This window comes from Onychostruthus taczanowskii, unplaced genomic scaffold (genome assembly GCF_017590055.1).
Source record: "Onychostruthus taczanowskii isolate IOZ18803 unplaced genomic scaffold, ASM1759005v1 scaffold34, whole genome shotgun sequence".
Taxonomy (NCBI): domain Eukaryota; kingdom Metazoa; phylum Chordata; class Aves; order Passeriformes; family Passeridae; genus Onychostruthus; species Onychostruthus taczanowskii.
In genome coordinates this window covers 7336335-7479973 of record NW_024500794.1, presented here as the reverse complement: position 1 = coordinate 7479973, position 143639 = coordinate 7336335, and the positions used below count along the sequence as shown (strand labels likewise).

The 143639-nt window shown below is 40.7% G+C and overlaps 3 protein-coding genes across 12 annotated transcripts in view; all 3 read left to right on the top strand.

The window, feature by feature from the left end:
* The first annotated feature begins 53453 nt into the window (after positions 1 to 53453).
* On the top strand, positions 53454 to 120513 carry PHLDB2 (pleckstrin homology like domain family B member 2). 9 transcript variants are annotated; one of them, XM_041410856.1, is made up of 21 exons: positions 53454 to 53473; positions 64189 to 64298; positions 67576 to 68924; positions 77661 to 78044; positions 80328 to 80471; positions 81325 to 81462; positions 91098 to 91226; positions 94764 to 94919; positions 95675 to 95785; positions 96521 to 96610; positions 99769 to 99912; positions 100708 to 100881; positions 101530 to 101670; positions 102247 to 102346; positions 108172 to 108207; positions 109924 to 110131; positions 111915 to 112005; positions 112426 to 112572; positions 114933 to 115152; positions 117743 to 117828; positions 118574 to 120513. In XM_041410856.1, the coding sequence occupies exons 2-21, from the start codon at positions 64250 to 64252 to the stop codon at positions 118712 to 118714; spliced, it is 4038 nt and encodes a 1345-aa protein (XP_041266790.1). In that variant the 5' UTR covers positions 53454 to 53473; positions 64189 to 64249; the 3' UTR covers positions 118715 to 120513. The 9 variants fall into 9 exon arrangements, with proteins under 9 accessions (XP_041266790.1, XP_041266788.1, XP_041266792.1 ...); XM_041410854.1 differs by lacking the exon at positions 53454 to 53473 and adding an exon at positions 54687 to 54741; XM_041410855.1 differs by lacking the exon at positions 53454 to 53473 and adding an exon at positions 55406 to 55534.
* Positions 120514 to 122030: 1517 nt separating this feature from the next.
* ABHD10 (abhydrolase domain containing 10, depalmitoylase) lies at positions 122031 to 129228 on the top strand. Its single transcript, XM_041410874.1, has 5 exons — positions 122031 to 122135; positions 124996 to 125179; positions 125945 to 126056; positions 126991 to 127128; positions 128188 to 129228. The coding sequence occupies exons 1-5, from the start codon at positions 122051 to 122053 to the stop codon at positions 128524 to 128526; spliced, it is 858 nt and encodes a 285-aa protein (XP_041266808.1). The 5' UTR covers positions 122031 to 122050; the 3' UTR covers positions 128527 to 129228.
* Positions 129229 to 139052: 9824 nt separating this feature from the next.
* TAGLN3 (transgelin 3) overlaps positions 139053 to 143639 on the top strand; it is a 10745-nt gene continuing 6158 nt past the window's right edge. Inside the window, exons 1-3 of one of the 2 annotated variants that reach the window (XM_041410875.1) lie at positions 139053 to 139441; positions 139903 to 140084; positions 140940 to 141114. In XM_041410875.1, coding sequence (XP_041266809.1) covers positions 139905 to 140084; positions 140940 to 141114 — 355 coding nt within the window. In that variant the 5' untranslated portion in view covers positions 139053 to 139441; positions 139903 to 139904. Of the gene's footprint in view, positions 139442 to 139854; positions 140085 to 140939; positions 141115 to 143639 lie in introns of both variants that reach the window. The other variant, XM_041410876.1, reaches the window with a different exon arrangement.

Here is a 143639-nt window from a genome sequence, read left to right as displayed (position 1 = left end):
CAGGCCATGAAAATTATGCACCTTAGAGGGGACTTCAGGTGCAAGGGTGAGCATGATTTCATCATATTACTTCCCCAGGGGATTCAATGGATTTTTTTTTTTAAGTCTGTGTGTCTTTAACAATGTTCAGTGCTGGACAAGGTCACACATGTATATGCATGCATGCAAGGAATAAATTGTTATTTTGAAGCTTGCAATGAGACAGCAAAAACTAGAAGCATGTTCTGTGACAAATTTATGCACACCCTTTATACTGAGTTTCACTGTTGCCACAAACCTGTTATTAGCTGTTCAAACAAAATCATTCCTGAATTGCTTTTGTCTTACTATTTACCTCTTAGGAGATGCTGTCTGAAGGACAGCCAGCTTGGAACCTGGTGTATGCTTCCAGCACAGCTCTCGTTCCACATCTAGCTGGAAGGTGAGCAAAATGCTGGTAGGCTCTGGAGCTGAGTAATGGTAATGTCACTGATTCTTCTCATCAGTTAGGTGACACACCAGGCACGTGCATTAGACTAGAAGAGCATTTGACCAAAAGCCTCTCTCCAATTTAAATGTACTAGGTGGGGTCAGTTGGTCATGCTCTTGGGTGAGCAGATGCTGGAAAAAGAAACCAAGTGAATTTTGAACTACTGCTTGTTAGTGAGCCCAGCTGCTCTTCTTGGGGATCAGGGTTTGATCCACTCAGCTGATTGTGCCACCACCTGAAGTCAAGACAAAGCAGATTCTTCTGGAAAAGATGGTGAGTGTGACCAGGATCATTAACAGGTAACTTGCTGTATGGATAAGCTGTTAATACAATCACACTGTAAATCAACTTTCTCTCTGTTTAGGGATTTGTTTAAATTAAAAGCAAAATTTGCTTAGAGTAGAAAATGGCTTGTTATTTTTGTTCTTTCTTGTATATTCCTTACCTGGAGTAGAAATAAAAACACCTTGGGGGAAGTAGTCTGGGATGGTGCAGAGTCTGCTCAGGGGAGAAGCTACTCTTGTACTCATAACTGTGTACAGGTTTATATCTGCAAGTTCCACAAAAATTTGGCCTCAGAGTCACTGCTGTTCCTTTCAGCAACCGGTGAGAATACGTGCCCATGGGAGAACTGCTTACATGGCCAAATTTGTGGATTCAAGTTTCCAGAATAATCTATGGGCTGAAATTGCACATGGCTGTAAATTGGGTAGTACTTCAGAGAGATGAATTCTTCTCATGTCTGCTTTGAGATTATTTTTTGTTCTCTGTAGTTTAAAACAACACCATTTGTTGCAAGATACGTTTTCTTAGCCTGGCTTCTAATCTAAAATTGGTGCAAGGATAATTTGCTGCTGCCTTATCTGTAGTGGGCAGTTTCTTGGTGGAAGAAAGGAAGCAACTGGCAGTACCTTAGGCACTAGAGCATCAAGAGAGCTTAGCTGCTAGATGCATAAAGTGGGAAATGTATGGTATAATGCCAGCACAGACTGTCCCTGTATGAGGCAGATGGATGAACCTTTAAAAGGGTTCTGGTGGCTCAGGAGATGCTGGACAATGTGTTGGTCTTCATGCAAAGACTTGCAGGTTTCAGTGAAATGGCGTAAAAGCTTGACTGGTGTGTGCAAAGCCCAGATGGTATCTCATGCTTGGGTTTGAAAGGGTATTTCCTTTCACCAGAGGTGCAGGTGCCATTGTTGTTTCATCTCTGATACAATCATGAGGAAGTTTTGATACAGTTTGTGGAGATGCTGTCTGGGTGGCTCAGCAGAGAGACAGACAAATGGCTGGCCCAGCCATGTCCCCCCAGTCCCTCACTTTATACTGTGGGACAGCACCTTGCCACTTCAGGTATGTTTGCAACTGTAACACCAAATTCCTCTTGGACTGGACATTTGTGAATGCCAAATACAGAAGAAATTGAGAGCCGAGTTGTTTCTATCATGTTGCTTCTTGCAAATGCTCTCTAAGAAAGGGAAAACAAAACACTGCCAAGGAGGTGTTTCTCCCTGCCTAAAAGTCATCCTTTGGCAGATCAGGTGGAGAAGAACACGTTGTTTATTTGGTGAGGTCCATGTAAATGAGAATTAAAGGTGGCAAAAATATTTTTCTTTAATATTTTTACTGAGTATTCACTTTTCATTTTGTTCATAGCAACTGAGCAAAGGGTTGGGTTTTGGTATTCTTGGGTTTTCTTCCAGCTTGAAATCACAAAACCTAAAATCATGAATGCAAGAAAGAAACAAAAATCATCCAGAGAGGCTGGAGCAGTGGAAAGGGAGGAGGAAAGGTATGCAGCAGTGATAGTGCTGTAACTTGCCCTTTGGAACAGAAAATAAAGCTCTTGGTTTGGAATGCTTTTTTTGAGACAGAACAAATTATTACACCAAGTTCAATCTTTGAACCACATCCAGTGCAAAGTTCATTTGATACATTAAATGCAGTCCCACATTTGCAAATATGCTGAATTTGATTTGATTGCATCTTTTGGAAGGCTATACTGGCAGCAAATAAAATATATGCCAGGCATTTCTCCTGAGAAAAATAACAATTGCTAGTATTTCAGCCTAAGTATCTCAAATGCCAATAGTTTTTGTTCTTTTTCTTTATTTCTGCTTTTCTTGAAGAATCATAACTTGAACTCTGAAGCAATAGAAGCAGCCAGCTTATCCTGTGTGACAGTGGATAGTGCTGGAAAATGTGCTTTTGGTCATTGCCAAAACAAAAAACAAAGTGTATGTTGCAAAGATAATCACCTTCTGGCCTTCCATCAATGTCTTGAAAATTGCCCTTAGTAACAGGGTTGTCTGAGGATCACTGACGCAGGCTCTCTCACCGGGCTGACTCCTTTGCTGCGCACCGCAACCACGTGCAGGCAGTGATGAACTGGTGTTTGTCAAGGCTGGTTTTCCCCCGTCTGCTGGGTATGGTCACTGTGCAGGCATGCACAATGCTGGCAAAAACACTTGAAGACAAACATATCCTTCCAGGCATTAAGATCCAGAATGAATCTGAAACTCAGTGTAGGTTTCCTGAAATATGTCCACAAAGGAAGAGCAAGTCTGCTGCAAGAAGATTTTACACTAGCAGAGTTTATGTAATTTGGAGGATCCTAGAAATTCCTATCAAGTAATTGCTTGTTTACACAGTACTAGTTCAGGAAAAAGTTATGGTGGTGCCAGATTGGCAGACAGAATTGGGGGTTGTTCGGCCTGGAAACCAGAAGGCTTGGGCTGACCTAATTGTGACCTTCCAGTACTTGAAGGGAATCTATGAGAAAGATGGAGAGGGACTTTCTACAAGAACATGTGGTGACAGGACAAGGGGGGAATGACTTGCAACTGCCAGTAGGTTTACATTAGATGCTAGGGAGAAATTCTTTACTGTGAGGGTGGTGAGGCTCTGGCCCCCCAGAGAAGCTGTGGCTGCCCCATCCCTGGAAGTGTTCAAGGCTAGGTTCAATGAGGCTTTGAGCAACCTGGTCTAGTGGAAGGTGTCCCTGCCTGTGGCAGAAGGACTTGGAACTAAATGTGCTTTAAGGTCACTTCTACCCCAAGCCATTCTATTGTTGAGTTGCATTTTATTTAAATGGTATGCTCTGTCTCACCCCTCCAAAATGTATGCTATATTCCGAGCCTGTGTTCCTCCCCTGAAGTCTCATGTGTCTGTAATCCCATTGGCCCGAGTGTTATTCTGCACCCACTTTGAATTTCCCTCTTAAACTGTGTGAGGGAAACCAGACCCTCTCTTGGCCCTTCCGTCCCCTAGGCTCTCCCTCTCCCCCTCCCATCCCTTCCCCCCTTCTCCCTCAGTAACCATGCTGTTCCCGGGGGTGGGACCCCCAATAAACCCTCATCAATCAGCACCCTCAGAAGCCGTGTGGAGTCTCCTTGCCTGCCCACAGCTGCCAGCCAGCTCACAGCCTAGGGAGTCTCCAGGGACACCCCAGGGTGCCCCCCCAGCAAATGAACTACATCATTCTATGATCTTCATATCACCTGGATTTTGTGCACAAAAGAGATTGCTTTCTCAGATAGTTATTTGACTGTCATGTCCTGGAAAGATTTACTAAAAACTAAGCTACAAAAAAATTGTTTGTTTAGGGCAATAAACTAGATAATTGCAATCTTGTATTTTTGCACTTATTGCCAAGAACAAGAACTCTTAAGTAGTTTAATTTCCCTTCCACGTGTTCCTTCCTCCTGTCTTGAGGTTAAGTTTGTCCCCATTCCAAGGCTGAAGGATAATGTAGGCAGCATTAATAAATGTACCAGGAACTGGCTTCTCAACATCAGGATTATAGTGCAATTCTGTTTACCCAAAACTAAAATGAGAGACTTGGCCAGTGATTTTTGTCACTGCTCTTTTATGATCCTGTGACTCTTGGAGCAGAAGAGGCTGTTAGAGCAAGGTTTTTAGCAGAGACTGAGGAAAACAGGCTTCCGGAGAACATTGGAGTACCCACTAAATCTGTGTGCTTTTGTAGATGGCTAACAAGTAATCAGCTTGAAATCCTTCTTTTTGTGCCCCACTCTCTGTGACTGCTTGGTTAGAGCACTTTAGAAAAGATGAGAAGAAAAATCCTTCTTGTTGTCCTTATACCTACTGAAATGCAATATTTGGTAGACAGGTCTGTGCTGATGTCCCCTCTGTTTCTTGGGGGACATGGGCTGGCAGATGCCCAGGCTCAGTGTGTCCCAGGTGCCTGCCATGTGTTCTGTTGTTGTTGATATGCAGTTGCCCCATCCTGTTCCTGGGACCTCGCTTTGGAGGCCGGTATGGCTTTAGTTGTTGTCACACACCCTTTGTGCCTGTGAAATGGATAGGCACTCCCCCTTTCATGGGTCTCAAACCTTGCCAAAACTACAAGAAGTTTTGGAAGTGGCAAACTGAAAAACCTGTGTTATTATGTTTGTTTAGAAGAAAACACTGCCTTCTCATATGCTGCAAATAGCAGTGGTGATCATTGTACCTGTGCAATGACAGAGGTGTCGCACTACCTTCATTAAAGCCTGAGGAACACTCTTGCTCCAGTGCTGAGGACTGCAATCCATAGCCTGACACAGGCACTAGTCTGAGCAGACGAAACCAAACTCCCAGAACATCCTCTGTGAAATGCTGGGGTGCTCTCTCACCTGGCTCTCCTGTGACACACCTCCCTAGGGAATCCAGACCTCCAGGGTCAAACTTAGGCTCAAGCACATGTTTTGAGATACCATCTCTAACACTTAAGGGCACCACACCTTATTCTTCTCTTCTTTAAGAGTCCTGGATGTAGTAGAACAGGAGAAGAATGAGCAGGCACTACCTGCTGGCCTATCTCAAGCTCATGCTTAGACCTCTGTCTCATTTCTGTCTATCAGAGTCAATCTGCTCTCTCCAGCAAGTCTCTCATTAATGCTGGTGCAGTTCCTTTCCTAACTCAAAGGTAGCTGGCATGTGTAACTGTGTCCCGCAAGAGTTTAATGAGATATGGGTTTCTGGCTCCAAGCTGAGTCAGTGTTCTGGCTGATTGGGTTTTTTCCAGATCTGATCGGTCTAGGAATAGAGTTGAAAGCTGCTTTTTAGTTTCAAAACACTTAACTATGCTACTAAATTATTAGCATTGGTAAGATGCCACCATGTGGGACAGAGTCCAGTTCCAGCAAGGTGGTAGAACTGCTCTCTTACTTGGGTGTTTTTTATTGAACAACCACAAAAGACCACCATCCAATTTTTTCCTTCTGATCTGATGGGAACAGGATGTATAAATAGCATTGAGTCTAAGGGAAATGTGGGCTCTTCTCTCCCATGCATTTCTCCTTTGTGTGTGCCAAGCTAAGGAAGAGGAGAATTCAGAAAATGCAAAGAATTCTCTTTTCACTTTTCTCCTTGCTTGTTTTAAAGTGCCAGAGTGAGAAGCTGGTACCTTAACATGTCTTCTAGTTATTACCCTAGACACACTTCTTTGTGATTTTGATACCTGGAGTGGGAACATCCTCCCCCAGGGGTATTTTGGACTCCTGTTATTGTATTTGCTGATGTTTGTAAAACTCCATTTGCTGTCCTGTCTGTTCGTTGTTCTGTTTCAACACACCTTTAGCTGACCTGTGCTCCAGAGAACTGTTAAACATTGCAGGCATGCTTGAGGAAGGAAACTAATCTTTCTTTCAGCTTGGAGTGCAGCACTTAGATTCACTGGTGTGGCAGAAGGAGCAGTAGATGTGCTGTGGGTGGTGCTAAACTGGTTTGAAGAGAGCTGGGAACAGCATGGAGAGTGGAACAAAAAACTTTATGCTGTGATGGGATGGATAAGTTAGCATCTGTGAGCTGGCAGACTTTGTTGTGTGGAGGTGTTGGAGCCTTAAAAGCATTGTGGGCTATAGAAGAAGCACTTTGGAAAGTCTTTGAGCCCCGGCTATGCCTTTGCCTTGGAGAAAGAGAAGGTCACCAGAGATGGTTAATAAAGCTTTAGCTGCTGACCTCACTAAACATTCTTCCAGTTCAATGGCCTATGCAGAATGATGTGTTTAGTCAATGTTTAATTCCTAAGCAACAAATGGTGATTGTCATACTAGAAGGCACTTGTGGTGTTGACTGAAGCAATGGAGGCCAAGGATTAAAAAGGTCATGCAGGGAGATCACTTTGGCAGCCTCAAAGCTCTCACCTCTAGGTCAGGTCCCTTCTCAGCAGGAGAAAACAAGGAGAAGTTCATGCTGCCTTAAGGCCAGAAAAGGTTTTCCAATAAGAAAATAAACTAGCTATTTTTAAAAAAAATAATTGGCTGTAGGAAACAAAACAAAGGGAAATGTGAACTGTGGATAGCTGAAGGAAGGCAGGGGAAAGCAGGAAATGAAGAGGCATTTACTCTTTCCCTGGTGGTGGGAGAGCAGGAGTGGGGCATGTAGCTGGTCAGCAGAGGCAGTCTGTGACTGGCAGCAGGAGGAGAAATTGGCAGCAGCTGTTGAGGAGGTTGAGGGCTGCTTAAATAGAATGGAGAAGAGATGAGAGGACTGCAAACAATGCTTTCATGGAGCAGGAGAAGACCTAGTTGGGACGTCAGGCAGAAAAGTCAAGAAACTTTCTTGTGGAATGAGTCAGAAATGAGAAGAGCCCTCTCAGCTGAGAGCATCTAACCCTGTGTCACCTTCAGCCTTCTCCAAGACTTGATTGTCAAGGCCTGGACCCTGGGCTCTGAGCAGCCACCAGGGCTGTTTATCTCCAAGCCTGGCCTGGTTTTGTCTGAAGCTGCTTTATCCAAGGATTCGGTTAACTCAAGTTTGAAGGGGGTGGCAGGGGGGGATAGGCATGTGACATTCCTGCCTCCTCTGAAACTAACTCAAAGCATGTGAAGTTTACAAGTCTTTATAAAGTTTGGCCCAGGCCAGCGGGACTGACTTAGTCCTTTCTTACAAATAGCAGTTAATGTCTGTATCAGTGCTAGGAGGATTGGGATGATTTGTCCTTTAATGTTCTTTATTTTCTATGTTTTATACCTCAACATGCATAATAGCAATTATTTTGTGCTTTTCCAACTCTGCTGGGTAAAGTACATGGAGATTTTGTGATATAGGCAGACAAAGAGTTAAGTGCTGTTCAAACCACTGCACTTTCCAGGTTGTGACTCAGTCTTCAGGATTGCTTTGTCTCAAAGACAGATAGAGCTATAAAGCTAAAATAAATTTTCTTTTCTTTTTTTTTTTTTTTTTTTTTTTTTTTGTTAGGCTGTTACTGAGCCTGGACATGTGCAATGCAGACCAGAGTTCTGCTTCAGTTTTAGAAGATTAAGGCAAGACTGAGTAGGTTTTCTTTGATCTACCAAGACCTCCATGCTGATCTACTAAGAGAGGGCAAGATTGCAAGCTATAATAGGGCTTACTTGTGGCCAGGACACACCACTACTTCCAAGCTGGATAGTGGCTCCAGTACTTATTTACGGGGCACCAGGAGTACGTTTTCACCCATGCAATTTCCAGCTGCAAAATGGGCTTAGTTCTAAATTACTGATCTGTGATGATTTCAGTCATGGCAACGATTAATTTTGCTGATGAGTTGATGGTTTTGTAAACATGTAGAGCATCTCTGCAGAAGTCATTGTTTATGAGGTATTTGCTGCTTTTCCTTTTCAAATTTCATGCTGTTTACCTTGAGAATGAAGAATGAAGGCTGTATGAAAAAATGCTGTATAAAAGTCGCATGTCCTATGAGCCAGCTTTGCTCAGTGTTAGCAGGGCTGAGCTGTTCCTGCAGTAAGGGTGCACATTCCAAAGCAATTAGAGCAGTTTCACAAGTAAATACTGCTCAGTAGCTGATAAAATGCCTTTCAGAAGTCTTCCTAAAATAGATTCAGGTGACCAGTAAAGAACTACTTTCTTTAATCTTTGCAGTCAAATGAGAAAAATACTTATTTTGATTCTTAACAGCTTTTTCTTTTAAAAATTGCTGTGAATTTAAAGTAGTTAATTTGTCTTATTGAAATAGCCTGCAAGTGAGTCACAGGGAAAAGAAATGGTGACAATCATGGATTCCCCACCCTATGTGCTTTGTCAGGGTCTCTACCCTCTCTGAGCGTAACCACACATTGAAATAATTTCATGCTTGGTTTACTGTGAGTATAAAAATCTTCTAGGGAGGAGGAAGAACAAGTGGGAGGGTGGAAACAAAAAAAAAGAATTTCCTCTGCCTATAAACTGGTGTTCAAAATTGCAATTCATCTGGGAACCTCTGCAAACTGAAGCATACGTGTTTTCTGCTTAGAATGACTATGGCTTCAAGCTGCAGCACTGATTTCCAAACTTCTTGGACCAGCTTTTACTCATATTATCCCTTGTCATAGAGCTTTGAATTACCAACCTCAGAACAGGGGTGTGGTCTCCAGGCCCCTTTGCAGGCCCACCTCACAGCTATCTGTATTTCCAGCTGTGAGAACGCCTGCCCTCGGGCACTCTTTGGGTAAATGCATAGGATGTTGGCCATTATGTACGCCAAGACCAAAGCTAAAGATCTTTTTCCAGAAGCATTCTTTCAGAAACTAAACAAAACAGTATTTTAGATGTAAGTTTGCTGTTCTCTTTCATTACCCCCGTTTTCCTGATTTTCATTCTTTACTATCTTTTATACCTCTTGGCTAGTGTTACTTTCTGGGGATTGTTTCCTTTTGTTGAATCATAAAATAAATGGACCTTTAAAAGTCATCTAGTCAAAAAACTCCTGGAATAAGCAGGGCCATTCTTAGCCAGACCAGGTTGCTCAGAGACCTGTCTAGCCTAACCTTGAATGTTTCCAACAATGAGGTATCCACCACCTTTCTGGGCAAACCACTCCAGTGTTTAATCACAGTCATTATAAAAAACTTGCTCTTTATAGCTGATCTAAATCAGCCTTCTTCTTGTTTAAAACCATCACACCTCATCCTATCACAACAGTCCCTGCTAAAATGTTTGCCTTATCTTTCTTATAATCATAGAATCATCAAGGCTGGAAGAGACCTCTAAAATTATCAAGTCCAACCATTAACCCAGTACTGCTAAGACCCTTTTAAGTACCAAGAGGCTGCTCCAAGGCTTCCCCAGAGCCTTGTTCTCCCAGGAAGAACAACCACGACTCTTTTTGCTTATCCTCACAGGAGAGGGGCGCCAGCCTTTTGATCATCTTCATGGCTTCTCTGCACAAGAAGGCAGGCAGGGGGGAAGGCAGGACACTCACTGCAAACTCCACCTGCAAGAATGAAGGAGACCGAACAGGTGAAGAGTGCATAGGGCTGAGTGCTGAGCCTAAGGGGCTGTAGAGAGTGGAGGTGGAACTCAAGCAGGGACAGTTGGACTTCAGCCTGGACAGTGCATGAGCCAAACCCTAAATCTGTTTGCTTCAACTGGGTAACTTAAGACCTGCACTTGAACACTGTGGTCCAGGCCCTGGCCAAGCATATGGAGCATTACCCTCTGTGAGTGTTATAGATGCATAATGAAACGATTGGCTTTCTCAAATAAGGGATAACAATTGTGTGAATATTAAGAAAAGCTTTAGTGATGTATAGTTATGTTATTGTAGTTTAGATGTCCTCTGTTCTCCCCATAGTTCCCTTTCCCCCCTCTCTGTATTGTGACCATCAGACAGCCTGAGTTTTCTAGGACAGGTACAGAGAAGGCATGCACGTGTGTCCCTTACCTGAGGCAGTTGGGAATGGAAAAGTTTGTTGCTTGGGGGATGAGACATGGCAACATCTGATCTCCAATCAAGTTACAAGAAAGCAGTCTCCACTGATAAATGGCAAAGAAGAGCTGACTAACAGACTTTGGGAGGGGCCAGGGCTGGCTGATGCAACCCCAGGGGTATAAAAGACTGAGCATCCATCTTGAACTGGCCACGTGGTATCCACAAGAGCGAATTTTTCCTTATGTAGTCCTTTTGTTGTATTTTGTTAAGGTTTAATAAACCTTTTTAAGTTTTTAAAGTGAGCAGTTGTTTCTCACAGTGAGTATGAGGAAGAAATAATCAGCTTTAGCAGTCCAAGTCCCAAGCCTGTCATATAAGCACACCCTGAACTTTAAACCTATGTGTAGCCCTTTTTCCAGTACAGCATTTGAAAATGTGTCTTTGCTCCAATGCTTCACCCTGATGAAGAAAACAGAATTTATAAAGAAGTTTTTAAACATAAAGTTGCCTTTTGTTCTGTATTGTACTGGAGCACACAGATAGTAATCACACACAAAGGTCTGTTTAATTTCATTTAATCCAGTTAGCAGAAGCAGAGCTAGCATTGACTTGGGTTCTTTTTTTGGTTGTTTGGTTTTGGGGTTTTTTGTTGGTTTGGGTTTTTTTTGGTTTTTTTTTTTTGTTTTTTTTTGTTTGTTTGTTTTTTTCTCGTGTGTGTGTGTGTGTTTTTGTGTTAGTCTTGTTCTGTTTTGATGTGGTTTTCCTGGGGTTGGTTGTATGTGATGTGGTAGCACGAGAATTGTCAGTCAAAGAACTGGCTTGGCAATTTTCTGTGGATATCCAGGAAGTTGTTAATGGCATGTATCTGGCAAGGTTCCAGCTGCGATCAACTATCAGAAGATATTCCTCCCCTTGCTACCCCCCTCAAGCTTTCTTCCAGAACACCACCTCATATTTATACTTGGTAAATCCCATTTCTGCTGGAAAACTTAGCCAGCTCTGTAGAGTACCTGATGTGATATCCACGTAAGTCAAATCCACTTTTCATCTTCCTGCCTCCCAAGTCTAAATATAAAAATCTGTGTTTCCATGTGGTGTTTCTTTTACAATCCCAAGCTAAACTAAATAGAGAATCCTGTTGATTATGCTGTGAAGTTGTATTTATGGCATGATTGTCTTCCTCAGCTAGACTCAGCTTTTTTAAAATAAAAAACAACAAACCAAGTATTTCCAGAATGAGGCAACTAAAACTTTCCAACACCTCTGGGACCTTCAGTTCACAAGAAGTGTCCTGATTCTGGTTTGCTGTTAGTTAAAACCTAAACAAAATCTTTAGGTCAACCTTACTTCCACCACTGATCTCCACTACTTTGGAGACAAAGTACATTAGAGTACAAATTTTACCTGGATTATTTACCTGGAAGAGCTTTAAAGGACCTTCCTCAGTATGGAAACCTTGTGGAAAAAGTAAAAGAAAGTTTCTATAATTTTACGTTTACTCTGGAGTCAGAGCCTTCATGGTATTTTCTGGTTTTGGTTTGGAAAGGGAGCTGCTTTTGCTATCAGCCAGCTGGCACGGGGTAGCTTTCAGCCCTCCCCACGGAGCCCTGCTCTCTGCAGGTCAGCAGCTGAGCCACAGAGTCTGGCCACAGGCAGGAGAGTTGGGTCCTGGCCAACTTGGAATGCTACAGCCCTGCTGGGTAAGGATGCAGCTGGCCAAGAACTGAGCCTCTAGGAATCAGGAAAAGGACCTGTAAGGAGCCCACCCCTGCTTCCCTTGGGAGGGTGCTGCTGCTTCACACCAGCACTGGTGTGGCAGGAAGGAGGTGTCTTACATCATTCAGGACTGGATGGGAGGATTTTTATGTCTCTGTTTCTTAATCCCACACTGGGTGGAACAGGGTTGAAATCTGCAGCAAAATTAGCTCTGAGTCCTACAACCCTGAGTGATATTCAGACTGTTAAAAATTTTTTTTAAAGTCCTGTCATGGGTCTTAAAATCCATGTGTTCTTACCTACTTCAAAGCTCTTCTGTTGGCATGACCAGCAGAAGTCCTATATGTGGTCCTATGTGATGAGCAATGTGATTCGTCTGCAGAGGAGGAACCTCCAAAGTCCTCCTCTGTTACAGAAACAGAATCACAGAATGGTTCATCTAGAAGGGACCTTAAAGATAATTTAGTTTCAACACCTGTGCTACGGGCAGGGATACCACCCACTAAACTTTTTGCTCATGACCCCATCCAAGGTGGCCTTGAACACTTCAGTAGATGGAACAACTTCCCTAGAGAGCCTGTTCCAGAACCTCATCACTCTCACAGGAAACAATTCCTTCTTAATGTCTAATCTAAATCTTCCCTGTTTCACTTTAAACCATTGCCCCTTGTCCTGTCACTGTCTGCCCATATAAAAACTCCTTCTCCCTCCTTTTTATGAGCCCCCATAAGGAGGCTGCAATGAGGTGTCATTTGAGGCCTTCTCTTCTCCAGGCTAAACAGCCCTAGCTCTCTCAGCCTGTCTTTGTAGAGGAGGTGCTCCATCCCTCTGATGCTCCCACCCCAGGTGGGTTCTCAAAAGGGGAGAATCCTCTTCCTTGACCTGCTGGCTAGGCTGCTTTGGATGCAGCCCAGGATGTGTTTGGCTTTCTGGGCTGCAAGAGCACATTGCCAGGTCATGTCCAGTTTTTTGTCCATGAGAACTCCCAGGTCCTTCTCCACAGGGCTGCTCTCAATGATTGCTTCTTCCAGTCTATGCTTTTGTCCGGGATTGCCCAATACTCCGTCACTTGAAACCTGGATGGTCCTGGTGGATCAGTGTTGCTGTTTTGTTCTTTCCTGTGGGCCACAGACCTGAGGTACAAAAGTGTGTGGTGAGATCTGCAGCTTTGGAAGTCTCAATGTGGTCACCTGGGCTAAACCTGGCCTGTGTTCCTTGTGCCTTGAATGCAAAGGTAAATCTTTCTCATATTTAAATTTGTTGGTTTTCCACTTTGGTATGTTTCTGTTTGAATTGTGTCCTAGGAATGAGCTGCTCTTTCACCTTTAAATTGGTAAAGTAGGCTGAGTGCTGCTGATATGCAATGCTTAAAGGGATTAGTTCACACATTAACAGTTTCAGTTGCTAATCTCCTGTAGAACACAGAGGTTTGGAAGGGAATAACTCCTTCTCCCTAGTGACTTTCAATTGCTTGTTCTGCACGGATACAGGTATTTCCTCAGTCTCTGCAGAAGGCTAGCAAGCAGTGTGCTGAGGTAACAAATGGTGTGATGCTTCCACAAAAATTGGTAGTTGGCTGAGGTCCTGAGTTAGTGTTAAAATCATCCTATGGAAGACCACTGGTCATGGTCGAAAATATAAAATGCTTTGGGGCATGACAATGTCTTCACTTCTCAGGGAAGCCAAGAGCAGCTTCTCAGTCACACAAGGCCCATTATGCCTAATCACTTCTCATGACCAAGTTAGAACAAATAGCAAAAATCAATTTCTTCTGAGTTGCTGCTTTCACTTCCAGCTGGTTGAAAAGTCTGTGCTTGCCACAGCCCCTTGAATTTGGTCCATGCATGCATGAACTACATGGTTTTACTTTGCATTTGCTCTGTGTAAAGCTACATAACTTCTGCATACACATTTTTCAGCTGGGATGGTAGAAAACTGCTCTCTTTTCTCCATGTGTTTTTAGTTTCAATGCACAATGATAATGGGGATATTGAATCTCTGGGTTCCTGTGGAACAGCTGCCTGCTGCTCAGATGTGGTAGGTCATGAAGCTGGAGGGAAGGATACATATGTGGTGGAAGATGGACAGAGGAAAATGAAGTCAAAGTTCCCTCCTTAAGGAAGTCTTTACATGGTGTTTACACATAGACACAAATTATTCACCCTATCTCTTCTGCCTTAGATGTATAATATTTTTTTCCATTAGAGAAACAGACATCTCTGGCTACTCCTTCAGAAGGAAGGTATTGAAGTTCAGTGGGAAGCCAGAATTAAAATCCTCTTGAGAAGTACAGTGTGTTATATAACATACTGCATTCCCTCTCATGTGCATTTCAGAAGAGTCTTTGCCTGTAATCCAGAGAATGTCCAATCAGTATCTCTCAGTGAATTGCACCATTTTATTTTGAGTAAAGCTTTAACACTGTTTTCTCCAGTATTGTTTCCTGCTCTCAGCCATGGTCTCCTACTACATCGCCTTAAAGCTCACTTGTGTTCCAAAATACTTAATTGGAAATTAAATATTCATGAAAAAGTGATGAAATTAAGGCCTTGAAGCACCTTCTGATGTTTAACAAAAAGTTAACACATGCAAAAATGGCTCCTGAAAGCTTCAGGCAATCTCAGGCCAGGTTTGCATTTTTCAAATTCTTGCTTTACCTTATTTGGCCATGCAGAATGGGATCCAGCGGTCCCCAGGGATTTGGCTGTGCTGAGATTGGTCTTTGTTAAGAAGAAAGTATGTGTTTTTTCCTTGGGAGACGCATGGCTAAATATGGGCTGTGTTAATAACAAATGAGTCTGTTTGCTGGCAGAGTGACAGATTACCAGTGTCCTCCAAGTTAAAAAGGCAGGCACATGGGAGTCCTCTAGCATCAAGCTTTTTGACTTTGACTGCTACTGAATTGAAAGGTAGGGGGAGTGGAGGGATGTGCCAACATCAACTGCCATGGATCTTGGGAAATAGTTTGGGAACAAGACAGCTATAGTTGTCTAAAACAACTTGAAATGAAACCAAACAGAGAATCAGAGTTGAGTGATTTTTGTGAGCTGAGACTATATGTCTTCTTTTCTTCTTTTTTGCAAAATTTTTCTCTTTCCTGTGAACAATTCATCAGAAAAATACAAGTAGATTAAACAAGCTGGCCAAATAATATGCATAGCTTTAGGGAATAAATATTGACTTAGTATCTGATATTGGTCAAGTGATATGTTTGAGGTGTGCCCTATAAAATGTAGCTCTTGGGACAGGAGTGGTATCCGATCAAGAGCTCTGCTGACTGCAGGGTTTATTTACCTATTCACAAGGGAGAATTTGTTAGGCATGAAACCTGTTGATGCCTGGGCTGAGGTGAAGAGGAGAAGTATTGATTAAAGTATGTGTTGCATAAAGCAGTAACTACATAGCCACGTTTTCAAAATCTAACAAAAGGTTGAAGAACTCTTGCAAGAACAACAGGGAAAGTCACAGGCAGTCAGGGAGCTATCAGGACCAAGATGTTAGGAAAAAGGTGTAAATAGTTAAACAGCTCCTATTGCTTACTTGGACACTGCTGATGGAACAATTTGCTTTGGACTGTTCTTGCTATCTCTGTTCAAAATGTTTTCTGTGAAAAGAGGATTTTTAAGTTAAGGAACCTTGCTTTCAGACTTTCTGTGAATATTTGTACATTGTGGTGGGATGGAGAGGAATATTGGTTCCCATAAGTGTTGTGTGGATTAAAGACTTGGCAGAACTATGAACAAGTGAAGCATTACAAAACTTCTTTTATCTTTGGTGTGAATGACATTCTCAGTTATCATGCAAATGGTTTTGAAAGGCAGAAAGCAAAGAGCTCAAAAAAAATCAAATGTATTTGCATATCCAAGGGAAACATAACTGCTGACCACTGATTTGTTTGTTTGTTTGTTTGTTTTTTGGTGCTCAGGTTTGTACCTGAATATTTGTAAGAGTGAATGATTTTGGTTGGAATTGAAGGTGGTTCAGGATTATCTCAAGTTATGCTGAGGCATCTCAGGCTCCACACCTGCATTAGGGATATTGCCCTGGAAATTTTGCTGCAATTTTTCCTCATAGCTGCTGCTGGGTTTTTACATCACTGTTGCATGATAGTGAGCTGATATTTGGAGAAGATGACTGTGTCTGCTGAGGACTGGTTTCACTTGGCTGTATGACTGTTATAATTTGGAAATGTGTGACCAGTTCAGGAGTCTGCTCTGGTTTAGGTCCTGAGGTAGCTGGAGAAAGGGTGAATGAAGGACTGAGCTGAAGACAGTCGAAGTCCCCTTAAACAGTGGCTTGTTTTAGTCCCTGTGGCCTGTACCCAAGGCTAACAAATTTGACTATTTCTTCTGCATCCTTTCTATGCAGAAGGTATAGGATTTTGATAAGCTTAATCTTCTCATGCCCTTGGAGACTGTCAAGGAGCCAAGTACCTGTGCAAAAGTAGGGATGCAGCAGGCTTGTGGCTTTTCACAAGAGCCAGTTTATTCCTCTAGCTCAGGCAAAATGTGCTACAGGAATGAAACCACTCCTGCAGCCCCTGTGGGCTTTTTAATAAGATTCAGCCAGGCAGTTATCAGATTTCTGTAATACTGATGTTATCGCTGTTCGGCTGCCTCTGTTTTGATTCCTAGCGCCACCCACGTTCTCAGACATGGTTTGTGAGGCTTTCACCACCAGCTGCCGGCGCCCACATTCTGGGGTACCTTGGGACAAGGATGGGATTCGTGCCTGAAATGCCTGGTGCATACCAATAAACGCACTCCCACTGCCTGTCTGTTTGGAGGAGGCACTGGCAGACCAAAGGGCTCTCGTAAGCTAATTACTGGTGACTTAAATGTTTATGGGGTGGAATGTGCCTCCCATTCAGCATCTGACCTGTGCTGAGAAGCTGCCTTTGACGTGTTGTTTCATGGGTGAATGGTTTAAAGTGTCTGTGCAAAGTTGAAAGTTGTTTGAATGATGTGTTATCAGTGCTCCTTTATAACACCAAAGCTTCTTTGCTTTCTGATTTAAAATATGAATAAGCCAAATACATTGGAGCTGGGGATGTAAGCTCATCTGGCACAAGGGTTTCTCTGAAGCAGTTGTGCAGCCCCTTCAAACCCAGAATTTTTTGTGTGGTTGCTAATTACAAGGTAGCCATTGTTTATATCCTCATCTACCCTTCTGGCTTCCTGTTGGAAGAACAGGCACAGTTCCAATCTCCCTGAGGCAACTGGAGGCTGATGGTGGTTGGTGGCACCAGCCAAAGCATGACACTTGTGAGAGGAATGTCTGAGTTGGGACCCAGCAGTTGCCTCCAGATCATCCTAACCCAGAGCAGGACACAGAAGAATAGCCCCTCGTGTGGAAGTGGAGGCTTCCAGGGTGAGCTTAGGGAATGAGATCTTGTGCAATGTACAAAACCCCCCTTATTCTGCAGTAAAGTAGAATATGAATGCCATCAGAACAGTTAATTTGAGATAACTCTGTGGATAATTGACTTGCATTCTTGAATCACGGAATGGTTTTGATTTTAGTTTTTCTAAAAAAAATAAAATTGTTTTTGAGGAAATGAGAAGAAAGAAGGGAAGCATGCTTTTCCTTTGGAAACAATAATGAGGGATTTGGATAATCAAATAGCAGCTGTGTGATGCAGACACAATAGCTGTCTGTCAAGAGCATGCAGACAGCTTACAGATGAAACTGCTGTGCTTCCAGCTTCCAGCAAACACTGGTATCCATTGTGGAAAAAACTGATGATGCCATGGATGAGGCACTTCCTTAGTAGGTTTTTCCAGCATTATACCTTAACATGCTGGAAAAATTTTTGATTAAAAGATTTTCTGTAGAATAGAGAATGCAGTTTCATCAAAACTAAAATACCTTATATGAAACTGTGGATCCTGGAAAAAAATTATTTAAAAAAAAAAAAAAAAAGAAGAGTGATTTGTTTTCTCTGTTTGGTGAAAGTGAAATGTCTATACCTAATCAATTGTCTTTTGAGAAAGCAGTATGTTTCATTTTGTTTGTTGAAGAGTATACTCAACCCCAACTGCATTGGGTATCTTCAGGTGGATTTGAAAGTGAAGAAAGAATGTTTGCCACAAGGTTTGCTTGACTGAAATCAGAAATGTGAAACTCAAAGGCTTTTATTAGTCTTAGAATTGGGAATTTTTCAGTCTTTTTTGCTTATTTAGACTGAATTACTCTTGAACGTCACAATGATTTTCAAGAACAAAACCTGATTCTTGACTGACTTATCCACCATAAAGCATTTAATTCAAGTAGCTATCTAACTGCTAAACAGCCTTCAGGACATTTGTGTTTTAATTATTTCATTTAGGCTGCTAACCTCTTCACTTGAAATAACACCCCCTCTCCAGTCAAGTGTTTTGCCAGGAGCTTTTTGTACCACATGGAACAGGTAGAGAAGACAAAGGCAGCCCAACATCACACCTGAGCTTGACTTGCTTTAGATTCTTGGAAGAAAAAGCCCAAATGGTGCTGCCCTGGCAAGATCAAACCCCCCACCTGTGTTAGTGTGAATAGAACTCCCTTTTAGTAGCATCCTGAAACACAAGGGAACTTAAAAATCATCACATTTGTGGGCACCTCTTTGTATACTTGACATGCTCATTGTCCTCAGACACACAGGGAAGACAACATGGATGCAGGTCTTCTGTTGTGCTGCACTGGTCCTAGAGGATGCAACAGTCAGATGGAAAAGCCATGAGAAGAAAAGATTAAAAGTTATGTTTGTGATGGGGAAATGAAGTGTAAGAGACAAAGCAGGACAGGAAAGAAGTCCCTGACCAGCTTTAGAAGAAGTCAGTAGAGACTCCCTGGCAGCAGAACCACTGGCTTCCAGCAGATTGGAAAATGATTATGGGCTGAGCAAAACATAGGGCCTGGGAAAGGACATATTCTTCAGTAGGGCTTGGGACAGTTATTTCCCTCTGTCTATTCCTGTCTTGCAAAAATACTTTAAACTGGCACCAGCCTGTAGCCAGTTGCAGTCAATGTTGCATGTTTCTCATGTACCACATTTTGAAAATGTGACTCAGAACCGCCTTGATCTGAAATGTAAGTTTAATTTTAAAACTGAGAGGAATGGCTTATAAGGCTTTGTGTAAAAGGAAATGTTTTAGGACACTTATTTTTAAACTTGTTATGGCATTGCAAAGTAGTGTGAATCAAGTGCTGATTGTCATGTTGTGCCTAGAAATAGGAAAGTATGTATTGAAGAGTCATATAACACTGAAATTTAAAAGGTTAAACTAGGAGCAAAAAGGGGGTTAATGCAAGTAAAAAAATAGCATGATTTCTAAGGATGTAGAGCTGTTTAATCAGACCTGGTACTGTATCTGCATGTCTTTTTCTGCCTGAAAACTCTTTTTATCTATTGTCCAACTTTAGGTGTGATAGTAGGGAGGAAGGTATTCAAAGTGATTAATTTTTGTCAATGAAATGCAGTAAAAGGGTGAAGATACTGCTGTTCCCCAGAGAGAGCTTAGAGGTGATTACAATCTTGCATAGACCCCAGAGATTCCATGCAGAGGAGCCCTTGTGGCAGGGAAAGCCATCTTGGGAGGTTGCAGAGGTTCCACCTTTGTAGTGGGTTAGGCTCTAATCTTTTAGCATTTTTATGGAAATAGTTTTAGTAGGATAGTCACACCGTGATGTGCTCAGCAAAGTCCTGTTTGTTGGAGAATGGAGGTGGCAGAGTGTAGCAGTGGTGATGGGCACTGACATTTGCATGCAAGCCCAAAGGTGTTACAAACCCAAAGTACTATAAACACAGAGCTGAGGTTGGTCAGTTGTCTGAGCAATGAGCAGCATGGCATGGGGGGAAGAATTGCGCCTCTAGCAACAAATGTGAAGTCAAGATGTGCAAATTCCCAACCTGGGAATTGTTTTAGAGTATGGAATGACTATTAAATTGCAGAGATTAAAGGCTACCTCTGTGTTTAAAAGTTGTGTAAATATGTAAAAAAAAATGAAAAAGATGATGCAAAAGAGTGTGTGATGTTTATAAGGCTCCATTTCACAGACGCAAAATGTAACACATTTTTTTTTCAGGTTTTTCCTAGTACTGCTTTCTGTTCTGTGGTGGAGCTGTTTACTGGACCTGCTAAAGAGAGGTGCAGTTTAAATGTCCTGCCCAAGCTGATTCTCAAGCATCACATTGCAGGGCTCAGTTTCAGAGCACTGAATTCTTCTTGCCATGGGGATTGGCCATGGCTGCTTTCAGGTGACACGTGTGACAGCAGTGTGGAGTGCTGGGTGGTGAGCACGGTGTTGATACTGAGCCTTCCTTGCAGCTGTTCTCAGTCTCATCTTTGTGCCTACAGGGAAGAAACCTGCTCCAAAGTATTCTATAGACTGTGTGAGGGCAGGATGTGACAGTGCTGGGACAATGCTCAACAAGACAGAACTTCAGGTATTCCACACTGTGCTGGCCAATATTGAAATGGCATAAAGCCTGTTCTTTAGCAAACAGAGCTCGCCTGTTCCTGTTGGTGGCCAGAATCGGAATATTGAGCAATGGCAGGAAATCCTGCTGAAGCAATGGTACAATGTAAATGGCAGTTTTGCTGCTGACACTTCTCATTGTGGAAAAGCTGTGCTCTCTTTTAAAGATTCTCAAACAGACCAAGTTACTACTTTATTGTCTATTTCCTACACTGTGGAAGTGATGTGCTCGCCATATTATTTTATGAAGTAATATGTAACAGAATTTAAATCGGCTTTAGCAGAATTGTAAGATTTATGAAACACTGAAATTTACAAGTGAAAGGAAAAATCTCAGGGTAGTAGGCAGTAGGCAGTTTTTAAATCTCTCTGGACCTGTAAGGTTCTAAAAGTTTTTGTTATGACTAAGTGTCTCAAGATTTCCAACTTTAAATGCCTTTTGCAGTCAAAGATAATCGTTTTCTCATGCAAATCAATGAGGACCATGCTTACTTTGGTCCTCAAAGTGAAAGATCTACCGACTAGTGTTTATGAAGAAGATGCTATTAGAGTCAACAAGGAACAGTTTCTGTAATGCCGTGCTTGACTGTGGAAGAGAATAGTACAACTGTGAACATTAAAACAGAAAATTGCTGCAAAAGAGTTTAACTTAGCAGTTCTGGAAATCTGGAGATTTTGAGTTTCTGTGGGACTCAGGTGATGGAATGTTTTGGGTGCATCAAACAATACTTTCAGATCCAGACCTCTTAGAACTCTGTTTTTATGGTGCTATTATATTTCCCTTGGAATTAAATGGGAAATAAAACCAAGCATGTGCAGACCATGTTGATCATGGACACTATCAGCTGATGTTTTTCAGTTTGAGCTGCACTGTATTTTTGGTACAGTTCCTTTCTTATTCTTTTTATGTTCTTTTTGGATCCTGGCTTTGTTGAAACTGGTCAGACCTTAAGCCTTTACACTTGTGAATGCAATTCTTACACTCTGCCTTTTGCAGGGTGCAGCAAGCAAAAATGTTTTTGTTCCACCCAGCACAAAAACCAGACATGGCCTGGCTGTGCACGTGGGAAGGGGAGCAGGATCTTTTGTGCCAAGGAGCAGTGACTGCCTGCAAGGAGGGCTTGGTCCTTGTGAGCACTTCTTGCTCTGAAGTTACTGTGGGCTGGGCTGTGAGCCAAAATTCCTTAAACTGGAGAGATAAAAGAAGTTTTGTATGATTCACTACAAGCAGCAAATCAAACCTCTGTGGTCCTCTTGAAGAATGACATTATGATGAGGGTGGTGAGGTTCCCTCAAGGTTGTGGATCATTGACAGGGTTCAAGGCCAGATTGGATGGGGGTTTGAGCAACCTTGCCTAGTGAAAGGTGTCCCTGCTGATGGCAGAGGAGCTGGAACTAGATTATCTTTAAAAATTATTTTCAATTGAAACCATTCTATAATCCTATGAAGAGCATCTTGGGACCTGTCTTTCAAGGCATTGGTGGAAGTAGATGAGCAGCAGCTAACCCCATTTGCTGCAGAGAAGCCTCAGGAAGAGATGTTAGGAGATAAGCTTTTGGAAGAGAGGCCAAAAGGTGGCTGTGTCCTCTGGGAGGGAGCATGGGATACTTTTCACTTCCTCTTCTGCTTGGTAAATTCATGCTTGCTGAAGTTCTTTTAATCTGCAAGTTTTCTGTCAGAATTCTGCAGGAAAAAGGGCTTTGATTGTCCCTTTTCAACATCACAGTAGTTTGCATCAGCCTTTAAAAGATGATACAGTCGAATGTGGATGTGTCCTTTGTTAATCAAACGTTCTATCTAAATGTTGGTGTTGTCTTGCTTGATCTAATGAAACAACAGATCAGAGAAGTGCTCTTCAAGTACTAGCTGGGATCATCATCCAAATGAAAACATTCATCAGAGAGATCTGAAGTCAGTATTTTCCCTAAAGATTTGGATGATAGAACAGTGATTCATGATTAAATATGTTTGATAAAGTAATATTTGGGCCGGAAGTGGGGCTCAGGATTTCTAGGCAATGAGTTTCTGGTTCAAAATAACTGAAAGAAATTTTAAAAATTATTTGAAAACAGATTATGTAGGCCAGAGAAGACAAATGTGAATTTATTCACTGTAACAAGCAATAATTGGTCAGTTGGTCACAAGGTGGGAAACAAATTAATAGATTTCAGTTCTGCAGAAAAATATCTTAAAATGTCAGTGAGATTATATATATATATATATATATATATACAGTATTTTTTTCTCAGTAATATATTTATATTTATCAGTAATATATATTGTCAGTTATTCCACAAGGTTAAACTGACAGAGGTGATAATACATGCAAAGGGATCCTGCTCCCTCTAAAACCCAGCTGAAGAGGCTTGAAAGGAATAAGAAGAAAGACTGGGGCCCTACACAGGGAAGAGAAAGACATGGGTTGTGGAATTTAAGGAAAGCAAGGCCGAAAGAAACCAAATGAGTTGTTTGCAAAGACAAAAGCAATGCTCTGTTCTCTGGTCCATGGTGGCCAAAATAGGCATTAAGATGGCTTTGCTGAAAGTAACAGTGTCTGGAATAGGCAAGTTGCAGATTCTTTGTTCAAACCATGTAGGTGACATCCATCGGGGGTGGTGTACAGTCAGCTGGTTCTGCCTGGGAACATGACTGTGTGGTGTGAATTCAAGGTCCTGCTTGGTCTTGTGCTTCTGATCGTGCTGGGAGGCGGTGGGGGAGGGAGGAACCCTTAACCTGTGGTGGTCTAACTTTTTGGCCAGTGTTTGCTTCTGCCTGTCTTCAAGCTCATGCTTCTAATTCCTGAACTCGGACTCTGCTCTGCCTGCTTGTTGACATAAACTATGCAGCCAGTCCTTTCAGGCAGGAGCTGTGTTTACCTGCCTGTTTATCTGGCATTAGCGGGGCTGCAGTGTTGATTGGTGCTCCAAGCACAAACAATAACCACTGTCAGAGTAGATTATTCAGAGCAGAGCAATCTGAAGTCATTTGGTTATGAAAAGCTCCCCAGAGCACTACTGCTTGCTGTGACCCAGAAATATTGGCACAAAATTTGATTACATGGTAGGATTTATGTGGCAAACTTGTGGCTCTTCCTAGTGCAGAAAGCACATGGTGTCATGGAGATGGCACCTATTGTGTGAAATGTGTGTGCAGCCTTCCTAAAGGGAACAAACTCCAGCCATGGGAAAGACGGCTGAAAGAGCCCATTTGTTTGGAAAGGGGGTGATGAAAAGAAAGTCTTAGGATTCTCCAAAGTGAGATGATATGAACAATAGTTGCTGGGGAGGGAGTGAGATATAGGGGCTGCAGATGCAGGGTATGAAACCAAGTGACTCCCGTTGGACATGGTCTCTGAAGGAATGGCAGCTCTGTTGCTTGAGAGCTGATTACAAAAAGCACTGAAGAATCCAGAGCTATTTGAAATGGGCCAAAAGCCCTTTCTCTTTTTCCATTTCTCTGCCCTCCTGCTTTCTACCTCTGATGAACGCTCCTGCCATATGCTGCTTGGTTTTTGGTTGGCGGGGAAAAACTGGAAAAAGTTACTCCTATCACCTGCCCTGTTTCAGAGAGCTTTGCTGCTGGAGGTACAACATGTCTTATATGGAGATTCAGGCCCTTGAAACTGCTGTTATGTTCCCCACTAAAATTGTGGAAATTGCTAAGGTCCTCAGCTGTTTTGTCCTGTGGGTTTCTCAGAGCTGTAAAGGACAGTCACCTGGACAGGCAACAGGCAGACTGTAGGTGCACTACACCAAAAAAAAAAAAAAAATCTTTATAAAGTTTTGATTTCCCTAAAATAGCTTTCAAGTGCAAAATCTGTGCCTTTTTGTGCCAACCAAAACCCTCCAAAATCAAAACACCCCAAAATGACTAAAGGTCTTTATGGATACTAAACTAAATCTTAATCTGAAATGATAAATCCATGGACTGAATTCATCTGAGGATGATCAAAGCCATTCTTCCAGTGCATTCTAACTGGCAGAGCAAGGGAATTTCCTAGCAAGTCATTACTGCTATGTGAAAGTGCAATGTGTTGAATATCTAAAAGGTATGCTCAGCTCGGAGCAAGGAAACTTGTCTTAATTTCTGCTCTGGACAAGTTTCAGAAACACAGAGACACAGAGCTAGAAAAGTAAAGCAGCAAGAAGATATGCATGTCCAGCATCCACATCTCCCTCTGGGGCAAATACCCAATTTGTGAGCCTGCAGCAAACAAACCACTTTCAGAGCTGTGAACATGTGTGATCATTTCATATGCAGCGAGACACAGTTTCTTTCCTAATCCATATGATGATCAGTTTAAACCATGCAGTGTGAAATGTGATTACCCTTGTCCAGAGCTTGAATTAGGGGGCTGCAAGGAAAGACTCATTGCTTCAGATTGCATGAAGAAGGAGAGAACAGGCACAGAGATGGAGCTGCTTCTACATGTTTCTGTGAGGCAGGGCAGAAATATTCATCTTCCATTTATTTTTTGAGATCCAAGGATGGTGAAATAGATAACATTCCCTCAGCAGGGCTTTAATACAGATCTGCCATGCAGATGCAATGCACTGACTTAGAGCCCTTTCTCCTACCCTCTCCTGGAAGTTTTTTTAATAGAAAAGCTAGTGGGCTTTGCTGTTGATCTAACATTGGTACTTTTCACACTACAAGCCTGAGAAATTCACTTTAGGGTTGCATAAGCTTTCTTTTGAATCTGTGCTGCCATTGGAGCTGTCAGCTCCATAGAGAAATCCCACTATACTGTATGTAAATCTAGAACGTGTAAATGAGAACAGCTGAAAACCAGTGGTGTTTTTATTGAAACACGTAGCGTAATTTTCTGTTGCTTCTTTACTTGCTTCGTTCTTGTAGACTGAATTTCCGTGTTCCTTTAACCAGTTATGGTAACCTTCTAGAATCAGAAGAGTCACTGCCCTGCTCTGGAAGCAGCTGTGTGAAATGCTTTGGTTTTAAGTGTGGTTTCATCTTAGTGCACTGGCATCCCATGATTGCATTTAGAGAGACAAATCCCATCACAGCTCTGCACTGTAATTTCCTGCTTGCAAATGCTTGACTCTGCAGTTGCTTGGACTTGGACATGTTATAATATTAATGAGATATTGATGGTATGTATCAAAGGAAAAGAATTCATTCTGCTAGCCAAGTCTGGAAGCTAGACTTAAGGAAATCCACACTGTACAAAAATCTCAGCTTTAGTTTGGTGGGCTGTGAATACATGATTGGTTTATCTGAGAACAGAATTCTTCACCTGCCTATAAAATGCCACACAGTAAATACATTAGAGCAGTAAAGTAGTCTTTATGCTTATTCTCTCTTAGAGGCTTTCTACTGGCCTTTGACAACAAACTTCTTTTCAACATTTCAGTATTCACTCCATGCAAGCTATTGTGTAGACTACTGGCAGGCTACTCACAAAGAAATTCCAGTCTGTTTGCCTGTTGCCTTTTCTGTCATATTGTTGATGTATTAATATCTTTCCAAGCATAAGTCTGTGCACTGAGATTTTTTTCATTCAGGGCATTTTTTCCCAAGACTGCTGTGTCCTTGAGGAAATTCTGGAGGGTTGCTGGAGAACTGTTGTCATGCTGGGTGAGTCTCATTGCTGAGCACATAAGATGGAGCCTCAGACCTGCCTCCTTGATCCAGTTCCGTGACTTTGCTGCTCAATAAGAAAAGATGTTGGGAGAAACAGAGTGGCTTTGGGCTGGGATCCAGGAAAGGTGGGAAGATCCCTGTGTTTGGCCTGCTGGGGATTTGGCTGGGGTTTTGGGATGTCTTTTAGTGAGCCTCCCTATTCAGCAATATCAGTGTTTCCTTCATTCATTCTCTGTCCTAGGCTTGAATGGCCAGCATGTGGCCCAGGCTATGGATCCCGTGCTAATTAGAATATAAAAGGTCCATTGTTTATTGCAAAATAAGCAAGTACAGATAGGGATGTTACAGCTTGAGCTATGAATCACATCTGACTCACCTAAAGGTTACAAGTCCAGTTATCCTTTCATCTGTATCAAGTGCTGTTCTGCTATTGGTGCTAATACGTGCAAAAACAGGCGTTAGTACAAGAAAGTATTTAATGTGAGGTATTCATCTTATCTTGTTTCAGACTAGGTATTTCCACTGTGTCATCACTTGTATTTAACAGCTGTCAAAATAGTTGAATATGGCAGAGGGGTTATTTCTCATCAGCAGACTTTGCAGCCTGCCTGACTTCAGATAATAAATACCTTCATAGCATAAAATATTTTCCTATGGAGAAACCAGTTATTAACTTTTGCCTTTCTCAAAGTTTTAATAATATGCTTCATAAGGGAGATATCTGTGGTTTGGATAGAATAGAGATGAGAAGAAATATAGCAATTTATTTTTACATATTAGGCAATATATCTGGATGATGGGGGATGTGAGAGAATTAATTACGTAGAGCTGCAGTGACAGCTAAAAAATGGAGCATACAAATATGGATGTATCTTTTGACTGTTGCTATTCTAGCCACCACAAATAATAGTGACTATAAAGCTGGCCCTGCTTGGTTTGTTCATTATTTCCAATTAGCTCTAATTTCTTCCAGATGTATGTGGCATTAGTCATTTTTGTATGGTGTGTATATATGGTTTGCTTAATTTTTTTTTCAGATAATTTGCTATTTGTACTCTGGGTTTGGTTTAGTAATCCTGATTAGGCTATTTCTATTTCCTTACTATATGACCAAAACGCACTGGCAGAAGAGCATTAAAGAAAAGAAAGGCATTTAGACATCCTAAAATTCATAATCTCGTTAATATTGATCACTGTTTTAGGAGCCATTAATAGTTTTACAAATACTTGGTAATCTCCAAACATTTTCAAGCCTTTAATATTCTGGTCTGGTAAATGAACACAAATTAAGCTACAGGTTTAATTTCTTTTTAAAGCTATATTTTATTTTAAGCTTTCTTTCCCCATGCTACCCATGCCCTGAACCCCAGGGCCTTTGGGTTCCTGCGGCTGGGAGATCTCTTGCTGCTTTGCTGTGCTTTGTTCCCAGGGTCTCTGCCGTCCACATGGCCGCACTCACCACTGCTGCCCTGGCTGCTTTTCTCTTTCTTTCTTGCAGCAGCAACTCGACTGTGTTGGGTTTGCATAGCAAGGGTTTGGTAGCAGGGGCTCTACAGGTGGGGCTTCTCTGAGAAGCTGCCAGAAGCCTCCCCCACGCCTGATGGACCCAAAGCCACACGGCCACAGGATGGATCTGCCGTTGATCAAGGCTGAGCCCACTGATGCCTTGACCTAGAACACTGAAGGCTGACCTAGAACAGAGACTAGATGGAGCTAAAGAATAAAGTAGGTATTTATTAGGAGACCTCAACAGATCCACCTTGGGCAACAGAAGAGCCTAGCCAGGGCTACAGCCCAGGTGAGCCCAAAATGGTCACAAAATGGACGACCAGTCATGGGGTCTCACATTTTATAAGTTCTGATCTATTAGCATATTGGAGCTAATTGTCCAGTTACAGCTCAAGCCCATGAAGTCCCATCTTTCTTGTTTTTCTCTCTTCAGTCCACTGTTGTTTGTGCTCTTGGGCTTGAAATTTGGATCAGTTGTCCTTGGGTCCCCGGCTAGAGAAGGAATTGTTTTGTCTACTTACTCTGTGAAGAGAGCTTACCATCCCTTAAGACGAAGCTCGGAACTATACACTAAAGCAGTACAGAATCTGAAAAATATAAAAACTAAAACCTGAGGCATCACCATCAGTGGTAATAGTATTATCTCAGTTACAACGTGTGTAAGAAAGGGAAAAATTATTGTGCAGAAGCAAATTGCAACCAGAGAAAAACAGAGTGAGAACATGTGAGAGAAACATCTCTGCAGACACCAAGGTCAGTGCAGAAGGAAGGGCAGGAGGTGCTCCAGGCATCAGAGCAGAGGTTTCCCTGCACACCATGGCGAGGCAGGTTGTGCCCCTGCAGCCCATGGAGGGCCGTGATGGAGCAGCTATTCACCTGCAGCCCAAGGAGGTCCGTGATGGAGCAGCTATTCACCTGCAGCCCATGGAGCAGCCATGCCAGAAAGGGTGGATGCACAAAGCAGGCAAACACTGTGGCAAGCCTGTACCTTTTGCTGTATTTTGTCTCTCCTGCCCAGCTGAGGAGGGGAGTGATAGAGCAGCTTTAATGGGCACCTTGTGTCCATGCAAGATTCAACCCACCACATCAACTTAGTTCAAGAAATACATTTTTTGGCACTGACAGTCGCTCTTATGGTCCTTGTGCCAACTGGCTGGTGCACAAAGCACAGAAAGCTCCTGACCTGTGCCTCCAGGCAGCTCTCATGATTGCTACCAGCAAGTACCACCTTCCCACATAAATCCATATCTCCTTCTTCCCTCCAGCATCTCCTAAATGTTTGCTGATACATCTTCATTTAGAAGTATGGTTCTGAAAATTAATTTACACCACTATTGAGGCTGGTAACAGCAGCAGCTTTGGACTCTATGCTTTGTGCATGAACAGTAAGAGATAGTTGTTGTTCAGACAGAGCTTCTGTAACATCTGACATGCAGCTTATCTAGAAAACCCTAATGAAGACCATTGTTCATCTACAGCTGGATGTAGAAATGAGGAGATGTCATGGACTCACCTAGAGCCTCAACTGTGACCCTCTTATTTTTGATACCAGACTTCCATTTTCTGCTTTTCTTGAATTCATGAAAGAAAGTTAAGAAATATGTGTCATCATATTTGCACATCACATGTGAGTAGTGGATCTAATGACTACCAAAGGAGACCTTGAGTGGAACAGGCAATAGAGAGGCACAGGCTCAAAACTTTGGAAAGATTTTAACTGTCTAGCTCCTTGGGATGTCAGATTTATTTGTGTGGCTCCTAAATTTTAGGGTCAATTATTTTAAATACAAACTTGTGGCTCCTAAATTTTAGGGTTAATTATTTTAAATACAAACTAAGCAACACACATAATTATGTAAGTCCCTTAGCATCCTTTGGAAATAAAAACCATTTTGCTGCTAGATCCCATAAACTTCAAGAGAAAAATACAGCTTTATAATATTGGGCAATAAAATTAAACTTTACCCTGTAAGAGATCTCCTTGGTTATTTCTACAGCATTGCATGATGTCTTAGAAATGTCTGATGTATGCAAGCGCAATAAACCTCCTACAGTGTCTCAGCTGTAGGAAAATTGCTCCATCTCTGAATGGTCCATGCAAGTGGCTTTCTATATTGAAGGGTAAATTTTATGATTGGGCAATTAATAGTAAAACTTTTGCTCTTCTCCAATGGAGTGCAGCAATATTCAGCTGAATGTATTGCTCATTTGTTCCTTGTTGTTATTTTTCCTTCTTAAACAGTCAGCACTGTTTGAATAATAATTTTTTCATATGAGAAAAACAGCTCTGATTGCAGAGTCCCCCCTTTCTGTAGTCCCATAAAACATGTCTCCAAAACATGTCACATTTGTTTCTCCTTTTGAACCTACCTGTAGAGGAGCCATCAATGCCAAGTATTGAAATTACTTCTTCTTGTTCAGAGAAGGCAATTAAGCATGTGATTCTTCATCTTGTAAAGTGATGCTTTGTCTTAGTGGGCCATTTTTCAAACAAATTCTGATGACCCATGGAACACAGAGGTTCACATGGTGCAGTCTCATGCTAATACTGCCACAGCCATAGATGATATATAGGGCAAAGGGATATATGGGCACTAGCAGTCTTTCCATAAGGGCATATGTTGTTGCTGAGGGAGAAAATATTAGCACTAAAGAAAAAAAACCAGTCTTCCATTCCTCACTGAGTCACTGATATCCTGAAGTAAATAATTCCCTGTCCCAGTCTTTCTAGTGTCATCACTTCTGATAATATGGGCCTGTCTGTAAGAAGCAGTGGAACTTGCCTAAACAGACTCAGCTTTTGGCATGCCATTTCTTCTCCTTAGAAAGGATGATGTGTATTTGCTGACTTATTTGGCATAGGTACTTGATTATTTTACCTTGTTAGGTAGTATTTACAGATGGTTTTTTGAGACTATTTGGCTTGTAAGTTTAAACATTTCTTTCACTGGTGAAGGGAATAAATAATCTGGAGGAGGATATTTAATCTGTCATCATTCTTCATTAACAGAGCAAAATCTAAAGAAAAGAGTGAGGATGGACCTTAGTATGGCTGCATTTGTTTTGGTCCTGTGATGTATTTCCTGCTTAGGCTATATAGCTTGGGTTTCTCTAGCAAGCAGAACCCCTGCCTAGTGCCTCCCAGCCTCTAGGGATGGCTGCTTCTGATCAATTAAAAAATATGTTTTAGTCATTATTGAACAGTCAGCCAGAAAACCAGTCTTTTCAATTTTAAAATGGAGATACATCTGCATAAAACCAGCAGGCAACTTAGGGTTTGAATCTGTAGGAACATTCCTTAGGCTATTTCTGTTGATAAATGATTTTTGTATAGGAACTTCTTAACTTGTAGAAGATTTCAGTTTTTCAGTTGGTTTTCTTTCTTAGGTTTTCAGTTTTGAATATATATATTTTTTTTTTTAGCCAGCTTTAAACACTGACACTTCTGACACATTTATCTTCTTAATATGAGTCTTCTCACTCCACCTCCTTTTCTCTGCACTTCCAGAAGATATTCCAACAGGTCTGACTATATTATTTGGACCCAGCTTTAAACACTGACACTTCTGACACATTTATCTTCTTAATTTCTCACTGCACCTCCTTTTCTCTGCACTTCTAGAAGATATTCCAACAGGTCTGACTAGAAGATATTCTAACAGGTCTGACTATATTATTTGGAATCATTAATGATGTCAGTGAACATGGGCAGCTCTGGTTTATGGGGGAAGTAGAAAAGGAGGTGGCTGAACACCCCTTTCACAGGAGTTTAGAGGAGAGGGATGGCCAGAAGTTGGGAGAAGGCAGCACATGTATGTGCACACCCATCGCTTTTCCTGGGCTCTCTACAGTACCTCTGTCACTTTTAGGGACATGAGCATGCAAGAGTTGGATGTGAGGACAGAAAGGCAGAACAGACATGAGGGGTGGTGGGAGAAGCTGAGGCATGTTCTAGCCCCCAGTGCAGTTTGAATGCTGTCAAGGTCAGTGACTACCCTCCTGAAGGTGAATGTCAGCTGCCAAAAAAATCCAGGGCTCAGGCTGGATGTCTGCAGATGTTTTGTATCTCCCCAGTAAGTGCCAAGGGCACTTGGTCCACTTAAATAGTGGGACAAGGCTGAGAAAGCCTCACTCAGGCAGGCAGCTTGGAGCAGGAGCATTGCCACAGAGAAGCACTCGGCCATTCCTCACATCCGAGATGTCAGGAGCCATCAGTGGGTGCTGTACAGTACAGCAGGGCTTTGTTTGCCATGGCAGCCCCATGGTGCTCACATATAGGGCTCAGGCCATTGCTCTCCCAACCAACCTGTGCCAGGAAGGATCTACAGAAGCAATTATTTCATGCTGTCACTTCCCCCAGGGAATGAAAATCCCCCTTGGACCAAACTTATTCCATGGTATGGGAGGGGTATCTGGCAGTTCACAAAGGAAACAAAAAGGGATTCTCCTGACACAGCTCCTGCATACTGTATTGTCTCTTCTTCAAAGATGTATTAGTGACACTGTTTCCTAATATATCCTGGATAGAAAGATCAAAGGTGAAAGGGGGTTGCATGAGGAGACTGGTCCTGTAATGCAACCTAGACAGTGAAGTTACCCTATCCTTCCCTTGCCAATGAAAATAGCTGTTTACAATTTATTTTGAGTATTGTGACTGAAAACTGCACGTGGATTATGTGTAATCCACAATGAAGTCACTTCTGCAATGAAGTCACAGGCTAAAATTGCATAGTGTAATTTTCTGAAGTGACAGTGGTGTCTACTTAAAATACACTGTAGGATCTGGGTTTTCAGAGAGAAAGTCTTCAATGCTATCTGAAAAACAAAATCATCTGAACAGTTCTGTGTGTTGCATTTGGCAAATCAGAGATCTAAACTCAGAGGTACTTTAGAAAATATGGACTAAAATATAAGAAAATTTATTCTTCATCGATTTATTTCCAGGGTTAATTCTCCTGAGATCACCACTGACATGGATGCTGTCAGTCTTTCAATTTCATTCTTGTTGCTGTGGGTACCTAAGCAATGGGAGTGTTGTAAGACTTCAAATTCTTGTAGTGCAAAGAAAATCTCAGCCTTTTTAATAAGATTTCTTTGTTCTGACTGAATGCAGAGAAAAATCATAGTCTTTGGTTTAAAAGTTTGGTTACATGGTGACTTTTGGCAGTCTTTTTCACTAGAATCAGTCACAGAACCATTTAGGTGGGAAAACACCTCTGAGAAAGAGTCCAACCTTTGGCTAAGCACCACCATGTGAACTAGATCATGGCACTAAATTTTTGCAGATTTTTCTTTTTTTTCTTTTTTTTTTCTTTTTTTCAAATCTAGATTTTCTTGTATATCACAAACCAAAACCTAAGTGAAGTGTAGCAAGACTTCAAAAATATTAATTTTTCCATATGTGACACATGAGCAAAAGATGTTCAAAGAAAAAACCTTTGGCTTTCTACCAAAATGTCAATACATTTGTGATGAATTAAAATAAATTTTGTTAGCTGACAAAAATTAAATGGGAAAAAGCAAGCATTTGCAGCTATAGAAAATTATTCTGACTCCTTTCCTTCACACTGGATGATAAGGTCTAAAATGCCTACTCTGACTGATGCAGACCTATAATAATTCTTCTAAAATCAATACATAGCTCAAATTTACATATTTACAGGCAAGCGAATGAAATATTGCCCAGGTAACTTCTGCAACTTTGATAAAGATTCCAGTTTTCTCAAATGAATCACCTCAGATTAAACTTTTAAAATGTTTAAATAAGTCTTAAAATGTATATTTACGTTGTCATTATTTCATACTGAAAGTACAGAGCATTCTGATTGTGGAAAATAAAGCCATGGTTTAATTGATACTGGTTACATCCTGTTAAAATATTTTCTGAAACATAACATTAAGTGGAACTATATACTTAAGGAAAAGCTGCTTATTTAGAGTTACATGGATGTATAATATACTGTGAGTTAAATTTTAACAGCCTGGTTGCAGGAATTGAGCATTAAGAGTTGTAACCAACAAGTAGGCAGACCTTAAAATGGCAATAATGAAATTTCATTTTGCATTAATCTCTGAAAGGGCAACCTGCTAGTTAAAAACAGAATAATGGATGTCTGTCCCCATAGAATCCTTACAGTGGTTCCTAGAAAATGTGAGTTATTTGCTTTAAATACCCATATTAATACTTTATCAAGCTTCCCAGGCCCAGCAGGATACACCTTGAGCTCACCTTCTGAGATAAAAGATAACATTTGAAATTCCCCTACACCATGTCACTCGGCCAAACTGTTGGTTCTGGGCCATGTCAGTGTTTCCCTGGGGCCGTCCTTCCTGGCAGAATCCCTGCAGATGCCTTGGCTTTTGGCACAGCTGCCTGGGTGCCACGTGACAATGTGACAGTGCTCCCGTCCCAAGGGCTCCTGCTCAGAGATAACAAAAATCACAGGGGTTGGCTGCTGGAGATACTGATTGAGAACTCCATCCTTCTGAAATGCGACAGTAACAGGCTCTGAATGAGACAGGCAGTAAAAATGTCATTAATTTGTCTTCTAAAAAATCTCAATGGTTTGATTTTTTTTTCCAACAAGAATGCATTTGCTGTCCACCAAGAGGAGCACACAAAGATAACTTGTTAGCCCTTGTGCTCTTGTCTATTTGGCCTAAAATGGTTAAATTTGATCTGCATTTGTACTTTGGGTTTGAGTAAATTTCCCACTATATTGTGCTAATATTTCTTCTCTTGCTAATACTGAATAAGAAAATAATTTTATTTATACATCAAATTTCATTAAACAGGAGTGTAGAGCATGCTCTTGGATTAAATTATTAAATATAATGTATAATATAAGTGACAAAACTAGCAAAGTGTATATATATATATATATATTTAAATATAGTATTTATTGTATACTAAACAAGGAAAAAAACCCTTCAGCCACTGTTAATAGAGAGAATAAAATCAGAAAGTAGAGAAAGAGGGACATAAGGCTAGGCTTTTAAATATTAGTTTAAGTTAATGATTAAACACTCAAACATCTGTAGGATAGGTTATGGTGGGAGAAGAAACCAAGTGATGACAAATCAGTGGCTGATATAGTCTTAAGACTCAGAATCTATGGCTCCTGGCTCCCAAAACCCATCTTTGGAAGGAACAAGTTTGGCCCTTCAGTGAAGCTGTGCTGGTTTCACAGGGTCCTACTGGCATGGGGCTTTCTGGAAATGTTTCCTGCTTTGGTGTCATTTGGGTGTCTGTTACTCTTAATTGGGTTTTCACACCACTTTGGTGTTTTGCAGAAATTTGAGAATAAAAACCAAATACCTCATATTTTGGTTTTTCTCCACTTGATTATTTTTAATAGAAACCAAAAGAGCCTGCTTTTCAGTTTTAGCTATGGAAGAAACTGGACTTCTCTGAGGGAAAAAACAGGATAGCATGAGAAATGGCATGTTTTAGTATTAGTGTGTTTTACACTAGATGAAGATGACAGATATCACCTGTTTTCATTTAGAAGCTTCTTTTAGTTAGAGCTGCCCTTCTTTCAGCATGGGCTTTACCCTTAGGCAGTAATTAACTGAGTAAATTAATTAATTTTAAAGGTATTATTTGTATTAAGGCCACAGAGGACAGTTTTTCATCTGGATCTTCAAAGAGTCTTTGACCTGAGCAATCTATCTCTTTCTTCTCCTTATATTCAATCCAGTGTCCATTCCATTTGCCTCACTGCCCCATTCAGATACTGAAACACACACTATTCTTGTTTACCTTGGGCTGTAATTTCTGTACCTCTGTGGGGTTTCTTCCGCCACCCAGCCAGGAAACAAAAGACTTTTAAAGGCAAGAAAGTAGCTTTAAATATCCTGATGGAAGAGCTGTGAGGTTTATTTATTTATTTATTTATTAAAAGGTATCATTTTCTTGAAGACTTTCCAAATCTGTGCCTTTGTGAAACATTTATTTTAGAGTCCCTTTCTGAGTCTAGAAGTGAAGCTTCTAACAACATAAGCAGGACTTCCTTTTCTTGTCTCATCCCCCTGCCTTCCTGAGGCCTTAAAAAGGGCATTTTTCCTGTAGAATAAATAACTTAACAAAAATAGATATAAAAACCCTCTGTGGAACTCAGTCTGTTTATAGCTGAAACTCAACTGTTATTTTGCAGCTGGTCTCTGTAGTTTATGTTGAAGCGCACAAAAAGTTGTCTTCTCTGAGATCTTTGTATTACATGTCAGTTCCTTTAAAGTGAGAAATCAACCTTCCTCCTGACCTAAGTTCTACAAGCACTAGGTACAGGGAGGCTCAGTACTCTGTGAATACTTGCAAATGTATATGTACACTTTCCTAATTGGAAGTTGCACCAGAGGCAGGCGCTGGTGTCAGGGCTGGACACAGCTCTGGCAGCCACCAAGGTAATGATGCAGAGGAAGGTGGCCAGTGTGACTCTGTGCGAAAATAATACAGACAAAGAAAAAGCTCTACATAATTATCATTATTCCTGCTCTACTAAGATATGCTCCTTTGCTTTTTTGCATTTTTGAGGTGGGGGAAGAGAGACAGAGACAAGATTTACAAATTAATCTGTGCATGACCTTTTGTGGGTGAGTTCAGGACAGAGCTTCGTTTTGTAACAGACTGTAGTTTCTAAGCTGGAGGTCATGGTCATAAAAGTTTCATGATCCTGGAGGTGATGTTATGTGCCTAGAAGCATGAATAAGAAATGTATTTACAGAGCAAAATTTTTTGGAAGCAGCCCTCTCTTTTTGCCAGAGCTGCTTTTAGGTTCCTGACCACAAGAAAGCAAAGAGTGCAAACAACTGGAAAATTATGTTGCTGTTCCAGTTCAGGTGGTGTTGTCAGAATATACAAGACCTAACAAGATTACAGTAGTTTTGCCCTTTAATTTGAACAGATGCAAGTTGAAGTTATTAGTAGATCTGCATCATCACTCTGGTTCAACCCTGAGTCATAGGATTATTTCATTCTGCTATACTCATTTTTGATGAACCACTTTGCTCCCTATTTTTTTGTTTTGTTTTGTTTTGTGAGGGTGGGTTAAACAAATACTAATTTCTCAGTGAAATATTTCTCCCCTGTTGGAACTTGAATGGGATATTACAGAGTGCAAGATCAGAAACCACCCTTCACACAATAGCTGTGCCAGAAATGGCTCACCAGGAAAGCAGATTGCCAAGGGGTGGGTAATGTGAATGAGAGGGGCAAGGGGGGGCTTTTCAAGGAGTACCTATATTTTGATGTTTCATGTCTTGTGATATTAATCTAATTTTTTTTGCACTGGAGCAAGTTGGACGTCACATATTTCTTTAATCCAAGTTGTTATAATTCCCAGCTCTTCCTCAAGCATGCTGTCATTTCTGCTTTTCATTTGACTATTTCATGCCACGGAAAAAGAGGTTATTCACATCACAGCTTTCCTGGTTGTGAGGAGCAGATGGGACCTCTGGCAGTGTCTACCTGATGGCTAGAGCAGCTCCAGGACCCCACATGTTCAGGTGCCTACAAGGCCAAACGGGTAGAAGAGCAGAAGCACAGCACCCACTTCACCCCACTGAGGAGGAGGCTCAGGGCACTGTCAAAGTGTGAGTCACCTATGCAATTCCAGAGTGCAGCTGCTGCAGCACCATAGGAAAGCACTATACTGAAGCTTGAAAACTAGGGGAAGGGACAAACTCAGTGTAGAAATAAACTGTAAGTTACTTGAAGGGGTGCCAAGAGGATTTTAATAGAGATTTCTAAGATTTTCTTGTGACTTCTACCCTTTAATGAAGAGAAGCATTTTTCCCAGGATAGGGAACAAGATGCAGCTATGTGTATAGTCAAAGTAGGCTTGACTGTGGTTGCTAATGCAAATGGAGAATGCATTTTTTTAAAGGTGCTATATTTAAAACAGAGTTTAAAGTATGAAGAAAAATACCATTCTTGCCCAGTGCTGATCTTCCCTTTGTATTTTACCTATGTTTAAATCTATTTTGCTTTCTCTCCTAGAAATCCAAGTCTCCCCAAAGCAGACTATGTATTTATAAGACTTGCACTACTTGTGGAAAATTCTGCATACCTTTGTGCTTACATTCCCCTGCTTTTGCATTTGAGCTGAGCCCCTGACAACTGAAAATATTTAAAGAAGAAAAACTAAACCCTAATGAATGTGAAAGGCATCTGCACAAAAACACAAGCCTTCTTTCTTCTGTCTCAATTGTATAGGCTATAAAAGTAAACATGGCTACTCATTCCCTCTATGCTGTTTTGCACCAGTTTTGAAGGTCTTTGAAACCGTTTTTGTGTTCTTATTCTTTACCTAATAAAGCTCCTTAAGTAAAATTTCTGTCTGTGTCTAAGCTCACCAGCTATGTGGTCATGTCTCTCTGTATCATTTTTCCTGTGCACTTTCCCTTCCTTCTCCTTTACTTGGAATAAAATCAAGCATTCTGTTAATGGCCAGAAGCCTGCACCAGGAGGGCCATACTACAGCTCATCTGGGCCTGTGGATGCAATAGGTGAAATGCTATCAGTCTCCTGGAATGGTGATGAATATCTGTAAAGTCATTTTCCTATAATAGAAACTTAGTTTAAGAGCAGGAAAAGCACTGGTCTCCTTCATGACTTCTCAAGACATGTTTTTGCCACATAAAGCTGTAAGCTGTGGACCCAGCTTGGCTTCAAAGTGTGCCTGGTTCTTCATTCACAAACTAAATGCTCTAGAGAGCTGCCAAACTGGGGAGATTATTTTGTCTCATTTTCTGGCAAGCTGCAGCTGCGTGTACCACTTCATTTATATGGTAATTGAGGCCAAGCCTCCACATAGGCTCCATACAATATCAGTGTGACTTGGCTCTGACTGTACGGTTATTCTGCCTACGGCAGCCTCAGTGTGTGTGCTCTGAGCTGGACAGGGTTTAATATGTCTTCATCAATGAAGTCCTGGGTCCTAACCCCAGCTTTTGGAGAGTGACAGCTTAACTTGAGGAGTCATTCACACTGAGGATTACCACGCCTCTGTGAAGGTGAGCTCGTACCACTTCTTGGCCGGGACTCTACGCTTTTCAGGTCCGAGGAGATGTTGATGTTTCTTAGGTCAGCTGGTGTAATAAGAGGTTGCAGAGGGCACAGCTAATTATGGGGACAACGTGTTGACAAGCCAGCTAAGTTGAACAGCTGGTTTTGTTGTCTCCTCTTGAGCATTGCAAAAGCTCACTCTCTCCCACACTGCCCATTATAGAAGTAAGCATCCATGAGCTGTCAGCCATCCCTTGAGGAGCACAGTATTGTTACAGAAAGAGCAGATACAAATACGTGCATTCAAGGATACTTTAAAAATATATACATTAAGGGCTCCATTTGACTGCTTTAGATGTTATGAATTCCAAATGTCAAGCATGGACCATTCAGTAAGTGGACACATGGCTCATGCTGAATATGATAGAATGAATATCACTGAGGGTCTCTCAGCTTAGGTTAGGAAATGTACATACCTTTTCAGAGTGTAATATTAGTACCTCATGCTTCAAGGCAGAGATGTGGCACGTACTTTGCCATTAACCCCAGAGATCAGGGATTCACACTAAGTTCTGAAATTTGTATGTGATATAATTTCCACACTTTTTTAAACTTTCTTTTAGAAACATATCGAGGTGTGTTTTTAGAACTTCATTAAAAGAGAACTGAGTGCTTGAAAGTTAGAAAATTCCCAGCTTTCAGTCACCTGTGTGATTCCTCTGTGGGTCTACTCTGCAGCACATGCCATTTTGGAGAACAGCAGAATGGGAACATGGAGTTGCAACATGTCTAACTTTTAAAAGCTGAGGGCTTGGGCTGCATTTCCAAGTCCTGGTCCAAGTGTTCAAAATGGGGCTACTAGCCATAGCCTAATAAAGAGAGCAAACAGCCCAGGAATGGGGCTGTTGACAAGAACAAAAATGTGCAAAAAATTCCTGTGCTCTCCCAAGTTGATTGCCTGCTCACAACTTTGAAATGAGGGATTATCTGAAATCAAGATTCATAGCCTGGGCTCAGGCATTTGCATTGTCACTTAGGGGATTTGCTGTTCTCTTTGGAGTTGTGTGCCCATCTCTCATCCACTAAGCAGGAGAATTAGCTCAGCATGAGGTTCCTCCCCTTCCTGAGGAAACTTCCTGTGCAGGATAATTGGCTTTTCCAGTTAAAGAATTGACACAGAGATGCTCTTCACCTCACCTGTGGATGTGAAGTCATGATTTCTCCAGAAAAAGGAGATTCATCAAAACACAGAGCAAAAAGCTAGAGGTAGCATGACTGCTCTGCCTAGTGATGAGGCAATTTCCTGGGAGGGAGCAGTTATGGAACTGGGTACTTCCCAGAAGTATCTAAGTGGTTTTGCAATCTCCTTGTAATTCATCAGGTAAAACTTCCATGGGATTTCCAAAGCCTGCCCATGCATTCACTTTTCTTTGTTCATATGAACAGCTTATTCCAGCAGCATGTTGCCTCTAGGTTATGACCTGTTGGTTGACAACAATAGGTGCTAGGTGAGGCTCCTGCCAGGGCATGACCGCCAAGCTGAAGAATTCCAAGGAGGTGGCTCATTTATTTCCATGACACTGTGCTCCTTAGTGTGGTCTATGGAGCAGGTCCTGGCAAGCGGCATTGAAGTAAGTCTCTGTTTAAAGTGGAAAAGCTCCAAAGCTGATAAATTTCCTCTGTCGAATGGGTCAGAGAAAGGACATCCCTGCTCTAGGCCAGGCTGGTGTCATTAGGTAAAGGAGGGCTGTTCCTCAGCCTTGGAAGTGGTCCAACACAGAGCTGAGTATCTGGAAGCTGTGCTAATGCGGATGATTGCAGAGGGCAGGGTCAGGGCGGAGGATCTGCAGCAGCGCAGTGAGGAGAGCTTGCTGCTGCACTCAGGGCACCATCCTGTGCTTTGTGAAGCCCTGCAAGGGGCAGCAGTCTGTTCCATTAGGTGCCAGCTTTTGCCCAGGAAGCGAAGGCAGTAAAGAAACCTGGACAAGCTGGGAAGAGACAAGTTGGCACAATTTGGCTTCTAAGAGACTCATATCTGAATAACCATGCAAAAGTCTGAAACACCCTGTGAACAGTGGAATCTTAAAGGTTTCTGCCCAAGCCCCATTGCTACCAGTGCTGCAGTTCTGTTGCTGCTGAAGTACAGTGCTTTCTCCTCAGCAGTACTGGAAGTTTGAAATTGTTTACTCAGTGCCTCATTTGTTTGTTTGAAATTTGTTTATTCAATGCCAAAAACTCATTCAATGGGCAGAAAAGAGAACTGTTTGAAATGTTTGTTCTTTTTTACATATGTTTTTCTTGTTAACTCAGTTGCACTAATGTTTGCTTTTGGATGCTGATGGGATGTTTTAATTCCTGAATATTTGTTTTGCGGTATCAGGTACTGACCTGATACAGTATCCCACTTAAAAGTTCTCCCCAAGTTGGACCAGAGGTTTTTACTGCAGACCCACTAAGATAAACAAAGCAGGAACTTGAATGTGGGTGTCCCAATGTCAAGAGCTTTCCAGAGAATGAAGCCAGCTTCTACTCATTGCCATAAAAGACAGTTTTGACTGAAAGGTAAAAATCTCTTTACTCTGGCTATGCGGTATCTTACCACATTAAGGCTAGCTGACAATACAGGTTAATTTTGAAATGTGTAGAGTTGTGTTTCACAAAGTTATGAATCTACAGTTAAGGGAAAATCCAGATCTTTCAGCAAAGAGAACAGCCTGTTGGCATACTTAACTGGAAAATAGATTTAGCCGGGGATAGGAAAATTATTTATAGAGCAAGAGGTAGAGTGGAACAAGCCATTTTCCCAAAGCACTCAGAGTCTAGTTTTGTCAAAAAAAAAAAAAAAAAAAAAAAAAGGGAGACACTGCATTTAAATACAAGGTTTCATTACTGTAGGAATGTAGAGGAAGATTGTCTGCAGCTCTAGAAGTTCCCTGGGAAGATATCTGTGTGTATGAGCAAACTTGTAAACCATGGTTAGTGTCCTGCTGAGTAGTTCTGAGGGACATAAACACAGTGGTTTGCCTGGATACTAAAAATGCATATCTTGTGATGCTGGCACTTGCTGAAGACAGTGGGTGTAACAACCACCGTTCATTTGAATCAACTGCAGAATGCGATTAGGCTTTAAGGAATAGATAGCTGAAACAATAGGAGCCACCACCCCAAAAATGAGGCTCTGTACAAAGCTGTTTAAGAAAGTGTTGTGTAGGTGGAGGGTTTGACAACAGGCTGAACTAACATGCAGGTGGCTGAATACTGTTCATGTGGAAGAGAAACCAGAAAGACAACAGGGCAGCATGCAGAGAAGGCATAAAGTGACAGCCAAATAAATACTTTCTCTCTGACTGAATAAAAGCTGATTTCAGAAGTCAGGCACCTGGAGCTTCAGGAAAGCAAGGTGTTATCTGCTCTGAAGTTCTCACTGATATGTGAGAACTTGTGTTTAATGAGTTACTCCAAAATCACAAGGCTTTCTATAAAAAAAATGCAGTACCAGATTCCAACTCTTGTCCACGTGAAAAGAGGTTATGCAAAAGTTATGCAAAGTATTAAAAAAAAAGTTATGCAAAAGTATTGACCAGTTACAACATGGCAATGCTCTGATAGATCTCATTACTGCTGTGGCAAAGAAGCAGGTGTCTCAGCTTTTAACTGTAGTTAAGCAAGTGAACCTTTTATTTAGAATGTAACTTCAGATTCCAGTGTGGAAAATATAAATTAGCATTAATTAGAAAGAAAAGGACAGGTAAGAATAGAACACAAACCAGACCCACCTAGCCTAAATCAATTCTACTGGAGCTTTCTGTATAGCAATATTTACTTGTTAGAGTTGAAATGGCAAAGTGAGAGCTGCACTTGGAGGTTTTGGGTTTTTTTCCTTTACTGTACAGTCAGCATGATCACAGTTCAGTTTTACTCTTTGATTACTAGAGTGTCCAGCACGGTCTCTCCCTTGAACGAGCTTTCCTTGGTTATTCACCCACCTCACTGCCTAGAAGGTTTTTTGCACAATGTTTGTTTTGTTGACTATATTTAGCATGTGAATGGGTTGTCTGCTGTGACAGAAAGGTTGTCCCGTGTGTCTTTATTTGAAAAAACAAGGCTTTTGACAGTCTATTTATATGCCTGACCTTAAGAGATTTCTAACATTAAGTTTGTGTGACAAAGTTCAAGACTCTCTGAACTGTGCCTTTCACAGATAGTTCCTCTAGTCTGAAAGTCTGCAAGCTCCACAAAATTTCCCCTGCAACTCAGTCTGACTTTTATTAAAGCACTGTCTGCATCTGCCTTTCATTAGTCCCAAGAATGATCACTCAGTGTAGATTTAGATTCTTCTTACACTGACATTGAAGAAAATGAAAAGCAAATGGGTTCAAGGTAAGACTGACGCAAGGCTGCACGTGATTCTGCTGCATTCTTCTGAACCCCAGCTAGCTCTCTGCTGGTGCACCGGCAGGAGTACCGGCTTTTCTGAGCTTTCCAGAATGCATTACCCACAGTTCAACATCTAGACGTTTTTTCATGTGCATTAAAGAAGCTTTTAGTCAATTTTCAAAGTGAGAATACAACAAAGGCAATTATTTTTTTCTGTTAAAAGAGCAGTGTGACATGTACACTGTACATGGATTAAGCCACCATGGTCATCCAACCAATGCCTCACAAGCACAGGGGTCAGACCCAGAAGGTGTATAAATCACCCATTCTGCATACATCACAAGCCACAAAACCCTTCCCAATGCTCTGGAACTGCTTGAAGTTGTACAGCACAGCCATTCAAAGACACAGATTGCTGTTTGCCACAGTTGCAATCACGGCAATCCAGCAGCTCTTATCACATACCACAAGAGGATAGCAAAGAAATCTAAGGCATTTTCAACAACCTAAGCACCAAACACCCTGAAGACCAATACTTGAAAATGCACTAAGCAATACATCCTACTCCACTCCTTAGCCCTACTTTTGCACTCTCTTGGTATGACACATGCTCAGTATAGGACTTGTACCCTGCACTTGAGCATGCACAGAAATGTAATCCCCAGGAAGCTTCCAAAAACTACTTTTCTGTCTTCACAGTGCTATTGTGGTATGTCTTCTTGCCTCTCCAGAGCCAGAGAAGAGAGGTGGCACCTCTCTTCCCAAGCACTTCCAAAGCCTGTCAGCCAGTCACCCAAGGCTCAGCAGCCTTGGACACAGTCCAGCCCAGAGGCTAAAGGCTTTTTGGTCTCTCTGATCACTGGAAAAAAATGAAAAGCTATGTTTGAGGGGAAGAAAGTTTTGGGTCTCAACCATCTGAGCAGACACATCTTTCAGTAACAGCTGTGTGTGTTTAATACCTGGATGCTTCTACTACTAGAGTCACTGTGTCCTGCTCTCTGTATATGTGCAGAAGAAATGCAGAGACCCCCACTTGCTTTTCTCCCCCTCTCAGAGCAAAACATCAAATACAGTAACCAAAACATATGTGATACGCAGGACCCTACAGAAAGTACATATGTACATATGTTTTCAAACTGATGTTTGGTTTGAATTTTGAGATTTAATCCAATTTAGGTCTTCACATACCCAAAACAGATGCATCCACCTTAATTTAAAAAATAGAAATAGCAGCTCTGCTAGTGACCAAAAAATTGATTATATAAAGCTCATTCCAAATAAAATGGTTCAGGAAAAAAAATAATGTGAGAGTAGTACTCTTCTGGTAGCAGGTAGATGAGAGCTTTGCTTCACATGGAGGATACGCTTGAACTATAGGCATCCAAACAGATCAGCAACATGACATTTGTTTCTCACAGGAAAATCCTTTCCCTAGGGTACAGACAGGAAATCCAAAATGAGAGGAGGTAAATACCAAAGGATCACTGAGGAAAGGGGAGGAGAAAGAACAAAAAGCACAGTGTTCACTTGTGTCCACTAAAGAAAGGCTCAGGAAAGAAAACTGCATGAGAAATAAGTGCTTATTTATTGAATGAAGTGCTGTGATTGCAGGATGAACCACTTCCGTACTGCAAAGCTGTAGTTCAGATCACTGCACAGCCCAGTGAAGTCTTTATTTACTGTGTTGTTTCCCCAAAAATCATTGAATTCCCTTGGGGGAAAAAAATAAATCAAAATTCACCTTATTCAACTAAAGAGATGAGACCCTTAATCAACAGGAGACAGACCCTTAAGTTTGTTCACAGCATTTGTTTTTCTGAGTGCTGCCCACTGTGAACCAGCAACTTTGGTGAAGCTCTTGACCTTTTTGTGATAGAAATTTTGGTGCAAACTTAGTGATCCAGTAGTGGGTGAGGATTATAGCAGCACATGTGTATTTAACTCGGGGACCTTTTGCTGACCCTACTGCGTCTAGGCTCACACAGCCTCTCAAGCTGCTTCCCTCTGACTACAGGATGCTCTGTTTCAGATGTAATGAGTGCTGGGAGGCACAGGAGCTGGCCCACTGAGCCTTCCAGTCGCTCCTTGAACCCAGTGATGGGAGCTTTGTTTTGGACTGATGCTGTCACATCAGCCTCCCCCAGAGCTCAGCGCACGAATGCCAGGCAGCAACAGGTGGGGAACAAGAGCTCAGCACTGAAACACAAGGAACAGAGCAAGGATAATTCACTAAGGAAGGAAGGGCAATGCAAGGCTTTTCTGTGTGGAGCTGCTGAGATGCTCCGTGACAGGGATCCTGTGAAACGAGGGCTCTGAAAATTACATTCTTCACACTGGAATTGCTGACTTGAGGTTTTTGTCAGCTGGATCTTTGGGCTTCTTGCCAGCCCAGAAAAAGCTAGCAAAGGCCATTTCTGCTGTTGCATATGATCAGGGAAGAAGAAAAAAAGGAAGAAAATAAATGAGGGACTGTAGTACTTCTAAAAGAGAAACATTTTTTTTCAGAGATGTAAAAAATGGAAAGTTAGGACAGCTTTGAAACTGAAGCTACAATCCTACTGTGGTAAAAACTTGGAAAAGATTAAGACTCAGATGGAATTGTTTGAACTGGATTTGTTAATCAAAGGAAAATTTATTTTGAAGCGTTATTTTCACTTACTCAACATTTTTTCATTCAGTTTCCTATGTTCTTTGGAGGGTTCATACTGTCTTCATGTTTATCAGAATTGCATGATTTCTGTGCCTTCCAATAAAGAAGGAGGATACTCATACATCCCTATTTTTCAAACTTCCATTTCAGTTTCTTGGCCATTTAAAAGCTGTCCAACTGAGATCAAGGATTTCATGGTGTTCATAGCCCCTGGTCACAGCATATTTAACAAAAGTTGAGCTCTAAGATAACTTTTCCCAAACAAATTCCAGTACAGCTACATTTTGACATTCTCTTCCTGAGCTTTGACCAGATACAAGTGGCACCATTTCACTGCCAAATTCTATCCAGCTTTTACAAAAAAAATGGAGAGGTGAAAACAACATTTTTAACAGGGAAGTATAACTAACTGTTCCTGTCCTTTCTCTGTATAAACTGTTATCAAGACTTTGAAGTTCTGCCAGCTTGTTTCCATTACAAGGAAAACCTGATACCAGCTGGAATTTTTGGAGTACAGAGAGAGCAATGGCAATAGTCCTGTTGACTTAAAAACTTATGCATAACGTCCTGGGGCTTAGGAACACAAAATAAAGAAACTAGAAACAATTTTCTTTTTAGAGGTCTCTGCTTTTTCAACACCCTAAGCATCTTCATCTGTTAAAACTTCTTTCTAATGTGATATCCACAGGAACTTTTCTCATTCTCTCATTTTCCAGGCTTTCATTCCTCGTCTCTCCTGCCCATCAGTACTTCAGACTATCAAATGTTCCAGCCCTGTGCTTATCTGCCCCTCGAGAAGCCTCACTGCTCACACAGCATAACTTCATGTTTTGGGTATTAGCTTCTGGGATTTCTCAGGCATTGCTGCTCCTGAGAGTCCTCCAGTTTGCCTAATGCAAGCCTGGGACTGATGAAAAGGATGACTTAACACTTGCAGCCTAACAGCTGGCTGCAGCTAGGGACATAAAAACCAGCTGCCATGTTCTGCTCATTGCACGCACCAGCGTGCAGGTAAAGCTTTATAATCAATATAATCTGTGGTAAAGGTCCTTCCTTGTATACACACACAAGCTGTAGCCCTGCTTCATCTGCAAAACAGAATTTAGTTTCAGCATGTGTACTGTGTTAGGCTTTCTTTGCATCAATGTAAAAAAAAATCTTCTGCAATATGTCATGATTGGAGCCATATGGTGTGTAAGAAACAGGTGGAGCAACAAGCATTGAAAGAAGAAAACAGACATTCTTTTAAATAGTCAAGATAAAGGATTATGTTCGTGGCCATCACTCTCCAAACAATTATTAACAGAACAGTCAAGCCTGAGAGGTGTGCTGCTAACAGTTCTGTGCTGTATGTTGTCTATGGCCAGGACTGCTACAGGACAGTTTTCTCTCATATTTTGAGTGTTCACAATCTACTGTTTTCACCTCCATCAAGGAGATTTATTTAAATGTCTCTATTGTGTGATTCTCAAATTCACTAATGTCCTTTTAAAAGTGGTTGTTGGAGCACTTCCCAAGTAAATATTTGTTGAAAGGCTCATTAGCAAGACAATTTTCTTGGATATTTTCTCTTTCCATGAATACTCATATTAGAAATGTTAACAGAAATAAGAGACAATTTCAAAATTTGTTGATATTTCTAGAGTAGTGGAAAAAGATGCTTTAATTGGGGCATTTACAGATGCAAGCCTCCTTTTTATTTTGCCTTTTGCTTGACATCTGTTTTGTTTTTATAACCAAAAAACCCCTGTGCAGTTGTATGTTCCTATGGCAAGTAAAAGCCAAAGCAGTCATCCAGCTGTTAAAATTAGTGTTAGATCTGAAATTTCTATGGATTTCCCACTGCATGGCAGGAAATCAGCTTTCATTGCAGCTTCCCCCTCCTCCCCATCCAGCCTCCTATTAGATTAATACCAGAAGCATGAAGTAATGTTTAACAGAAAGTTGTTGCTTTTAGCTCTGGGAAAACTTGGCAGCCTCTCCAAAAAATGAAGGGGGAGGGAGAACCTGGAGCCTCCATTAACTAAAGAGGAGATTGGAGCCATGAATAAACATTTTTCTCCCATTAAAATTCTGAAGTTTAAAAAAATACACTAATGACAAACTGTTTCTAAGTCTAATGAGGATCTGCTGTCATTCCTCCTCTCTCTTTGTGCATTAATTGCCCGGCTCCTATGGGCTACTTTTGTGTCACCATTTCATATTGCTTAGTAATTTATGTCCTGTTAGCAAAGTGTATCACTGAAATAGTGCATTTCTCTTTTTGTTTAGAATGGGTTTCTAGTTTACAGGATGGTCTGAGGAGCTTGCAACTAAAAAGAAGGTTGTTGCTCACCAACACTGAGATGCCTCCCCTTGAGTGCTTTAAGGTTTCAGTAGTACAAATAAGAAAAAAAAAAGGAACATGTAAACAAGGCATTGTGACAAAGAAGTCAGACTACCCCCAGCTTCCTATCTCAGATTTTACAGTGGTCTTTAAACTACAGTACAAAATTAGAATTTATTAAAACAATGTGCTAAATATTGTCATATATTAATTTCCTGTGATATTGTGGGATCAGCAAGCATATTTTATTGCTTCCTGTGGGTCTAATCCTACATCAGTCAGTGGGAATTTCATGGGAAACATGTGGTGTCACGGCCACAATAATGCAACCTAGAGCAAAGAGCATATATGAGGCTCTGTGCAAAAGGGGTGCCCAAGCTCCAGGAGCAGCGTGACAAGACAGGTGCTCTGTGGGGACCAGCGTAGACAAGGACATGTGCATAAGACAGCAGACTTTTCATGGCTCAGCTCCTGTAAAACAGCATTTTCAAACTACTCATACTCCCAAAATATCTGTGTTTATTTGCTTTTCAGTTTACCTTGTACCATTAGCTGGTGTGCTGCCGTGTAAATCTTTGGCTTCTGGTTCAAGAGCAGAGTTCCCCCTGACCACCGGCTGGGCAGATGGAAAGATGCAGAGCTCTGAATCTGAAGTACCCAAGTGCTTTACTTTCTTTACACTAAGCTCAGGTACCAAAAGCTGTTCCAGCAGTTTTCAGCCAGCACAAAGAGCAAGGTGATCCAGAGCCCTCCCACAGTTTCATCCCCTGCCCAGCCTGCCAGAGCCCAGTCCTGTTACTGGCCTGTGACAGACCCTGTGAAGCAGGCTGCACGTCCAACAGCAAGCACAGGGAACAGTGTTACCTGTAGGATGGCTGGGCATGGTCCCCCACTATTCCCCAGGGTAACCCAAACTGGGGATGATGCAAGGAGGAAAGGGAAGAACAGAATACAGATTAATCTGGCACAGGGCAAATATATCCAGGTCTCAGGAGCCAGGCTTGTACAGCACCCATCTGTTAAAAACCTGTGGGGAAGTGCTGGACCATCTTCCCCTTTCCCTTGCACATTCTGTTTGGAGATGAACGTATTGCATTCTATGACATTCTCCACTATCCTGATATACTCTTAGGGTTGAAGGGGGGTGCAAGTGCAGTGGGAAAGCCATATGGTGGTGGGTTGTCGTTTGACTTCTATTTTGGTTTAGGCTGATTTTACCTTGGGTATTAGCGCATCTTCAGGATGTATGTCTTTGGGTTTAGTATATTTTGTCTAAGCAAAAAAATTTAAGGCAATCTGAAGTAAGGGCTGTGCAGGGAGAGAATTGTTATAATTTACATTTTTCAGATGCTTTTAATCCTGCCTCTGTTAGGAGAAAAAAGTCCAGAAATCTGAGGCTAAAAATCCATCTCTGCATCTTATTCTATGCCCCTACTACTATGAGAAAGTAGTAGCAATATTGTATCATCCTTTGTGCTGCTAATGGGACACAATTCCACATTTGGGAGCCATCTGCTGAAAAGAAGACCTTTACAACCCTTCTGAATGTACATTTGTCAGCAAAAACAGCTTAATGAATAAATTGTGAGAATATATTTTATCTAAACTTCATTAAACAAAGCTTTTTCCTTTACAAAAGCCCAAATGACTCCAAATAGAATGAAAGAAGTTTTGGCAACCATATTTCTTTTTGGTACAAATACATTGTTTTACCTCTTATGATTCCATATTAATTAATTTAATTTCACTTGAAGGGAAAGAATACTTTTTTGCAGGAGGAAGAAAACAAATGAGAATTTATTTCAGCACAGAGAGATCCAACTTTACACAGATTAACTGTGAAATTAAAGTAGTAACTTTGGTTCTTCGGTTCCATACCATGCCCCCACTGAGATTTCTTGTGTAACCTTGGGCAAATAGCTTAAATTTCTTTAGATTTTGTCTCACTTCCTACTAAATGAAATGCTGTCTTACTGACACGACCCACAGTACTGTTATATATGCATCCAGATTTGATAAACAGAGACCAAAGGAGAATAGAAAACTTTCCTGGCTCGGAGTCAGAAGGAAATCATAAGGTCCCACACTTCGGTGCATGTTAGGACTTATGAATCAGCTTATTGCTTGGTGGGTAAAATATAAGACTAGAAGAGGAATGAAGGCAACTATGGAATGAAGGTACCCATGTATCCAACCACTACTACTAATAGTACAAAACTATTAGCTGTCCTAATCTGTGACTATAATTGTAAACCAGTGCAGCTACAGAATTTGCACCATGTCTTGTGCCAACTGCTTTCCTACTGCTTTGGCATCTATGAGCACTGACCAAGGTTTTGCAAGCAGTTTTGCTTGTCGTTTTCAACGCGTTTTCTCACAGATCGTATATCAAAAATGTACTTGTGTACAGGAAAAAAACACTTTACTAGCACTGTAGAGAGCTTAGCAGCAGTAGCAGAGCTGGCTGATGAAGCCCGAAGCCACCCCCACTGACCAGTGCACACACTGATTCTAGGAAAGGGAAGCAATTAATCAGCTGCGAAGACAGAGAACCATACACAAGCTAATAGGGGAGTGCTCTTGTGATTTGAAGCAATGTCCATACTGTGGTAGCAAAAATTCTTTTGATTACTAAAATACCCTATTTAATGAAGTAATAGCGTGCTCTTCTGTTGTATTAAATGGTCCAGTTGCTTAATAAAACTGGTTACCTCTCCGACAAATCTTGTTTATATCTTTAGGCCATTAGGGATACAACACTGCTGCAACTTAGAGTCATTATGAGTTGTGCAATTATAGACAGAGGGATCTTTTTAAGGTAAGTACTGATTATTAAGAGAAAAGTAACTGTCTAAATGCCTTCCTTTCATGGTAGTTTTGCAACAGAGTTATACTGTGGACTGGGCAGTCAGCATAAAAGAAGAGCAAACCTCCCAAATGTACTGTAAATCTAGGCAAAACTCACAGAAGTGCAACAAAATCCACCTACCTACCTTAAGCTCTGAATTCAACTGCAAAAGCAGTTAGTGCCTGATGATTCAGAAACCATGCAAAATATAATAGCTTTTTTTGCCTTGCAATTACAGCCTAGTTAATTGTGTTCAACTGTGCAAAGGAAGAGAGTAAGGAAATTCCTTTCTTGAGCCTTCCACCAATTGACTTGTGCCCTGAAGCATGAGATTTGATTACTCACGTAACTTATTTTCCCCAGGCAGTTTCTTCTGGATAGCTCTTGTGTGACAGTTCAAGAAAGTTTCAGGATGAGTCACAAGAATACTCCACTGGTTGCACCCCAACTTCTTTTATTACTGATATACATTTCTATTGAGTGCTACATAAAGAGCTTTCTAGATTTTTAATTAGGATGACCAGTGTAACTACAGAGTGTGATTTTTTTTTTCACCAGAATGGTACTGATGGATGCAGTCATCCTCCACATTGCCTTTTGATTTTGCAGATTCCCAATGAGCCTTAAAAATCAAGATTCTGTCATAACCTAGAATCCAGCCTACTACACTGCCTCAAAATGTCTTTGAGGAAGTTACAGCATAGGAATCACTGCTTACTTTGAAGTTTCACTCAAAGTTATGGTTTTCAAGCTATAGACAGGTGGTTCAAAATGCTGGTTACATCCTGGAAAGCACTGAATCCTTATGACTTCAATTGTTGCAACAGGTTGGTTCAAAAAGCGTGCAACTTAATAATCTATTGGTGTGTTGGTGATGCTGGTTCAAGAAACAAAGGTTCAGTCTCAAGCACAGCTGCTCAGATCTAGCTGTTTCTCTTCTAATTAGTCACTCCAATGCAAGTAATTTTTGGACTGTTTTCAGATGACTTAGAGGTGTTGGGAAGGAGGAGCTTTCACCTGGATCATTTTCTTGATCTGGTTTTCATAAATAATTGCATCACCCCACCAAAGAATGTAACAAATCATAGACTATGAATCCAAATGAGTAGTTAAGGCACAAAATGGAAGACACCAGACCAGTTTTGCCACCAAAGAAAAGGCTGGGTGTAACAGCACCCAGCCATCAATGGAAAGCTTTATTTCAACCGACTTTGTCAGGCTGGGAATGGCCTCTTCTCCTGCAGGTAACAAAAGGCTGAACCAACTCCCAGCTGTGGGCTCTGGCTCATTTGACAGAAATGCAGTCTTGTCCACACCTAATGTGGGTAAAATCTGTGAAGGTAAGGGACCAGCTAATGCAGAGGTTGTGACTGTGAGTGCCTGCTCGGAGATTACTTCAGTTCTGAAGAAGCTGAAGTGATCTCACCTATCTTACAGAAGCATAGCATTGAAGTATGGTAACAAAATGGCATTTTGTTACCATTTGCAATGCTCCTGAATAAAGTATGCTTTTTGTAAACATTCCCACATTTGATTTCCACTTATATGAATTACCATGGAAACCAAACTTTTATTGGGCATGCTTGCATACTGAAGGGTGGAGAATTTTAAAAGCCTCTGCGATATGCAGTACTGTTGACGGTGAAGTACAATTGCTATGAAAACTGCTAATGCTAGCTAGACGGATTGTTGAACCCATCTATGACTCGTAGCTCTCGTGCAAGTTTCCATACACTTTTTCCTGACATTTTTTAAAATAGTAGCATTGCTTCTTTTGCTCCAACAAGAGTTTTCAGCTCTTTAGTTTATGGAGGTTCTCTTGTTTCCTAATTTTTAAGTATTTCCTATTCATAAAATGTAAGATGGGGTTTTTGTTTTATATTGCCAGACTCTTGCCTGTTAAACACTACAGCTTACCAAGTTATTTTAGAACTTCAGCTATGGCTGAGTACTTATTACTATTTTGAATACTTATTATTATTTTAGAATTAAATCCTATTCTGTATTTTTATTTCTTTTGCTAAAAATAAACAGATGACACTGATTCAGACAAAGTTTTCACAGCATACAGGTAGCAGGGGAAACATATGGTCTGCCTTACCCAGCTTTGCTGCCTCCTCACCTACTGGGTAGGAACTAAGTGAAGGAACATTTCAGCTGACATATCACAAGTCCTTCAGAGCAACAGTTTGACCACAAGAGCAAAGTTGCAGCTTTCCATATTCCTGGGCTTCACATTCCCTAGGGAGATTTTTGCAGACTATTACTTACCGTTTTTCCCACTTAAAAGGAAAAGGAAAATCATGTGAAATGATGGGAAGGCTGGCTGCTTTTGGTTCTGCTGTGGCAGGATTAGAAGTAATTCTCAGTTCTACCAACTGTGAGCATGCCCTTAACTCTGCATTTATTACACACGTATGCCTTTATTTTTTAAGCGCCTTGCTTGCTCAGTGAACAAAACAGAAGAGCCAGGTTCAATGCTAGTGGAAAATGAAACACTGGTATGTTTGTGGAGGCATCAAAGACGAGACCATCTAGGTTCTGGCCTTTTAGAGTAATTAGTCTCAACGCTTGTCTTTTTATAGTAAACCAGAGTAGACACTAAGACAGTCAAGGGCATCTTTTTAAAAATATTCTCTAGTATTGTGGGTATCACTGTACACATTACAGGTACTAATGAGTTATAGCAAAGTTTATATTGTAGGAAAGTTATGGTTCTAGCCAAGTAAAATATCCCCTGGAATATGTAAGGCAGGAAGTGTATCATAGCAAACTCCATTTGCTCGTGGCACACGGGAACCGGCAGCAGCCACGGCAGTGGCTTACCTGGCAGAGTGCTGCATGAGCTTCGACCCATCCCACAGAACCCCTGCACAGCAGGTAAGGGCATCTATTTCCGAATTCCCTCTTTGGGAAACAAATGGGGAAAGGTAAAGTGACGAGGCCACACAGCACGAAACAAGATCTCTATGCAGGATACTCTGGCTCGCTGCCCTGAGTCCCCCAGGCTGGCTCGCATCTCTCACCGCCAGGGTTTCCTTACCAAGCCTGACACTGCACAGGTGCTCGGAAAGCAAAGCTTGGTTATACGCCCTGGGCTGCCAGCGCCCAGTGATCCCGGGCGAGGGACGACCCCTCCCCGGAAGCTTTATCCCCTTTTCTTTCCCCCTTGTAACAGCTCCAAGGCCGCCGGTGGCCTCGCTGCCTCTGTCACTGAGCAGCCTCCTGGACCCCTGGAGGTCAGGGCTGGCACCTCCAGCCGCTTGCCAAACACGGGACGGGCCAGACGCGCTGCTCTGGCAAACACGCTTTGCCGAGCTGGTGCTGGTTTGTAGGATTGCTCTGGTGTGAAAATCCCTCCAGCAAGGGCCGGCCGGTCTCACCAGCCCGTTCCCTGCTTTGGGAACAGCAAAGAGCTGGTGGTGGCAGCTACATTCTTCGGTGGTGCATGGGGACTGGACGGGGGTCTTTTGGGAGCCCCGTGTGTGTATACACACGAGGGTGTCTATGTATTACACACATACTTTCATGGGTGTATTTTTCTCAGGTAAGAGAAAATCTTGAATTTCAGGACACCTCAGGCAGAGGCAACAGCAGGGTGTGACCCCCGGGCTGGGTGAGTGGCAGGGGCGCCCCAACCAGGGAGGCAACCCCGCTCCGCTCTGCGATCGGGAGGGCGGAGGGCAGCCCCCTCTGAGACGTGGCTTCCCCGGGGACGATGAGGAAGATGAGGAGCAGGGCGGGCGCAGGTAAAGCGCGCCCCAGGCACGGAAAACGGGGCCCGCGCCCTGCCAGCGCCGCCCTGTTTGCTCAGCTAATCTCGCGGGCAGGAAATTGCCTGGCGACTCATATTTACGGATCGTGAAGAGCTCCACGGCGGCCCCTTCGGGGACACCCCTGTGCCCGTTTCTCGTTCTCGCCGGTCCACCCCCTGCTCCGCCTCCTCCCCCCCATCCCGGCTGCTCTTTGCCCGCCCCGTTCCCGCGACCCCGGCCTGAGGGGAGCGAACCATTGAGCCCGCGAGGGTGCCCCGGCCCCGCCGGGGGGCGGGCGCTGCGGTGGGAGGCGGCTCCCGCGGGCGGCGGCGCTCCTGCGGCCGGGCGGGTGGCGGGGACCGGGATGCGCGGGAGCGGCGGCGGGAGGCGGCGGTGAGTGCGGGGGAAGCGCCGTCCCGCGGGGTGGGCGAAGCCCTCGCGGGCCGCCAGGAGGAAAAGAGGCGGCGGGGCCCCGCGGGGATGGGGAGAGGGTCCCTCTCGGGCACGCAGAGCCTGGGCTCACGCCGGCTCAGCTGCTTGAAGCCGTCCCCGTTTTTTGGGCTACTTTTAAGGGAGTTTGTGCCACCATCACCCCCATTCGCTCCCCCGCCTCTGGTCCCTTCGCACGTCTGACGGGTGGGGGCGGTGGAGTCCCCCCTTGCCGCCCGGCTCGGCAGGGTCCCCGCAGTTGATAGAGACGGGGCTCCCTTCTTCCCTATCCCTTTCGTCGCCAGACGCTTCTCCCTCTTTGTCCGGGTGTTCCCCCCGCTTCTGCCGCGTCCCCGCTGGCGAACAAAACCTCTGCCCCGGGGGCGCCGGGGACATCCGTCCGAGGTCCGAGGAAGCAAGGGAGGAACGGCGGGGCTTGGCTTTGCTTGGTTTGGTTTTCCATCGTAAATAATCTACCTGGTGGAGGGGAAGACGTGGGACAAGGCTCTTTGTCCGCGATCCTTTGTTCGGCTGGTGGCTTATAAAGGCTCCTGCGGCTGTGCGAGGGCTGCCGTGCCCGGCGGGGGTGGGTTCCCGGCGCTGAGCCGGAGATGGATGCCGTCTCGGCATCGCTGGAGTTTAGCGGCAGGAACACCGCGTTACGGCGGATCGGCTTGCGGACGGAAATCGGGGGTTTGGGCTCCATCTCTCCTGACAGATTCAGAGCTCCTAAGTTCCCCCCGTATAGCCCTGTCAGGTGAGTTCAGCTTGGAGATCAGAGCTTTTATTGGGAAGATACCACGAGCAGTGGGAGCAGCGGACTGGAAAACTATGGTCCCCGCTCCTTTTCCTGCCCCAAGGATGCCTGAGGAATTTACCCATGTGCAGAAGTGTAGACTGTCTGTGCTTACATAAAGACTTAAGAGATGGGTTTTCTGCTCCTGCCGTGCAGTGCTTGCTTGATCTCACACACATGGCTTTTGTCACCATTTCCTTTTTCCCCCAAATGCTCATCTTGTCAACCTGTCATCGTGTCTCTGTGCCTTGACTCTGCACATGCCCGAATCCTCTGTGTCTGCATCTTCAGGGTATCTGGGTGAACATGTTGTCAGTCAAAACATGGTGAATATTTCATTTTTGTGCCACACCTTCACTCTCTTTTGGAGGAAGAGGGACACAAGAGCAACCTTTTTTTGCAGATTTTCATGTTTACTGAACTTTCTGGTTTTTGCGTGCTCCATAGTCTTGGGAATAAAGTCCTCAAAAGTAAGTTATTAAGATGGGAAAGGATCAGAGATGGGAAAAAGTAAGGCATGATAGAATGGAATTGCTAAGTGTGAGGATGGGCTTGCTTTCCTGCAGCAGAAGGAAGCAGTGTAGGAAAGAAAGGAGATTAAGTGATGAGAAGATGGGAGAGTGCCTACCTTTGTTGTCATGGGGAGGGGTGATCTGAACTAAGCGGGTTACGGAAAAAGATATATTTAAGGCTGTCAAGTAGTAACATACTACCCTTTCTATATAGTTCAATTTACACAGTTCCTTTAACACACCAGTAATTTATTCTGCTTCCATTTTGACAAATTCTAAATTGACTTGTTAGTGTGTCTCTTTTTACTGAGGAAATTGAAATCTTTGCCATCAGCCAGGGCAGGAAGAGTGGTCATTTTTTTCCATATCAGTTACTGTCTATGCTTATCAGATACAATTATCAATCATGTCCTTGGAAGTAGTCAAAGGCATTAGTTGACTATTGTTGAGAAGCAACAAAACCCATCATGAAAAATTTAAAGTATTTTGGGTTTAGATAGGAAGTGGAGATTGGGTGAGCTAAAGGTAGCAGATCCATCTTGAGGCTGGAGTTGGATGAGAAGGACTGAAGATGTTTAAATGGGAAGATCTTTTTTGTCTTTTCTACTTGAAGATCCAGAGAAAAGCTGAAATAATCAAAGTAGTTGTAGGCAAGTGCTGGTGATTGTTAATGAAGAGATTAATGCTGTGTTCTCTGCAGATGTAGTGTATTATTTACATTATAATTTGTTAAAATGAATGGTTAAATCTGGTGTGTAGTAACTGCCAGCAAGACAAACAGTGTTTCCCACTGAATTAAACAAGTAGCTATAAAATGATGTTCTGGGTGTTTTGAGCAGGTGCTGTTCATTTAGGGTTTGTTTTAGACTGGTGGAGCACATCCAAGATGCCATAGAAATCCAAGGGGATTTTTTCCTCCATAGAAAGAAGGTCCTCCAGAGACTAGAGTGAACTGTGTAAATATGACCAAGATTGGTTTTTTTTCTTGCTTGGGTCTCATGCAGGTGGAGTCAGTTTTTAAGTGAACCACTTCATTTAACTTCCTTTATTATAGTAAATAGTGTAACTCTGTTCCTTACCTGAGGGAACACAGTCCTGGGACCTGCTGAGAAATGCTGCCCCGTGTTGGTGCAGGCAGACCTGTGGCTTGGCAGCACAGCAGTCACAGCGGGTGCCACTCGAGCTGTCACTGCTGTGGTGGTGTTTGCCAAGCATGTGTGAGGAGAAGCATTTAGTCTGGAGGCCTGCTTGCTGCCCTGAGAGAGCTGGGAAATGAAGAAGTGTTGAAGAGCTAGAGGGAACATTTGGAAATATGCGGCAAGCATCCCAGGAAGGAGACAAATTGAGGAGAAATGGATGAGCGAAACAGGAGAGACAGAAGCTGTCAGAGTAAGTGGGCACTAGAGAGAAGTGATTAATGGAAGGAAGTGACAGGCACAAAGTAGCAGTGAAGGAAATCAGCGCAGAGGAAAGCAGATCATGGGCAAAGCTTGCCTGAGAGTGGGAAAATGCAATAGATGGGAGAAAAATGGTAAGGACATGCAAGAAAAAAAAATAATAAGAGTGGATGAAGCTGGTTTTTTATTAGTTTTTCTATCTGCTTAGATTTTCTGGGCCTTACCTACCTGTTCTCATTGGATGTGTCAGGAGTGCCCTAGGGGCAAGTTTGTCATGCCAAGTAGGGTGGGAACAGGGAAACTTCTCTTTAAGGTCTTTCTGCTCTTGTACAGACAGAATTTTTGCTCCTGTATGATATGAATTTGGATACATAATTGTTTTGCACTCAATACCCTGCCTGAAATTTTAGATGAAGAAAGTCTGTATTTATTTGGCTTCAGGAGTGAGAATTATATTGGTCTGGAGTATTTAAGTGTATTTATTTGTACACAAGCTATGTTGTTTGGTTTGGGTTTCCTTAATCTGCACAGTAAGCAGTCACAGCCCACCAGCAGAGCTTTCTATTTGCCATCTCTGTGAAACTTTAAAGTTTCAGTTTGCAAATCTTTTGAGCATACTCAACTTTCCAATAGAAAAGGAGTTAATGAAATAGCATCAGAATGATACGAGGGAGCTTGTCACTACTGTGATGAGATGATGCAGTCATTGGGTCAGATAACTGACTCTGGAACTTAACTACCAGAAAGGTACCAAAATAGAAAAGATGAGTATGTCTGGAGTTTGGCTTGTCCTCTGTCAACCCTGTCTTTCTGCATGATGAAAGGAGTTCTTTGTTTTAACAGAAATCTCCTCTAGTATCTTTCTACCTGTCTGGGGCTTTTGTTTGAGCAGAAAAGAATTAACCCTCCTTCTTCCTTCAATTTATCTCAGTGAGCTACTTCAGATGAAAAAGTGGTTAGTGTGACTCTAAGGTAAGGAGGGACAGTGATGTCTACTAAAGTGATGCTGTTTGAGTAGGTGGTCTAATATCTTGTTTTACCAAATGCATAGGAATTAGTTTAGATTCGCTGAAATCGGTGCTTTAACAGTTTCAGTTTCAGGTAGGAGTAGCTATGTTATGGCACAAAAGTTAGAAAGCTTCAGCATTTTCCCCAGCATTTTTATGTGTCTCATATGTCAATGGCTTGACCCTCCGTTTGTAGTCACCCAACCATAGTGTTTACATGGTAATTAATGTTTTCATTTTTGATGCACATTTAAAATTGTCAGTTGTTGTGACCTGATTAAAATGATTATGTCCATTTGTTGGAAAGAGCAATTGATGTGGTAATGCCTGCAACATCAATCCTTATCAAATAGTAGAGAATCATGTTATAACAGTAAGACAGAGTAATTAAAAATGTCATATTTAAGTGCAATTTTTGGAGTAGTCAGGTGGGTTGTTACAGTAAAATATATGTGGTTTATGAGTGGCATAATGTTACTCAGGGTGTTTTCTGTTGCACTGTTTTATTTCTTCTTCTTCTCCAGTATCCAGTGTGATAATTTCTCAGAGAAAGAGATAAGCCATAAGAGCGACTTCCTCTGCCACTCCCTCTTCCACATCGGAAACCTGCAGGGTTGCAAGGGAGTGACTTAGTCAAATATGATTCACAGATATTTGATTTTTAATTTATTTAGTGTTGCTGAAGGTGCCAAGCTCAGTTTTAGGAACTAAAACAATCTGCCTGTAAGCAGACCTTATGCTCACTTGCATGCAAAGACCTATGTGTTGCAGGATTTATATCTTGAAAAGACAGAGACTGAACAGATGTCAGAACTATGCTGGCAAGAAAGTAGGTGTAGTTTGGGGTCTAGTTGTGGGGTAGGAGGAGGAGGAAATGAAGAAGGATGTTTAAGGCAACCTTTAGATCACAGCCTTGCTGAGTTGTCCAGTTTTTGGCAGAGATGACTGCTGTCTCATAAAGATGTGTCCGTTCATGGGTACAGAATCTCCACCAAATTATGCAGGTGCCTTTCTGTGAATAAATTGTTTTCATATGACAGTGGGCTTGGGGAAAGGTGGATTTCCACCTAAGTGTTTCGGAGGTAAACAGTAGATTCCAGTGAGTTTTACTTTGCCATCAGATTGAGCCTATCAAGACTTTTGTTTGTAAATAAGCAGAGTAAATCAGGAATAAGAACAGGTTTGATTTAATCAGGAGTAAGTCCTTGGATTATGCAGGGGAAAGGTAAATGAGCTTGGTGATAGAACAGTCTGTTTATGCACATAGGTGTGCTATACTGTGGGAAATGAAATCTCCAGATGCTGAAGCCATCAGTGCTCATTCACCAAATTTTGTTCAGAGTGTGAAAATCCAAGAGGCTTTCTTGTTTCCAAAACAGTGTGTCTTTTATTGGAATAGTTGAAACAGACCCTAATAATTTGAAGATCTTGTGGCAGAACAAATGAAACTCTAATGATGTGCAGGCGGTGCCAGTGATGGGCTTTTGTCCTCACCCTCCATCAGCTGGGGTTTTATCTGTTTTCCAAGAGTGGCAATACAGTGCTGTAGGAGTTTCTGAACAGAAATGTCAGAGACAGTAGAGGTGCCAAGAGCTGTAGGGAGCCACTGTTAATGTTCAGCGAGAAACTGAAAATTAAAAAACAATGAAGAGCAAAAAAGCCTTAAAAGATAGATGGCCAAGTATGAGAGCTTTGTTTAAAACTGTTTATTATCAGTCAGAGAAGGGCTTTGGTGATGCCTGAGGCACTGCAACCCTATTGATTGGTAACATAAGAGCGAAGTGGGTGCCAGAGCAGACTCTGCTAAAGTGTGTATCAGACCCAGGCAGAAGTAAAGAATATGAGAGAAGCTTATGTGCTGGGAAAACTTCTCCCTAAATCTATGGATGAAATGCTGGGAAGTGCTGTGTACACACGTAGTGTACTTGTGGCTTGGCTGAGCTGCATCTTTTGGCTCCTACACTAAAGTGTCCTGGTTTTGGCTGGGGTACAGTTAATTTCTTCCTGCTAGCTGCTACAGCATTGTGTTTTGGATTTAGTAGGAGAATAATGTTGATAACGCACTGTTTTCAGTTGTTGCTATGTAGTGTTTCTGTTGAGTCAAGGACTGTTCACCTTCTTGTGCCACACCAGTGAGGAGGCTGAGGGGGCACCAGAAGTTCGAAGGGGACGTAGCTGGGACAGCTGGCCCAAGGGATATCCCACATCCTGCATATAAAGCTGGGAGAAGAAGGGTTTCCTAGGGTTTAGTTATTTATTTTGCTTTGCTTTGTACATGACTTTTGCTTTATCTATCAAACTCATTAATTTAATACATGTTTTCCCTCTTTTATGATTCTCTTCCCCATCCTGGGTGGGGATTAGCAAGCGACTGCGGGGCCTGAGTTGCCAGCTGGGGTTAAATACTGCACAAGGGAAAGGAGTTCTTACTGTAAAGCCAGCCAGTGTCATAATATCTTATGATTGGAATCCTTTGTTTGACTCTCTGCTTGAGTTGTGAATCACTGTTTCTTCTGGTTGTTAGTGAAACAAAACTTAATTTGGCCTGGGCACTGTAGAGATGAAACATGATTGGTAATGCTGTATACATTCACTTCAGATGACTTTATAAATCCCAGATGAAATAATTTTGCTTCATTCCAGACACAGCACAGTGTGGCATGTGCTCTGTAACGAGAGTCAGCCTTGCTGGAGGCTCTGCATAACCTCATCTGAAAGAATATGATTTCGTGAGAGCAGATATACTGTGGATTTTGAGCTCTTTGTTACATTAGTTCATTAATTCATTGATTGTTTCTTGGTTTTGTTCACAGTGGAAAGTTTTTTAAAAAGTTCTTTTTCCCTTCAAATCCAATTATTACTAAGTGATGACTTCTCTGATCTCTCATCCTCTAGGAAAGGAGATGTGTAATGAGTTCTCAAACCTGAAATGAAACCATATAAATATTTAACCTTAAAAAAGGTTATTAGAAAACCCAAGTATTCACCAAACGGAATAAAAGATTGAATTTTTAATTGCATAGAAACCCTTCCCTTTCAGCTGTGCTCTCCTTAATGTTTGTCACATTGATTAAGTGGTAGCTGTCACCTCACGAGATAGGAAGGATGAGGTTTTTGGTGATCTTTACCATAAATCAGTAATATTAGAGACATGGGAAATGCAATGAATCTTCCTAGTTTTTTTAACCAACCCTTTGTTCTGTCTTCTAATTTAAAGTTGTCCCTGTTTTTTTTTTTTCTGTTCAGTGATACAGTGACATCTTTGTTGCAGACATCTGTGAAATGTTGAGTGTCACTAGTTTTCTGTGTTAAGTTGAACACGGCCTGAAAAATTAAATTTCTGGTTCTTTTCTGGGGACCTCTGGGCACAAAATGCAGTATTTTAAATAGAGGTAACACAAGCAATATGCCAAGGTGTCAACATAGTGGCAGTATTAAGTGGATTTATGTCCTGATCCTTCAGTGTTTGGTCTGCAGACAAGTGGGAGAGCCGCTGTCACCTCTTGCTGGGGTCAGCTGCCTGTGGCTGCAGCTGTGCTGGGGGTCCAGGGGCAGTCCCCAGCCCCGCTCCAGCAAAGCTGGGTGCCTGGGATGCTGTGCAGCCTTTGAGTTTGGAGGATCTGAAGCAAGCTGGAAGGAGCTAGGGAAGGGGTCTGTCAATAGGTTGGAAGACAAATGAGGTAAAAAGGATGGTAAACTGTAGCAGGCCCAGGGCCTGCAAGGCCTCCTTGGCGGTCAGAAGCCTGAGCTAGGAAATGCCAAGTCATGATGACTGGGCCTTAGAAGCCCCTCTCTTCCGCCTTTGGACCCTGCTTATCTCTCTGTAAGCCTGTATGTCTCTTTTCCCTGATCCTTGCTATTGGGCAGTTTCCAAAACCCCTGTAGGGTATAAAAACCCCTAATTCTGCCTGGTTCGGCAGAAGAGCTGTCACTGAGACCCTTCGTGGGACACTCCAATAAAGAATCCTGCGGAACCTTATACAGCGCTTCTCCTCTCTCTCCCTGCGTCTGCTGCCAGGCACTAGCAAGCCAAAAGAGCTGATAATCACACAGAGCTGATAATCACTAAGAGCTGAAATCACTTGAGCTTGCTTGGCTGCCTGCAGCTAGGAATGGCTTGGGAGATCGGACCAAGTCTGAGCCTCCACTGAGACTATCCTGGCCTCAGCAGTCCACCGGGCGCAGCCCGGCTGGAACCTACCGGGATAGTAAATGTCTCATGTTAATAAAATAACCTTTTGAGGATGAAAACTGGGTTGAAAAGCTCTCTGCTGCCCAGGTTCTTCCCTGTCAGCTGCTCTCAAGGGTTTCAGTCCTGTTGTGCTGGAGAGCCTGGACATGTGGGTGACTCCCTTCAGGAGCTGCAGCCCTCTGGGGGGGGCTCCTGTTCTCTGCCTCCTTGGAAAGTAGTGCCATTTTCGGGGAACAGCGGATTGTGTGATCTTAAAGGAACCTGCATTTTGCTGTGAGGGGCAGAATATGCACAGTGGGGTTAAAACTTTCCTTAGGACTGAGAAATGACCTCTACAGAGAAAGAAAAAGCATTGCAAAGTGAGGTCAGCACAGGGGGATTCCTGGGTGAGCAGAGAGAAAGGTCTGGCCTCCCTTGGGAGAGCAGCTTGCGGGGAGCAGGAGAGGCAAAAGCCAGAGGTCAGAGAGAAGGAGCCTCTGTCCGCAAGGATCAACAGCTAGCTCCCTTCTCCCAGGCCTGTCCTCCCACGAGAATGACATGAAAAAACGTGGCCCAGAAAGTCTGTGCAGCACAGACCTGCAACCTTGGGGCTGTGATGACTGCAGTTAATTAAATAGGTGGCTTGTCTCTAGACAGTCCAGACATCTGTCTCCATTCTTTACTTGTTTTTTTGACACGTTTCTATTTGCTTGTCCAGAGCTAAGCCCAGAGGACCTACAGATGGTCATCATTAATTCTGTCACTTGATGCAATTAAATTTTTTTTCTCAACCTTTTAAAAACAGATGTGTATAAAAATAAATAAATTTGTTAATAAAGCAACTCATTAGAGGTCTTCTATTTGGATTTAGATTTAATTTTCATTTTTTAGTGGCTTTTCTTTTAAACCAAATCTCTCTTGTAGCCATATCAATTTTTAAATTTGATCTTAAATAAACTTTCAAGTTTCCCTTTGCATTCCTAGTCTGGCTTCTTTGGAAACTCAGAAATCATTGCATGCCAAAACATTTTCTTTGTTTTGGATCACATACCTGGTTTTGCATAGGTTTATTTGTGATTGCAGGATGCTGGTGTTGCATGGGCTGAACATGGGCTATGAGCTTTCCAAATAAAGTCTTCAGCAGCAAAGTGCAACCTTGTTAGTGATTTCTTGAGGAAGCTGCAGGATTACAGACAAAACTCTGGAGCTGTGACTATCTATGATCCTGTACAGAGTCAGAATCATAGATAATGGCTTGTTATGAAAACGAATTATATATACTTTTAAAAGGATAAACCAGCTGCAAAAAGGTTTGGCACTTTTTTTTTTCCACAGTCACCATATTAAACATGGAGTGTCCTTTACAAATATTTTTTAACATATTTCTCTTTGAGTTGTCTCTAGAAATTTTACATAAGAAAAGCTAGTTGTGTTGTATATAATGCACTTGAAAAATGTTCCCAGGATTCATTTCTTAACACGATGCTATTTTTTTTTTTTTTTTTTCCTTTTTTTACTTTACTTGCAGGTCAACATTTATCTGGTTCACTCAAGTTAGTGGCATTTTAATCATCCAATAGAAGAGAAATATGATGCCAAACAGAGGTAACCTCTCCTCCTCCCAGAATGTTGGATCAGGTAATCAATTAAAATGAAGTTTATTTGTAATGCACTGAGATCTTTCAGAATTTCTTATTGACTTTGGCCCTTTAATTCTCCTGACACATGGATAAGATCAGTGCTTTGTTCTTATTCCATGTCTAACTCCATTTACCAGGCAGAACAAGGCACAGCTGGATATGCTGCAGACAGCCAACCCTCCCCCATCACTTTAATGTCTGTCTGGAATAGACATCAGTGACCCCCAGCTAAACAACTCAGGAAAGGAAGAAAAGGAATGAGGGAGAGAAAATAAAAAAATTTTTAAAAAAGGAAGAATTTCCTTCTGTAGCTCCAGGCAGCAAATACTTTGCTAAACAGAGGACCCTTGTGCTGAGCATGAAAGCTGGGTCTGACCTAGATGCAGGATGGGTTCAGGGCACGTCACGAGCTGAAGCTCCTATCCTCAGTCTCTAGATGCATGCAAAAACAGTATCAGCCAGGATGTTTAACACATCCTGGCATATTCATCAAGTTTCTACTCAAACATTACCCTAAAAATGAACAAAATAAACAAGATCTGGTTGGTGGGAAACAGCTGTGTTTACTTAAACGTGTGCTGTCCTCTATTTGGGATTTAACTGTATGACTGTGGGCACTGTGGCACTGGAAGCAAAGACACAGAAGGACTGGCATAAGGGATAGTAGAGAAAAGCTGAACTGGAGTGGCTACATGAAGGTGTCGTGACCTTTTCTTACTGTACTTGCTTGGATTTTAAGTACAATGAACCCTTCACTGCTGTGGTGAACAGGCATGAAAGTTTCCATGAGCTAACTTGTTTTTTGGCTTAAGCATCCAGTCTTTGAAGGATTAAATGTGTCCTACTGCTGTTGCAAGGGAGTAATGAACAATTATTAAAGTCTCATTAATATGTCTGCCAAACTATTTATAGAGGAGCCAGTGAAATTTATGCAAAAATATTTGAACTTAGCTGTGTTAGTTAAGGTTTGGACAGTACAATTTTCATACAAAATTAGATTTCAGTTTTAAGAGAGATTTAGAAGAGGTGAGGAAAAAGAGGGACTGAGATGGAAATTAGGGTCAGTTCCACAATGAAAGGTTAAGTATAAAAGGCATATACATTGTGCTTTACATCTGGGCTCTTAAATAAATTTGCATCTTATTCTTTTTCCATAAAACACCACTAATATCATGAATACTTGATTTATCGAGACCATGTTTTCTTGTCCTGACAAGAGTTCTTTTGAATTTGGGTCACATTTATCCTTTTGTTCTTTTGAACTTCATCATTGCTGTTACCAAAATTTATGAAAATAGCTAAAAAATGTCAAGTAAAATATCACAATATAAGAAACTGCAGTTTCACTGCTCAAAGTGGTGATGGTGTCATGGAGAACTCTGTGAGCTCACTGGTTCAAAGGCGGCTTAGATAGTTGTATCATCATAATGAGTGTGTTAAAATTATGAATGTAATATAAATCCCATAATTACAGCCAGCATAAAAATATTACATTCTGTGTAGTGATAGACCTGAGATTTAGTTTGAAGGTGCAAGTTAATGCTTTTGGCCACTACCAGAGCTTGTAATTAACAACAGTTTCACCAGGTCCACTGTGGTCAAGAAGGTGTTGTATTTTACTTTGATTTTTGTGTTTGTGTTCCCTAATGCTGGCTCCTTTTATCTTCTGCCTATCCAATTCCATTAGTAGTGATAATTACCTTTGTTCTCAAACTTATGGCTTTTTTCCTTAATAACCGAGGAGAAGCTGTTGTTTCGTGCCTGGGTGGTGCAGGGGAAGCCTGGGTGGCAGAGCACTGCTGATGCCCTGGACAGTGGTGAATTTCGTGGCGTTGTGCCTTATCAGCAAGGAAGGTCCCAGAAACCCCTCTGAAGAATGCATTGTCACCTTCCCAAGATCTGAACCTAGTGATTCTCAATGAAACCAGGTCATGTGAGTTCTGGTGGCAGACAGGAGTACCAAATTCTGTCTCTCAGTTCATCTAATTGCCTGAAGCAGTACTTGGGCTAAAGTATTACCTCTGAGGACGTTAGGGGCATTTTACACATTAGATTTTCCCACCGAGGAAAGCTGAAATTCAGTTTCTCATGAAGAAGCTGAAGTCACAGGTCAAGTGTGACTGAGCCAAGAGTAAATCCCAGAACTGACCCTTGTTTTCAGAAACGCTTGCTGGCACTGCAGTAACTGACACTCAGGAGTGCTTTATGAGTTCAAAGTGTAGACTAGCACAAACCAGGAGCTGCTGTAAATATTAATGGTGTCATTTTTACATCAGCTGAGGGCTAAGTGTAAACCTGCTGGGGGTCCTGTTTATCTCCTGCAGTAACTGGCACTGTCAGGAGCTGAATTCCTTTCTTGCTTTTGGCAAAGTGGAGCTCAGAACTGTATGCTAGAGCTTGATACATTGTTGAACAATAACATCCATCAGAGCAAAGGCTTTTTTGGTCTGTGCTCTCTTCCTGAGTATAAATTAGATTTTTGCAAAATCATTAGGATCTGTAACCTTTCCCCCAGCAGCATTTTTAATAGTTATGTTGTTTTGGTTTTTTGAATGAAGTCATGCAACCTAGCATTCTGCTTCCTTAAGGTTATCTTTTAACCAAAGTGCTCTTTGCAGATGTAGTTGCAGCCTTGTATTTTTAAAGCAATAAGCTGAAACGCCTTGAAAAATGTGCCTTGGTTTTGTACTTTCCCATTGAGCTTTGCAGGACCATCCACTAAGCAAAAAGGTGACGAACTTCTACTGAGCTTTAAACTGAGCTCACTAGTGTGTCGGGGCTCAGATGCACTAGCTGTACAGATTAAAGGGAGAGGTGATCCACAGCATTGCCTTATGTCTTTGGGAGACCTGAGTTGGGTTCTTTCCTCTGCTGTCTGCATTGCATATTCTCCCTGTGCCTCAGTTCCTCAGCTGTAAAACATCAGGGCAATAATTCTTCCTTACTTCATGGATATCTCAAGAGGCTCAGTTATATAAAGCTAAGCCACAGGCTCCTGCAAAGGATAGGACAGAAAAGAAAAAGTCTAGTTTCTCTCCAGTTGTGTTGCTGATTTTGGTATGGTTTTGTGTCTCTACCACTTCTTTTTCAGTCTCCCATCTTCTGCAGAAACAGATGGGAAAACTGTGCATCTCCTCCTTTGCTTAGTGATCTGAGATGCATTTACTACAAGCACAGTAATTATTGCAAAAAGTGTTCACATTATTTTGCAAGCATGCACATGCAAGAGGCTATTTACTTGCTAAACTTTTTTTCTTGTTTGGTCTTCTTTACAGATTCCAGCAAGATTATGGCAGACTATAGCCACTCACAAAACCAGATGGAATTACAAAATGCTAGTTTGGGAAAGGGTTCTGTGGTGAATTCCCTTGAAAATGGTCTCCAGGATATTATGGAAAACCTCAACACGAAGAAATATTCATCAACTCTTAAATTTAAAACAAATGGGGACTATGCTGGCTCTTATTTAACCCTTTCACAACCTATGCCAATTAAACCTAATCCTTCCACCAATTTTAAAAATACACACTCTATTAACAAAATTCAAGGAGGGAAGCAGTTCCCCTGTGAAAGCCCATATCTTCCAGATAAAAGCATCTCTGTAAAGCATTTGGGTTCCATATCAGGCATGTCTCCATCCCTCAGCGGGTATAGTTCTGGAAGGACAGATTTTGACATTTATGCCAGCAGAGAAAATGAAAAATCCCTTGGACACATGGAAAAGTTTCACTACTCAAAGTACAGTCAGAGAAATAAATCCTATGACAACATCTACTTCCCAGGAATGCTGGAATCAAAGAAAATCTCAGGCTCTCTTCTGACTATGTGGAATGGAAGCTCAGGGAACGAGCTGATGCTTTCACCTGGTAGCAATTCTGGGGCAGCCAGCATGCCTTCCAGCCCAAAGCAAGGCAGGAGGATGAATACTGAAAACAGTCTGGCCCTTCACATAAAGCCCATGAAGTACAAGGATGGGATGATGGAAACTTTGGGTCTACGGCCTAGGAAATACTCTGGTGGATCTCTAAGTCATATGGGAATGTACAGTCGTTCCCTACCCAGACTTTATAAATCAACAGAAAACCAGTTGGTGCCATTAAGTTTGCCCCCCAGAAGCTCTCTGGGTAATAGTAAAAGGAAAAAACTTGGAGAAAAAGATCTACCTCAGAATGCTTGCGATGCGGATAATTACCTGAATTTTTCTTCTTGTAGCTCAGGGCTTTCACCACATGCAAACTCTGTCTCCAGGAGTAATCCCTATGTCAGTTCAACTCTTAGTGTTCCTGCAAGCCCTCGTATTGCTAAAAAAATGCTTTTAGCACCTTCTTCCCCATATCTCCCTGATGATTTTGACAGACTTGGACTCTCAGGAACAAGTCCCAGTAGTTCTTTCTCCCCAGTGGATTTTGACAGGTCGTTCTCTATCCGAAGAAACCTTTCCACCAGTTCCATGGAACTTGATGACCCAGATCTGGAAAGTTACAGACAGACGCCAAATTCTCTGCAAACGTCCATGCGGGAGCGGAAGAACAGCATTAGCTCGATTTCAGGAAGGGAAGACCTCATGGACTATCACAGGAGGCAGAGGGAAGAGCGACTTCGGGAGCAGGAGATGGAACGGCTGGTAATTTTTTCTCTTCCTCTTCGTTATCTGTGATATTTAGCATTTGCAAAACACCCATCCCTAGTCTAGCCATCGGGAAGGTACAGCAAAAATTAAGCTGCTCTGTTTTGAAATTCAAATGCTGCCTGCTCCAGAGACCTTGTTTATTATCACAGTCCATGAAGCTGACGCTTACAGAGCATGCTGCTTGCTTGGATAGACAGTACCATTCAGCCACCCTGGAAAAATGTTGGAACCCATGTAAATTGTGTTCAATTATCCTGCAGGCTGTGTTAAAATGTCTGCGTACATAAACCCCATAAATTATACTGCAGGGATCCTGCAGGACTTTTTGTTTTAGATGATGGCACTGTTTTGTGATAAGTGGGCAAAGAAAAAGAGATTCTGCTCAGCCTTGTGTTCTGCAGAGTCAAGTATACATTGGTGTGGGCTAAACAGCCATTAGCAGAGTTTTTTCTGCTTAGTTTTCATTTTTTCTGAACATGTTCATTAAAATAGGGGCCTCCTTGCTTCTCCCTCTCCCAAGATGGAGAGTAGCAGAGGGGGGCAGTTTCTCTCTTTGTCTCAGTCAGTGTAAAGTGGTGCATACTGCCTCAGCTTGGGATTATCTGGATAGTAAAATGTAATTTATGTATACTGAAACAACTTGTGTGTAGGAGAAGTAAAAAGGTCTTCAGAACCCACAGAGGAGTTCGAAACAGTTTTGTATTCAAACTATCTCTGGAAGAACACATAACAGTTCTTCCAAAGGGTTTTCAAAGTGGCTTTGGGACTCTCTGACCCTATTAACATGCATTCATGTTTTATCATCCGCATAGAAACAGAGGTCATTAGATGGGCCAGTTGGTATTCCCGAGTCTTAAATTTGAGACACTAATTTTACATTTGTGTGCCTTAGTTTGCATCTTATGAATTTGAGCAAAGTGGCAACAGGATACTCTTGAACCTGTCTAGTTTGCATATGGACAGCAAGCCTGCAGGAAAATTCACTTTCTGTGCAGGCTGGAGGTGAAAAGCCATGGGGAAGATGGATGCAGGGTAGTGGGAATGTGGGAGAAGGGGAGGCCTGTCAATGACCACTAGCAACAACCTGGTGCCTGTGCAGGGCCACAGTTCCCATCTTGAGCCACACGAGTGAGCAGGTCAGGTTCAGCTAAAGAACTGTAACCCAGTGAGATGTCTCTCCCTTCCCCATCTCACCTATGTCCTTGATGCAAGCTGGTGGGGAGCCTGTTACGCAGACAGGAGTCTGCCTTTCCCCCCCACCCCGTTCCACTGATCATTGCAGTTTATAAGACACACAGTGTTGTTTGCAATATGTGAAAAGCTCTTTGCCTGCTCAAAGGCTGTAGCGCTGAGCTGCAGGTGTGAGAGGCAGGCAGGCACTGCCCCCTCCGCACTCCATGAGTGTCAGGGCAAGTCCACCCCTGCCCTGCTTTGCTCCCTAAAACCTCTGCTGGCTCCCCTTGAAGCGCAGCTTCTCGGGAGCAGAGCTCCCCAGGGCAAGAATGACTAGCTGTGAGTGAAATGGCTGGGTGGCTTAGGGCAAAGGTTTTGGGAAACATATTTCTCCCTCTTCTTACTGCCTTTGTCCTGCTATTCCTCTGCTCCTTTCAGTAATCTTCTCCCATCCTGGTGTGTTGTGTGTGCAGTGGTGATTGCTTCTTTGCTTCTTATCAGAAGGTTTTGCAGGTAGTCATGCTGTAAAACCTGAGATAATCAGTCTTAAAAAAAACATACTTGTATTTCAAAGAGAGCAAGCCCTTTTTTTTATCCTTTTTTCTTTTTATTTTTTTAAAATTATTATTTGTAGTGAGGGATGAAATATACTGGGTTGTTTCAGTATTCAGTGATGCTGATAATCGTTCTGGTTTTATACTTGGATGAAATGGCTACATTCCCACCCCTCAGTATTTCCTCTCGCTCAACAATACTTCCATCAAGTCCAAATTCTTCAAAAAGAGAATTTGCTTCCTGTTTTTCCAAAGCTTTTGAAAACAAGATGATGTTTTGTGTGTTACGTATTTGAACATGAAGGATTTTCCTCCTGCTTGAGTTCATCTTATACTCAAGATACTGCTCCATATCTGCTCCATTCTCCATTTATCAGAGGTATCTGATGGAAGAGAGAAATATCAGGACAGTGGCTCCTTCCAATGGTTTGAGAGTCTGAAAAATGTCCTAAGCAGGTATCTAAATCTCTGAGAAGCTGAAAGATATGTATTTAAAAATCCACACATCAGTTCTTTGTGTATTAGGGTCTGTCCTGTTCTGGTGTTATTTTACTTTGTCCTTCTTTCTGTATGGATCCCTGTCCCAAGGATAGTCAAAGATCTGTTCAAATAGGGTCTTGATATATCCAGCCAGAGCTTCCAAAGAACAATTTTGTTTGCCCTTGTATACTGACATGGGCACAGGATCTATGTCTGCTCAGGTCTCTCTTTTTTTATGGGGTTGAAGAAGGTGTGAATAAAAAACCCCAACTAAAGAAGCATTCATGGGTATCAAAACTCTGTGCTCTGAGCTTTCAGTACTGTGTAAAATTCCAGGCTGAGCAGCTGCTAGGTAAATGGCAGGGGAAAGGTGGTCTCTGTGCACAAGTGTTAGGATTTTTCCTACTGTGTTTTTGAAGCACAGAAGGGAGAAAAACAGTGTAGGAATACTCAAATAAGTTCATCAGAAAAAATAACACCCTTTTTTAGAGGACTAGACTGCTCTGTGGCCCAGATAAGAAGTGGAGAGTGTCTTTCTTTGCACCAGAACTGGCCCTGTAGCTATTCTGCCGGCACAGAGTGGCTCAAAAATGTTCTAATAGATAGCTGATATTCATTTCTGGATTTTTTTTGGTAGTAAAATCCCTGCACTTGTTGCAATTTGACCTAGTATCTGCCCTTGAACTCTTCTGTTTACTTTCACTTGTTTACTTTTTCTTTTCCATATAAATTATGAGTTTTACTTGTGTTTAGTTTGCTTTCAAGTGTCAGAGGCTTCTCTGGAAGTTTGCGTTTAGAGCCGCTGCTGCAGCCTGCATATGAAAACAAATGATCTGCCATCATTGCCCAAAGAAATAACCTGAGATTAAAAAAAAAAAAAAGTACAAACGGTAAAAATATGCAGGTTGTTTTTTTCTTTAATCATTTAAAAGTCCAAGTTTTCATTTGTTCCTGTGTACCAAATACAAAAGACACATAAGTACTTGTGTAGGATTTGGTGTTTTTCCATATCTATTTCTTTAGATCTGCTGTCTGTGGCTGGATTCACATAAATTAGCTGAAGACTTGTGCCACTTCTGCTTTGCCAGCCTGATCCTTTGTGACTTGAAGAGCAGAGGGAGCTGGCATTCTGATTCCTCCTCATTGAGTCTCCCTGGTGTTGGGGGCTGATGGGCTGTGGGAGCAGGTGGGGCAGCCACGGCTGCTCCTGGCGCAGGCAGCAGGGTCACGACCTGCTTCTGCTTCCTCTCCAGCCCAGCTGACCGGACATCACATCCTGGCATGGGATGTTTATATGAGCCGTACAAAAGTAGAAGTTGGAGTAGCTATTGCTGACACTAGCCCAGGAGCCTTATAAACAAGGGAGAAAGTTACTGCTCTATCTAATAATGTTCCATGTGATTCAGTTAGCTTTTTTTTTTTTCTTTTTTAAAAATTATTATTTAAAGAGGAAGTCTCACTCTTTTTTTCCCCCTGAGATGAAAGCCCAATTGTAGCTGCTGGAATTAAAAGAGGCTCTTTTTCTTCAGCTGATAGGGTGGTTGGGAGTGGAACTGCACAGGCAACTTAGTTTAGTAGATGTTAAGGGAGATCTGTTTTCTTTGATAGCTACTTGTTTAAATAGCACTAAAGTTTTCAGTGCTGGTTTTTAGGCAGTACAGTGTATTTCCTCTAGATGGTGGTAGTTACCTAAAAAGTAGATGTGCAGTAGGTTCATGATGCCTTCATTGCCCACTTGTCTGGGATCTGTGAACATACATAAACATTGTTAATAAAGTTTTAGTAGACCAGGATTTGTACTGGAAGACATTTCAAGTGCCTGAATGAGCAGTAATAAAATTCAAGGGGCTTGTTCCATAGTCCACTTCGTGACAGTCAGAAGAGCACTGAATTTCATTAGTTTATTCAGAAGTAGGGAGTAATATGGAATATCACTGTGCCTGGTTTGCAATGATGCCTTGCAATTTAGTAAGATGTGCTTATGCAAAGGGAAAATGAAATAAAGCTATTTGGGAGTTTTTAAGATGGTACTGCTTTAAAGTCATGGTTAATGGAGCTTATGTAAATCTTCATATGGTTTGTGGAAAACCTCATATACATGTTTTATAAATCTATATTGGCACTGTGTCTTTCTGTAGACCCTTTAAGCATAAAGTACCCAAGCTGTATGCAAAACTGCAAGTGATTAGCTCTTAAAGGAGCCCCAACCAAGTAGACCAAGGGTAGCTTCAATGTAATTTTTCCCACCACTAGTATTTGACAGTCTCTGTAGTTTTACAGAATAGCTATTTAATATAATTTAGTTTTGTAATTGAACAAGTGCTGTATAATAGGATAAAACCCCCTGCGGAATATAACTAATATTGATGACTCCATAACTTTCCAGGAACATTCAGTTTCCATTGTCTTGTAAAACATTTCTGTGGGGTCTTTAATAAGCCAAAATCTGGATTACATAAGCTTAATTTTTGCAGCTATATGTATTATGCAAATTAACATCATGGTCCAGGAAGAAATCAATTACAGGAGACCTGTTCTCATTTACAGAACTTAAGTACTGCTCTGCAACTCTGGTCTTCAGGCTCCTGCCCTGAGTGTGGTTCGAAAAGGAGCATCTGCATAGGTTCCATAGTGACAAAAGGGCTGAACAGTGCTGTTATTTTGGCAGCCAGTGGCATTCCCTCCCGAGCAGAACACATGCCTCGCTCGGGTACAGGAGCTAATTCTCGGAAAGTCATCTGCTCAGCTCGTCCCTGCAGGCTGTCGCTGCTCTGTGCCACTGTTCTCTCCTGCTTTTACCAGTCCGTTTCTCCTGTGCCTGCTCTGGGAAGGAGAGGGTGTGGCACACCGGCTCCTCTGCTGTGACCTGGGTCTCTCCACACTGCTTCTCTGTGCAGTGTCTCTGCTGTCACAGCTGCCTCTGAGAGTGGGACATGAAATACAGGTGCTGCTTCTGAAAGCTGTGCTGCTGCTGGTAACTTTGGAGCTGAAGCACTAGCTATAGCAAAACAAGGACTGACAGTGAGAAAACAAACTAGTATGGAGTGAGAAACTGGTGCAAACTGGAAGGAAGGGAAAGAACACTTGGCGAGCTGTTCTTGGTCCCAGTTCAAGTTTATCATTGAAATAAGCTCCTCAGAAATGTAGCACAGAAAGAGAAAGCTTTCTCCAGCCTCTTCTTCATGAGGTAGTGAATCTACATGTAAGAAATGTTTTAGGGGTTTTCTGCAGCTCTCTTCTCCAGTCTCTCTGCCTCTCTCCCCACCATCCTTTTTGACTAGCTGCTGTTCCCGGCTTTTGCTGAGAAGGTGCTGTCTGTCTGAGCAGCAGTAGGAAACATTGTTCTTTGGCAGCTGAAGAATGCAACAGCTTCTTCAGGCAAAGGGAACCTGGCTGCATGGACTAGCCATACTTCTTGTTAGTCTTTGTCACAAGGGGTAGACTGCATATGTATTTTTAACAGAATTTGAGGTTATCCATTCCTAGTGGCACTTACCTGAAAAGCTTCCTGTTTGCCACAGCTGATTAACCAAGGCTTGCCTTGATATCCAGATATCAGTCGCTTCTATACATTTGTAAAATTCATAAATGTGATATGTAGCAGATGAACAAATCTAGGAATCGCCACATGGTTTGCTGTTAAAAAAGTGGGATATTTATCTCTGCTATTTTAGAAATTTTTTTACGAGGTACCAGGGATGTCTCTTAATGTCATTGATAATCAATAACAGAAGAAGGTTATTATCTCCTTATCCCATCCTTGTCCTTCAGCACTTAAATTTGCAGCCAACTATAGGTGATATGTAGCTTTCTCAAAGCCAAGAGTAGTGAAACTGCTCAGGCAGAAACTGCACAAGACTTGTTACCCCTTTTTGTAGCAGGAAGAGAATTACAGGAAATACACAGAGATGTTTAAATCAGTTAGAAAGGACAGTTTATGGGGAAACACACTGACCAGCTTACAAGGCTTGATTCAACATCCCCCCATCCCACCAGAGCCAATTTTAAATCCATTTCCTGCTTTTGATGTACTTTTTTTTTCCCCTCTGCTGTGTTCAGTGTCACAAATAACTTGTGTGGTATCTCTTGCAAAATTATTGACTGGATTTTCCATGTGCTACTCATTCTGTGTTCTTCATTGCAAGGGTGCTTTCCTATCTTGCTTCTTCACTGAGAAATTCATTCTGGAAACAGTTACATGAAGGTGTGCAGGAACTGGAACAAGCTGGATGAGATGAAATGATGAGAATAGAGTGTATAAAATAACCACAGAGCTTCCTGTCCATAAGCCTCTCAGCACATGTCAAAATAGAAGTGAGAAATATCAGTATTTCTGTAATGTGTCTGAAAGCTCATCAGGAATTTTTTGAAGACTGGTTTTCATGCAATTTTTAAGCTTCTTCTGAGCAACTGAGACTTGATGGGGGAAAAAAAAAAATCCCTTTTTTTCCTGACTGCTTGGCAAAGGGCCGGTTTTCTGCCAGAGCCCCTCACCTGAGCACTTAGGCTGGAATGAGCAGTGGCCTGCTTTGAAATTTGCTGTTTCCTATTATTGCCCAAGGGATGGAAGCTTGGCGTGGGGTAACCTGATACAGCCTGTTATTGCAGGAGGGGTGAGACCTCCCTCGTGTCCTGATGTCCGCGTTTCCCATCTATAATCATTACGACAGGCCCGATGCCGTCAGAACAGGGAGAGCTGCATAATTACCGGCTGTCCCAGCCAGCACTTGCACAGGGCTTTAGGAATTAGGTTGCCTGGCCAAAACTTTTAGTAAGAGGGAGGACAGTGGTGTTGGAAGGGTAAGGGAAGAGGCTTATAAGGTCTGGCAGTAGTTGCCTGGAGGGAAGAAGACTTTGGAGAGTTGTAATTATGTTGACCATTTGGGGTTGAAGGATGTATGAGAAACTGCTGGATGTATTCCGTGGAAAATAGAAGTTTTCAGTTGCTGCCCTGGGCTCCGTTATTTCAGCGGCTCATCTTGATACAGGAGGATTCCGAAGAAAGCTACAGTGGGAACCTGGGAATAAGCCACCCAAAGGCAAAAGCGCTCTCTTGTTTGGGTAGTGCTTGGAAAGGGGTGGGTTCAGACGGGTTCTCCAGCTCAGAGGTCTGAATTGCAGGTGATGTGCACGTGCGGTGTACACAGCCAGGTAATCTCTCAGTAGCCCTGTAAAACTCTGGGTGCATGTAACCAGTGTTGAGTTTTCATACAATGCAATGGCTTGCTGCAGGGAGAGCTGAGGCAGTGCATTGCCTGCCCTGCTTTGCTTGATCCTCGTTATCACTTGCTGCTGGGCATAGGAAGTGTTGGGGCTGGCAGAAGTAGCTGCTGTGCAAATCTTCCTTGCAAATATAATGCCAGGTAGAGCTGGGAAAGAAGTCTGTCTGTGGTGGTTCCTGGGGAGGGAGGCTGAGGACGTTGGTTTTTTGGCTTTCTTTTAAAATGCTACTGTAGAAGGAATTCCTAGAAATCAGAAATTAGATCATTAGTGCAGATACTAATGCCAAGCATGGAGCTCTCACAGTGGTCTTTTTTCCAGCAAAATTTTCAATAGACTTATGGTAAGCAATTTTTCTTTTTTTCTTTAACGACATGAAATAACATAAATGCTTTACCTCTTAAAAATGAAAAGGTATAAAAAAAATCCACCAGAAATAGAAGTTACCAGAAGCTATGCATACAGTAAGATAAAACCAATATAACTTGCTAACAGTTGATAAAAGGTGTCATAGAGATCTAGAAATCCTTCAGAAATTAAATGTTTATCAAAACCTGAAGCATGTCAAGTCAAAATGGCACAGCTGCTTTGAATCTCAAGTTTGAAATGTTGGTGTGAATCCATAGAGAATTTGAGTAAACTGGTAAATAAAGATTTCTTCCACTTCTGTGCATTTGACAGATTCTGTATTTTAGATGTGGTGCCTCTTTTTTCTGTTAATGCTCCTAAAACTGTGTTTTTCAAAATGTGTACTAATTCTCTCAAAAGGTGGAATCACAGTTAACAAAATGGAAAAGCTAGAAAAGTCAGGAATGCATGAGTTCATGGAAAATCTGTGCAATATTTTGCAGCTTGGTAGGAATATAGCATAAGTGTGAAGTGGAACAGTTAGTGATTTATGTAGTGAGATCACTGGACATGTGTACATACAAATGGGGTGTAGACACAGAAACCTCAATAAAAAATTTCAAAGTACATTTCACAGAAATTAATAGCTAGTTAAATAAGATGTCCTAACACTTATTTATTTTTCCAATGTAGAAAGTTTGAATATTCTTAAAATCTTCTTTCACATTAATTTTGATTCTGTATCTTGCCTGTAATTTATTTATTGCAGTTTATTATCTCTAAGTGGTAGATGGACTTCAATCCTTCACTCTAAAACAAAAAAACCAAACCCAAAGCACCAAACAAACAAAATCCTATCCCAAACAAAACAAAAAAGCCCGGAAAACTTTTTTTAACTTCATCTTTATTTTAGCTCACCTGTGACACTCAGTGCTATTATCTTTTTCTAAACCAGGAACGACAGCGGCTCGAGACAATCCTCAATCTGTGTGCAGAATACTCCAAATCTGACAGCGATCCTACTGCAGCTACTACAGTTGCTGATGTTCAGAAAATTAACAAAGAACTCGAAAAGCTTCAACTCTCTGATGAGGATTCCGTGTTTGAAGACTCCCAGGTGAATCTGGAAACGAGGTTCAGACCCCACTTGAAATCATCTGTGAGCGACTCGGATTTCTCGGAGCTGAGCAGCCAGAGCCATGGCACTGCTGCTTACCTGCCCTCGCGGGGGCTGAGGGCTGAGGAGCACTTCAGTGAGAGCACCAAGCCTCCACCTTTTGCTGCTCACAGCTTCCTGAAGGATGCCACTGAGTCATCCTATCTAAGCATCACACCAAAGGTAATGCTCTGTAGGAGGGGACAGTGTAATCCAGGCTTGAAATCCTCCTCTAGGAGTTGCCTGTCCTAGCAAGGGCCACAATTAGGCTAGCTTAGGTATGAGAATTAATCTCAGAACTCATACAGCTTTATAAGCCATCAAATGTAGAAGATAATAGCCAGCAAAACGTAGCAGCCAGCAAATAATTATTCCATATCTTGTGGAAGCTCATGGTACTGGAAGTTGGTTTGGTTTTTTTAGTGGGATGTACTGTTCAGGAAGAGTTTTAAGATCTTCCAAGGGAGAAAGATTTGCTTGAACCATTTTAGCTACTTAAATAAAGGTTTCCAGAACACTGCTTTTCATCCTGCTGAGAGGTAGGAGGGAAGAGATGCTCTGCTGGTTTTTCCCAACCTGATGCTCTTGTAAGAAGAATATGTTTTATCACACTCACCTGGGAGATGAAGAGGAGTTGCCTGAGCTGAATTTACTGTCCTGTCTCTTTTGTGGGGTTGGACCTGAGCCGCTTGCCAGATCAGCTGTTATCTCTTGTGGATGATGCAGTAGCAGCAAACCTTCTGCCCCTCCAACCCAACTGCTCCCTTTAATAAGCTGCACCTCCTTTCCTGTGTGCTTCTCATTGCTGTTTCATTACCTAAAGGAAGCTTTCCTTTAATAAAGGAGCTAACAGCATTCCTAACCCTTTCCATGCCTGTGCAGCAGCAGCTCCTCCCAGATGTGCCAGAGCAGCAGTATAGCAAATCCCAGTGGCAGGCACTGTGTTAAATAACTGGTCTAAAGAGCTGGAGTCAGGATTGAAATGAGACCAAGCAAAGCCATAAAAGCAGGTTTCTGTTTAACAAGTTCACACCTTCAAAATACTTTGTCTCTTCTATTTACTGTTATTTACACACTGTATGATCTTAAGCATGGTTATATGCCTCAGGTGAATTGTATTTAACCTCAGCTACACTCACAACTTGAGAGTAGTGTGTGTGTGTAGAAGAAGAGAGAGGTGTGATAGTAACACATTTTCATTTCCAAAGGGTGATCTCTCTGGAAATCTGTCTGCCGAGTCTTCTGGTGTGAAATTGTGTTGAGCAGGGACATGCTGTTATGGCTTGACTTGCTCTTTCCACGTTGAAAACATGGTAACACATTTCACTTACAAGTTGTTGTGGTCTTGCATTTCTTTCCCGTTTGTTGCTTTCTTCATGCAAGTCAGAGATCCTATTTAAAGTCCTTATTAGGAAGTTGAAATCAAAGATGTTATGTCAGCATTATCCAAACAGGAGACAGGACAAAAAGAGGCTTTGCTGCTAGGACTACTATTGCTAAATCAAGGAATACCATTCATTCATTCATTCATTCATTGTAAAGGGAGTTCTGTTAAGCCCTGAGAAAAGCACCAGCAAGCAACTGCGTTAATGAAGTGCAGCGCGTTTTGAAATACTGAGCTCACGTTTGTTCAGAATAAAATGCCTGCTCTCAGAGTAGCAATTCAGTAGCTGGACTGAGCCTCTCTTGAGCAAGGCTGTGTGGCCCAGAGGTGACTGCGAAGCCCTGCACACAGCCCACCTCTAATCCTGGCTGGGGATAATGAGCCAACAGCCTTCCCAGAGGAAGTGGATTGCAAACCCCTGGGCTCAGGTGAACATGAAGAATGCATTTCAAACTCAGTACTTGGATCAAACACTCAGTGTTTGATCTAGTGTTGGATCCCAGGTATTTTCTTCCTAATCTCGTTTAATTCTTGACACAGGTATCTAGTAAGGAAATAGCAATGAAAAAAAGGATCTTAAAGGTGCTTCTTCCTCAGTGCTACCTGGGGAGATAGGACCAACTTTTGTCCTTATTTTACAGAAGCCACCCATCTTAAACGCTGGTTACAAAAATGTCCTATCCTACCTCCTGGCCTGTATTAAATGAACAGCTGAAATTTGCATAAAAAGTGTCTTCATCTGTCTGTGTTATTTTTATAAGGGAAAAATTGGATTTTCGCAACCTAAATAGCACAGCATGTAAAGTATTCTCAAAGGTTAAGTTTTAGTAATTCCTTTAGAATGAATGGTATTTACTTTTAAGTATAGTATTTACTTCCAATGCCTGGAAGTAAAGTATCGTGTTTGTTTCTCTTGTACACCTCCTAAATATAGAAATAGCAATATAGTAGATAGGAAATATGTAATGGGTTCAAAACCAACAGTGTCATACTTGTCTAAAATCAAAACCATATGAAAGGGGGGCAGAAAAGGCAGCATTTGCCTCTTTTTCTAATGAACCTCTTGTGATGTGCAACTGCAGATACCAGAATGCACCAGTGAAGAGCAGAGAAGGCAGGAGCTTGGTCGACTGGAGGAGGAACGCATAGTAATACTGAATAACTTGGAAGAACTTGAGCAGAAGATCAAAGATTTAAATGACCAGATGGATGAATCCTCAAGAGAGGTATGAAAACATGTTTTTGGTTTTCCATGTCTTGGCTGTTGCGTGTGCCTACATAGCAGAAGTCTGGTGGGTTCAGCAAGTACAACATGCAGGAACTTGTGGATGTGTGTAGTCTTCATATTCTGTGCTTTTTCACCAGAATCACAAACCTGGCAGGCTCCTGCTATGAAGGGTATTTTTCTCCAGCTGGGGGATGCTTATGATGCTTGGATTAGTCTTTCCCAGCTGTAACCATTACACTCTGAAGTGGAATTGGAACAATCTTGCTTGTTTAATGGTCACTCAGTTAATCCAAATACCTTGTGTCACTTGGGAGTTTTATGGTGGTATCTCCTGTGACATACTGTATAAAGAGAAAGGAAGTGAGACAACTTCCTTTCAGTCCTCCTTGGCTTTACAGTGGCAAGGGTAGGTTGGCACCCTGTTGACTTCTGGAATCTCACAGTTGCAAACTAAGCTGGCCAGGCATTTGGGTTGTGCGTGCTCCAATTATCAGCAACAGGAAAGAAACAGCTGTTCCAGAAAGGTTTCCTATGGAGCCTGGGCACAGAGACAGGAGGAAGCACAGAGAAGAGTTAGAAAACAAAAAGTTTTGGAAAAAAGAATCTTCAAGCTAAAGTTGGTTTGGGCTTTATTTTGCACTATTTTATGCTGCAATTTCACTTTTTCTCAAATTTGTGACCTCTTTTTAACTTTTGTGGCAGAAAAACTTATGGGATGATTTTTTCCCCTCCCCTTTTTAAAAAATATTTTTCTCTTGTGAACCAACTCATTCCCTTTCCCCCTGAAAATAATGTGTATCAAGATTTCTTCTGAATCTGGACTGCTTCTGAAAGATGTTTTGTGTTCCTAGTTGGATATGGAATGTGCCCTTTTGGATGGGGAGCAGAAATCTGAAACAACAGAGCTGCTGAAAGAAAAGGAAATATTGGATCATCTAAACAGAAAAATAGCTGAACTGGAGAGAAATATTATTGGTGAAAAGACAAAGGTAATTCAGTTGTTGTTGCCTGATGTGTTCTCTGTTCCCCTTGATTTTCAAAGTATTTTTTATTATTAATATTAATGGAGCTTATTTGATGAAATACTGCCTGTAAGTAAATTTGCTTGATAAATATGGAAGAAAAAATTATTGTTTCACTATCATTTCCGTTTCACAGTATTGTTTTCCAAGGTATGATTGACAAGCAAAATATAGTAAGCTAAAATAGAAAGACCTGACCTACTGTGAAGATACTTTTAATAATAAAAGCACCTCATATAGGGCTTGTTCTTGGGTTATCTGTTGTTTAAAAGAACAATATGAATTGATCTGTTCCAGTACCCTCCTTTATATAATTTGGAAGAAAAAAAAAGAAATTATTTTCTCAGCAAAGGAGCAAAATGAAAAAGGGTGCAGTTTTTATCTAATGTCATATAGAATATATAATATAAGACATCCATCAAGTATGTGATTTTAAAGTCATTATATTGTTTTGTTTGCTGACTGACAATTTAAGTACTGAAGAATATTCCCTCTGTAATTAAGTCTCAGAAATTAATTAGTTTTGATATACAGTCACCTACTTAATTGTTCTCAACTACACAAGAAATAGATAGGCATATACTTCTAAAATAAGATAGCAGTATAAGAAGATTTTAAGTGCAGAAATGGAAAGGGCCTGCAAGATGAAGTTGCATCACACAAGTCAGGGAATGCTGGTTCCCTCCAATGGGCTCTTTGCTAGCCTCTTCAGGCATGCTGTTCCCCTCTCCACAGGGGATCTGCCATGGCCAATAATACCTCAAGGTCAGGAAGTTTTTCCAGGGATTTCAGCCAGTGTTATTTCCTTTTAAAATTTCATTCTCTACCTCATAATTTAGACCTGTCACTTGTGGAATTGCTCTAGCTAGTCTCTCTTCTTTTCTTAAGCTTTCCAGAAATATCTGGATGTCTTCTGCATTTTTTGCTTAGAAAAGCTGCACGTTTTTAGCACGTTCACAGTTCCAATTCAATTCACATTTTACAGCTTGCATTGTTTTATTTCTGAGCTTTCTGTCCTTGATTTCTGCCTGCCCTGTCAGGAGCCTGGTTGCTGTTTTGTGGCTCTGCTTATCAAGCTTGTGTCTGAAAAGGAGAATGGTGCTCCCACATCTCCGCTTTGTGGGCAGAGAGTGCACATCCAGTTTGAGTTTGAACCTCCCTGAACTTCTCTGTCTGCATTTTTCCTTGTGCTTCTGTACTCTTCACTGATCCTTCAGCTTTCAGTGTTGCCTGTGGTCACATTTTAAGTTGCCTATGGGACATGTTTCATACTTGCTTTTTGGCAGAAAGATGAGTTTAAACTGGGTATCAGCAGATAGGGTGTGCAACCACATGCTGTTCAAAAGAATGCTGCTGGAAGTTTTGGTTGGTAAGTGGTAATAAATAACATGTTCAGAAATTCAAGAGATCTTTTGTATTGCCTTTCCAGTAGCCTGAAAGTTCAGTTAAAGTAGTGGGAGTTATTGTAAAATCTGCATGAAATTTAAATTTCCTTGCAGCCACCTGTTAGTATATAGGTAGCAAATGACAGGTCTAGTTTAAATTTTCAGGTGAAATGAAACATGGAAAGCAGCCTATAAAAAACACTTTTTGTTTAAAAGGCAAGTTCACTAAAAACATTTTTTTCAGTATGTGGCATGGCACTAGTCAGATCAGCTACAAAATTTTAGTTGTGTTTTCTTTTGTGTTCCTCTTTGTTTTAAACAAAGAAAGCCAGCTGTGAGTGTGTGCTCTAGTAGCTGAGCCATGACTCAGTTAATACTGAAATTGTCTTTGCAGGAATACACTCACAGTTGGGGTTTTTTTTGGGAATATGTCTGAAAGCATTGCATAAAAGTGAAAGTTGAAAATAGAAATGGGAGATGGGCTTCTACAAAGGGAGTAAAATTTAAAGTGACAGCTGAAGTGTTCTAGGGAAAGTTGTGTCAGCCAACAAAACAGATGGCACTGATCCTGCCAACAAATAACAGTTCCGGCTGGCTTGAAACGGTAGCATTTTTTAAAGCTTGCTTATTGTATCTGTGTTGAAGTTCAAGCCATGCAGATCTGCTTCAAGATACATCTTGGCTCTGGAGTAATACAGGATCAACCCCCACCCACAAAAAGGAGGCTCAGGTGGAGGTAATAGGTGGTCCCTTTTAGTGAAATAATTTGAAACTTAGGACAGAATTAAGGCTTGGGTTTTCACCAGGAGTTTCTACTCTACTGATGGTACTTTTTGTGTTACGTCTTGCTAAAACAAGTGTCCCAGTGTCCATAAGTTGGCCACAGTTTCTATTAGTTACCTGAATATTCCCCTACTGATAGCTGGGGTCTTGGTTTTGGTGGGGCTTCAAGGCAAGAAGCTGTTGGAGTCCCATATCTTGAACAGTGGTTACATTTCTGCCAGGGTAAGGGAGTGATATCTGAGTATACCACACAGTGTTCGTGGTCTGGGGGTGAGAGGGAGAGTTCATTCGATGGTGGGGGCATTACTGCTGTATATGATGGCACATGTCTCTGGAGCAGCTTGAGCATCTCATGGAATTTGCCACTGAACTTGGCACCTGTTTGACAGGAAACTCCAGCCTGCTTTAGTCTCATCCTTAACTGTATGCCTGTTTGAAAATCCTGTGACATTCTTAAAAAGAGAGATAATAAACTACAATCTAATTTTTGGGCATGATATGTACTTGAAATGAACTGTTTGTCGAAGCTCTTGCACCACCTTCTACCTAACTATTTGGGGGTTTTTAAATTATTTTTTAAATGCCCTGTGCACATTTCATTTAGGTGATGACACAAAGTTTTGCCAACTTTTTCAGAGTATTAAAGCCACAATTTTTAGTCCTTGCAAGGCAAAAGAATTGACTGGAAAACATACTGGAAGTCAGAAGGCAGGAGTAAGTTCAGGTTTGGGCTGTCGGTGTGCTTTTTGCTGTGGTGCAATATCTCTGTGTCCCAGTTCCTTGCTTGTAAATCAGGGATGTATTTTGTGAGTGGGTTTGTACACTATATTTTAAGCTGCATGCTGGTCTCGTCTGAGTCCAGTGCTCAACCCTCTCAGATCATGAGGCAGGACTAATGGGGGAAGAGGACAAGTGAACCAGTGGGGAAGACGATGTAGTGCACACCCTCAGCGGTGTTGAAAGCATTTTCCTTGCCTTTGTGATTCTGCCACCACACACATTGGAAGCAACTTGTATTGGTTTACTTGGGTTTTGAAAATCAGAGCTATGGGTGATTGCCATTTCAGAAAGATGACAGAAACTTTCAGCAACCCTGCTGGACTTGGCATAGTTTTAGTGTGGTACCTGGCCTGTCTACGAGCTACAAGTGCTGTCGGGACTCAGTTGTCCTGTGTGGAGTAGCTACTTCCATAGCTGTTTACATGGTCTGTACTTTCAGCTATGCTGGAAACCATGCTAGGATATGGAGAAAAGTCCAGCTTTTGCCTCCTTGTCTGGCCTTCTTGAGAACAGCTTCCTTTCTTCTTCCTTTCTTCTTCCATTCTTCTCTACAGAAAAAGATGATGACCTACATATGTGAATATCAGTTATTAAGCTATTAATCACAAGTTCCATTTATGCAGAGAGAGCCCTGATAAGTCCTTTGTAACACAATTTGACAGATACAGCTTGAAGCTCTCTGGGAAAGAGCTTATTTATGGATCTTGACAAAATTACTTGAGTGCAGCTTGCTCTAGAGGGAGCTGAGCTGGGCAGTAGCCGAAACGAGCAAGCAGGTGGAGTTTTTCCCTTTTCCCTGCCACCAGGGCGTAGCTCCCTGTAGTTACCATGGCAATTCTGTTAGCCTACAATAATGATGTGGTTGTTTCCTGTGGAACAGCACCTCAGTCCCAGGGTGCCATTTGTGTTTGCGACGTCTCTCTGATGAACCTTTGCTCGTGAGACCAGGATTGATATTTGTCCATAAGGAAATTGGAGAAAATGGTATTTGCATGGATGTCATCCAGCACTGCAATGTACTTTGTTTTCACACAGTGGTTCAATAATCTGTGCCATCTTAAAACATGCAGCCCAGCATATGTGGAGAAGGATGGTTAATGATTCCCTACACCTTGTGTCTCCAAGTAAAGCATGAGGCTGAAAGTAACAGCATAACCAGGGAAAGAAAAACTCGATCAGTAAGCATGAATAAACAAGAAAAACTGAAAATTAGTAGTGAATTCAGCAGATGTGCTGTGGGAAGTAATCACAGCTAAATGGGAGTTTTGGGAGACCTCTTCAAAACAAGTATTTATGCAAAAGTTGAGAGTCTTAAAAAAGAGAGGGAGATTGTTCCGTTTCTTCTAGAGGACCTTTGCCTTATGTCATGGAGAAATATGTACTATGGAACTCCTTTATCAGCCTGGGTTTCCTGTCCCTTTTCAGGAGCAGCTGGCAGGGGATAACTCATCTTTTTTTGGAATACATTTAATTTTGTCCACATGCCTTTGTGGATATTTTTGGATATTTTGTGGATATTTTGTAGATATTGTGAATATTTTTTTCAGTCATTAACAGAATATATCAGACATGCTAAAACATTTGAAGCTCAGCTTCTGCTGAATTTGTACTGCAAAGACTTGCAAGAATAGAGTAAAGGAAATAGCAGCTGTCTGATGAGCCATCAGCAATCAAAGTTAGATATACTGGTTGCCCCTCTCCTCAATCCTTCCTCTTCTGGACGCAAAATTCCCACTGCTGGATTTTATCCTGAAGAATGTGACAAATTTATGTCTTACAGCATAGCCTCTTAAATATTTACTGGTCAGATTCCAGTTCAGCAAGATGTAAGCAAGTATTTTAAAAGGATGAGCTACCATGTCCATAACATTACCTGTCTCCTTAAGACACAATGAACAAGATTAGATGTTTAGAGGAATACTTGTATCTGCTGGATATATCCACATAAGGATATCCTGTAGAGAGAACACTAATGACCACGAAGAGGATTACAAAGACTCAAGGAGAAAAACCTGAATTCACGAGCTTTCTTTTAAAACATTCATGACAGAAGTATCAGAATGAGTTATGTCCCTAATGGGAATTCCTCTTACTGTCATCTAGATATTGAAGACTATAAGAATTTGAATTTTCTAACTTGAATGGTTTTTTCTTGTGGTTTGGATGATTGTTTCCTCTTTTATACTCATGAAGGAACAGTGCTATAGAATCACAGGCTTTCTTTTGTCCCTCCATGTGTTCACTGGGACAACACATTGTAATGGTCAGAGAATGAGCTTAGAAATTCCAAAATACTGGAGTAGTCTTAGGAGCAGGTTAATGTGTGCACCTATTGGGATTTATTTACTTGAAGCAGAGGGATTGCTTACTCTGATTTAAAATGCCTATTAGTAGATTAATAGATGCATCTGAAACAAAACTATTGAGATCTGTTGTATAGATGCCATCACTGAATACAAACTGTTATGTAATAAATTAGTTACCACTTACACAGGAAAAAAAAACTACTATGAACAACCTTCTTCTGTCTTACTATGTTCCTTTTCATATGCCTGTTATTTTCTTAATAGCTTTTGTCATGGAACTGACTGGGATTTAGTGACAAAGAATAAAATTGTGACAAGTTTCATGCATCTGTCCTTAAAGAGATAAAAGAATGCAAGAAAGAGTAGTTAGAAAATACAGAAAAGGAGCATGTACAGTTTCCACAGGAGACTGTTTTATTTCAGTGGGGTTTTCTGGTCAGTTATATGCAATTACATTTCTCAGAAACCTGTGAGACTTGTGAGACTAGCTGATTCCATACAGAGAAGGACTGACTGTGCATGTCTGAAGTCTAATGTGGTTTATGAGATGTTGCCACCTTAAAACATGATGATTTATAAGTCAGTTGGACTGAGGAAGATCCTGGAGTATTTCAGACTAGGTCATGAAAAGTATTAGAAGTGAATCATTCAACTTGTTGGGATTTTTCTTTCATTTGCCTTGAAGGCTTATTTACAATTTCTCTCTGAAACTAACACATACCTTGGCATTTGGAGAGGGTTTTTTTATTTGTTTGGGGGGGTCTTGTGGGTTTTTATGTTGTTTTGGAGGACAGGGAGATTTGGAACATTGGTGAGTAAGCCCAAATCACCTAGCCATACAATGCATTTCACAGTGAGCTGAAAAAAATGATAGTGTTCTTACTTGTTTAGGGAGTTTTTGTCCAGTTTTTAGCTGGATTTTCAAGAAGTTTTCTCTATTCCATCCAATTTACTCTTAATTTCTTCAGAGTTTCGATGAGTTTATGAAGAAATGTTGGTTCACAGAGCATATGTCCATGCAGCCACATGTTGGTCTACAATTTTAGCCAGCCAGCCTGCATGCAATAGAAGACTGGGATGAAAGACAAATTGAAAAGCAGCAGCTCTCTGCAGAAAGGGTGTGGAAAACCACTAAGGCTTAAAGTGGCAGTATTGATCAGGCATAGGGCATTTCAACCACTGACTGGAGACAGCACTGAAGCAATTTTGTTTCTCCTTCTTCCTGTTTCCATTCCTGTAGGGGCTATGATTTGCCTTTAACACCATCCTTTTCTCTCCTCTCTGTCATGATCATCTATGAGATGTGTTGTGTATATACAGTCTTTTTTTTTTTTTTCTCTTTCTTTGCCCTCAAATCAATTTTACCAGATCTAAAGGTTGGTTTCCTTTTCTGACTCATGTTGGTATCTTAGGGTTGGTATTCATACTGTGTATTCTCTGCTGACATCCCGTCTCTGCCTTTGGGGACAGTGTCACATGTCAATTATTTTTACTGCTGTCCTCCACAATTCCCAGAAGTCCTCCAAAACTGATCCAAGCATTGCCCCAAGCATGATCAAACCCCAAGTCAGTCCTGCTTTGTATTCGGGCTGACCCCCACATTTGTTCATAACATTCACGTAGAGGCAGACCATAGGCCAAGTTGGGCAGTAGGCTAAGACCAGATGTTGCACTAGTTTTCTCTGGAAATAGGACGTTAAAAATTCAGCCAGACTGCAGCTGATGTGCCTCTGGCTTTCTGCAGAGACGTATTAACCACATCCCAGCTCCTGCAGTTAAATGAGGATGAGCAGCGGGAGCATGGGTTCTGTTCTCAGCCGTTGCCGCCTGTTGCTCTGGAGCAAACAGATATGGAGTCATCCACAGGCCTGCCACAGCTGCATCTTGCACAGGCTTGCAAGGTCACAAATCTTTCCCCTTCTAGAAGAACTTGTCTTGATTCATTTATAGAAAACACTGTATGAAAAATTTCTCATTCAAATACTTTTTTTGAATTAAATGGACTTCACCAGTGCACAGCCTGAGACATCAGTGAACTTAACTCCACAGCTGCAAAACATGTACTGTCTCTCATTGCTGAAAGCGATATTTCCTGTTAAGACTGCACATTTTGAAGGGAGCCAATTTGGCGGGATATTAGCACTTCCTATGCTATAAATAGACCAGATGAGTATCGCTTTCAATCTCAAAGGAACACATTTCTAATTTCTTGAGGCATGTAACAGTATCTCTGGCAGGATTCTCAGGGAGTTTTATCCTTGTTGGTGATGTCTCCTCACACTCAAGGTTCGACTTGCTTGTTGATGAATGAGCATGCTAATAGCAGTGCGTAGACATTTAGAGAGCTATTTATAGCTTCAGAGGCACTGCAGCTAAGGTGAGAGAAGTCCATGCTGCTTTGAATGGCTAGGTGGACAGAAAAGGCAAGTGTGAAACAAGGTGGTAGACTGTGAGCTGAATGTTAAATGGACAACAGAGTTTGTGAGGAGGGGAGCTACCAGTTTATTCATAGCTTTCTTTCTGTATTGGAAGTAAGCAATTTGGGATTCAGCAAATTGGGCTTCTTGGGAACAGTGGTCTGGAGGTGACATCGCAGGAGTTGCATGCTTCTCCCTCACTGTGCAGCTCCCTTGTGCTACAGTCTCTCTATTTCTGATGCCTGCTGCTGCTGTTGTAAGACAGGCTAGTCTTACAACAGCACAGTACAGGAAGTTCAGGTCATAGAATATGCTGGCTCAGTTGCTCATTTTCACAAGTTTAATAAAATGTATTTGTGTTCAGCATAATGTTCATCTGATTGTATGAACTGAGGAGCTGCACGTGTAAATGAACATAATGGAGCTGGGACTCTGGTTGATGTTGAACTTCAATAAAAATTCTTCCTGTTGTTTTTAAATACTGGGAAAACTGAATCCCAGCTCCTGGTCCCACTCAGAGATAAAACCATAAAGAAAGCAGGCAGCTAGCACATGTTTATTACTATGCCTCTGCCATGCATTACGGTTTGAGAAACATGTCAGGCATAGCAAAGATTAAGTTCTCCCACAGTTTGAAATGGCAAGTACTGTGTAGTGAAAGACATTCCTTCTTTATGGCAAAGGGTGATCCAATGTCCGATCATACAGTGCCTGTGTACCACACATTTGATTTCAAAATTAAATAGTAGTTGGGACTGCAAAAAATGGAAATGAGTAGATGCTGTGACAGAACTCAACTGTTTTTGGAGTATCAGAATACTGCTAATTCTTGAGTATTAAGGAGAGCTAGAGACCATCCGGAAGGAAATGCATTACCACAGAACAACAAGTAGGAGAAGAGAGCTCTACAGGTGTAATGCTAGAAGATAGCAGAGAGCCTGGCTTCAGGGACCTACTTGATTATTTATGCCTGGCATATCAGGCATAAATTGTTTTTTCCAGTTATTAATTGCTGAATTGGAGAAAATGCATTTGCCATGTCGGCTAGTGAAAGACATTGAAAAAATGGTCTGTGCTCTGATTTATTGGTTCCCAAACTTCGGTCTATAGATAAATAACAGTACAGCCAAGCTTTAAGTGATGTGCAGCCAGTCTTTGGAATAGTATTGCAGAGTAAATCATGTAGTATTTGATTACAAAGATTAAAAGGCCAAAGGCTTGGGAGGGTGAGAAGCAGTGTTCTGAGTACTGCTGCTTGAGTGGAGCAAAAGGAAAGCTGAACTAGTTGAAGGAGGTCAGGAAAGCTGTCCCCTGTGATCCCCATGGACATGTTGCAGTTCCTATATCCTGAAGCAAATTTGCTGGATCACTTGGTGTTTCTGCTGCAACAGGATTTCCTGGTCAAGAGTTATTTCTTTATAATGCTCTGTCTCATTCTGGCTTTTCACTGCTTCCTAAATGTACTTATCTGTGCAGAGCCACGCAGGCATGAAATTGATTCTCCTAGGAAGGTCCATTTCTCTCTCACTGCAAAACTGCAGTAATTTTCCATCTACTTTGCTTCCTAAAAGCTACTTTTTCTCTCTCAGCTTCATCAGTTACCTCACTGACATGGCTACAGTTCCATTATTTATTTATTTTTTTACATTAGGTGAGAGAAGTGTTTGGGTGTGGGTCTTTAACAGCATTGTCCAGGCACAGGTCCAAAGCACAGTGATGAGGGAGAGAATTAATCACCCCACTAAAATGATGAATGTTTTGTTTTGTTTTGTTTCTTTTGCATCCCACCACTGCGTTTCAACTAACGAGTTTTCTGTCTCTGACCTGCGTGCTTCAACTGTTTAGTAAGGTTTTGCCACACACTGTCATAATCACTAACAACTGCTTGGGTTTGAAGGTAATTGTCTTTATTTTTCTGGTTCATGCTTCAGGAAAAATTAAAACTTGATGCTGAGAGGGAAAAACTAGAGAGGCTTCAGGAGCTTTACTCGGAGCAGAAGACGCAGCTTGATAATTGCCCTGAGTCCATGAGGGAACAGTTACAGCAGCAGCTGAAGAGGGTCAGTAGCAAGTTTCAAGATTGCACTAATTTTTTTTATTTTGTTAATTTTTAATTTCCTTTTTTTTTTTTTTTTTTCTTGTAGCTAAGTGTAACATTTTCTCTTTCAAGTATCCAGTGTGTGAACATATTTGCAACTTAGACTCGTAATAGTCATGGGAGTTATGGCTTGGGGTTTTTTTTGTGGAATGCTTGTAAGAGATTATGTTCATGATTGCAAACAAGTAACCTGCAAATGTGTGGATTAGAAATCATTTGGTGTTGAATATTTCTAAAGCTGTCCATCACTTGCCTGTAATTAGCCCTTTAGGCCTGCTGGGTGATGTGGGAGCTGTTGTGATGTTTAGATGGATGGTAGAACATAATTCTTTACCTGTGTGAGCAAAGACAGGAATTGGTCTGTAAATTACCCTCTCAGTGAAGCTATGGATTACTTCTTTTTTTCAATATATAACTTAGCTGTTAGCCTGAACTGTAGTTTGGAAAATTAATTTTGAAGATTTTACCACTTTCTAAAATAGCTTTATTTTGTTCTATATTTTCAACAGTGTCACACTGGTATAAATAATCTTTTCATAAAGTCTGATTGCAACTCGATTTTAGTTTGTATTGTTTGTAAGCAAAAAAATTAGAATATTGTCAGTGAAAGGACCCTTAGTTTCTGTGAAAAAATCTTAGTATTCATTAACCTTCAGTACATTATACAGCACATATAGTTAGCTTTAGTTGATGGGGGAAATAATTTTAAAAGCATCAGTATGGGAAGCCCAAGAGGCCATCTAAAATTTAAATCTTTTTTTCTGTCTTGGGTATTTGTGTCAGGAATAAAAAAAGGCTCGTTTGCTTTATAGGAAATACTCTTTAGATGTTGTTTGATTTGTGGAAATCTATTTTGTGTTTTCAAAGAGCAAAAATAAATAGCCCAGCTTTGGAAACAACAATGTTAAATTCTCAGTTGCTACAGAAAGTTTGCTTGTTTTGAGACACTTAAAACTTTTGTGTGTTACCTTAAAAAAAAAGGGGGGAGTATTATGTAATGTCTCATACATATTAAAAGGAAAGGAAGCTTTTCCTCTGCAGTCACATGCTTGAATGTATTAATTCATGAGATGCTGCAGTCTTGTTGCTGTGGGATGGTAGTAAATCTCTTTTCACTATTGACCACCAAGATTCTTCTAAAAATCTGTTTGGTTAATTTTTTAAATTTGTATTTTTTGAATTATTTTTGTTCCTTGCAAGTTGTCTTAACAATTAATTTGGATTTGAAAGTGGGACAAAACTTGAAATGTGGGGGTATGGTTAAGTGTCCAGTTCTATTGCACATTGTTCCAGGCCAGTTGTAATGGGAGTTTGCTGTGGCTGCTGTGGTCCATGCAGTAGAAATTATCACTGAACTAGTGCCTGGTAGCTCTCAAAGTGATCTCAAAAGGTGAGAGCAGTCATGAAATGATTTTAAGTATTGTACCCAAAATAGAGAAAATATCTTCCCCAAAAATAACTGGGATTCCCAACAACAGAAGGACATGGACCTGTGTGAGTTCAGAGGAGGCCAGAAAGATGACCAGAGGGCTGGAGCACTGCTCTTGTGAAGAATGGCTGACAGAGCTGCGTTCAGCCTGGAAAAGAGAAGGCTCCAGGGAGCCCTTACAGCTCCTTCCAGTATCTAGAGGGGTCTTCTGCAAAATTGGAGAGGCACATTTTAAAAGAGCAGGTAGTGATAACCCAATTACTTTAAATTGAAAGAGGGGAGGCTCATATCAGATGTTAGGCAGAAATTTTTTACTCGGATGTTGGTAAGGCTCTAAAACAGGTGGCCCAGAAAACTTGTAGATTCCTCATCCATGAAAGTGTTAAAAGCCAGGTTGGATGGAACTTTGAGCAACTTGGTCTAATGTAAGGTACCCTGCCCGTGGCAGGGATTTGGAATGAGGTCATCCTTAAGGTCCCTTCCAACCCAAACCATCCTGTGAAATACCTGAGTCTGCAACATGTTCTGTTGTGCTACTTTACTGACAATGAGGAGGGCATGAAGGAGACAAATTCCCAGTAGTTTCCTGGGGCTTCAGTAATTTTTGCCCAGGGGAGTGAGCTGCCAATTTCATTGTAGCAGCTGGCTGCAGGGTGGGTCTGGAGTTTGGGTTGGAGTGGGCAGATGACAAATTCTTTCTTTCCTGTGCCTGAAACACATATATACCCTCCCTGTTGGGCAGGAAGTGTATTTTAAATGCCCCCAGTTGGCTTTTTCATCATCAGTTGCCTTCTCGGAAGTCTGTTCTACTGCCTCAGTAGCAATTACTGTTGTGTACAATAGGCTGCATTCACTGACTTTCATGGCCCAGGCAAAGCCCTTTTGGTTTTTTTAGGGATGCTGAAGATGTCTGGCTAGTTCTGTATTGTAGGTAACTGCTTTCCTGTAAATTTTAGCCTGCATCTTTGCTTTTGATCTCTTCACTATCTCCTGCAAGTGAAGAGCACATCTTTAGAGAGTTAGGGGAAGATGTTTGTATTCCATGTAGGAACTTGGATTCTTCAGTTTCTGCATCCTGTGTCTTTCTCTGGTACACTGGAACCTGCTTTTGAATTCCTTTTGTAGAGACCTATCTTAGTAGTAGCTTATCTGGGCCACTAACCTTTGCCTTAGGTTGAAATAAGAAAAGGAACAAGTTTGCATTCTTCCAGGATGTAGGTTTTCTTGTGTAGCAAGTCATGTGCTTGTTTTAAAGAGCTTTAACATTTACTAATGCTGCAATTATTGAATACACCATTTTCTTCAGCACTCTGAAACATGTAAACAGGAATTCATATTATAAATGCACAGATGTTGCAGGAGGGAAGATTAGCATTCCTTTCTTGTGCTGAAAAGCGCCATGAGTTTTATCTCATCATCCCTAAGCGGAAGGCAGATGTGTTCTTTTTCTTGGTTCATTTCTGCAGCATTTGACTTCTTCTTTTTCTGACAAAACATGGTATCAGTTCAGGGGAATGCATAAAAAATGGGCTGATACTTTTTCTGAATTACTGTCTGTACCTATTGGCTAGGGTGGATGACTAGAGTCCTTAATTGCACAGCGAGCAATTTTCAGCAGTTATTTCCATGTGCAGTTTTCCGGGGTACTGGTGCAATACTTCGTCCTTTTTGGTTGGAAAGCAGATGTCCTCTGAGTTTGGCATGTGACAACCTCACCAGGTGGGTTCAGGCTTTGGTGGTGTCCCAGCCAGGCTACAGCAGAGCCCAGCCAGCTTGGGAGGCTGCACTTGCTCTGAGCCCTGCAAAACAGCTCCCTCACAGTACAGGTGCTTCTTAGCAAGAGGCACAGTAGGGGTGATGGAGAAAGCAACATCAAAATAATAATTAGCCCTGTTTACTCTCTTATTGTGCAAGAAGGTCATTAAAAGTATTGAGATCCTAGTGAGACATGTTGTAGGAAATATATAAATGTAGGTCAATTTTTGTGTTTGTTTGTAAGTACCTCTACTGTGGTGTCAGCAAAAGCATTACTGTGCTTTTTTATATTACTTTTTTCTTTTTTTCCTTAAGGATGCTGATATTCTGGACATAGAAAGCAAACACTTTGAAGATTTAGAATTTCAGCAGCTTGAACATGAAAGCAGGTTAGATGAAGAGAAGGAAAATCTGACAAAACAGCTCCTGCATGAAGTAGCTGAATATCAGCGCAGCATTGTCAGTAGAAAGGTAACAGCACCGACACTCAATTAATTTGTTCTTTGTTGTTGAGCATAAGGGCAAGGAAATGGATGTACAACCTGCCCATCTGCAGGAAATAATGTAAAACGTTCATCCTTGAAAGAGTTTTTGAAGCAGAGCAAAGACAATGGCCCAGTGACATCCCACACAGATCAAATAATGCACTTATCCAACAAGAAAGAAATTAATAACATTTCATGCCCTGTTTGCATATTTCATGTGAAAATCAAACCCTTTAATTTGCTCAAAAAAAAGTACCAAAGTTGGATTTTTTTTCCTCTTTAAGAAAGGAGATTTGTACTCTCAGGACAAAACTGCAGTTATTTTAGGCTTGATACTGATTTTGCTGTTAAATGGTTTTGTTAAAATAATAGTAGAACACCAAATTAAGAAAATACAGTAATTAAAAAAATTGTTTGAAAGGTCTTAATCCATTAATACCACTTTTTTGAGAAATCAGAGGTTGGATCTCTAAGCCAGTTCTGTTCAGTATATAGATGCTTGTCACTATATTATCAAAGAATACGTGCAATTATTCTTTTGTCTCTTGAATAAGTTTTCACTTTACTGTCTAATTCTTACTTAATTATTTCCTTCAGAGGAATGAGCTGTCTTGTATAAACTTATTTTCCTGCTGCTTAGTCATGCATATGAATAAGTGAACTTTCATGAACAGGATCTTTGCTGCAGGTTGTCTTGAGATTTGAAAATAAATCACATAAATTGTTGTTTTCTTATATTAGGAAAAGATTTCTGCTCTCAAAAAACAAGCCAATCATATTGTCCAACAAGCACAAAGAGAACAAGATCATTTTGTAAAAGAGAAAAACAACTTAATAATGATGCTGCAAAGGGTAAGTATTTTTTGTCTTTCAAACATTTTTAGCAATAAAAGAGCATTTCATAGAATAAAAAAATGTAGAGCAGAAGAAGAGTATCAGTTGTGCAGAAGATAGCAAGTTGGTAATAATGTGACAGACATTCACTTTCAGAAAAAAAGGAAATCTTTTGCATTCAGTCAGCAGATATTCTTAAGAGAAAACACTACTGGCATTTGATAATCAAGAGCGTTTTAGAGGTGCCCTCTTTCCCAAGGATTCAAGCAGAGGCACCCACCCATGTACTAAAGCTGGAAGCCTGTGTTCCTCGTGTGGCTAGTGGGACTCTGTACAGAGTGCTCAGATTTTTGGCTTGTAACAGCTCCTGCGAGGCCATGAGATGAGCTACTTCCCATCAGCTAACATCTGGTTAATAAGAAGCTGGCATGAACCCTTCATGTCCATTTTATGTTCTGCTTTTAATCATGAGAGAAACCATGTTTAGCTCACCAAGGAGAACCATCATTTTCAAAACGCTGAAGGAGCACTTACTTGGTTTGGCTATGGTTGTTAAATAAAGCATTTCATTTGTTTTTTGTTCTGTACATCCAATTTTGTTCACTTCTGTTCTAAAAGGATGAAGCTGAAGCTCTGCTGTGTAGTTTCAGTATTGTATCCCATAGTGTTTCTTCACATAGTTAAGGAAATGGCTAACATTTATTTTCATTACGTGACTGTTGGTATTTAATATAAAATGTCTGGTTTTAACAGGAAAAAGAAAATCTCTGTAATCTGGAAAAGAAATATTCCACACTTTCTGGAGGAAAGGGATTTCCTGTCAGTCTCAATAGTCTGAAAGAGGTAAAGAGTTTCTCTGCTTTTGACGTTACCATAACTAACTTTTAATAATGCTTCATACAAAAGCACTTCTGTATGTAGTATTGAGTGAAGTCCTAGTCATCAAATCTTTACAAAGTAATTTCATACAATTTTTTTAACTTATTCACAGAAGGCTAGATTCATTAATGAGCAAAAATGAGCTTCTCTTAACATTCTTCCAAATGTAACTGGTATCACTTTAATCTCTTGCTGTGGAGAAATTATTGGTTTTATGTGTGTGGAGTGTGCGTGTATGTCTAATTTTCTCAAAGTAGACAATTAAACCTCATTGAAGAAGAATGAGATCTGGGAATAACTGTTCAAGTAAAAATACAGTTGGTCTTATTTTTGCCCTGTAGATTTTATTATTGCCTCCCCTCCCTCATTCTAAGGCTTTTTACCAAAGCATGACAAGTGTACATTTTGTTCTTTTTAAAAAGCATTGATTTGAAGACTTCAAGCTATTGTGGTTTCTAAGATACATATTGAACTATTTATTTCACTTTTTTAACAGTTAGAATAAGCAGAAAATTTAACATTTAAAATACACTGACAGGCATCTATGGCTGCTTCATTAACTTCTGCTTAAGAGTTTTGACTGAACTTGCTGGATGTGCTTGTATTGCAGGGCTGACCAAGGTCTGCCACATATAATGATGTAGGTGCTACTCTGGCAAGTTGGGCTCTCGAAGTCTAAAGCAACCACAACCTTTCAGCACCTGGGAACTGGTGTCTTACTTATCTGATCTCTGAGTTCCAAGTGTACAGTTTCACACTTGTCTGTGGGATTGAGCACCCACCCTTGCTTGCTTAGACTTTTAGTGTCCTAGGTTGTGTTCTTATCTGGACATCTGACCTCCCACCAGGACATCTGGCAAGTCTAAGCTTCATTTTTCTCCTTTTGAGATGGATCTGCCCATTCTCTCCCTAGAGAGAGGGTGCTATCTGGTTGGTTTTTTTCACATACACTTCATGGCTTGTTTATTCACGTACTTCAAAATGCAACTGCATTATGTGAGGCTACACTCTTTTTAATGAAATGGATTATTCAGTGGCGTCAGTGTGATCACCGCAGTGCAGTCAGGACTTACTCCAGGGCAAATAAGAGAAGGAACAGCACAGGTTATTGTTTCATCCTCAGTGTTTCCATAGGCTCTATCCTACAAAAGAAATACCTTTGCCAGATGTCATGTTTGCCTTGGTCCAGTTTAGTTCTTCTCTGACTGTCCTGGTACTTTTGAAAATCAGGCACCAAAGACAGGCTGACAGAGACTGCTGGCACAGCAGTTCATTTCACCATAGGGTTGCTATGCATCAGCCGAGTCTGTGGTCTAATGTTTGCCAGTCCTCTTCATCAAAGCACACATTTGTAACCCTCTGCATCCATTGTGAGCTGACTCACAGCCTGCACAGCAAGAGAGAGAGTAACACTGCCTCACGTAAAGAAGCTGGATGCTTATCCCAGTACTTAAATAAGCAAGGAAAATCAATGCTGTTTAAAAGTTCAGTGCTGAAAAAATTAACTTGGATGACTAATCTGACTTGAAACCATTTATTTAATTAAATGTAACAGGGGTCTGAGCTAGTGCACAGCACAGTCATTTGTTCCTTAGTTTTTTATTCTCCTTCTAAATCCTCACTGGCATTGTGAGTCAGAACTGAATATTCTTCATATAAAGGTGAAAGTGTTTATGTCTTTAAGATTAACATAATATTGCATTGCAGAATTGCTGAGTTTTGGTTACTGATAAACTGCCACTACAAGACAGTTAAGCAAGTTTCATGTTAATTCATTCTGGATTCTGTTTTACTGCACTGTAGTCATATGCTTTGAGAGATAAACTTTAGTATCTTAGCCAGTTTCCTCAATTAATAGCTCATCAAATAATATGAGAATTAAGATTTGCCTCCTATTTGTAGAGTGCTTTGTTCACTGTATGATACATAATTTTACAGGATTGTCTTCTATGCTTGAACCAACTGATATCATACATTGAAAATTATGCTAATAGATTGTAATGTTAGTGTTTCTTTTCAAGTTGTCTTCTATGATCATTGGTAAATTTAGGCATTTCTAAAAAGAAGAAATAGTATAGCAGTCTGTGGCTTCTCTTACAGAGTTGCTGAAGCATATGTTGGTGCAGTAATAGAAACACAGCCCTTGCCACACACTGTCAGTGTGAAAGCAGCTTTACATCTTGATTTTAAAATAATCATATTTCTAGCTCTTCTTTATGGCATTGCTTCAACAGTGATTTACTCTTACTTTTGTATAGCCTTGTTTTCTATGGATAAGAAATTGGGACTTTTCACTTTTTACAGCCTGGTATCCTATGCACAATGGATTAGAATCCATATTTTACTTTTTAAAAACATTTGTGCAGTTAACACTGAAATACATGAAATAATCACGTTTTGCCCTCAAATCTGCTTGCATAAATCTCAGCAGGCAGCAGCACACTGATGTTCCTGCCATCCCTCAGTCCATCACTTTCTGTATGACTTCTTAATTTTAAAAAAAAAAAAAAAAGCAAATTGTAATGGCTGCAGGCTAATACTAGCAGCATCTTACCTGGTTCTTCTGGTAACAAATAAAACTTGGAAGTGTCTTCCAGGCGATGCAAATGGAAGATATGTTAGTGTAATTTATGAGAGCAGCTTGTCCTTATAGAAGTTCTTTCCAGTTCTGTTAGTAATTTGCTTTACTCAAATTAGCCTCATATTTAGGCAAGAAACAAATCAGGTTATTTAATCAGGGACCAAAAAAAAAAAAAAAAAGATCTCAGAATAAGATTTATTCTTCCATTTCACCCAGTCTGCTTTCCTGAGAAAGAGCTACATAATTTCCAAAGGGTATTTGCATTTTAGTAAAATCTTTTGGACGCTTAATGTACATTTGCATTTTGATTACACAAACGTTTCTGGAATTAAATTAAGAACAATTTTCAGAATCCAAGTATTTAACATTTGAAAATCTTGATGCTAATTTTATTTTATTTTATTTATTATTAAGTATTTCATTTATAACAAATATTTGGCTGAATCACTCTAAACTAACTTTCATTGTACTGGATACATTAATACTCTTGCATGTCTTTTTTGGCTTTTGCTCCTTTTAACTTCTGAATTCCTCCTTTTAGGGCTATATCAGTGTAAGTGAAATTAGTGAGCTGTATGGCAATTCCACGAGTATATCCCCTTCCACTCAGACCCCCTCAGATGTTGAAGCAGTTGCCACTGAGCCTTCCACGGCTGTGCTGACGAGCCAGCCACAAAATAAAGAGGTTTGTTTGAGAGACATTTCCCTTTGTTTGCATTGTTCTTTCATGGCTGTCTTTTTTATTTTCTTTATTTTTTTTTGTTTTTTTGGTAATTCAACATGTAACAAACTGACCCTAAAGCAAACTGCCTCTGCCAGTTACCAAGTCAGATGACAGGTTAATAGTAAAGTTGAAGGACTGCTCCAACTTTGAAGTGTCTTTGATGAAGTAGATGGGACTCTGAAGGCCAAAAAATGTGAATTCTTATGACCCAAGCAGCACGAAGTGACAAGCTTTGCCTGCCCAACACTATAATGTAATGCACCTTTGAGAAACCGTCTGTGGACAAGCTTATGACAACTTGATTAGTGGTGTTCAAGTGTTCATTTTGTTTTGTAGCTTCTTTTTCTTCTCCCCCTGTAAGGTGGTAGAAGTATATCTTGAATAGTTGTGGGATATTAATAGCTTCTACCCATCTTAGCTATTCCATGGAGTCTGTCCAGTCTGTTTTCTAGCTTACTTTCTCTTCCTCATTCTTTGTGAAATTTTGAATAAATCCCCTTTTAAAGGAATGGAATAACCTTATAATTGTAAATCGACATACTTTTGCAGTGCAATAACTCAGAAACTGGTTTAGAATTTGTCATTTGTGTGCTGCTTCTGGTAGCTCAATATGCCTTGAGAGTTGCAATAGAGTACACCTCCTTTCCTGCTAAACACTCCAACAAACAGTGCTAAAACTGCAGCTTTTATGTGCCGTATCTTTTGAGGAATTCCAAAAAGAAAACTCTGTGTGTAATTTCTCTTTTTTCTATAAAGCTAAGATCACCTCTCTGTTCTGGATTTGTGTTTCCTCACTCTCTTTCTCCTCGCTCTATTGCTCAACTTCCATCAGTCCATTGGCCTGAGGTCATGGCTACTCATGTAGATCCTATTCCTTTATCTGATACACCTCCACCTCTGCCAGCTAAGAAACACCGCAGACAACAACAGGTAACAGATTCAAAGCTGATAAATTGGGATTATTTTGTTTTGTTTGCTTTTGATATGATGGCCACAAAGTTGATTTATACATGAGGACTTTAGTGTGATACACTGTAAGTTGATTCTGCTTGCAGGGTGCTGTACTTAAAGGCACTGCTCATTTAAAAATCAACATGACGTATTATAGAATGTTTCTGAACAAAAATTCACCTTAAAATGCAGAGGCAAATACTAATATTCAGGACCCATTGTAACTTTCAGAGGACTTGCAGTTAATGTATTTGTGAAATCCTAAATTAATTTTTCATATACATATGAACAATGCCTTTCAAAAGCTGTATTGGTTTTAAGCCACCAATTCATTAAAATAACTTCCAAGGAAAAGTTTTCCTTTATAACTGGGTTCTACTTCTATGCTAGACTTAAATATTTAACACAAAAGAAAAGGTACAGGGATATTATAATAAAATGTGCGCATGAATTTAATGCATTTTTAATTCAGTATGGTTTTAATGTGATGGAAAGCACTGTGAAGCCAGGAGGTGCTCTGTATGTTAGATTTTGTTTTTTCCAGACTATTGGTATTTTCCATATAGAGTATAACTGAGCAAGTGCATCAATTCATTGTGTCAAAACTGTAACAAATTCCCTGTGAAGCATTTCAGAAGCCTGGAGGAGCGCAAGAAGCAGCACAGGGAGGGCACGTACCTCAGCGATACCCTGCCCCGCAAGAAAACAACCCTGTCTGTGTCTCCCCACTTCAACAGTGCCACGCTGGGACGCAACATTGCAAACAAAGTACGTGCCTGCTGCTATTTACAGCCTTCTGGCCTCTGCAGGAAATCCTGCACTGGGTTGCAGGGAAGGCTGGGTAGCACCGTAAGCATTATGTAACCCCCCAAATTCACACATGAAGTTGACTATGAAATGACTTGAGGGTTATTAACAAACGGGAATGTATGTGGAACCTTCTGTACTTCAGCCATTCTTCTGACCTCTGGAAACGCTGTGCTGTAGAATATTAATCGCAAATACACAATTTCTGTATCAAGGATTGTATTTTTGGGCTGGTTTAAATTGATTCTAGAGACACAACTTGTTGTTTTCTTTCCTACTGAAGGCCTCTAAATGGTAAAGATAAAGTTTATATATAAAGTGGAAATACTCTTTATTTGTGATGTGGTCAATCACCAAACAGCAGGAAGGTGAAGGTACTGCTTTGAAAACATTTTGGCCTAATAGACACTGTACACAGCTGGCTGATTGATATGACGTGAAACTAATATCCATGACAAAGCACATTATTTTGCCATTGCTGATAAAAAAAAGTCTTGAAATACAGTTTTAAGCACATATTTACAAAATTTCCTGCAGGGACATTTACCATTAGGACAGAGCAACAGCTGTGGCAGCGTACTTCCTCACTGCCTGGCAACCATGACCAAAGAGTCAGAGTCGAGAAGGATGCACAAAGGTAAGACTTTTTAATTGTTGCATTTCTTTTTAAAATCAGTGTTCAGTTTTTCAAAAATAAGCATGAAACTGGTGTTGCTATGATCAACAGGTCTGCAAAATAAAAGTTTACTTCTTGGTGACAAAAGCAAGTTCTAAATGTAACTGATTTTTTGGATATTGGCAAAGTAAGAGGTTAATATTATGATGTAGGTACATGTGTAGTTTTTAAGTACATGGTCACCAAATATAATCCCGTAAACAAGAAAAGTATATTGAAAATACACATTATGTTAACTGGGTAATTTCTGTGAGTGATTTTGAAGCAATATATTACATGTTCTTTCTTTTTCTTCCCTTTTTTTAATGTTGGTATCTTAAAAATTGTATTTCACAGGCACATATTTTTGCCTGGATAAAATCCCCAGAGAGAGATAACTTTGAGAAGCTGTGACTTGGTATTATAAGTGGTCTTAAATATTTGGGCTACAAAACAGGAAGGGAGAGAGCTGTTCTATTGTTGATTGGTGGCTAGGTTTGTTAATACGGACACAGCAATTCTGGATCCAAAAAAACTATACCTCTGAAACATAATTTTCTAGGCTATGGGATTCTATGTCTGCTGTATGTTTACTTGAGTTGATACATATATTTTTTTGCTTTAGTGAAACGTATTATTCATAAGTAACCCATCTTCAAAAAGAGACACTCCTCAGTGCCATCTGTCAGTTTAATTTCTTTCCAACATCTGCATCACTATGGTTGATGCTTTGTGTGAGGAGACGCGAATCTTGACTCCATGTTTCAGAAGGCTGATTGATTATATTATGATATATATTACATAAAATGCTATATTAAAACTATACTAAAAGAATAGAGAGAAAAGGATTCATCAGAAGGCTAGAAAGAACAGGAATGGAATGAATAACAAAGGCTCGTGGCTCTCAGAGAGTCCAAGCCAGCTGACTGTGATTGACCATTAATTAGAAACAACCAGCATGCACCAATGTTGCATTCCACAGCCATCAGATAGTTAATTGTTTACATTTCTTTCCTGAGGCTCCTCAGCTTCCCAGGAGAGAAAAATCCTAGCAAAGGATTTTTCATAAAATATCACGGCTACAGCATCACCATTATGGATACCAGTGCAAGAGGTCCTCGTGTAGAACTGCACTAAGTGAGCCTGAGCTGAGCTAGGTCCATCCCATTGTTACAGGACTTGTCACAGCTTGCAGCTCTTAAAGGTCACAGCAGTGACTGAGGTCAGTCATATGCACCAGATGACTCAACACAGGGATGGAACAAGCAAGCTGGAAAAGGATCATGACGTGCTCCCTTCCAGAGCTGACCCTGTTGTGATTTGTTGGTTTTGAGCTTTAGCTATGCAGCAGGCCTTACACAAACCTGCAGTGTTGTGGTTAACTTATCTTTACATATTTCAGGTACAATACAGAAGGAGCTTCATGCTCAGCTTGGAAAGTGCCTTCGATGTAAAGTGTGTGTAAAGGTGGAATAGCTGGAAATTATGTTCATCATTGTGATGTTATTTCAGTCTGAAAATCATGAGGGATGTTTTGGCTAAACTCTAACAAGAGATCAAGTATTTAAAATCTGAAATATTTCTGTAAAATCATTGCAAAGAGTGTTAGTGTGTGCCCTAAAGCACATTTTTAAAGTGTTATCAAACCTAACACAGGCAAGGGTTTTAAAAAGAAATCACTTCTAATGTTTAATTTTTTGTCACTGTGCAATTAAGACAATCTAGGAGTAGGGTCAGATGTCTTAAGAGTGGGAAAGAGAGAAACCTCACAAATCAAAATCTAATTATGGCCTGACAAAAATGAGAGGCAGGGGAGAAGGAGAGACATATATTCATTGAGGCAGGTGGCGTAGCACTTTTCATATGCTGTTGAGGAATCAGGTGCTATACTGCTTGTCATACTAGTTGGCTGCTATTTTTTGAAAGATCCAGCAGTTCGAATAGAAATAGAAAATTATGAAGAGAGCCTTAAGAGTACTGGGAAAGAGAACAGTTCTAGATGTCCTTTTCTGAAACATCAGCTTTGCAAAAAGGAAACAGTGCTGCTGACAGGTGCTTTATTTGAGCTGTCACAGGATTTTCAAAGGATTGTTAACAGGAAAGATATAGGAACACAAGGATCATTTGTGGCCTCTCTTAGTAGTTACTAAAGTGTTCATTCCCTTTTTGTTCAACCTCAAGCCCCTTGAATTTATTGGTATTGGAGGAACTTGAAGAGTGTAACTGCTTTGGTACTGCAGTGCCACATTTCTAGGTTGGAGAAAGCTCCTTTGTCTGGGTAACACATCACAAAGGTATTTGCAGGGCTCTTTGTGCACTGCAGTGCAGAACTCAGCGAGGACAGGAATATCCAAGTCAGGAGGATGGGGTCAGATCCCAGAGTATTTCTATCCAGCTATACAGAAGGGCCAGAGAAACAATCTTTAAGCACCTTTCATTCAGCCTTACAGGTAAAGCCTTAATAGAAGTTTCTTTGTGGTTTGAGGAGGGAAGGGACTGGGTTTATCTTGGTGGGATTTCTGGGTTCCCCTCATACTTCACACCAATACTAAGCACATGGAAGGAAAACAAACTTTCTTCAAAGTCAAAGGGAAAGAAAGTGCATTTCTGTGGAACAATGAGATTTGGGTAATGTTCTGAACATGTTGTACTGCTTCAACGCACCACACAGGTGCGTTGAAGGTAAGATTTCATAATTTTAATGGACAATGATATTCCATTTCAGGACTACTGAAATGGAATATCATTGTCCATTAAAATTATGAAATCTTACTTGTCTTCCACTAAAGTCAACAGGACTAGAGTCTGAGTAACTATGATTAATTTTATCAGGCATCTTTAAATACATATTTGAAAACCAAGTCAGATGGTATGTCAGTGGTCCTGTGGATCAGGTTTGCCTTTTCAGAATAAGTGAATACTTTTCAGAAGATCTACTGAGAAATCAGTGAGACTTTGTAAGTGTATAGAGACTAATTATACTGATAAATACGAGCTCTCTAATCTTCCTGCTCCAAAAGTTAGTTGTTCACCTAAAAAATGGTGATGAATAGATAAAAAGTGTTCACTACCTGTCATGCGTAGTGAGTCAGCACTTGCTTTCCTTGCATTTCTTTCCCCACTTGACAGGTTTTTCACCATGTCAGTTTTTACTCTGTCAGTTTTCCAAGGTGATCTATTGCAAATGACGTGGGCGTCTTTGCTTCCTGATACCTTGGGCATAGAGCTGCACCCAGCGCACTGGAACTGGGTTCAGTGGGGAGACAGGGTCTCACCTGATAAATGCCACTTCATCCACTCAGTCTGGAGCCCTGGCTATCAAGCAGTGACCCACACACTGCTATCCAAAGAGGATAATGTGCTCCAGATGTGGTGTTAGTACCTTCCTGTGCTCCTTAGAGCTTGACAGCACTGAGCAAAGTTCTAGACCAGATGTTCTGGTGTATGCATGTGGATCTGAAAACAAGTATATTCAAGGCTGGCTGGAGGCAGTAGCAGCTCGGCTGGTTTAAAGATATTATCTGAGTGTTATCACTAAACTAGTCATGGTCTGAAGTGAGTTTTCTCTAATGTGCTTTCTCCCATTTTTCTTATTTCAGTCCAAGAAGATAACTGTAAAAGTCTGAGCTGAAAAAAAAGGAAAGTTAAAAGTGAAATCAGGAAATTAAGAACAGCCTCTTGGCTTTTAATATGGAGTTCATTCTCATTGTCTTTATGCAGGAACAAGCAATATCTATGAATAAATTTTAGGCTGGATGCAGTAATAAATATTTTCATGGATTTTTAAGTAATAAATAGTCCTTATTCTAGGATTACCAAGCCGTGTTCAGTCAGTCATAGGAGCTCAAGAATTGTTACTGAAAGAAACAGTCACAATCAGTAATCTTCGCCTGAATTAAGGGCAACTTAAATGTTTTAGAGGACACATCTTTGCTGTAAATCATTAGTGGAAAAAGGTATTTCTTAGCAGCCATTCATGAGGTATTTTTGACAGACTGTATTTATAAACTGACCTCCTATGTACATGCCTTTGTAACCAAACCATTTGCAAAAACAACAGAGTGAAGAAGCCACTGTTTGGTACCATCTCGAGACCTCACCCTGCACAGGTGGATGCCTGGAGCTCCCAGGGAGCGCTGGGTGCCAGAAGCTTGCACAAGGAGGAAGGGTTAGCCAGTGCAGTCCCACTGACTGTAGGATGGACTCGGGAAGGGAAGAAGGAATGGTTAGCTTGGAATTAAGGTGCAAGACCAGAAACAGTGCTGGGAACAAAGCTATTGGGACAGAGAATTAGGTACCAATAAAAGATTATTTGTGTCCTTTCTAGGCTCTGTACAAAAAAACCAATATACTGCAAGCAAGGGATATTTGTACAAACAATCTAGAAACTTTTCAAAGGAGTCAGCCTTTTTTGTTTGTTTTTCACTCTTTTTCTTGTTAAACTCAGGAAAAACCAGAAAAGGTATGAAAATATCCCCTTCCCTGGCTGTATTTCTCACGTGATGTTTTTGCAAAAGTACCAGTTGCATCAGCACTGTCCTAGACTCCTGAAAATCTTTTAAATAATTGTTAAATAATGACAGAATTTCAAAAATTCTTTTTTTCCTGCTGTCAAATAACCTGTCACAACAAAACTTCTGACTCATGCTAATATCTGCAGAGCTATGGCTTTGCACAGGCCTAATTTTTTGCTTCTTTGCTCACAGTCACTCAAATAGAGCAGAAAATTTTGAAGTCATTGCAGCACTGTGAGTGACAATGACAAGGTAGACAGACTTGGCCTTCCTATTTAGGCATGTTTCCACACAACAAATGTATCTTGACATGTTAATGTCAATCTTTACAAAGGGGAAAAAAAATATAAAGAAGAAAAAATACAAATAAAAGACAAATGTAATGGGATCATTTTCATAAAATACTAGTGGGTTTTTTACATACTTGACAGTGCCACTTTTAATAACAGCTTTCACCTTTAGTTCTACCCTCACTATAATTCTGTGGTGGTATGCCTGGATTTTGTGATTCTGCAGTAACTCCTTTGGAATATTTTTCTTTGATGAAATGGCTTTATGGGTTTTTGCAATATTTTTCTCAACAGTATGGCTGTTAACATTGTTGAGTTTACAGGTTTGCTGCAGAGCAGTCGAACTCTGTAGTAAAACCAATGCAACAACAAATATTTTAGCTCTTGTATCAGGTTAGACTTAACTGATAAAATCTTGGCTTGTGGGAAATTTTAGTTAAGTGCAGGATCTTATAAGGAGTCTAATATTTTTAAGTGCATGTTGTGTGAATAGGCACCTGAGCAGCTAAATGACAACAGGTTGTGCCTGCCCAATATGTAGGTGTGGCTGTAATGGAGGCAGGTTGGCTGTGAAGCCTTGCGGTGTTGGTACACAGCTGATCCTCAGCTTTGAGCTGCGAGCTGTTTACAGCATGAAGATAAAAGGAGAACACTGAATTATGCTTTGTTTCTGTGAATGTATCTCATTTTGCAGCCTAAGAAATGTTGATTTCTTCCAGTGTTTAGTTATATTTGCATGATTGTATAAATTTGACCGATAAATGTTTTCTTCAAAAATGGGTTCTTTATCTTAAGGCATAGAGCGTTTGTAGCACTGCTGTGCTGCTCTATGTCTTTTAGATGGGTTTATTTTTCATTGAAATATAAAATATGGAATTAAAGTTTCTGAGTAGGCAAGGATTTGTAGAGGGCTCAACAGAAAAACATGCATTTGAATAAAGTTTTTTCAGTAATTTCTTTTTTTCTCTCTTTCTCTAATGAATCATTGATAACCATTTCACAGGGGCAATTAGTCACTCCAAAGGTTCGAGTATGAAAGGTAATTGCTTATCTGCAATAACAGAAGCATTTGCCAAAATAAGGGGGAAAAAGCAAACCACATACGTGAATCAGTAACACCTGTGTTGTGTGATGCTATTATTTATGACTGCTGAGGTGTATTTCTGTCCCTTTTGTCTCTTTTACTAATTGATGCAACTGAATTTTTGATTGAAATTCAGCATTCTTTTAAATGGCAAGTGAGTCCTATTAGTTCCTTAGAAACCAGCTTTAACTATCTCCAAGAAAGCTTTCTATGGTACAGAGGGAAGTGAGGAGAAAACTACCTGGGAAATGCTTGTAGGGCACAGTTTCTTTAATGACATGCTTTAATTATTCAGCTGAAGACACACTTTTCAGATAACTGCAGTTGTTGGCTCTCTGAACTGGGACTCTCCCAGCTCTGGCATGGCAAAAAATACCAGAGAGTAATATCCCTGGTATATCCAGATAAGGAATGAGAATAAAACAGAAAAATACTGCACTTCAAGCATGCTTTCTTAACATCAATGTCTTAATGGTGTCTAGTAAAAATTTCTGTTTGGACCTTGCTGCATTTGTACATTTGTCTGCATTTTTCCCATGTCTGTTTATCTTAAATATGAGGAATGTCAGTGGCTGCCTTCCTGTAAAAATGTGAGGTTTTCATGTAGTCTGTCAATCCTTCCTAATCTCCAGCTCTGCCAGCAGCTCAGAATTTGGGTCAGAAATGTGCAGAGAATATTACAAACCTAAATCAGAACTATAAGAAAGTCTCACTTCTTGAATTCATTGAAGGAGAAGATTGGCAGTGCGGTTGCATTTGTAATCACATAGATGGAAAAAAAGGGCACTGTAAAATACTTCAGCAGTTAAAATGACAACTCTTCCTCATCAGGCAAGCTCAACAACCTCTCTCAAAGTCTGCATTGCTTTCAAAGAGCAACAGAGACGTGAGATAAAAATAATTGTGAAGAGGCATTTTTAAAGGACACATAGCCAAACAAAATTCCATGTGTTCAAGGAGAATGGCTTTTCAGAAAAAATGTTTTTGGGGAAAAATAACAAAAGAACCTTTGCATGAACCTTATTTTTCTTCAGAATCATTGAGCTATAAGGATCTGCTTCAATCCCGTAGGGTGAACTGCAATTTCAAAACTCCAGTCAAGTACCTCTACACTAGTAACTATGATTCTATAACAAGCAGCCTGTAATATTTCAGCTGAAACTAAGTGTCCAATTGCAGTTACCAGAAAGCAAACTTTCCCAAACACATACCAAAAAAAAAAATAAAAAAAATCCATATTCAATAAAGTCAACCAGACAAGTGCTTCAGAATATTGAATATCAGGACTTTATTCTTTTTTCACTAATTTAGTCAGTGTCATTTCTTCTAAATTCCTGAATTTAACTACATTACTTTCCAGATTAGGCCTAATAGTAATTTTAAAATATAAATTTTATTTTTTCAAATTAGTTTCAGAATACACATAGAAGAACATATATTGAAAAGTCAGTTGTACTAATGTGTATTGATTTGAATCCATCATAGATTAAACAGGTATTTAAAGCTTCTATTTCAATGTGTTTAACTTGTAAAATTAACTGTAATATTGTAGTACCTTGGTCACAGTGCAGTAAATTCTGAGGTGATGTTCAAAATGCTTGTGCTGCTAACAAGTTATGCTTCTGTGACATAACTTTTGTGTGAAATCAGTGTTTCCTCTATATTTTATAGGGTATAACCATCAGCGCATCTGTGAAAACCAAAGGCAGAAGTCTCCAGAATTCTACAGCAGAACAGCATCAGAATCCAATGTATATTTGAACAGTTTCCATTACCCAGATTCTAGTTACAAGGACCATGCCTTTGACACTTTAAGCTTAGACAGCTCTGACAGTATGGAGACGAGCATATCAGCATGCTCACCAGATAACATTTCCAGGTAAATCCTCTTTCCTCCTGATCCTGCAATGGTCATAGGGTCATAATGAAAAAAGAGAGTATGTACATGTGCACTGTGATAACGTGAGTGCTGCTGATTGGTTAAGGAAGTGTAAAATCATTAGACAGGCATCATATTTGTCTAGCTCCTCATAATCGGGTTAATCTACATCTCACCTGTTTATTGAAAGATGAAAATAAAACTTGGAAAACTTAAGTGATAATGCTGAAGTTTACAGAGCAATCAGTGCTTCCTCACCAGATGACTGTAGGGAAGGAATTTCCTCTGATAGGAAATTTTTCAAGGACATGTGCCATTGATGACATATACTTGTTCTACAAGTCCAGCTTGTTAACCAACTAGGTGGTTAAGCTGAAACATTCAGGCTTCCCCCGAAAGTCTTATTGCCCTTTCCTCTCCCTTTTCTGGGTCAGTAAAAATGAAGAGATGACACTGAAAGGCTTGCTTTACTCATCTTCAGAGGCTGTCAGCTCAGACACCATTTCTCAGATGAAGGGAATTTCCATGATCTGTGTTAAAATTCCAGATGAGTCTCAAAATTGTGTGAAAACAATTTTCTCTTGACAGTCTATTTTTTATTTCTGACAATATGGTAGTGCTTTCATTCCTGCTCACAGTCCTGCCCCATCAGTTTCACAAGCATAACTAGCTAGAGGCTCATGATTAAGTGCAGCCTTGTCACAGCACTATGAACATCTTGTGAACACAAGGACAGCTTTTTTGGCTAGCATGTAGTGTTTTACTTAGCATCTGTTTGCTGTGGTAGAGAAGCCCCTGATTTCCCCTTTATTGTCATTATCACTGCAGTGTTAAAAGTTTTAGAAAAGACCACTGGCAGTCATTCTGCTGGTTGGTTTGCTTGGGCTTTTTTGCGTTGGTTGATGTTGGTTTTGGTTTTCTTAGAGGAAAAGCATTAGGACTTGGGTTTTGAGGATTTCTATTTTAAATGGATAGTCAGCAAGTCACTGATAGCTGGAGACAGGCTGGGAACTAACTCTGTGCATTGAGCTAATGTGCCAGTGATATGAAACCTTTCTCTCTCTGACTTCCTGCTCTGACCATATGGAAGGAGGATGGTGTGTGCCTGGTCTTACCATCCTGTAAGTCCAGTCTCCAGCCCAGGACTGGGAAGCCCCAACAGCTGTTGAATTTCACTGGTACTGCTTTCTCTTCTGCTTCCCTCTGACTCTTGCAGTCAATGCCAGAAGGAGAACAAAAGAAAACAACACAAAGAAAGAAATAGCCCAAATCAATACAAAAACTATAGAAGGACCCTTTACAACAAATCTTTCTGTTTCTCACAAGGCAAACTTTGGCAAAAGAAGGAAAGAGCGTGAGCTGATTTTGTTGACAAAATCTGGAAGATAGGCAGTTAAGTTTCCTTGACAAAATTTCCCTTAAGTAAAATTAATTCAGACTGTTTTAGATGGTGTTTGACCATATTTTCAAGCCTTATCAGACTTTAAAGGAAAACTATTTATGATGCTTTGTTCTGACCAATTTAAAATGTATAATGTTTAAGGTGAGAGAAACACTTTTTTTTTGTACAAAAGCATAAAATTTCTGGGTGCTAAAAGTACAGAAGAAACAGAACTGTAGTCATTCATCAACTCACCAAACATACATCTTTTTTTGTTAGTGGCTACTGCACTGAATTGGATCTGAACACTGTCAACTCCATTCTTAAATTATGTTTGACTGCAAAATATTTCTTTAAATACCAGCTGTTATTTTAAATAAGAAATAATGGGGTTTTTTGCAGTGCTAGCACTTCAAATGTTGCAAGAATAGAGGAGATGGAGAGACTTCTCAAACAAGCACACGCTGAAAAGACTCGGCTGCTTGAGACCAGGGTAAGTGTAATTTTGAGTAACTAAGACTAGGCATGTAAGTTTGGATAATATTCTCCTAATGCAACATAGAAACCTACCCACCTTACTCCTAATAGACACTTAAAAAACACCTCTTCCCCCTTGGCTTCACCTCTCACTATAGCCTTGAGCCCATATGCAATATCTGCTATCTCAAAGGACAAGCTGATGGCAAAATCCCCAGAAACTTGTTCAGCATTGGTTTGACACCTGCTGGGGGAGCTGCTTAAGAAGAACCTTAATTTATATTTGCAATTCTTACTCCAAATTTCAGTCCAGTGTGCTGGATGTATATTTATTCCTACTTAAGGGACTAAAAGGTATTTAGCCCTAGCTTAGAAATGACATTGCCAACTATCTTTTTGCATATAATTGAAGTTCTCTGTGTGCTGTGGTATTTAGGAACGGGAGATGGAAGCTAAGAAACGAGCTCTGGAAGAAGAAAAACGCCGCAGGGAGCAACTGGAGAAAAGACTGGAGGAAGAAACGACCCAGAGGCAAAAATTAATTGAAAAAGAAGTCAAAATACGTGAGAAACAAAGAGCACAGGTCAGACATGGGGATGTGAAATGGTTTTGAAGTGCAAGACTTCCCCTTCATATACAGAAGAGGACTAAGTGAATTTTTGCCAATGGTACACAGAACTGCTTTCAGCTGAACAGATAGATTTAGTATTTCTGAGGTGCAATTTTTTTTCTAAAAGTATGTTTGAGCTCTTAGAGCCAAATATTCATTTAAAGTTAGATAATGGCATAGGTATCTAGTTAGCATTTTATATATAAAGTATAAATATTAATCCTATAAAGTTTGTTATTGAATATAGGCACAGCAGAATTTTTTGGCCAGAACAACAGAAATTTCTGAGTGTGTTAATTTTATAAACCGTTGGTGTGGAGTTGGTGGGGTTTTTGTTTTGTTTTGCTTTTTTTTTAATACATAAAATGCCTTGAAATGTGAATTATTGCTTCCAAATATTTGACAGAAAAGAAAAAGACAAATAAGGAAGTTTTCTCAGCTCCACATCTACAATACAGAGTAAATATTACTTCTTCTAAAGCTAATGGGACTGTACAACATGAGAAACATTACTTAATTTAAAAAGTGTTACCTCCTACATATTTTTGCTTCTTCTTTGGGCTTAGAGGTACCTTGAGTTTTCTTTAGGCTTAGTGTCTTACCTATTTGTTCATTCTTCCAAAACCAATAATATCTATAAGGTACAGCAAGTAACTAGACAGTCATTGCTAGTAAACCAGAGCAGACAATGTCTCCATCTTAATAGATGGTTTTGAGTGCAGATGATTCCATTTCATATTGGAATATCTTTCTGGTTTTATCTGTGCTACCTTTGCTGATGTTTTATCAGCTGTTTCTAGTTAAATATATTCATTCATTTGTTTTTATAAAAAATGTAATCAGGAATGCTAAATTTTACTTGCTTGCCTCCTTTTCTTCTAAGAAATTTGTTGACAAGTCAAGTATGACATAAAAACAATGCAATGCTGATAGTTTTATCCCAAACCAGAGCATGCATGTGTTGTAATAGAACATCCTGTCAGTTACTGCTAATTGTCAGACTTGGCAGAGAGAAGAAGACTGAATTGGCAGGAAGACAAAAACTTAACTGTCAAAAATGACTGATTTTTTTTTTTTCTTTTTAATTTCCTTTGTACAGTGAGACCAATTATTTCCCCAGGAACTTTTGACACTTAGAAATGTAAACGAGAAGAAGGAACCCCATCTTTGCACTTGCCAGAGCTGGTGCCAGCTTGTATCATAGCGGACTGCATAATTTTAGAAGGGTGCTAAGAGTTCTTGTGAGCAACACAGCTCCTGTTGCACCAAGAGGCTCGTAAGAATGCAATGAAGGAAAGTCCCTTTGATTTGAGACTCACAGTGGGATTTAACAGGCTAACTTGAGGATTGCAGCAAGGGCAGATTAGTTTTTCCAGGTCACTGATTTCTCTGGAGTACAGGGGCAGAGAGATAGGGAGATGGTCCTTTCACAGATCCTTGAAAGCATCTAAAATTAGCTTCTGTTTCAAAGTAGCCTCTGCCTGAACTGCAGCAAGGGCCTTCTCTGGGAGACCTGTCTTCTGTGCTTAAAATGACGGGGTGATGATTGTGCATAGACCCTTCAGGCACAGAAAACAAGAATGTTCCCTCAGTTGGCAGAGGTTCCAAACCATTGTGTCCTCCTGCTTGTTCTCCCAACTGACACTAATCAGGCTTGCTGCAGGGTCTTGAACTGCAGTCAAGAAGAAGGCAACATCTCCTGCACTGCTTTGCTGTCTTTTGCAGAGGGATGTGAAGTAGTTATCACAGTTAATTTGTTCAGCAGAAAATAATTCTGTTTTGTTTACTGTAATCTGTGTGAAATTAACTGGCGATTACAGTTCATTCCCATTATTAATGTTTCCTGCAACAGCACGTTCTTATTATGTATATATTATACTCTGCATAAAAATGCCTGTAGCAGTAAATTCAAATTAAAGAGTGACATGTGTGCAGTGAGTATTTAGAGAAATAAAGGGATTGCTTAATATCCTACATATGAAGTTCTTGGACTTCATCTAAGGCAGCAACACACCCTTACATTTAATGCATGTCTTAATTCTATGACAGCTTTTCTGTGCTGTGGCTTCTGTTTTACCAGCTTATCAGCTGTTGATTTCAAGAAACTTCTATGCTCTATCTATGCTTTTACAAAGTTGTCCAACACTGTAAAGTTAGAAGTTGAAAGGATTTTTCTTTTCAAGAAAAATAGAGCTGCAGTAAAAGCTCTTTATTTTTCTTAAATTTATTCTTAGACTCTGTGAGCAGTTTTCAGTTATGTCCTCACAGCAGAAAGAGTAGGAGATGATAAGGCTTCTCTTAAAAATAATATTATTTTCTTTTCTTTCCTGTAGGCCCGTCCCTTGACTCGCTATTTGCCCGTTAGAAAGGAAGACTTTGACCTACGAAGTCACATTGAAACAGCTGGGCACAACATAGAGACCTGTTACCACATTTCTCTCACTGAGAAGACCTGCCGAGGCTTTCTGATTAAAATGGGAGGGAAAATTAAAACGTGGAAAAAACGGTGGTTTGTTTTTGACAGAAACAAGAGAACTTTTACTTATTATGCAGGTAAGTTGCAGGCTTGCTACTAGGGTACCTCTATTCTTCTATTTTGTTATCAAACTCAGCTGAGTTATGAACAAGTAGGGAATCCAGATAAAACTTAGATTTCCATTTCATCCACTCCCTTAGATGGCATGTGAACCCTTCCCTATAGCCTTCAATCCTCATGCCAGGTAAGGCAGAATTGAGCATACAAAACAAAACAAAGAAGATGCAGATGGCCAAGAGAAAAAATGGAAGATGATCAGGTTACAAGTACACAGAATAATGGTTCCACATATTTTATTTTTAAATATTATATACTTCCCTCAATGACTGAGTGATTTCTTGTACCCTTCATACAATAATATAATTTATTGTACTTACCGTGGAAATTGAAGTGAATGCTTCCACAGTCCTGTGCTTAATGTGAAGAAAAGGTTTTCAGGAAATTAAACATACAAGGATAGACTTTTTGAGTTTGCCTTATTTTGAAAGTGTAAGGAATTTCAGATTAAGAATATGCTATAGTCCAAAAGTGTTTCTCTTCATGAAGTTGTGTTACACAATATCTGAAGCCATTATAAGCATGACATTACTTTGTTGTCTTAGGTTAAACCCAGAAATGGGGAATTTAAGAACATACTTATTTCTCCAAAAGCTGTGCAAATATACATGTGGTTTGACATTGAAGTCTCCATTCTGAGGAATAACATTGTGCTCTGAGTATTTATTGTTCAGAGAGGCCAGAAAGAGGCATATGCAGGATAGCCATTGCTAAGACGCAGAAGAAAACACAGAGTACAAACAGTTTCATTTACTTTACTGACATAACTCCTTTCCAGCAACTTCTGAGGAACTTAAAATTGAATTCATTACATTCATTCATTACATACCCACTGAATATTTCTTACTAGTTTGCAGTAATACAATGAGGAATGTGACAAACACTTTTTATTTTGTTCTAAACATCTGGTTTATTGGTTAGGAAGGCTTGTAACACACAGTAGTGTTCCCATCTGGTACTGATCTTCTTTTGTCTTTTTTTAGTAGCTATGTTAACAATCAATGGTTTCACTTTTGAGTGCGGTGTAGTTGCAATAATGGAATCTCAATTACCAAAGAAAACTTTTGCTAATATCTCAAGGACTCCAGCCAACAAGCATAGTTTTATGAGGAGTCTTAGCCACACTAAAATGCTGCTGCTTGTATGAGTGAGGATCTTTAGATCTTTAAAGACATCGTAGATTTCCAAAATAAATACTGGTGCTGCAAATTCAGAGTAATTGAACTCTAAGTGAATGTCCTGAGATAATGCTTTAGTTCTGTCAGTGCACTGAACCAAGAACTTATCCTGAAGTCTGACAGCTTAGTGTGGTGACTGAAGCATCTGCACTTTCTGAATTGAAGCATTCAGGGAACTCTACCAACACACTTTTGATGGGAACTTGTGGGTACCTGAAATAGTCTGGTAACCAAGGCCCCAGGTGGGGCTTGAAAAGAGAGTGGATCCCCTGCCTACTAGTAGTGCACAGACAGCACACTTTGTGTAGTGCTATGTTTGTCTCAGTATAACGTGTGCTGTGATCTCATAATCCTGTATCTCAGTGCTTCAGCACTGCTGCTCTGGGGGCTGGCAGGAGGATTCCCAAAGCTGCATTGTTTTCTCTGGAATTTCATTTTGCCATCATATGAAGTTTTAAGAATTGCTTGCAGCTACACATAGGATGTAAGCTGAGTTCCCCAAGTGTTTAAATTACAGCAGAATCCCTCATGGGACTGATAAAGATGTTATGCATGACTGTTCAGAGCTACACATAGGATGCAAGCTGAGTTCCCCAAGTGTTTAAATTACAGCAGAATCCCTCATGGGACTATGCATGACTGTTCAATGTTGAGATGACACTATGACTTGGGGGCAGAAAACATTATATTCCCCTAATACAAAAGTGCTGGGAGTGAAAGGAAGTTTGCCTTTCAGTGTCCACATGCAATTGGGATGCTTCTTAACAATTTCTCCACTACAGGAAAATGGAGGGTGGATTCTGCCCTGCCCTGCTCCTTTTCCTTGTGAAAAGTTACAGTGGTGACTCTTAAGTTCACATGCAAAGAAGCATTTTTTTTAAAAAAGTACATGCACAAACTATGTTCCAATATAAAGATTTTGCTGTCAGATTGTATTAAAAATCTCATTATCATTGCAGTTTTCTCTTGAAGGCAAACTGGAGGTCTTAGCCTGTGAACTGTGTGAAGTCTGGCTGGTTTTCATGGAATTGCAAGAGTGGATATATCTGAGAGACATCTGTCCTTCTGTGGGCTAATACCCTCCATAACATTTAGACAACTCAGTGAAGGGAGTGACTTGCAAATAGATGAGGAAATTACAAAAGCTTTTATCCTTGGAAACTAGGTGAAGAAGAAGACATATTAAAGTCAAAAATGCATCTCTCAATAAAACCAACCAACTAGTAAGAAAATTTGAAGGTATCCATGGGATTTCAGAAGCAGAACTGTTAAGTCAATTACTTATCAGCTGAATATATGTGGAAATGTAAATTAAGCTTTTGCTTCTTACTGTTCTGAAGTCATTCTCTCTTTTCTCTCTTTTCTGTTTTAGACAAACACGAAACTAAATTAAAAGGTGTAATATATTTTCAAGCTATTGAAGAAGTCTATTATGATCATCTAAAGAATGCATATAAGGTAAACTTTGTTATTGCTGTTTTAACCATGTATCACATAGAGTACCCAAAGTATGGTAGCTGCTGCAAAATTAAAGGGAGAATTAATATTATTGGAGGGGAAAAGAACCCAAACAAATACTTAAAAACAAACCCTGGAGTGGAGGAAAAGGAAGAGGAAGCTAATCAGTGATTAGCACTGTTTTGACAGCATTTTTTATACTGATGGAAGCAGACATAAGTGTCTACCAGCAAAGTAGTTTTGCTGCAAGGAGTTCCTTAGTGGCAAGACCACTGAAATCAGTGGCTGCGCGAGTCAAGGGCTGGCTGCACACCTCAGTCCCAGGGAGGGAGTTAACTGTGCCAGCAGCTCATGGCACACCCTGCCTCATTTGTAATTTAAATGAGCTGTGAACAATTTGTGAAAGTCACTGGACAGACTGGGGGATGCAGTATTGCGCCCGGGGTGCCCCCCCCCCCCAAGAAACGAACCGCAACAGGGGGGAGTTACTTATTTGGACATGAAACAACAGCTTGGAACCCTGTAGTAGTGTATAGTAGTCTGCTGGAAAAATGCTGTAAAAAGTGCTTATGGTGGCTACAAACACTTTAAATGCATCTCGGCTGCAATATAAGATGCAGTGGCACAGCATTTTATCTTTTTTCTTAACCCTATTCATAAATATCCCTGTAAGCAAATCCACTTCTGATGCCAATAAATGGCTTTGGTTTCACTCTTCTGATATCTTCTTTGTATTTTATTGAAGAGTCCCAACCCGCTGCTGACCTTCAGTGTTAAGACCCACGACCGCATCTACTACATGGTTGCTCCTTCTCCAGAAGCCATGAGGATATGGATGGATGTCATTGTTACAGGCGCAGAAGGCTACACCCACTTCATGTTATAATAAAAGGGAGCAATAGGGCATCCTGCAATAACATAACTAATGAAGTTAGCCATAGCTAGTGACAGCTGAAAAGCCAGTGAATACCCTGAAATGTCCTCCTTATGATGTGCACCCAAAACCTCAGATTGAGAGGGGGCTACAAATGCATTGAAAAGGGGGAGTTTTTTGCCTGTTGTAGTTCATCTTTATAGGAATGCACAAGCTAAAGCTGTTGAGAGAATCATAGTGCTCCAAAATGGATAATCAGGCAATTTTAATTACAGCATCTTGGTTTGTACAAATAAGTTTCTACAAATTCTCTTATACAGAGAATGTCTTCATAAATTTATACTGAACAGTTTACAAGTGTGTGTGTTCTCATTGGTATGCAAAAATTCTAGTAGTGAAACAAAATGGTGTAATAAGCATATATTTTAATATGCAACATTTGACATTTATAGATTATTAAGTGACTTTTTAAAACCTTTAGTCAAGTATTTTATAGAAATACAAACAAAAAGAAGCCCTAAGTTACACACAGTTCTTGCCTTAGTAGTTAAGTGTTACAACAGAACCAAAGAGTTACATTATTCCCTTATGTTTTCATATTGTTACTTGTACCTAACTTTATGTAAGGGGACAGTGCCAAAACTCTTAATGAATTTTAATGTAATTAAATTGTTATATTCTGTGTGTTCAAACACTTTGTGGCAACAACTCTATGTTTAAAGTTCACATCTATGGAGCTCAACAAGAAAAAAAACAAAAAAAACCCTGAGAAGGATAGCTTTAAAAAGATGCTATTTTTTTTTTTTTTTTTTTTTCCCCCACAAGGATGAGAAATGGAAACACATGTATTAACTTCCTAATAAAGAGGGATTTTTTTAATCCTCCCTATTAAACAGAATAAGCCGATTCTGGACTCTACAGCAATTTTCTTTTATATCATAAGGTCCCAGTGTGGTTCAAATCTTACTTTGTGCCAAGTGAGTGCTCTATTGAAATCTCTCAAATATTGCCTGCCATGAAGCCAGCACCAAAATCTCTACCTGTCTGAATTCTTTGGACCCAAGCTTTCAGTCCCAGAGAATTGTTGTTTAATGTATATCTGCAAAGAATAATTCTGTCAAATAGAATAAAAAGGGAGGTGAGTTCTAAGAGTTTACACTAAGCAGTGTATGAATAAAAAAGTCTGAAAGTTTGAAGTAGTAGGGATTGAGATTCCTAAAACAGCAAAAATACTGAGGGTGCAGCGGTGTCCCATTTTAAAATCACCTCCAAGTCCTTGAGTAATATTGCAAAAATATAAATTATTTAATTGAAATGAACTTCAAGAAAGTGTCATATTATGACTTTAAAGAGGTTCTATTTGATTATAATTGAAACTTACACGGTCTGTGGTTTGTGTACTAGAAGAGAGCACATTAGCCTTTTTTCGTTTTGATGAAAAGTTAATGGCTTTTAATTGAACAAATAAACTGAAACCAGAATAGAAGTATGCTGGCAGAATATTTTTGTTATACTTTTACTGGTTTGTGGTATGTACAGGTGATGTGGTTCTAGCATGACAGACATCAGTTTCTACTTGAATCATAGAAGAGACTGTTGTTGCAAGATAAGTGTTATCATCTGGGCAGAGCACAGCCTGTAATTTATAATTTAAAACACTATCAAATAAATTGCTTTTGTTTATACAGTTATTATTTTTTCCTGATGTATTTTGATTTTATTCCCAAGTATAGTTATAAAGGTTTTCTAATACTGATTTTTGTATCCTGCATGACTCAATGAAGGCATTTCAATAAACACTTTTAAAAATACGCTTGTTTCAAATATTTTCTTGTTGCATTATCATGAGACATTTGTGCTTGTCTTTTAAATAGTTGTATACAGTCATGCAAACAACACCATATTTCTCAGTAACACTTCATTGAACTATTCCATGTGTTTTCCCATAAAAGAGCTATGGAAAATAATCTCTCACAGGGCAGTGAAATTAGGAGCGTAGTCTCTTTTCTGCATGTACATAATATAATATGTTTTTCATTTTTTATGAACCTGTTTGAAAAATTTATTACCAGCTTTGGATATTGACAACTTTTTTTGTTTAACTGCAAACCAGAAACTGTTTGAGTTTAAGGATTTCAAAGTTTTCCCAATATTTGATTTAGACATGACCTGAATGGGAGTATTAATTCACTGTGGAAATGTAAGACAAGTGTGGTTTTATGATTGATTTGTTTTCACTAAGTTTGGCATCATCATCATGAAGTGGGGTGGCTTCTGTAGTGGTGTGTATCAAGACAACATGAGTTGAATGGCGGTAGGCACCCCCTTCCATGTTCAGTCTGCACTCATCATAAAAACCCTTCAAGCTTACCTGCCTGGGAGTCAAATACCTGCTTACCCTGAAGGTTCTTGGGCCATTGCAAACCATGGAGTCTGAGTCTTAAAACCTTCTCAGCTGTGTCCCATGACCTACAGGTGCTGGCCTGGTGCTTGGATGGGAAAACACCCTTCCCTTGGCAGGCACTGGCCTTTCCTAGCATTCATTTTCATGTGCCAGGGGAGGTTGGACATCAGGATGGATTGTCAAGCATTGGAATGGGCTGCCCAGGGAGGTGGTGGAGGGACATCCCTGGAGGTATTCAAGTAATGCCTGGACGTGACCACAGGTGATGCTGTGGTCTACTTGATGTGGTGGTATTTGTCAAAGGTTGGACTCAATGATATTTGAGATCTTTTCCAATCTAAATGATTTGGAGATTCTATGATTATTTTCTTTGTGGCTGCCATGGCCTGTGTATAAAAGATGTATGTGCATAAGGATGTCGTTTTGGCTCCTGTGCTCATATACCTAAGGCTGAGAGAAGACCAGGGGCGTGAACCCGTTAATGACGTCCCTTCTCTAGTCGTCTCTTCTCGAGGCTGAACAGGACCAGGCCTTTCCCTCGGCTTCTCCTCCTAAGAGAGGTGCTTCAATCACTCTCATAGCCTGCCACTGGACCCGCTCCGAGAGCTCCGTGTCCCTCCTGTACTGAGGAGCCCAGACCTGGACCCGGGACTCCAGAGCTGCCTCACCAGGGCCGAGCACAGGGGCCGAGTCACCTCCCGCGACCTGCTGGCAGCGCTCAGTCCCAATGCACAACTTTGGCCTTCTTGGCTACAAGGCACAGCTAGCTCGGGGGAAACACGCACGCTAGGAAATGCACGATCGATGTTTTGGCTTATTTTTATTGACAAAACTTTGCAGGCTCCCTGCGAGGTTGGGCCCTGACCGCAGACCGGAGCCCGCCCCGCCCCCGGCCGTCCCTTCACTGACGGGGGAGGCGGGCGGCGCGTGCGCGGGCGGCAGCCATGGCGGGAGCGCTGGTGCGGGCCGGCGGTGCCTCGGCCCTGCGGGGATCGCTGTCGCCGCTGAGGGCGGCCCGGGCGCTCCTGGGTAAGGGAAAGGACGCGGGGAGCTCGGAGCATAAGCGTTGCCAGTCGGAGGGGAGAGCGTGTGCGTCGCTGCCGACTGTGAGGGCCGCCGTGCGGCTCTCGGGCAGCCGCACCCTTTCCTCCCCTTCAGCGCCGTCGCCATCGGGAAGGGCCGGGGCGCGGCTCTCTGGTGGGAATGGGCATGTTACACTCGATTCCCTTCGCACGGGGTTCCTGACAGGCGTCTCCTCCCCGCCTGGCCCGCGGGGGCGCTCGGTGGCTGTGCACAGGGCAGGGCAGCTGCTTTCCTACGTGTGTTTGGTTGGCTCTGAGCTCTTGCCCCGGTGGGTTTTGAGGAGCTGGGAATAGTGCGCCAGTTCGCTTGATGGGGTGTGAAACGTGCCTGCCTGTAAAACTCCGCCAGTCACACGAAAAGCTTCGCTGGCGCCCACTTCTGAGTGAGCTCGGCCTCTGCCCAAACACGCAGTGTCCCTGCTTGGTGTGTCAGACCCCGAGCTTGTCTGAGATGTTGAGTTTATTCGTTGCCTTTAATTGGACAGGTGAATCTCCTCTAAGGTTGCTCAGTGAGTAAAACTTAATTGCCACTACGGATGCACATTTTGTAGCTGATTAAAAGCTTGAATACAATGAGATTTTGCTGCTGTGTTCTTCACCGTTTCTGTGTGTTTATAACGGCAATATTATCAGAGTATGTGTTTATTTGAGTGTGTCTTTAGGTGCTCTGGGATCAGGCCACGCTGCAGTTCCTGCTGGAGTGTGGGTGGTTGCATGAAACCAAGTGTGGACAGAGTTGAGTCCATTACCTGTCACAGCAGCATTAATCTGCTGCTGCTGAGAGTGGGGAGATCTCAGTGCGGGAATATTCCCAGAGTAGTTCAGGGAACTTCTTTGGCTTTGATGTGTAATGTAACACTGGCTTCAGTCGCAATTTTCATAAAAGTTCACAGTGACTCCGATATTAAGAGAATTCCATAGATATCATCAGGCAAGGGTCCTGTGGTCTTCCTGTAGCTATCACCTTCTGTCTGTAACTTGCTTTTATAAACACTAATACCTGTCTTGCACCCTTCAGAAATGCTTCCCTGCTTTTACTAAGGTCTTTCCTAAAATCAGGAGGAGAAATTACTGGGTAGCTGCCGATGGTTTTGTCTGTCTGAAGAGAAATCTGAGAGGGTGACTGTGTTGAGCTTTGCTTTTGGGTTGGCTGCAGTGGTTGCTTTAGGGGTTTGCATTATTCAGGTTGGGATTGCTGCTGGTGCTTCCATTAACTTGTTAAATGGAAGACTGGTTTGTGAAATAGCTTAGACAGTGGTCTTGTAGCTGCAGTTGGAACCCTGCCCAGTGTCAAAGTAATTTGAGGATGCCTCCAAGGTGCTACAGCATGGAAGACATGTGGCATCAGAAATGGCTATCAGGGCTTAAGGGGGAGAAAAATACTCCCATTTATTTTTCTATTAAATTTAGTACTTCTTGGTTCATCTCCTCTTACTGTCACTTGCACTCTACTGGTCCTGAAGAAGCGACTGCTTAGTGAGAGACACAAATCAAAAGCCACAGTGTGGTTGCATCTGAATACCTTTACTGTGAAAGTCATTCACCTTTATAAACAACTCATGCCTCAGTAGGATAAAGAACTACCTCATTGTTTGAGGAGCAATGTAATGCTTTTAATCTGTAGTTCAAATGAGGCCATTTCTGTTGAACTTTCTGTAGGAAAGTTCTGGATGCTAGCTGCACCCTGTGTCTGTTATGTATCCACACTTACTCATGCATATCCAAGTTTAACAACAAGCCAACCCCCCAAAACTCCTTGAATGTAATCTCTTTGGTAGTGACAAAACAGAACTCAAGGCTGCAGGACAGTTAAGTGGTGTGATACTGTTGGGGCTTGGGTTTTGCACTATTTTTCCACCCCTGACACTTTATTTTGGGTTGCATTGTTTCTGTGCCCTCTGTTGAAGAGCCAGTGGTGTTCTAATCTAAGAATTAAGAGTGTCAAAGTCTTAGAAGACTTGACCAAGCTTTCAGGTTAACAAATTACCTTGCTGAGTTGGATAATAGAGTGGATTAAGTCTCCTTAATAGCTCTCTAGGAATTACTTGTCCTCACCCGCAGTAGGGGTACAACTGACAGCTAAAGTTAGATTAAATCCTGTAGCAGCTGTTGAGATTCAGCAGAATCAGTAATTAGTTAGCATTTCCTCTGTTAATTTCCTTGATTGATGTTACTTATTTCATTTGGTTTAAACAATGCTATGCTCATCATGATGAAAAATTTAGGCACAAGATTCTTTCCCAGTTCTTGATTATGAACTTGCCCCTATCCTCCACATATTGTGTGGATCCAGGGCTTTGATAAAGGTGCAGTTTTATCCTTCAGTTTTAATTCTAATGAAAACTTTGTCTCCTCATGTACTTGTAAACTTCCACTGCACAGACTACACTAGTCTCAAAATTATGCTTTTTGAAAATAAAAGTTTAAACTAAGCAGATGTTAAATGGGAAGATTTTTGGTGAAATGAGTAAATGTATTCAAGATGATGCAAAACATGAGGACTGATGAAGTCTAGGAAGCCTGAGAGTTTGTTTTCAGTCAACCACTTTGCTAATTGCTGAGTGAACTCTCTACATGACTGGCGTTTAATGATTTGAGAATGAATCAAACAAAATAAACTTTGTCTTTCAGGTTGATCACTACTTGTCAGTCTTTAAAGAATATAGGAGATGCTTTTTTCTTCTCTCTTGAGCCAGAATACCTTATTTCACATAATGTGTCCCTATTTGGCAAACCCTGGGTTTATAAGGACTTGTGTTTCTGCCAGTGTTATCATGATGATTGTACTAAATAGCTCCTCTTACTAGTTTGCAGGCTGAAGTCATCGGTCAGCTTTCTCACTCGACCAGATCGACCAAATATTGCTTATCAGAAACTAAAAGGGAGGAATCCAGGGGTTATTTTCCTTCCAGGTTTCAATTCAAATATGAATGGTCAGAAAGCAACTGCCCTTGAAGACTTCTGCAAATCATTAGGTCATGCCTTCATCAGGTACATAGGGGAGTATTGTTCTTGAGAAAATGAAACTAGTCTCATGGGTTGTGGGAAGGGGTTTTAACATAAATAAATAAATTTTGGCATTTGGATTGGGATGCTCCCTGTGCTAAGGGACAAGAAGACTTTCTTCTGCAAGACAAGAAGTCTTTCTTCTGTTTCCAAATGTAGGATTTCTGTCAGTAGAGAGACTGAGATAAATCAGGAGACTGTATTCTGAAAGTAATTCAGAAAATTCTTTGAAATTAAAAATTAAGGGTCTGGAGTTCTGTTTTTTAAGTTACCACTATAAGCACTGTCCTTACATGCCAAGTCCGATTAAGTTACCCTGTGTCTTCTGTAGGTTTGGAAGAACATGCCCCTGCTTGGTGATGCTGTCCTTTGATAGAAGAGATTGAATGCTGTCTGTATGAATGTGTCATAAGTCTTCATGTTTGGGTTCAGTGTTTGAAAGAGTTTGTACATTTTAAAAATACCTTTAAAATTCAAGTGCCTGAGGTTTTTTTGGTTTTTTTGTCGGTAAGGGAAATTTTTTGCCTATTCTCTATCAGATGATAGAGAATGCTGCATAACTTAGTTGTGTTTGTTGTATTTAAACTGTCTTTGTGTGATTTCTGGTCCTAGTGATAAACAGGACCAAGTAAGAAAATACTCACTGTGGTGTCTTGTTCCCTGCTGATTTGATTATACAGTAGTATTTAGTTAGTGTCTGTGTTGCTGTAGACAGTACTATGACTTTTGTGTTGATGGTTATTTTTGCAGATTTGACTATACAGGATGTGGAAGTTCAGATGGTAAATTTGAAGAGTGTACAATTGGGAAGTGGAGAAAAGATGTTCTATCTATACTGGATGAACTTACAGATGGACCACAGGTTATATTTTATTTTTAAATATAGAATGCTGTTTTTCCCTCAGGGTAGAACCTTGATCAAAAATATGCCATAATAGCTTTGGTCTGGTCAGCAGTAGCTTTTTGCTGAACAGCTGACACCTGCTCTCTTCCAAGCTGAATCATTTGAGAGGTCATATAGGAGCTCTTTTGCAGGCAGGTAGGTCACAAAACCATGGAAGCATGGGTTGGCAGGACCTCCTGGAGGTTGTTTATTAGAATCTCCTGCTCGGAGCAGGGCTGTTGTCCCAGAGAGTCTGAGAAAGCCTCATGGTGGACGTGCCACCTGACAGGGGACAGGGAATTGTTCCTGTGCAGTGTGGCACTGCTAATGGAAAAGTGTGTCACTGTCCCATGCTGATGCATTAATTAAAGGATTTGCAGGAAGATTACAAGATACTGCATATGACAAATAGCCTTAAAAAACAGGCAGGAGAAGCAACATTTTATTTCTTCACTTACTTTAGAAATTACTGTGAGAAACCTGGAATCTCCTACAACTTAGAAATACCTAGTATTGTGTTTAAAACAATTTTGTGTTATGAATTGCTTTTGTTTACTGCTTTCAATGCACTGAGTCTTTACCATGTGCATGTATCTTGAGAAGGAAACATATAAGTATGCATATGATACTGAATTGTTTCAACTCTCATTTTGTTTACAGTGTTTCAGTCTCAGACAGCAATAACCAGCCATGCCAAACAGAATAATAAATACCAGATCTTGTGGTGCTTACTCAGGCAAAATTTCCACTGGAGGTGACAGCAGTTCTGCCTGGGTAAGGACAGCAGGATTATGCCCAAGGTTTAAATAGTTAAACCAAGTGAAAACTAATGTTTTGTGCAAGAAGAAAAAAATCGATTAGCCATTTCCTGTAAAACACTATATTTTCTTCTCTTTCTTATTTTGTTTTCCAGATTCTGGTGGGCTCCAGCATGGGTGGATGGCTGATGCTTCATGCTGCGATAGCACGTCCACATAAAGTAGCTGCTCTGGTTGGGGTAGCTGTAGCAGCAGATCACGTTGTAACAACTTTTAAGAGCCTTCCTATTGAGGTAAATGTTGATGGTTGGCTTTTGTGCAGTCTAAAAATCTTACCAAGAATTTAAGAAATGATGTCATTTAAACCGTACTTTTCCTACAAATTTTAGCATAAGTTTTCTGTGTTTGGTTAAGGTAAGCTTACAGTATGAGACTAGTGTGAGCACTAGCCAGAGTGTGCTTATATTATTGTGGTTTTAGAGGATGTGAAGTCAGATCCCTGCTGTTTTCAGTCCATTAGATTTCAGTGTTGAATATCTTATATTTGCATTGGAATTGGATCCTTGTGCTTGGAAGGATGGAGAAGTAGCCACTAAAGTGCTTGAGGTGTCACTGGATGAGATGCATATGACGCAGGTTGTGTGCATAGAAAGGAAATACTTCGGATCAGTGTGTTTGTAAAGACTGTAAGATTTAGGTAGTGGAAACTGCCCTTTTGAGATTTTGTCTTGATGGTAATAATGTCTAGTCTTTAGAAAAGTAAATGAGGTGTTACATGGCAATAAATAATGTGTGCCTTAGAATAATGAAAATATTCTCCCATTTGTCTGAGTTTTTCCTAAGGTACTTTGTAGTGTCAGTATTACTATTTAGGACTCAGAATCTGAAAATACTTAAGAATCTGGAAATATATTATTTAGAGACACCTCCTGTGGCAAAGACTGATCACTGGACAGTGTCTTTTCCCTAGGATTTCCCCTTGTTTGAGGATCAGTGAACTGACTGAAGCCAAGGAGATTTACTGTTCATGGTGGCTATACATCTTTTTCTGATAGATTCTGGCTAGGAAATTCATTTCATTGGTGAATTTTTCATTGGCTTAATTTCCTTGGTGAATTTTAACTAGATTAATTTGCAGGAGAGGTTTGGAGAGCAGCTTTTGTGACATGGTAGGGGATTTGTCCTCTCAGATGCTGTGAGGTGAAAGGGAATACACCTGTGATAATAAATATCAACAAAGTGAAATTTTATGCTTGGGGGAGTCTTACTCCTTTTAGAACAGAAATAAGATGAGGTACTCTTAAGTACTCCTGACATGTCTTTTGTCTATTCTTTGCTCTCTTTTTATATAGGCACAAAAAGAAATAGAAGAAAAGGGTGAATGGAAGTATCAAACAAAGCAAAATGAGGAAGGATATTACTCCTTGACCTATGACTTTATCAGAGAAGCAGAAAATCACTGTGTGCTGAATAGTCCTATTCCTGTGACATGTCCCATACGCCTTATCCACGGCATGAAGGATGGGGATGTCCCTTGGGAGATCTCTATGCAAGTTGCTGACCGTGTTTTGAGCAAGGACGTGGATGTTATCCTCCGCAAAATCGGCCAGCATCGGATGAGTGACAAGGAGGATACAAAGCTCCTTGTCAATACTGTTGATGATCTAATTGACAAGCTGTCAACAGTGTAGCATTAGTGCATGAACTCTACACCTGACTCTTTTCCTTGAGTAATGGAAGCCTTGTTCTTACCCAGATGGTGGCAGGCCTGTGACTGCCACAGTAGGAACTGAGCTTTATCTGCTGTTTCCTTACCTCTATTTCTTAAATACAGGAATTGTATTATTGCTGCATTTGCACACAATCCAGAGTGTGAAGGAGTGCTGCTATTGTGTTCAGAACCTCTCCTTCACCACTTTACCCATTTTTTTCACAAATTCCTACAATTTTGTACTGACATGTTGGTTACTTTTTGTTGCTATTGGCCTGTACAGTAAAACTTTATTTTCACATCTTTGGCATCTGTTACTGTCCTTCTGCTGTAACATCATTGTATCTTATGTCTGAAACCATCTGTGCAAGGCAAAATACAACTTGAGTGTTTACTGAAGTTAGTTATTAGAATAGTGAGTACCATAAAACACAATAAACAGATTTCAGATAAATGGTTATTTTGTTCTGAATTGCTGTTAAAAAGTGAAAGGCACACTTTGATGGTGTGCTTGGGGTACTACATAGGGAAGAATTCGAATTCTAAGAAAGCAGGGCTCAAAGCCTTAAGAGCTCTTTATCTGTGCTTATCAGGAGGGTGTATGTGATCTTCTCCAGGCTGCCATCTGTCGTTCATTTGTGGGCCTACTGTTCAGGAAATGATAAATAATCTTGCTGTAAACTGAAACTGGATCAATAAGATGATTTTAATAGTACCTTCTTCAAAGTGGTGAGTATAGTGCCACAGAGCACCGTTGCCTCTTTCCCATGACTTGAGAGCTGTGCATTGCTGGGCACAGTGTCTGTTCAGCTGCGTGAGTCCAACCCTGAGAAGCTGTAAATGGAACTTGGTAGTTGAATAAGTCTTAAAATGTAAATCCATGGAATTTAGTAGGAAATGGATTTAATTGCAAATACGAATGTTACCTGGGTTTTGTACAGAAATACAGTACCCTTTGTACACTTGAGAGAGAGGCTGGAATTAGTTCAGGCTGGCCTTTATGTGTAACATCAGTGAAAAGCATATAATTGTTCCTGGGTTTATTATTTGAAGTAGTAAATGGCATCACTATTAGTACCTTAAAAGACTAGAGCTGCTGGGGGTAAGGTATTTCTAGAGAGTTTGTCATTTTCAGTTTTAGCTATGTCAGTAGAAGTATGCTGAACAGGGCTTTGCTGAGGGAGTGGGTTTTAATTGAAAAAAAACAAAACCAAAAAACCAAACACAAACAACTAAAGTTAGAAAAAACCCCAAAAAAACCACCACAGCAACAACAAAACCAAAATTTTGGATAAGTTCCTGTGAAGTACAGTTCTTTTTAGGCTTGCAAAAAACAAGCTGTGATGTGAAAAATCTGAATTTTGATATAAGAGTAAAAAAAGATGGCTCTTGTTTAGATGCAAATTTTCTACTTCAAGTGTACCAATTCCCTAACTCAGTCATAGAATGGTTTGGATTGGAAGGGACCTTAAAGATCATCTGGTGTTCCACTAGACCAGGTTGCTCAGAGCCCCATCCAACCTGTCCTTGAACACTTACAGAGATGGGCATCCACAACTCCTACAGGCAACTTGTTCTAGTGCCTCACAGTAAAGAATTTTTCCCTAATTATCTGATTTAAACCTACTCGCAAAGTTTGAACCCATTCTTCCCCTGTTCTGTCACAACATGCTCTTATAAATAGTGTCCATCCAGCTCAGGATGATCTAGATTGGGATAATTGCTTGAGGAAATTATAACATTTCATGAAATCTTGTTCCCAAGTTTTCTGGCATAGACTGTTCTTCTGTTTGTATCACTATGCAATTCACTTTAGTTTTAAAACCTCTGAAATAATGTTTCTAACTCTTGAGAAAGTTAATGCAAATGGCATTCTTGGAGTTGGAGCTGTGTTCATGTTCATGTACTGTTAAGCAGTTGTCATCATTATATGTGTTTGTATGACTTGCATCTGATAATACCTAAAAAACAGATTTTGTGGATTTTAAAGATGCAGTTAAATCAAAATTATTTCAAAACTTTGTGCCCTAAGCCATGATAGGTTTTTTAAATCCAGTTTTGTCACACCTTAGATTGGTTTGGCTCGTAATGGAAGAAGAGGCTGAAACAAGTGGACTGCAATAATTCCAAAGTAATTAATTTTAATGAATGCCAAGAGCTACCAGTTGTAATAGATATACTTTTTCTTCACATATATTAAAGTTACTTCAGTGACTGAAAAGTTTTGAGCCTTTTTTTAAAAGGGAGTTATACCTGTAAATATTCAATTTAATACTTCAGATAAGGTAAAGGCTTTGTGTGCCTGCATGAACTGTAGCTGTGTATTTGTCTTGAAAGAGTTGCATTGTATTTGTGCTTCATGTTAGCCTTTATTAAATAATTGATACTTTACAGGTAAGGTGTCTGTTGCAATGCCTTACAGCAAGACAGGTAACAGCAAATGGGAAGTGGAACAGTTGTGTAAAGAGTTTTCAGGAGGGTTTTTTTCCTTGTTTGCTGTTGGTGTTTTGTGTTGTTGCCCCCTCCATTATTCTGCTGTAATAACATGAGGTGGGAGAATTCAGTGTAACAGGGTTGGCACAATTGTTGGGAATACAAAACTGCAGCATTGGTTGCTGAAACCACACCATTACTGAAAAATCCTGTTTTCCTTCTCTGCTGGCTAAATGGAGATCATTTACAGTACAGGTACACCCAAAGTTTGTTACATACGGCCTAAACGCAAAGGCAGAGTAGTGTTTTGAAATTCAGGGAATGCTAGTGCCCTTCTCTCTGTGCTCACTTTTTGTTTTTGTAAATCTGGTTTGCTTAAATATGAAGAGGTAGACCTTGTGCAGACAGACCTTTTTCTCTGACTTTGCTGTAGTAATCCCACTGATATTTATCTTTGCAAACATAAGCATTTTCCCTGTGTTAATGCTGGAAATTATCAGAGTTTTGACTGTTGGCAGCTTTTCACGTTCAGATGCCTGAAAGAAGGGGTAGTGATAACTAGGGAGATTTACATCCTACCTCTGAGCAGCTGTTGACCTACCAGGAAGTTTTGACAATCTCAGATAATGTGGTATTCACATATTATGGTGTCATTCCAAATTGGTAGCGTTTTGTCCTCTGCATTAATGCCTGGGGCATTGCTTTTTTCTTTGCCAGTAGATGCCTACATAGTAATTATTTTCAGTATTAGTCATGTTTAAAAACTAGTATTTCATTCCTCTGTAGAGATACTGTATTAAAATAGGATATTACACACTTGGAAAGCTCTGCATTATGCAGATTTTTTAAATCCTTTGTAATTAATTGTGTTCTGTTTTGGGTTTTTTTTTTAAAGACTGCTGATTTGTTGACAAATGCAAAGCAATTTTGTGAACATATAATGTACATTTCCTCAACAATAAGCTTGATTCGCATGAAATAATCAGTTTCTAAGGCTTACTCAACTTGTTTCCTAACAAACAAGTGCTCTTATTCTGCTTATATTGAGCTGTGCTTCCACGATTTTAGATACATGTATTTTTGTCTTGTTAAATATTCTACTTGTTTTGTCTTTCCTCTTGTTTGGCTTTGTATTACACACCATCTGGTTTGGGTTTTTTGGTTTTGGGTGGGGGGTTTAACTAATTGGTGTTAAGTGTCTCATGTAGTTTCAGTTTAGCTAAGCTGTTTTCTCTTGCATCAACACTAAATGCAAAAAAGGCAGCGTTCACAAAAAAAGCCTGGCTGGATAGGCCTTAGAAGCACCACCTCCTGCTCTTTCATTTTTATGTTAATTTTGGTTACATGCTCTCTTGGACATGTTGTTATTCAATGGGGCTAAAAGATTTATGGTACATACTTTTCATATCAAATTAAAACGTGCTTAGAGGGGAACATTCAACCAGTGACTTGTCTGCAGCTGCTCAGCTATCTTCAGTGCTCCAGTCATGATACAATACAGAATTGTAACATTTTCTGAACTGGTGCTGTGGTCAGAGTTTCTATATTAGGTTTGTGCTTTTAATTTCTTTCTCCTCTGGCAGGAAAAAAAACCCAAAAAAGTTGGAGGGAAAATTGTGTCCTGGGGAATAATGAGATTTGAACTTTATTTCTAAGCTCAGTTGTGCTGTTAGAGAGATCTACCTTACCCTTTCACATTTTTTTAGTTTTCTTAAATGCTGAAAAGTTACGTTACACTAAAAGCTTTCGGGGAAATAGAAGAGGGCTCTGTGTTTGACCTGTCTTTGAGATGAGCAATCTCTCTGCTTTGTGTTGATGGCCATATTCATTAAGATGTGTATGAATGTAAAATTTCACCAAGGCTTGGTGAAAATTCATCAGCTATGTAAGGAATGCAGACAGAAATATCAAACTTCAGTGTGCACTCTCACCATTCTAAGTCTGTTCTTAAGCCCAGCAGGGACAAGAAGGGGAGAGGGAACTCAGCCATTGCATTAAATAGCAGCCAGCTTGCTGAGCATGAGGTTTTTTTAATGCCCCTGTCAATGGCACTTTGCTTCTGGCAGGTATTTTCTAAGGGAAGATTTTACTGTTGGGAAAGAGAGAAAGAGGTGAAGAGTTTTCAGAAATGCACTGCTCATAGATTTACTGCTTGTTGGTCAGTTTTTATAGCTCACATTTGCTTTGTGACTGTAGCACCTCATCTCTCTTCAATATGTATTTGCATTGGGCATAAAAACATTACAGCCTTGGTCATGTAATATGTAAATCTAAATTACAGGACTTACTGCAGTATGGTTGTAGGCTTGACCTTGTATTTCTCTTTCAAGTCCTGCCATATGTATGTTATGTGGTCCAGTGCTTCTTTTCCATTAAGAAATGGGCATCCTCCTTATGATGCAGTAATTGCAGCTCACAGGTAAGACACATTTTCAACCTGCTACAGTCTCTTGATTTGTGTCTGGCAAAGAGCTTCAGCTAGCTCTGCGTTTATATTTGGAAGGAAAAGCAAATGACAATTCCTAAAACTTCCAGTCATTTGGTTCTGAAATTGAAATACATGTTTGAAATCTTTCTAGGCTAGCACGTGAAAGGTTGTGTTCTTTTTGGGCCTTCTGATCCGCACCATGCTGTCTACTTGCCTCCCACTTGGCAACATGAGAAGGTCACTGCTGCCTGCTGGGGTGGAAGCAGGTGTTTGTGTCAGTGGCAAAGGTCTGCTGAACAGCAGCATGCTTAGGGGTTGGAGTGATGCAAGTGGGCTGCCCAGACTGTAGCCTGGGAAAAGCATTCCCTGAATCCTGCCTAGGATCAGATCTCAACCATACAAGAATCCTCGGTTTGGGGTTTAATTGGTTATGGCTTGCTGGCAGAAAGTGTGCCAGAATGTGCTAGTTCTTGGGACAGTGCCTCTTGAAAAAGTTCCTTAGAGCAAAGCTAAATCCCTAACCATAAGAAGCAGCATTTTATGTAGTTAGAGGATTTGATCTTTTAGGGGGTTTTTGTTTGTAAATTCTGCTGTCTGTTTTGACCTATATTTCACTGAAATAAAGATGCTACTTCCTTTCTGTTCTGCTGTGAATGTGCATTGCAATGTATAATTTTCAAACCAAAGTAGTTCTCATGAGGTACTGTTTTAGTTGGGGAGAGATAAGCAATTGACATGAAACTTTCTGGGCTTCTTTCAAAGGAGAATGCAGCACAAAACTTAAGAGATCCTGAGAATTCAAATGCACAATTTACCTCCAAGGTCATCTTGAGTACTGGGAATGCTGCCAATTATACCCACAGGAATTGGTTTCCAGTGCTAAGTGGTAACTGTTTTTGCTGGCAAGCTGCTTGGAAGGTGGTCAGTTGTAGCCACAGCTCTCTCCATAGAGAGCAGCAGGCATGACTTTCCCAGGCATTTTCCTGGGGAAGGCTGTGAGAAGATCAGAGAAAAGAATGAGAAACAATTCTTATCTCCACTTGCTGCACCTGTTGTTGTGCACACATGGAATGTGTTATGGAGATTGGTTTACCAAAGGGTGATTTATTAATTGGACACTGGTGATGGTGCTTGGATTGATTGACCAATTGGATCAGTCTGTATCGGACTGTCTGTAAGGGTGATGAGTTTCTTTATAAGAAGTATAGTATAATATAGTAGAATAAAGCAATTGATCAGCCTTCTGCAATCATGGAGTCAATGCTAATTATTATCCAGTTGGAGGCCTGTGACGACACACTGACACAAATTCCAGAAACACTCTTGTTCATGGCAGCTGTAGGAACTGCCTTGTTCTGCAGGCTGGAGTATTGGTGCATTCTCTTTTGTCACATAAATAGGAATGTCCTTCTTTACTGAATCTCTTTTCTTTTAAACCCAAATTTGAGGTGTTCCAAGTACGCTCTTGCTTGGGGCATAACATCTTCAGAGCTGGCAAAGAAACCTTTTTGTGGGTAGAAGGGAAGATACTTGCTTCAGTTAGCATGTTTTGTCTTTGAGGACATCTAGATTGTAGATTTCAAAGTAATGAGGAAGTTAGAATTTCTAAAATTAATGTTGTCCCCTGGTTCTGGTAACTCTGCCACCTGTTTTTGCACAGTTAAAAGGAGGGCAATATTCCAATATTACCTTTTCCCCCTAGTCTGACTAGTTCTCTTGTGTCTCATCTACAGCTATCTTATGACAAAGCAAGGCCATGCATAAAACCAAGGCTCTGCAGAGCACTTTCCTGCCTTGAAGCTCCCAGTAAAAGGCCCTATATTTGAACTGAGCTTGTACTGGACCTGAGCATCCCCTCTGCAACTCTAGAAAACTTGACATCACGCATGGACATTCGTACAGGAAGGATCTTTGAGAGCTCTTCTGAGGTTTCCTTTTGAAGGGAGGTGCTGTAAACTTCAAGTGTTGGAAAACTCCCTATTTTTGTTTTGGTTGTTTTGTTGGTTTTTTTTTTTTTTTTTAACTTAGTAGTGAAAGGTCCATTATTGTACAGTGGCATACCAGGGAAATGGAGCCTGGGCTTCACAGTTATTCCTATTGCTGGACAGCTTTGTGTGATGGGGATTGAACCCACCATACTTTGTAAGATTGTGCTTGGGATAGCTGAAATACCAGGCTCTTTCTAAGGAATGAATCTGACAAACCATGAATCTGACACTGTGGCAGGATAGGTTTTACATTTTTTAATGTATTCTAGTTGCAATACATTGAAAGCTATTGAGTTACTCTGGATCTACACGTGGGTAGTGAGCTAGTTAATGTCAGTTGTTGGTTTTGGCAGCATTTATTTATAGGCTTACAAAGATATTTTTCAATTTATAGGATAATATTGTGATTATCTGGGAGCATAAGGGGAGTCATGGTGCTTACAGGCATGAAATACTTGTTCAATTATTCAAGCTTCAGTCCTAGTTTTTAGTCATAAATTCTAGTCTTGTGTTGCCAAGAAAAATAAGAGGACAAAATCCGTTAGAAGCAGTAGGTGAAACGTTCTAATGGTAGTTCCTTTGTGTTGTAAACCTCCCCTTTCTTCCACACCACATTTCTAACCATCAGGCTTTAATCTGCCTCTGTCTGACATAAGGAACTTGAGCTGCTTCAGTTTTTCTTTAACTTGTAGGCACATGTTCTTGCCATTTCTTAACTTCTGGTTTTGGTGAGATAAACAGGTAGATGTGATTACTGTAAAAGCTCTAATTTTCAGTCCTCCACTTATTTAAATTTACTTTACTCTTCCACTCCTTTTTATGAAGAGTAGTTGTCAGAACTGGATAAGATATTCCCATTGCTGTTGGTGTACCTCCCATGTTTTATTCAGCCAAGCTCTTCAATCATAGTGTCTTACCCAACATCTTCATCGTCCTCTGCATTTTTTTACATCTGTTTTGTCATAGGACCGAGTGGTGCATTCTTAAAAGTATTTTTTTCAATGATTGCTGGACTTTGGCTGCAATAAGACGCTTTTTGTCTGCTTTCACATAGACTGCTTTCAAAGTTTATCTTTTTTGCTTACTCACATGTGGAAACCCAGAGCACCAGGAATATTTCTCTGTCTGCTCTGGGGTGTCCTGACCCCCAGGAGAGCACTGACTTTGACCCTCATTCATGGAGAAAGTTTCCTAGACTTCAAGATAGACTAGAATCCACAAAAGCGTGAAATAGATTATATAGAGTAGTGTAGGTGTATCACTTGGTGAGAAATTTAGATTTTGGGATTTTTAGTACGTTGTGAATGGAAGCAAGATGGAGGGCACAGGGTGTCATCCTGGGTTTCTTCTTCATGCTTTTTCTTCCTTCTTCTTCATGGGTTTGAGTGGCATTTTGTAATTAGGCAGAAAAGTCCACATTGCGGGCTCTTTGGGATCAGTTATTGGGTTAAAAGGGAAAATAACCTAGATGTCATTTCTTAATTGGATAGTTTAGTCTTAAAAGACCTTTTAACAAGAGATAGTTAGCCATTTTGTGCCTTCTAATGAAAAGCTGCTGAACTCACAGTTTTCACTGATTTACTGATAAGAAATAATAAACACCTAAGTCCGAACATGAACTACTGTCTCAAGTGCCTTCAGTCCAGGCCCAGAGAAACCAACAACTGGTACCCCCACACTCACAAGAGCTGGGATCTTCTTAGGAGCCCAGGGGTTTTTTGTTGACTTTTAATAACATTAACTAGTTCAGGCCTGAGAACATATTTTTGTACAAACTGAATAAAATATACACCATCATTAATGATTTTTCAGTTACAATCATATTACAGGATTGACTAGTTAACCAGCTTTATATTAGAATCAACATGTCATGGAGTAGCCAACTCTAATATATTACAGAGCCTTTAGTAAATTGCATCAACGTTATCACTTAAAAAAAAATTATTCTATTGTTTTCCTCAGGATTGATGACACAGAAACCAGGCTTATGATTTGTTTAGTGGTACCTGCAGTTTCCCAGTTTTTCAAAGCCTTATTAAAAATTTATATTGATGGGCAAGCTTTTCAGCTTTCCCAGTGTGGAATGGTCCCTCGAGAACAGGTTGCACAGCCAACATCTGTGAAGTGGGAGACCTCTGCTCTGCAGCTTCGGAGAGTTAAATTACTCATCCCTGCCTCCAAGTTAGGAAACAGGCAAAGGTAGGTGACTTTCACAAAATCTTGTTGCCAAGGAGCACTGAGCCCCCTCGTGTGACCAGAAACAGCCAGGCACCCTGGGTAGCTCCCTTCTAAACAGAAGAACACAAAAAGATCTGAAAGTGCAAAATAAAGCTTATTGGTTGTGCCACTGGCCACAGAGTGTGAAGCCCAGCCCTTAACATCTGCTTGAAGGGAAAGGATGTCAAATTCTGCCTCTTTCCTGTTGCAGCTGCAGCCTGTTACTTCTCTGATCTCCAGGCTGGGCTTGCAGCCTCGGTTCCTGCGCATCCGCTGTGCCTTCAGCCCCGTGCTCACTGAGACAGAAAGTGCTCAAGTGGTGGCCCTGTCACGTAGCATGCTCTGAGTTATGTAATCAAGTGCTTCATAGGAGTTTAGAACTACCAGTGCAGAGAAGAGAAAGCACTAAATGAAATGCCTGTGGAGGACAACAGTGAATTAGGTAATCTATTAAATTTTTCATCTCTTGGGTCTCTTCAAGCCCAACAGCATCAGAAGCAGTATAAGTCTGAGAATTCAGAATCTTAAAATGAGAAAGTAATGGATGAAGAGCTCATTATGAAACAAAAATATGTGGAGCTGTATTGCTTTTCCCCCTTTTTTTTCCTTTCTGAATACAGCAGCAGGACTTTTGTCCACCAAACTGATTATGAGTCCATCTTGGGTTTATCAACCTTCTTGCATATCAAGCTGAACATTAATCATTTGCTAAAAGGAAACTATTTCCTATTAGGGTGGATAATACAGCATGAATGAAAGATATTTTACAGTCTTGCGTAGCTCGGAAAGAAGCAAAGTGATTTTATTTAATATAGGATTAAATCAGACTGCAAGAAAAGTCTCGTCTTAACTCTTCTCTCCCCTTCCACATTGTATGAGTGGTATAATCAAAATTTAAACGACTGTATATGGGCATAGCTCTCTTTATATTGCTGGAGGTGAGCTGACTCATAGCAGCAGAAAATAAAATCCTTGTGCTTTATAGTAGGTTTGCTGCTTTTCAGTGGTTTCAGTGGTTTGAGTTGTTTCTCAGGACACCATTCCACTATTTGATAGCCTAATATATATTGATGAGAGGGCGATAATAGTATCTACTATCTATAATAAATCAATTAAAATAATAATAATATAAAATTATTATAAAATAATAAAAATAATAATAAATTATACTATCTGCTTTCTCTTCCTTACTTTTCATCCTCTTGTCCCCTTGTTCAAACTTTTTATCAGCATTTGAACAGGGAAGAGGAAAAATTATTTGTCACACTTTCATCCTGTTATTGATGTGCAGAACAGGGAGAAAAAAAGGTTTGTTTCTGGCTTATGACAAAAAATAAACTAGATGTGTGGTAATTTCTGTCACATGCATTTAACATAGTGCCTCTATTTGTGTTTCTGCCTATCTGTTAGAGTGATGCTTGCTGCAATTTGGGTTGATGCAGACTAGGTGGAGTAAATCTGAGCTGGTGGGGTGAGCAGCGCAAGGCTGAGGAAAGATGCATGAAAACAGACCACAGATGGGAGAGATAAACAGGATCCCCGGGCTGTGACTGAGGAGGCAGGTCTCTTTAATGGCTCTTAGCAACGCCCCTGCCCTGACCCTTCTCATATGTGAGGAAAATCAAATCAATACACTGTTCTTCAAACCACGATGCTGCAGCAGCAGCAGGGCATTGTGGCAGCCTTCGTCTCTTAAATTCATCTTCGCTTTTCAGTGTGCTGCTTTCTGGATATCCATCCTTGCATCTCTGCTAAGGAAGACTGACTGCATCTTTAATTGGATTGCTTGAGCTCCCATGCACAACCTTCTTCTTATTAGCAAGTATTAGGTAGGCAATTTTAAAGTGCTTTTGGATTTGCAGGCTGCTGTAACATTGATCTGACAACCCTATTGTATTCTCTGTAAACATAGCAGAATCTTCTCTTTAAAACCTACTGTGTTTTAAATCTTGCTTTTTTCTGTTTTTGTGAAAACCTACTGTGTTTTAAATCTTGCTTTTTTCTGTTTTTGTGGTTGGGCAGGGGGGACTGCTGTTTTTTTCCTTCCTTTTAAAAAAAGATGTAGCTGATTTGTGCTTTTGGAAAAGGATATTCCCTCGTTGATCCCTCCCCTGTTCTGTGGAGCTATAACCCAGTGCCATACAGTTACTTGCAGTGTTGATGAACATCTGTTCAACTGTCTAACATTTAGGGCAGGCTGCTCAGTCTTTTATCCTTTAATTTTCCTGTGCATACTTCAAAGGTGTGGACTGGGACTGTGCCCACTGAGTAAGTCCTCCCTTGTTTCCAGAGATGGCTAACAGAGGACCAAGCTATGGCTTAAGCCGAGAAGTTCAGGAAAAGATTGAACAGAAATACGACGCAGAATTAGAGTCTAAGCTGGTGAACTGGATTATTGTGCAGTGTGGAGAACAGATAGAGCACCCTCCTCCTGGAAGGCAACATTTTCAGACCTGGTTGATGGATGGAACAGTGAGTTTTGTCCAATTGCCCACTTTCATGTTTTTATTTGCACAGTGCTCCTGTGTTCTGTCTTCATTTAGATAAATTGATCAGAGCTCATGGTCAGTGCAGAAATAGATGTCTTAGTATCCGATTTATTTCCTTTTGACCAAGAGTCTTAATCTCAGAATGTAAATTATCCTGCTAGTGCACTGAGATCAGTACAATATTTATGATTCTTATGAGTCATGCATGTTTTATATATAAGTATGACTCATTCCTTCAGCTTTTTCTCTCATGCAGTTAAATGAGATTTTTCTTTTTAAAGAAAGATGTATACTTTTATCTTAAAGAAATAATCAGTGTTGACAAGGAAAGGCAAAGAGATATAGCACATTTGAAGGATAGGATTGTGTCATAACTGTCTTCTTGGGAATAATTCTGTAGCTAAAATATTTTTTTCCATTGCTTTATTGAACAACAGGTAGATGCTGCTGTTTGCAGTGGCTGTAAGACCATGCTAGTCATTGAATCTCTGCCAAAGTGACTTTAATAACATTTCAATTGATATTGCTTATTTTTTGGCTTGGGCATTAGGCTTCTTCTCTGTCAGTTGTTATATAACCTCCACCAATGATTGCTTTGTTGTTTCTAGCAGATTAGGATTTATATGGTTATGCTTTTGCCTCAGTTAATGAAAGCTTTAATGCTTTTCTAATATACTTTGATTATTATCAATTTCCTTTTTTGTTTTTAACTGAAGAAATTATGTCCCTAACAGAAACTGGCCAGATCAAAAGCATTTTGCAACATCATTTCATGTGCAGAAATTGCCTTCTAGTTCAGTGCCTGCTTTCTAATTTTGTTTCTGTCTTTATCTCTCAGCTGTTATGCAAGTTAATAAACAGTTTGCATCCAAAGGGAAACGAGCCTATTGCAAAGATCTCTGAATCAAAAATGGCTTTCAAGCAGATGGAACAAATATCTCAGTTCTTAAAAGCTGCTGAAATATACGGAGTAAGAACAACAGATATTTTCCAGACAGTGGATTTATGGGAAGGTAAAAATAATAAACTGAAAGTCAGTTTATAGTCTTCATTTTACTTTGCTTTGATGTGCATTTTGTCTAGGCATATTCTCTAATGAAATTATCTTTTGTTTCTGTTTGCCTTACCTCATTACCATGTTCTTCCAGTGCTGCATTATTTCCTCTGAGGGATTTATATTGCCCTGAGGGCATAACAGAACGTTTCCAAGCTCGTGTGTTATCCAAAACCCCATAATTCTGATAGAAATTCACAGACCTAATAAAACAACTGCTCTCTCTGTTAATTATTTCAAGGTAAATAGCTCCTAATAAGAACACGGAAAACCCTGATTTTCTGATGACAAAATTTTATTGCAGTCTTCAAATTATAAGCAAAGCTTAATTTGGAGCTGAGAAATGCATTCTCAGGAGCATATGTGCCTCTGTGAAGCTTATGAAGGTTCATTTATGACTAGTGAGAAACAAAACTCACTGCTTAATGCTGCATTAGCTGACCTTCTCTCTCTAAGGAGACAATCTTTTAGGAGAGGTCACTATGGCAACAGCAAAGAAACTCAGCGTGCTCCTGTGGTTTTACAGTAAGGCAGGTGAAGTCTTACCATCCCAGGCTTGAAATGGAAACTGCTTGTTCTAGTAGCTGAAGAGCTGTGTCATTTGTGCATTCATGGGGCTGGTTTTGCCCGCTTCTATGGTGGTACAGCCCGTCCTGGTGCTCTAACCAAACACACTGTACACCCTGCATCTCCCTGGACAAGGGATGCAATGCTTTGCTTGAGCACTCAGAGCAAAGACAGCTGCAGAGCAGTGAAAGGCACATATGAAAGGGTCAAAAATCTTCAATGAGAATCAAACAGTGGAAAGAGGAAAATAATCCACTGAGAAAGCTGGCCAGCTTAGTTTGTGTAGGAGTACATATCAAAAGAAAAAGTGGGGTATGTTTTCACAGGCAGTCAGAATATATGTGGAAGAGATCACTCCTCTGAAGGACAGCTGGAGAAATGAAAGACTAGGGAGCTCTTCATGAATGGGTTAGAGGAAAAGGACATACTGACAGATAGTGTTACTGGGATCTGTAAATGTCTCAGTGCCAGATTTGCTTGACAAATCCATACCTTTGGCACAAGTGCAGGATTGTTTCTTCCAGTTCAGTCTTTAGTGTTTTATGAAATCTATCCCTACATGTCTTAAATGAAGGGATGTTCACTTCCCTGAAGTAGCACCTTCCCACCCCTCAGCCTAGCAGACTGTTGAGAGAGAAGCTCCATCTAACTTGTAAGGGATGATAATCACTCATTTCCGATGTTATTCTTTACAGTCTTTTGCAACTCATAATGGCTTCCTACCAGGCATATGAAAATATGGTACATTGATCCTTATGAGGAAAAGGACTTGCTTTGAAGACATAATGCTTACTGCTAGTGGCTGTCTCCTAATTTCCTTTCACTCATCACCTTTTCTCAACAGACATAAGGTGAAAAGATAGTAACTTCTAGAGGACAGGAAGACAAAACACAACTTGCAAACTAGGAGGAAGACATACAAGGCTTTTCTTCACTGTTATTTTAATACTTCCAAAAGCTAATCTGTGACTCCTCACTTTCCCACTCCCTTTTCATCCTTCCTGCTGCTCATTTCAGTGCTGGGATGACATAGTATGTCTCTCCAGCAGTGAGAGCTCTTTTTGTCTCACTGTAACTCTGACCTCTGGCATCGGTGCTGCTTCAGGGCTGAATTGTCTGAACAGGGATGCCTTAGCTGGGCAGAAAGGACAATCTCTATTTCACTGTTTCATAATTGCAGCACTCCTACACCTCACACCATAATCTCTTTAGAAAGAGAGATATCAATGTATGTTTATAGGGAAAAAAGTGTGTGACTGAGAAACAGCTTTCCCCTGGCACTAATTATTTTCCATGAGCTTTTGCTTTGAAATTCTTAGCAATGATTAATGAAAATATTTTAGGATATGATCTGCTGTTGTCTGTTTCAAACTCGCTCAGTCCATCTGTTGCACTTCTCTTCATCTCTTTGGCTTCTTGATCCAGGGGAAGTACCACCTCTTTTTGGCCCCTTCTTACATAAATGTACTGTGCTGAGCAGCTTTTCCTGATCCACACCCAAGACGTGTTCGCTGCCTTTTACAGATGCCTCCTTGATATATTTCCAGGCAGGCAAGAGGCAGGTGAACCACTGGGTATTTGTTCAACATTTACTAAAAAGCATTTCAGGAGTACTTTGCAGAGTGATTCTCCATCTTTTTGTTTGAACCTTCTCCTTTGTGGACCTGGAGAGGAGGTCCTTCCAGATAGGTTTCGCCTAAAGAGAAAGGCTTGGCACAAGAAGTGAGCAGAAACCCCCTCCTCCTTGTTTTAAAAACAGTGCCAAGTTCCTCTACAAGGCTGTGTTATTCAAAGCACACTTCAGAAGACACTGAGATGCAGGAGTGTCATCAGGGTGGGTCCCTGAAATGAGGCTGAAGCTGTGGGCCAGGTGGGTGACCCACATGGCTGTCAATAAACAAGTACGGGAGCTGAGGG

What these genes read in the sequence shown, in the direction of transcription:
- PHLDB2 (XM_041410856.1), top strand. Translation starts at nt 64,250, where the DNA reads ATGATGCCAAACAGAGGTAACCTCTCCTCCTCCCAGAATGTTGGATCA. An exon ending in ATCTAAGCATCACACCAAAG is followed by an intron (nt 78,045 to 80,327) that starts GTAATGCTCTGT and finishes GTGCAACTGCAG; the next exon opens with ATACCAGAATGCACCAGTGA. An exon ending in GTCGAGAAGGATGCACAAAG is followed by an intron (nt 102,347 to 108,171) that starts GTAAGACTTTTT and finishes ACCATTTCACAG; the next exon opens with GGGCAATTAGTCACTCCAAA.
- ABHD10 (XM_041410874.1), top strand. Translation starts at nt 122,051, where the DNA reads ATGGCGGGAGCGCTGGTGCGGGCCGGCGGTGCCTCGGCCCTGCGGGGA. An exon ending in AACTTACAGATGGACCACAG is followed by an intron (nt 126,057 to 126,990) that starts GTTATATTTTAT and finishes TTTGTTTTCCAG; the next exon opens with ATTCTGGTGGGCTCCAGCAT. An exon ending in TTAAGAGCCTTCCTATTGAG is followed by an intron (nt 127,129 to 128,187) that starts GTAAATGTTGAT and finishes CTTTTTATATAG; the next exon opens with GCACAAAAAGAAATAGAAGA.